General features: G+C 38.4%; 3 protein-coding genes, 3 long non-coding RNA genes, 1 other non-coding gene and 1 pseudogene across 13 annotated transcripts; 5 read left to right on the top strand and 3 right to left on the bottom strand.

Moving 5' to 3' along the window:
- Nucleotides 1-19,674: 19,674 nt before the first annotated feature.
- Trnas-uga (transfer RNA serine (anticodon UGA)) lies at nucleotides 19,675-19,756 on the bottom strand. The gene has a single exon. It is a non-coding gene; the product is annotated as a tRNA-Ser (tRNA).
- Nucleotides 19,757-64,670: 44,914 nt separating this feature from the next.
- Nucleotides 64,671-67,829, top strand: LOC136259495 (uncharacterized). Its single transcript, XR_010703275.1, has 3 exons — nucleotides 64,671-64,829; nucleotides 64,940-66,079; nucleotides 66,149-67,829. It is a non-coding gene; the product is annotated as an uncharacterized lncRNA (long non-coding RNA).
- LOC136259494 (rac guanine nucleotide exchange factor JJ-like) lies at nucleotides 66,600-76,050 on the bottom strand. Of its 7 annotated transcripts, none has more exons than XM_066052991.1 (14): nucleotides 75,674-76,050; nucleotides 71,494-71,658; nucleotides 70,890-71,011; nucleotides 70,764-70,841; nucleotides 70,653-70,691; nucleotides 70,557-70,601; nucleotides 70,460-70,510; nucleotides 70,373-70,396; nucleotides 70,238-70,273; nucleotides 70,136-70,189; nucleotides 69,483-69,515; nucleotides 69,342-69,422; nucleotides 68,054-68,110; nucleotides 66,600-67,705 (listed from the first exon to the last, which is right to left on the bottom strand). In XM_066052991.1, exons 1-14 carry the CDS (start codon nucleotides 75,717-75,719, stop codon nucleotides 66,701-66,703), a joined length of 1,836 nt encoding a protein of 611 aa, XP_065909063.1. In that variant the 5' UTR covers nucleotides 75,720-76,050; the 3' UTR covers nucleotides 66,600-66,700. The 7 variants fall into 7 exon arrangements, with proteins under 7 accessions (XP_065909063.1, XP_065909062.1, XP_065909059.1 ...); XM_066052990.1 differs by having other exon boundaries at nucleotides 70,373-70,399; nucleotides 75,674-76,049; XM_066052987.1 differs by having other exon boundaries at nucleotides 70,328-70,396; nucleotides 75,674-76,049.
- A 514-nt stretch (nucleotides 76,051-76,564) lies between these two features.
- On the top strand, nucleotides 76,565-125,060 carry LOC136258598 (probable serine/threonine-protein kinase kinX). Its single transcript, XM_066051934.1, has 6 exons — nucleotides 76,565-77,057; nucleotides 89,220-89,522; nucleotides 98,375-98,641; nucleotides 107,082-107,193; nucleotides 112,147-112,436; nucleotides 123,960-125,060. The coding sequence occupies exons 1-6, from the start codon at nucleotides 76,734-76,736 to the stop codon at nucleotides 124,929-124,931; spliced, it is 2,268 nt and encodes a 755-aa protein (XP_065908006.1). The 5' UTR covers nucleotides 76,565-76,733; the 3' UTR covers nucleotides 124,932-125,060.
- On the top strand, nucleotides 77,652-79,604 carry LOC136257226 (ubiquitin carboxyl-terminal hydrolase 47-like). The gene is made up of 6 exons (XM_066050299.1): nucleotides 77,652-77,791; nucleotides 78,504-78,610; nucleotides 78,674-78,802; nucleotides 78,884-78,963; nucleotides 79,023-79,111; nucleotides 79,452-79,604. Exons 3-6 carry the CDS (start codon nucleotides 78,790-78,792, stop codon nucleotides 79,531-79,533), a joined length of 264 nt encoding a protein of 87 aa, XP_065906371.1. The 5' UTR covers nucleotides 77,652-77,791; nucleotides 78,504-78,610; nucleotides 78,674-78,789; the 3' UTR covers nucleotides 79,534-79,604.
- Nucleotides 79,802-80,422, top strand: LOC136258731 (uncharacterized). Its single transcript, XR_010702951.1, has 3 exons — nucleotides 79,802-79,934; nucleotides 79,986-80,108; nucleotides 80,162-80,422. It is a non-coding gene; the product is annotated as an uncharacterized lncRNA (long non-coding RNA).
- LOC136258371 (zinc finger SWIM domain-containing protein 3-like) lies at nucleotides 80,761-83,456 on the top strand (annotated as a pseudogene).
- On the bottom strand, nucleotides 99,620-102,959 carry LOC136258602 (uncharacterized). The gene is made up of 4 exons (XR_010702878.1): nucleotides 100,898-102,959; nucleotides 100,782-100,847; nucleotides 100,666-100,730; nucleotides 99,620-100,616 (listed from the first exon to the last, which is right to left on the bottom strand). It is a non-coding gene; the product is annotated as an uncharacterized lncRNA (long non-coding RNA).
- Nucleotides 125,061-135,505: the final 10,445 nt, after the last annotated feature.

The raw sequence follows: 135,505 nt of genomic DNA, 5'->3' as shown, positions 1-135,505 counted from the left end.
AGAGAGATGAGCTAGAAGAAGTTACCTTGTAAAGAGTTCAGCTACAAAGAAACCATCATGTAGAGAATACAGCTGCAAACAAATCACCTGTAGAGAATTCAGCTACAAACAAATCTCCCTGTAGAGAGATCAGCTAGGAGAAGTTTCCTTGTAGACAGTTCAGCTACAAACAAATCACCCTGTAGAAAGATCAGCTAGAAGAAGTCACCTTGTAGAGAGTTCAGTTACAAAGAAACCACGATGTAGAGAGTTCAGCTACAAACTAGTGACCTTGTGGAGACATCAGCTAGAAGAAGCTACCTTGTAGAGAGTTCAGCTACAAAGAAACCATTCTGTAAAGAGCTCAGTTGCAAACAAATCACCTGTACAGAATTCCACTGCAAACAAATCACCCTGTAGAAAGATCAGCTAGAAGAAGTTACCTTGTAGAGAGTTCAGTTACAAAGAAACCACCATGTAGAGAATTCATTTACAAACTAGTGACCCTGTAGAGACATCAGCTAGAAGAAGTTACCTTGTAAAGAGTTCAGCTACTGAGAAACCATTCTGTAAAGAGTTCAGCTGCAAACAAATCACCTGTACAGAATTCCGCTACAAACAAATCACCCTGTAGAGAGATAAGCTAGAAGAAGTTACCTTGTAGAGAGTTCAGCTACAAAGAAACCATCAAGTGGAGAGTTCAGCTGCAAACAAATCACCTGTAGACAGTTCAGCTACAAACCAATCTCCCTGTAGAGAGATCAGCTAGAAGAAGTTTCCTTGTAGAGAGTTCAGCCACAAACAAATCACCTTGTAGAAAGATCAGCTAGAAGAAGTTACCTTGTAGAGAGTTCAGTTACAAACTAGTGACCTTGTAGAGACATCAGCTAGAAGAAGTTACCTTGTAGAGAGTTCAGCTACAAAGAAACCATTCTGTAAAGAGCACAGCTGCAAACAAATCACTTGTACAGAATTCCGCTACAAACAAATCACCCTATAGAAAGATCAGCTAGAAGAAGTTACCTTGTAGAGAGTTCAGCTACAAAGAAACCATTCTGTAAAAAGCACAGCTGCAAACAAATCACTTGTACAGAATTCCGCTACAAACAAATCACCCTATAGAAAGATCAGCTAGAAGAAGTTACCTTGTAGAGAGTTCAGCTACAAAGAAACCATTCTGTAAAGAGCTCAGCTGCAAACAAATCACTTGTACAGAATTCCGCTACAAACAAATCACCCTATAGAAAGATCAGCTAGAAGAAGTTACCTTGTAGAGAGTTCAGCTACAAAGAAACCATTCTGTAAAGAGCTCAGCTGCAAACAAATCACCTGTACAGATTTCAGCTACAAAGAAACCACCATGTAGGGAGTTCAGCTAGAAGAAGTTACCTTGTAGAGAGTTCAGCTACAAAGAAACCATCCTGAAGAGAGTTAAGCTGTAAACAAATCTCCCTGTAGAGAGTTCAGTTAGAAGAAGTTACCTTGTAGAGAGTTCAGCTACAAAGAAACCATCATGAAGAGAGTTCAGCTACAAACAAATCACCCTGTAGAGAGATCAGCTAGAAGAAGTCACCTTGTAGAGAGTTCAGCTACAAAGAAACCATCATGAAAAGAGTTCAGCTACAAACAAATCACCCTGTAGAGAGATCAGCTAGAAGAAGTCACCTTGTAGAGAGTTCAGCTACAAAGAAACCACCATATAGAGAGTTCAGCTGCAAACAAATCACCCTGTAAAAAAATCAGCTACAAACAAATCACCCTGTAGAAAGATCAGCTAGAAGAAGTCACTTTGTAGAGAGTTCAGCTACAAAGAAACCACCATGTAGGGAGTTCAGCTAGAAGAAGTTACCTTGTAGAGAGTTCAGCTACAAAGAAACCATCATGAAGAGAGTTCAGCTGCAAACAAATCTCCCTGTAGAGAGTTCAGCTAGAAGAAGTTACCTTGTAGAGAGTTCAGCTACAAAGAAACCATCATGAAGAGAGTTCAGCTGCAAACAAATCTCCCTGTAGAGAGTTCAGTTAGAAGAACTTACCTTGTAGAGAGTTCAACTACAAAGAAACCATTCTGTAAAGAGCACAGCTGCAAACAAATCACCTGTACAGAGTTCAGCTACAAAGAAACCACCATGTAGGGAGTTCAGCTAGAAGAAGTTACCTTGTAGAGAGTTCAGCTACAAAGAAACCATCCTGAAGAGAGTTCAGCTGCAAACAAATCTCCCTGTAGAGAGTTCAGTTAGAAGAAGTTACCTTGTAGATAGTTCAGCTACAAAGAAACCATTCTGTAAAGAGCATAGCTGCAAACAAATCACCTGTACAGAATTCCGCTACAAACAAATCACCCTGTAGAAAGATCAGCTAGAAGAAGTTACCTTGTAGAGAGTTCAGTTACAAAGAAACCACCATGTAGAGAATTCAGCTACAAACTAGTGACCCTGTAGAAACATCAACTAGAAGAAGTTACCTTGTAGAGAGTTCAGCTACAAAGAAACCATTCTGTAAAGAGCTCAGCTGCAAACAAATCACCTATACAGGGTTCAGCTACAAAGAAACCACCAGTTAGGGAGTTCAGCTAGAAGAAGTTACCTTGTAGAGAGTTCAGCTACAAAGAAACCACCATATAGAGAGTTCAGCTGCAAACAAATCACCCTGTAAAAAAATCAGCTACAAACAAATCACCCTGTAGAAAGATCAGCTAGAAGAAGTCACCTTGTAGAGAGTTCAGCTACAAAGAAACCATCATGAAGAGAGTTCAGCTGCAAACAAATCTCCCTGTAGAGAGTTCAGTTAGAAGAAGTAACCTAGTAGAGAGTTCAGCTACAAAGAAACCATTCTGTAAAGAGCTCAGCTGCAAACAAATCACCTGTACAGAATTCAGCTACAAACAAATCACCCTGTAGAGAGATCAGCTAGAAGAAATTACCTTGTAGAGATTTCAGCTACAAAGAAACCACCATGTAGAGAGTTCAGCTGCAAAGAAATCACCCTGTAGAAAATTCTGCCACAAACAAATTGCCCTGTAGAAAGATCAGTTAGAAGAAGTTATCTTGTAGAGAGTTCAGCTACAAAGAAACCACCATGTAGAGAGTTCAGCTAGAAGAAATTACCTTGTAGAGAGTTCAGGTACAAAGAAACCATCATCTAGATAGTTCAGCTGCAAACAAATCACCTATAGAGAGTTCAGCTACAAACAAATCTCCCTGTAGAGAGATCAGTTAGAAGAAGTTACTTTGTAGAGAGTTCAGCTACAAAGAAACCATTCTGTAAAGAGCGCAGCAGCAAAGAAATCACCTGTACAGAATTCAGCTACAAACAAATCACCCTGTAGAGAGTACAGCTAGAAGAAGTTACCTTGTTGATAGTTCAGCTACAAACAAATCACCCTGTAGAGAGAACAGCTAGAAGAAGTTACCTTGTTGATAGTTCAGCTACAAACAATCACCCTGTAGAGAGATCAGCTAGAAGAAGTTACCTTGAAGAGTGTTCAGTTACAAAGAAACCACCATGGAAAGTTCTGTAATAAATATATGTATTATATATATAATTTGTACATTTACTGATAAAATCAGCAATATTTAAGGTACATCTGCTTCATCTTTTCTTCTTCCTGTGGTAAAGAAAAAAAGATAGGTTAAAAAAGTCCCATAGGCCAGCTTTGGGGTTGGGGTATACAAATACAAAAAGAAGTGAAATCTAATCCAAAACAGCCAAGCTGTAAAAAAAGTGTGCGGCCCTCAAAAAGGCTATGGTGAAAAAAGATGTGAAATCCAAGGTGGCGGCCAAGAAATGGCTGTGATGGTAGGTTAATGGTAAAAATTTTAATAACGACAATTCAGGTGAATTTTGTGCCAATTGACCAAGCGGCACCAAAATTCACCTGAATTGGCGTTATTAAAATTTTTACCATTAACCTACCATCACAGCCATTTCTTGGCTGCCACCTTGGATTTCACATCTTTTTTCACCATAGCCTTATTGAGGGTTGCACACTTTTTTTACAGCTTGGCTGTTTTGGATTAGATAGCTATACCCATAGACAAGTGGCTATCTCAAGTAAATAAAAACATCAAGTTAACAATTTACAAAGGTAAACAACTAAAAGTGAAGGTGCCACAATGATGCAACAATACCTAAGGTGGAGCTGTGGTTTCAATTACGGCATTGTTATGCCGACTTTGAAGTAGTTTATACTTTTGAGCTGATGCCGTGACACAGCCATCAGAAAATTGTTCTGGAGCTGAAAATCGCTAACCCGAGCGAAGTAAATACGCACTTTAAAGTAAGTACCAGTGACTACCTTCCACCCAACAGTACGTTTTTAGAAGTTTTAAGGTATTCTACATACATTGCATGACTTGAAAAGATTACAAAACAACACAAAACTTACTTATATGTAACGCGCACGATAAAATTAAGATTTTCATGATGATCAGCGTGTGGACAAACCCCACAGCTAATTTTATCCTCATTGGAGCTCGGACGACGGAGCAGTCTCAAGTTAAACACGAGTTGTCATTTTGTGCCAGGGTTCTATTGGGGAATATACGGAAAAAAAAATCTCGGATACTGGAATGCCTACTTATCAAGACACACGATAGTGTGTCGTGCGGCCCAAGAAGCCGCCGCGCCACACCGTGAGTATATTGACAGGAAGAACGAAAACGTCATTTTCACACCTTTGTATCTCGGTGATCACTTATCTGATTGGAACCAAGTTTGCTACACAGTTGCCCGCCAGCCAAGGGAGTCTGCATTCCAAATTTGAAGGAAATCGCTCCAGCCATTTCCGAGATACGAGCTGCCAAAGTTTCGTTTTTTTTTCTTCGTTTTTTTCTTCTTCTTCGTCTTTTCGCACACTTGCAAAAATTGCTATAACAAGCAAACGCGTACTCCGATCGCCTTGAAATTTGGCACACAGAAAGGGAGTCCAAAGGCGAATCCTAACATCAAATTTGGTACAAATCCGATGAATGGTTAAGGAGTTATGACCGATTATTCGCGTAAAACAAGATCGATTTGTTGTCACGCCTACAGGGTAAACCGCTTCATGGAATGAGTTGAAAATTGCTATGTAGATGGAGTAACCATCGTAGGAGTGCCTTTTGGTGGTTTGAAAGAATCGAGATAAAGACCACGGAGATATGACACAAAACCCAACCTGTGTCACAATTACGCGATCGATTTTTATGAATAAAGAAGTATTAGTTTTCACGCCTACTAGGCAAACCGCTTAGAGCAATGAGCTGCAAATCGGTGTATAGCTGGAATAATCTTCATAGAAAGTCCTTGCAGTAGTACAGAAGAATCGGATTACAAACCACTGAGTTATGATTCGAAAGCCAACTCTGTGTAGCAAATGCGAGATCGAGATACTCTAATAGAACAGTCACCCTAATAGAGCATTTGGCTAATTTATTTACTCCTTTATAGAATTTTATTACATCACAAGTTATTCTGTAGGGAGTTCAGCTGCAAACAGTTAATCTTATAGACAGTTCAGCAAGAAGACAGTCACCAAGTGGAGAGTTAAGCAAATATATCACTATAGAGATTCATAACATTACAAGTCACACTGAAGAAAGTTCAGCTATAAACAAGTCATGTACTGTGTAGAGAATTCAGCTACAATTAAGTCACTCTCTAGAGAATTCAGTTACACAGAATTCAGCTACACACAAGTCACTGTGGAGAGAGTTCAGCTACAAACAAATTACCCTTTAGAGTGATCAGCTACAAACAAAACACTTTGCAGGGTGTTCAGCTGCAACAAATCAACCTTTAGAGCGATCAGCAATGAACAAATCAACACAAATCTACCTGTAGAGAGATCAGCTAGAAACAAATCACCCTGAAGAGAGTTCAGCTACAAAAAATCACCCTGTAGAGACATCAGCTAGAAACTAGACACAATGTAAGGAGTTCAGCTACAAGCAATCACCCTGTAGACAGTTCAGCTAAAACAAATCAACCTACAGAGAGATCAGCTACAAACAAATCACCTTATAGAGAGTTCAGCTACAAACAGATTACCTGTAGAGAGATCGGCTTCAAACAAATCAACCTGCAGAGAGATCAGCTACACACAAATCAACTTGTAGAGAGATCAGCTACGAACAAATCACCCTGTAGAGAGATCAGCTAGAAACTACACACAATGTAAGGAGTTCAGCTACAAACAAATCACCCTGTAGAGAGATCAGCTACAAACTAGACACAAAGTAAGGAGTTCAGCTACAAGTAAATTACCCTGTAGAGAGTTCATCTACAAACAAATCAACCTGTAGAGCAATCAGCTAGAAACAAATCACCATGAAGAGAGGTCAACTACAAAAAATCACCCTGTAGAGAGATAAGTTAGAAACAAATCACCCTGAAGAGGGGTCAGCTACAAAAAAAAATCACCCTGTAGAGAGATCAGCTACAAGCAAAACACCCGGTAGAGAGATCAGCAACAAAGAAACCACCATGTAGAGAGTTCAGCTACAAACAAATTACCCTGTAGAGAGATCGGCTACAAACAAATCAGCCTGTAGAGAGTTCAGCTAAAACAAATCAACCTGCAGAGAGATCAACTACAAACAAATCACCTTATAGAGAGTTCAGCTACAAACAAATTACCCTATAGAGAGATCGGCTACAAACAAATCAACCTGCAGAGAGATCAGCTACACACAAATCAACTTGTAGAGAGATCAACTACAAACAAATCACCCTGTAGAGAGATCAGCTAGAAACTACACACAATGTAAGGAGTTCAGCTACAAATAAATCACCCTGTAGAGAGTTCAGCTAAAACAAATCAACCTGCAGAGAGATCAGCTACAAACAAATCACCTTTTATACAGTTCAGCTACAAATAAATTACCTTGTAGAGAGATCGGCTACAAACAAATCAACCTGCAGAGAGATCAGCTACACACAATTCAACTTGTAGAGAGATCAGCTACAAACAAATCACCCTGTAGAGAGATCAGCTAGAAACTAGACACAATGTAAGGAGTTCAGCTACAAGCAAATCACCGTGTAGAGAGTTCAGCTACAAACAAACCAACCTGTAGAGTGATCAGCTAGAAACAAATCACCCTGAAGAGAGGTCAGCTACAAAAAATCACCCTGTAGAGATATCAGCTAGAAACAAATCACCCTGAAGAGAGGTCAGCTACAAAAAAAATCACCCTGTAGAGAGATAAGCTAGATACAAATCACCCTGAAGAGAGGTCAGCTATAAACAAAACACTTTACAGAGAATTCAGCTACAAACAAATCAGCTTGTAGAGAGATCAGTTACAGACAAATCAACCTGTAGAGAGATAAGCTAGAAACAAATCACCCTGTAGAGAGTAGCTACAAGCAAAACACCCTGTAGAGAGTTCAGCAATAAAGAAACCACCATGTAGAGAGTTCAGCTGCAAACAAATCACCTTATAGAGAGTTCAGCTACAAACAAATCACCCTGTAGAGAGATCAGCTAGAAACTAGACACAATGTAAGGAGTTCAGCTACAAGCAAATCACCCTTTAGTGAGTTCAGCTACAAACAAATCAACCTGCAGTGAGATCACCTACAAAAAAGCACCTTGTACAGAGTTCAGCTACAAACAAATTACCCTGTAGAGAGATCGGCTACAAACAAATCAACCAGTAGAAAGATCAGCTACACACAAATCAACTTGTAGAGAGATCAGCTACAAACAAATCACCCTGTAGAGAGATCAGCTAGAAACTAGACACAATGTAAGGAGTTCAGCTACAAGTAAATCACCCTGTAGAGAGTTCAGCTACTACAAACAAATTACCTTGTAGAGAGATCGGCTGCAAATTAATCAACCTGCAGAGAGATCAGCTACACACAAATCAACTTGTAGAGAGATCAGCTACAAACAAATCACCCTGTAGAGAGATCAGCTAGAAACTAGATACAATGCAAGGAGTTCAGCTACAAACAAAATCACCCTTTAGTCAGTTCAGCTACAAACAAATCAACCTGCAGTGAGATCACCCACAAAAACGCACTTGTACAGAGTTCAGTTACAAACAAATCACCCTGAAGAGAGATCAGGTAGAAGAATTCACCTTGTAGAGAGTTCAGCAACAAAGAAACCACCATATAGAGAGTTCAGCTGCAAACAAATTACCCAGTAGAAAGATCAGCTAGAAGAAGTTACCTTGTAGAGAGTTCAGTTACAAAGAAACCATCGTATAGAGAGTTCAGCTACAAAGAAATTACCCCATAGAGAGTTCAGCTAGAAGAAGTCACCTTGTAAAGAGTTCAGCTACAAACAAATCACTCTGTAGAGAGTTCAGCTACAAAGAAACCACCATGTAGAGAGTTCAGCCTCATACAAACCACCTTGTAGAGAATTCAACTACAACAAATCACCCTGTAGAGAAGAAGTTACCTTGTAGAGAGTTCAGCTACAAAGAAACCATCATGTAGGGAGTTCAGCTACAAGAAACCACCATGTAGAGAGTTTAGCTGCAAACAAATCACCTGTAGAGAGTTCAGCTAGAAACAAATCACCCCGTAGAGAGATCAACTGGACGAAGTCACCTTGTAGAGAGTTCAGCTACAAAGAAACCATCATGTAGTGAGTTCAGCTGCAAACAAATCACCCTGCAGAGAGTTTAGCTACAAAAAAATCACCCTGTAGAGAGTTCAGCTAGACGAAGTCACCTTATAGAGAGTTCAGCTACAAAGAAACCATCATGTAGAGAGTTCGGCTACAAAGACACCACCATGTAGAGAGTTTAGCTGCAAACAAATCACCTGTAGAGAGTTCAGCTAGAAACAAAATACCCTGTAGAGAGACCAGCTAGAAGAGGTTACCTTGTAGAGAGTTCAGCTACAAAGAAACCATCCTGTATATAGTTCAGCTACATTTCAAGTCACCCAGTAGAGAGATCAGCTACAAAAAAATACCCTGTGGGGAATAATGGGCATGTAAACATATATGTGTATAATTTGTATAATTATTAATAAAATCAAAAATAATTGAAGTACTAAAATTCTTCTTTAAGTTCTTTTCTTCTTCCCGTAGTAAAGAAAAAAACACATGGGTTAAGAAAGCCCCAAAGCCAGCCATAGGCCGGCTTTGCAGTATACAAATACAAAAAGAAGTGATATCTAATCAAAAACAGCCAAGCTGTAAAAAAAGGCGCGGCCCCCATAAAGGCCATGGTGAAAAAAGATGTGAAATCCAAGGTGGCGGCCAAGAAATGGCTGTGATGGTAGGTTAATGGTTACATTTTAATAACGACAATTCAGGTGAATTTTGTGCCGCTTGGCCTTGGCACCAAATTCACCTGAATTGTTGTTATTAAAATGTAACCATTAACCTACCATCACAGCCATTTCTTGGCCGCCACCTTGGATTTCACATCTTTTTTCACCATGGCCTTTTTGGGGGCCGCACCTTTTTTTACAGCTTGGCTGTTTTTGATTAGATCAAGACACACGGTAGTGTGTCGTGCGGCCCAAGAAGCCGGCGCGCCACACCGTGAGTATATTGACAGGAAGAACGAAAACGTCATTTTCACACCTTTGTATCTCGGTGATCACTTATCTGATTGGAACCAAATTTGCTACACAGTTGCCCGCCAGCCAAGGGAGTCTGCATTCCAAATTTGAAGGAAATCGCTCCAGCCATTTCCGAGATACGAGCTGCCAAAGTTTCGTTTTTTTTTCTTCGTTTTTTTCTTCTTCTTCGTCTTTTCGCACACTTGCAAAAATTGCTATAACAAGCAAACGCGTACTCCGATCGCCTTGAAATTTGGCACACAGAAAGGGAGTCCAAAGGCGAATCCTAACATCAAATTTGGTACAAATCCGATGAATGGTTAAGGAGTTATGACCGATTATTCGCGTAAAACAAGATCGATTTGTTGTCACGCCTACAGGGTAAACCGCTTCATGGAATGAGTTGAAAATTGCTATGTAGATGGAGTAACCATCGTAGGAGTGCCTTTTGGTGGTTTGAAAGGAATCGAGATAAAGACCACGGAGATATGACACAAAATCCAACCTGTGTCACAATTACGCGATCGATTTTTATGAATAAAGAAGTATTAGTTTTCACGCCTACTAGGCAAACCGCTTAGAGCAATGAGCTGCAAATCGGTGTATAGCTGGAATAATCTTCATAGAAAGTCCTTGCAGTAGTACAGAAGAATCGGATTACAAACCACTGAGTTATGATTCGAAAGCCAACTCCGTGTAGCAAATGCGAGATCGAGATACTCTAATAGAACAGTCACCCTAATAGAGCATTCGGCTAATTTATTTACTCCTTTATAGAATTTTATTACATCACAAGTTATTCTGTAGGGAGTTCAGCTGCAAACAGTTAATCTTATAGACAGTTCAGCTAGAAGACAGTCACCATGTGGAGAGTTAAGCAAATATACCACTATAGAGATTCAGAACATTACAAGTCACACTAAAGAAAGTTCAGCTATAAACAAGTCATGCACTGTGTAGAGAATTCAGCTACAATTAAGTCACTCTCTAGAGAATTCAGTTACACAGAATTCTGCTACACACAAGTCACTGTGGAGAGAGTTCAGCTACAAACAAATTACCCTTTAGAGTGATCAGCTACAAACAAATCACTTTGCAGGGTGTTCAACTGCAACAAATCAATTACCTTTAGAGCGATCAGCAATGAACAAATCAACACAAATCTACCTGTAGAGAGATCAGCTAGAAACAAACCACCCTGAAGAGAGTTCAGCTACAAATAATCACCCTGTAGAGACATCAGCTAGAAACTAGACACAATGTAAGGAGTTCAGCTACAAGCAATCACCCTGTAGAGAGTTCAGCTAAAACAAATCAACCTGCAGAGAGATCAGCTACAAACAAATCACCTTATAGAGAGTTCAGCTACAAACAGATTACCTGTAGAGAGATCAGCTATATACACACAAATCAACTTGTAGAGAGATCAACTACAAACAAATCACCCTGTAGAGAGATCAGCTAGAAACTACACACAATGTAAGAAGTTCAGCTACAAACAAATCACCCTGTAGAGAGATCAGCTACAAACTAGACACAAAGTAAGGAGTTCAGCTACAAGCAAATTACCCTGTAGAGAGTTCATCTACAAACAAATCAACCTGTAGAGCAATCAGCTAGAAACAAATCACCCTGAAGAGAGGTCAGCTACAAAAAATCACCCTGTAGAGAGATCAGCTAGAAACAAATCACCCTGAAGAGAGATCGGCTACAAACAAATCAACCTGCAGAGAGATCAGCTACACACAAATCAACTTGTAGAGAGTTCAGCTACAAACAAATTACCCTGTAGAGAGATCGGCTACAAACAAATCAGCCTGTAGAGAGTTCAGCTAAAACAAATCAACCTGCAGAGAGATCAACTACAAACAAATCACCTTATAGAGAGTTCAGCTACAAACAAATTACCCTATAGAGAGATCGGCTACAAACAAATCAACCTGCAAAGAGATCAGCTACACACAAATCAACTTGTAGAGAGATCAATTACAAACAAATCACCCTGTAGAGAGATCAGCTAGAAACTACACACAATGTAAGGAGTTCAGCTACAAATAAATCACCTTATAGAGAGTTCAGCTACAAACAAATCACTCTGTAGAGAGATCAGCTAGAAACTGGACACAATGTAAGGAGTTCAGCTACAAGCAAATCACCCTTTAGTGAGTTCAGCTACAAACAAATCAACCTGCAGTGAGATCACCTACAAAAAAGCACCTTGTACAGAGTTCAGCTACAAACAAATTACCCTGTAGAGAGATCGGCTACAAACAAATCAACCAGTAGAAAGATCAGCTATACACAAATTAACTTGTAGAGAGATCAGCTACAAACAAATCACCCTGTAGAGAGATCAGCTAGAAACTAGTCACAATGTAAGGAGTTCAGCTACAAGTAAATCACCCTGTAGAGAGTTCAGCTAAAACAAATCAACCTGCAGAGAGATCAGCTACAAATAAATCACTTTATAGACAGTTCAGCTACAAACAAATTACCTTGTAGAGAGATCGGCTGCAAATTAATCAACCTGCAGAGAGATCAGCTACACACAAATCAACTTGTAGAGAGATCAGCTACAAACAAATTACCCTGTAGAGAGATCAGCTAGAAACTAGATACAATGCAAGGAGTTCAGCTACAAGCAAAATCACCCTTTAGTGAGTTCAGCTACAAACAAATCAACCTGCAGTGAGATCACCCACAAAAACGCACTTGTACAGAGTTCAGTTACAAACAAATCACCCTGTAGAGAGATCAGGTAGAAGAATTCACCTTGTAGAGAGTTCATTTACAAAGAAACCATCATATAGAGAGTTCAGCTACAAAGAAATTACCCCGTAGAGAGTTCAGCTAGAAGAAGTCACCTTGTAAAGAGTTTAGCTACAAAGAAACCATCATGTACAGAGTTCAGCTACAAAGAAACCACCTGTACAGAATTCAACTACAAACAAATCACCCTGTATAGAGATCAGCTAGAAGAAGTTACCTTGTAGATAGTTCAGCTACAACAATTCACCCTGTAGAAAGATCATGCTAGAAGAAGTCACCTTGTAGAGTGTTCAGTTACAAAGAAACCATCATGTAGAGAGTTCAGCTGCAAACAAATCACTCTGTAGAGAGTTCAGCTACAAAGAAACCGCCATGTAGAGAGTTCAGCCTCATACAAACCACCTAGTAGAGAATTCAACTACAACAAATCACCCTGTAGAGAAGAAGTTACCTTGTAGAGAGTTCAGCTACAAAGAAACCACCATGTAGAGAGTTTAGCTGCAAACAATTCACCTGTAGAGAGTTCAGCTAGAAACAAATCACCCCGTAGAGAGATCAACTGGACGAAGTCACCTTGTAGAGAGTTCAGCTACAAAGAAACCATCATGTAGTGAGTTCAGCTGCAAACAAATCACCCTGCAGAGAGTTTAGCTACAAAAAAATCACCCTGTAGAGAGTTCAGCTAGACGAAGTCACCTTATAGAGAGTTCAGCTACAAAGAAACCATCATGTAGAGAGTTCGGCTATAAAGACACCACCATGTAGGGAGTTTAGCTGCAAACAAATCACCTGTTACAGAGAGTTCAGCTACAAAGAAACCATCCTGTATATAGTTCAGCTACATTTCAAGTCACCCAGTAGAGAGATCAGCTGCAAAAAAAATCCTGTGGGGAATAATGAGCATGTAATAAATATATGTATATAATTTGTATAATTACTAATAAAATCAAAAATAATTGAAGTACTAAAATTCTTCTTTAAGTTCTTTTCTTCTTCCTGTGGTAAAGAAAAAAACACATGGGTTAAAAAAGCCCCAAAGCCAGCCATAGGCCGGCTTTGCAGTATACAAATACAAAAAGAAGTGATATCTAATCAAAAACAGCCAAGCTGTAAAAAAAGGCGCGGCCCCCATAAAGGCCATGGTGAAAAAAGATGTGAAATCCAAGGTGGCGGCCAAGAAATGGCTGTGATGGTAGGTTAATGGTTACATTTTAATAACGGCAATTCAGGTGAATTTTGTGCCGCTTGGTCTTGGCACCAAATTCACCTGAATTGTTGTTATTAAAATGTAACCATTAACCTACCATCACAGCCATTTCTTGGCCGCCACCTTGGATTTCACATCTTTTTTCACGAGGGGTCCGCCACGACCTTAAAATCCTGTACGAGATTCCGATTCCCACGAAATTTCAGGCAAGATTCCGGATTCCAAGAAATATTTAAATTACTGAAATCCAATTAACAAAATTAAAATCCTGTATTCAAACAAAATTAATGACACGCTAGCCCTACAGCAATGCGTGGAAAGGTAACAGCTACCTCGAGCTACTCTCTTGGATAGACGATCAGTGCCTCGGACACTCTCCTCGAATGCCGGCGAGCTCAGACAATGCTGCTCAACTTCGTGTTCAACTCGCACCTAAACTTCATTAGCTACTCATTGTAGACTTCGCTGTACCTGGGATAGGCTCTGGATTCGCCTTGTGGTTCGCTGTTAATCGGAGACACAACTACAGACTCGGAAAAACTCGAGACTCGACTATTCAGCAGTTCGACTCTACACTCGTGCTTTGTTGAATCCATAAAAGCTCTTAAACACCTATATAGACACAGTAAGTTTAAAGCAAGTGAAATTAACAGCTCAAGGCAAGTTATAACAGGCCAACAAGCTTATAGCTGCATCTCGAGCTGCATACCACGAGATGCACGCTATTAGAATATCCGGAATTATTCGGAAATTCACGGACTTTAATCAACCAAAAGATTCCAGATTTTGTGCGAGATTCCGAGGGATTCCAAATGACTTGTACGGGATTCCAGCCCGTGACGGACCCCTCGTTTTTTCACCATGGCCTTTATGGGGGCCGCGCCTTTTTTTTACAGCTTGGCTGTTTTTGATTAGATAGTATATAGCTGCCGACTTCTCATACCCCGAATGCGTAAGGACATACTACAGCAACTACATGAGTCGCATCAAGAACCAAGCAGAGGGCACGCCTCACAGTGTACTGGCCAGGAATAGATAATGATATCGAAATCATGATATCACACTGTGTACAGTGTCAAACTCACTTACCGTCCCACGCTAAGGAGCCGATTGTCAGCAAGCCACGTCCATCTCGCCCTTTTGAAGACATTGCCGCAGACTTTTTTATTATGGTGGCCAGTGTTACCTGGTTGTAGTTATGATTATGATTATGATTACTGAAAACACAGTTACAAACTGATATGTTCAGGTAAGGAAAAAACATTACAAATCACATAGATAAGAGTCGGTTATAATTTATCCAAAAATACTTGTAGAGATTGGGATTCTATTGTGTCAGTTGGTAAATTGTTCCAATCGCGGATAGATTTGGGGTAATAGCTGAATTTATAATGATCTGTTCTAGCAAACGGAATCAATCTCAAAATGGAAGGGGTGGTGGTGGCGGGTGGGATATGTGGTGTTAGTGAAATAATTTGGGACTGTTAAGACTGATGAGGAGTAAACAATGTTGTAGAATACTTTTAATCTAGTCACATATCGTCAGTGTTGAAGTGATGGCCATTGTAGATCTGCTAACATAGATGTAACACTACTGTTATATCGGTAGTCTGACTTGACCCAACGAGCAGCACGTCGTTGTACCATTTCTATACTTTGTATCTCCTTCTGCAAGTAGGGGTCCCATACTGCCGATCCATACTCCAACAGTGGTCTCACTATACTGGTGTAGGCTAAACATTTAGTTTCTGCAGAACATCTATAAAGGTTATGTTTAACAAAGTTTAGCATCCTTGTTGCTTTAGAGATAACTTGATTGATATGAGGTGTAAATGACATTTTTGAGTCTAAGAGAATTCCTAAATAAGGGTGTTGGGTAACTCGCTGCAAAAAGTAATTTCTGATAGTATAGTTGAAAGTAGAGGAGGATGTTAGTCTACTACAGGTAAGTACCACACACTTGGAAGTGTTTAATTCCATTAACCAAGTTTCAGTCCACTTTAATATAATGTTGAGGTCATGTTGTAATAATAATTAATCTTGCTGACTATTGATAGTTCGATACAATATGCAATCATCTGCAAAAAGTTTCAAATGGGATGAGATGCCACACTTGATGTCATTAATGTAGAGCAAAAACATCAATGGGCCAAGAACAGTTCCTTGGGGAACACCTGACTGAACTTGCACAAAATTTGAATCATGTCCATTCACAACAACACGCTGTGTTCGCTGAGTCAGCCAAATCTTTATCCAGTCATAATTTTTACCTTGAATCCCATAGTGAGAAAGCTTGTTTAAGAGTCTACAATGCGGAACTGTATCAAATGCTTTCCTAAAGTCAATGAAAATCATATCTACTTGGGAAGTATTATCCATGGCCAATTGTACGTCTTCAACAACAGATATGAGCTGAGCCTCACATGAATGACCTGCTCTAAAACCAAATTGCTCGTCAATTAATATGTTGTTGGTGTTGAGGTGCTCTGCAATGTGGTGATATATAATATGTTCTAATATCTTGCAACAAACTGAAATTAGTGAAATTGGCCGGTAATTGTTGGTGTTGCTTCTATCCCCCTTTTTAAACACAGGTGTTATGTTGGCTTTTAGCCAATCATTTGGTATATGTCTAGATGTTAGGGACTGGATAAAGATAACAGTTAGAATTGGAGCAATCTCTTTTGCACAAAATTTTAGAATCCTGGTAGGGATGTTGTCAGGACCAGATGCCTTACTTGGATCTAGAGTTTGGAGGAGGTTTTGTACACCATCACATGAAACTGCAATATCTGGAATTATAGGATGTGGAGTGCTGTCGCAGTTTGGTATGTCAGTGGTATTCTCTTGAGTAAATACAGACTGAAATTTGTTGTTTAGAACAGTAGCTTTTTCTTTAGAGCTGTTGATAGCTATAGTATTACCATTTTCATTTAAAGGAGGTAGTGGACTGTTACACGGACTGGCCCACTGTTTCTTCCGTGGGAAAAAGTGTCAATGCAGCAGCACTTACAATGGTCCTGAGGGAGTTATTTAGTAGAACGGCAGTTCCGGATTTGTTTTGGTCAGATGGAGGCCCACAATTTACATCCAAGAAGTTTCAAGACTTTGCTGTGCAATGGGGCTTCAAACACCAGGTGTCATCACCACACTCAGGGGCGGATCCAGGAGCCAGCAAGGGGAGGGGCACAAACAGGCTAAGTTGTAGGCGGTTGGGAGATCCAGATTCTCTTGCTAGTTGCTGCATCTTAAAGCAGCAAATAATCACCTCTTAGTAGTGTCTCACTGATGATTTTTGCCATTTTGGCCTTTGAAGATGGTTGTGAAGTCTTAAAAGCTGTTAAAAGGCTCCAAAAGTCTTAAACAACAGCAACACGATAATTAATTTTAGAGGCGCTTAGTACACACGAAGGTGCTGGGGAACAATTTAACAGCTAGTTTAACATTGGTTTGCTTCGGCTTCAGGTGAAATTTTAATAAATGCTAGTAAAATGTACATATTTTCATGAGTTGTATAGCTAAACTGATCTTGGCCTGACATAAAGTTTAGTATTTTAATCACAGGTATGGCTGGCCACTCTTCCACAAGGTGAGTGGAGGGGGGGATTGCCCCAAATGCCCCATCCTGGATCCGCCATTGACACTATCCACAGAGCAATGGCAAAGCAGAAGCGACGGTAAAATCGATGAAGAAGATTATACGTACTGCCTGGAATGGCAGATACTTGGACGAGGATAAGCTCTGTAAGTAGGCATTCCAGTATCCGAGATTTTTTAATTAAAAATTCTCCGTATATTCTCCAATAGAACCCTGGAACAAAACAACGACTCGCGTTTAACTTAGGATTGCTCCGTAGTCCGAGCTCCAATGAGGATGAAAATCGCTATGGGGTTTGTCCACACGCTGATCATCATGAAAATCTTAGTTTTGTCGTGCACGTTACATATAAGTAAGTTTTGTGTTGTTTTGTAATCTTTTCAAGCCTTGTAATGTACTATACTTTAAAACTGTAAAAACGTAGTGTCGGGTGGAAGGTAGTCACTGGTGCTTACTTTAAAGTGCGTAGTTACTTCGCTCTGGTTAGCGATTTTCAGCTCCAGAGCAATTTCTGATGGCTGTGTCAGTAGCTCAAAAATACAAACCACTTCAAGGTCAGCATAACAATGCTGTAATTGAAACCGCAACTCCACCTTAGGTATTGCCGTCATTGTGGCACCTCCACTTTAGTTGTTTACCTTTATAAGTTGTTAACTTGATGTTTTTACTAACTTGAGATAGCCACTTACCTATGGGTACTGATACACCATTGTATTGAGAAGTGTACAGTAAGTGAAACATATTTGCTCACCACAAAGCATACAAAGATCGCTGAAATCTGATAACATCTGAAGTTATTCTCATTACATGTACAAACTTGCAGCTAGAAGCAACTGCAGTTTCAAGACAGTCCAGATTGCTAGATGGCTTCCTGATTCAATTGTGCCATTTTCCCTTTAAAATGTATGGGGAGCCCCGGAGAAAAAAATGTACCTTTTTTTCAGTTTTAAAGCACTGTGCATGCCAAAGTAGCTAATTCCAACCCAACAAACTATATATTTCTGAGATTGGCAATCAATACTCTATCTATTGAGCATATAAAAAGTCCATTTTCCAAAATTTAAAAATTGGGCTGGAATGCCTATGCAGTACCGAAACACGCCATCATCACAAGATGGGTTATCTCCAGCTCAGAAGCTTTTTGGGCATCCAGTCCAAGACACTCTCCCAGCCCATCCCAAGTCATTTGACCCACAAGAGCAAACCAACTTAGACAGAGCAGCAGAGAAGGCAGAGTGCAGCGGAACACTACTACAACAGACAGGCACATTCATTACCAGAGATTCATGTGGGCTCCCAGGTAGCTTTGCAGGATCCATGAACTAGGCTCTGGGATACATATGGTGTAGTGATCAGAATGGGGCAACATCGCCAGTATATTGTTAAGACAGAGTCCGGGCAAGTCCTCACAAGAAACTGTAGATTCTTACGGCGACGGGTACCTCTACCAGCACAGCCACAGCCAATAGATGAACCACTACTCCATGCTAATGTGCCACAGCAGCGGCCAAGTGACGAAGCACACCAACCACTAGGCACCATTTCACCAATCCAGCCAAGAAGATCAAACAGACCAAGGAAGCCCACAAACAGACTTATAGAAGACCCCTATTGGAACAGTTAGTAATTAAGCTTTTTCATATTTTCCCACATATGACAAGCTTATGGGGGGATGTAGAAGTAGTAACTATGTATTAATGTGATTATATGTATATGATTAGTGTAACCCATAATTCATGTACACATGAGATATGTTACAATCATGATCAGTTGTCATTCCGGTTGCATACCAAATGGTGTTTTTTCCTTTTTTAGCATGTGATATTGTGACTTCATAACCATTGAATTTCTAAGGATACTATTATTTTTGTATTTAACTTCCTATGGCCTTAATTGTGTTGAACAGTTGTACACAATTTCACTGTTTTGTTAAAATAAATAATTCATACAAAGTTGTACATATACAGTGATATTGATGCATGCAACATTGTAACATTGTGATAGTATCATAATCATGATATGCTGCATCATAAAATCGTGAAAGTAACAAAATTTCACAATCACCCAGCCTTAGGGATTAAATGTTCACTAGTATTATTAGCAGCAGGTATAGGTGACCTCCCTTGTTTCCTTTTTATTAATTTGCTCTAGCTATGATCACTTACTCAAATATAAAATTTCAAATTTTCCTTATACTTAGCTGTACAGATTTGAACTGCAAATCAACATTTCCAGGGTAAAACAAAGCCATGACCACTGATTGAAGAAGAAAGAAACATAATGCGATACAAAGGTAGCACCATACTGCATGATCTTTTGGAATACCAAAAGGCACATCTTGTCTATAATGATTACAACTGACAATTATCTGAGAAGAGGTGCAGAGTTTATCCTGCAGTGCTGTTTGAATGCAAGATAAATGAGTTGAGTTGAGTGAGTTAGGCAGTCAGTAGAAAAATAATTTTGCAGATTTCTAAAATTCTGTAGCAACTCTTCGGGCAGTTTCAAGGGTTCATGAAACCTTTGTTGTCCACACCACTGCACTGTATGACGTCTGTATATTTTGATTAAAAAAGAAACAGAAACAATGAATAAATCAAAACCAGGTTGCAGTAGGCAGGATTTGAATCTACACAGGGAGACCCCATTGGATTTCAAGTCCAACACCTTAACCACTTGGCCATCACTACATCTGTGAATATTGTGTTAGTGTACACCATTTGATGTGGCTATGTTGTCTAGTGACTCTGACTTGACTGCTCTAGTAGAGGAGAAGTGTTTTGAAACACAATGTGTGGTGTATTCTTGACACGTTTTGGCTGTCTCTTGGTGTACCTGTTGGAAGAGATGTGCTAATTATTATTCTCTCTGCAAGTTTCTCTCCAATAAATTTCTTCCATGCTAAAAGATCGGGGTTGGTTTAGTGGCACTATGCAAAGGCACTGGCATAGTTTTACCCTAGTATGCGGAGTTAGGCTTCTGTGGTTGTTGACAAGAACACCGACTTGTTTTGGCAAAAACCACATTGTTTATGATGAGGGAGACCAATCCTAGTAAAATTCTTATGTTCCTCTGATACCCTTAGCATTCTATCAAAGAAAAGAAACCTTATGTCATCTATTACCATAAAGCCTGACATGACAAAACAAGAATGATTTACTGAACAGTTATTCCTTATAAGCAACAATGGCAGTTACTACAAAATGGATAGTCATAAACAATCAAAATCTGGGCCTTTGGCAATTACCCTGGTATTTCTCAAAGTCAAAAATGATCTTTGATGGCATTTGTTTCAATGTTATTGTAAATATCAGTAAAGGTTTCTACCACTTTTGAAAGACATTGTTTGAGCTTTCCTCTATTCGATATACTAGCTATCACATTGAACTTTCTATCAGCTGTGTTATATTCTGAGGTTCGGACAGCCCCAGCAGCTGAAGTATCTGTTTAAACGGAATGTGTTGAACATTCCCTTCTAGTCTTGTTACATTTTGTATGGGTTGACTATTATGTGTATAGATGTTTGCTGGAATTTTCAAGGGATTTTGATATTCTTTCTTCAAGTATGTTCTTCAATTTCATCAAAAAACTTCAGAGCTAGTTTGACCTTAGGTTCACAACAAGAGCATAACCACATAACACTACCTGGTGAACCAGAAAGAACTTTATACAAACTTTTAGACAGGCCAGCACAATGTTTGTATTTCCAATTACAGCACCATTCACAACTTACCACATTTGACACAAACATCATCCTTCTGCTTGTTTGAAGGTACGGTGTCAACAGTCGACTCACTAGTGGCTTTCTTTGTGTGTGCGTGTGTGATTGTCTGGCATGGCGGATGGTTTCACCAACAAGTAGCTCGGGTGACACAAGTGCTAGTAACATAATTATAGTGACACAATTGACACATGTAAATCACAAGAAATTCGGATCTTGGATACATAGCACATGAATTTCTATATATATATATATATATATATATATATATAATATTAGACAAAGTACTCATAAACACATGCATGCATAACAGTATTATAACTTTCATTTACAGTAATTGCACAATTCTTTACACATAAACAAGTAAAGCTTAAGTCACATATATCTTCTTGTAGTGTATATTATATACTTGCTGTAATGTTATATCATACAGGCTTCCTGTATCAGATTTCCGTAATGTCATATGTCCAAGCTTTGTAAATGGAAATTCTGTTGTTCTATTTTCAGTGATCATGCGTTTCATAAGCTTGAATTTACAATGACGACATAAAGTCTGTATTTTATTAACATATCTTTCCACCCTTTGTAGCCTACTATGACAATCTCTACATGCATTGTTTAATAGGTCAGCATTAATCAGGTTGTTCCCGTAGTGATTGTCAGTGTAATATAAGTCTCCTTGTTCGTTGGGTTCTCCTGCATTGTGGAATCTATAAAATAAAAATCTGCAAGCTGAAAGTCTGTTCCATGTTACTAGGTTTAGGTGAGTCTGTAATTTTGTTCTAATGTAATCATGTCCTCTAGTAACCCGTGCCATGATGTGGTCGTAATTTTTATACCAATTTAGTATGTGTGTAAGATCACCACACTTGCTGCGGTCTGCAATAACCCTCATTTCAAGCAAGGAATATTCTTGAGGAAAACATTGCATATAACCTTCACGTGGGCTGTCTATATTTCTAAAATCTTTTACATCATAACATCGACTTGGTGTCTTATTATCAGGGAAGTGTAAGTATTCATTCAAAGCTACCATGGCTAATGCAAAGTCAAGACGATTATATTGATATTTAGGTTTACTACGTGGAGGAGTCCAGTGCAAGCTGTCAATTTTCCACATAGTTTTATTAGTGTAATCGCTCCACATATTCATACAACCAATGTTAGTTTCACAATACTTAAAAAAATTATACCAATTATTAGGTAGTTCTCCCTTATAAGGATATGGTCCTTGAGTATTCAGGAAGTGTGATTTAAATATAAACATAGACTTTGCATTTTTGATATACCCATCACAGGTTATGCTATAAATGTCATCACTGGAGTCATACCAGACTGAAACAGTAGAAAAACGCATAAGGCCAAAGAACCTTGTACATGCTAGAATCTGAAATTTATAAAGATTTTCACCAGGTTCCACAAACCTCACAAAATGATGCTCACAGAGAAGAGCATAACACACACAACATAATTTGTATTTGTGTAAATGATCACTTCCCAATTTGTCATCACTCAGTTTATCACACTCACCCATCATTTCCATCAGGTGGAAAGTGGCCCATTCTCTGATGACAGTTAAAGTGTTCTTACCCCAGTAACCACGTAACATTGCAAGAAGAAATTGCAAATGATCTACCTTGTTCCATGATGATGGATCACCAGTTTTGATGAGATCTAGTGATTCATTGTACAACTTTAACAATCTAAGCTCCAAGATGAATGGAACAAGTTCATGCAATCTATGTTTTCTGATTTCTGATATACAATTTCTATCCAATTCTTCAATTGTTGTTTGTGATAGCAATTTTTTTACCTCAGATTTCATTGAAATGTCAATTGGATGCATATCAGAATTCACTACTATATGGTGATACATTGATAATTGTAACAAAGACAGTGGTATTCTTCCACCTCTATCTTTCGTTATTTCAATGAAGATTTCAATGAGGTTTTGGTTGAAGTCATTTACAATCACTGTTGGATCATGTGCACTCTCTAGACTAAGCTTTGCACATGCAAAGGCTTGTATAGCAGTATGTCTTTTGTATTTTTCAACTTCTTGAGTTGTTTCATTTGCAGACTTGAATTCATGCTGTAAGTACATGTAGTTCCGCAGTCCAATTACTAAACTTGTTTTACAAAGTTCTTCAACATAAACTCTTCGTTGATAAAACCCAATGAGACACTGTGGTAACAAGTGTGACATCTTGTAAATAGGACCATACCTGTTGTTGCCTCCACAACAACTTAGGAAGGCAATGACAGTAGGCTTTAGTTTAGTAGTAAGAGCTACCAGTAGTTCTTCTGTGTCAAATGGACCACAACTGAACACACTAGAGTGTCCAAGAATCACTACTACATCAGCAGAACTTGCCGCAGCACTGGTATCTGGTATCTGTACTTTCTGCACAGTTGCGAAGTCACTTGAAGGTTCTGATTCTTCCTTGAGAGTAACTCTAGACAGTTCAGCTTGAAGTTCTTCCACATTCTCTTCATGAAGCTGAGGTGGCTTGGCAGAAAGTTCCTTATAATAATGCTCAGGAAGTTGTGGTAGCTTAGTAGAACATTTCTCCTGATGTTCTTTAGTAAGTTGATCCAGCTTGCTATAAAGTTCTTTTTGACACTTTTCAGAAAGTTGTTGCAGTTTGGCAGAAAGTTTCACCTGATTCTGAACAGAAAGTTGATGTGGCTTAGCAGATAGTTCCTTTTCCAAAAGTTGTTTAAGTTCTTTTTGATATTCCTCAAAAAGTCGACAAAGCTTGACACAAAGTTCTTCCTGACACTTTTCAGAAAATTTATCTAGCGTGGCAGAGATTTCCTTTTGATACTCATCAGAAAGTTCCTTTTCAAATAGTTGTTGTAGCTTAGAAAGTTTCTGCTGATTCTCTTCAGAGAGTTGGAATAGCTTGACAGAAACTTTTGTCTGATATTCTTCTGAAATTTGAGACAGTTTTGCAGGTAGTTTCTCCTCAAACTCTTCAGAGTGACTGAATTCAGAAAATGATTGTGGCATTAATTTCACAAGATCTCTAAATGGTCTAATGTCCACCATGTCAGTCATGTTAGAAACTGGATAATGCACCCTTGAACACTGTGCATAGTGTTGATAAGCTGATGAAACTGACAATGAAATGTTCCTTGAAATAGTATTAGTTTGATCTAGAGTGTGTGGACACATCTGTATTATGTAGTCACTTTCCAGAAAGTTTTTAATGTTCTCTGCTTCTTTTATCAAAGAATCATCCAACATGTACACAGTGACCATATCACCTTGGGGATCCTCTTTTGCAAGTTGCTTAAACTCTTCACAATTCCTACGCAGGTTGAAGTACTGGTGGGTAACGATACAAGCTTTAACAGGGTCTTTTCTGTCAATTTTTTGCACTGCCAGGCCCAAAAAGTGAACAAATTTTACCTGTGATACTGGATTGATTTTACGTATTACTCCCAATACACTGACAAAATTGTGACCAAAACCCTCCAAAAGCCTACGAACAACAACAAGTGTTCGAATCCTTTTATCTATAAAGTCTTGATAGACTCTTTTAGGAGCACCAAAGACAAACACTTTACACTTGCCATCAGGGTAGTCTTTTTGATCTATATGGTACTTATTGTATATACCACAAAATCTATCTGCCTCTATTATATTTGGTGCAAGGACCATTCCTTGATGCTTCACCTCCTTAGTTTGATGCCTTGCGTGTCTCTCCTCATTATCATGTTCATCAAGGTGTCTTTCCATTTTATCAGCAATGAGCTATGTATACAAATAAGTCTACATTCACATGTGTGCACATAACAAAGGGTGTAGCCTTTAAAAACCTGGGTAAAAAAGTTGTAAATCAAAGATGGTGGTTAAGAAATGGCAGCAATTATGTTAATGCTAATCAATCTTATAAGGGAGGTTGTCTATACCTGCAGATTATACTAGTGAACATTTAATCCCTACTTCAGTTTACAGCATACCCATGATTGGATTAAGGATTAAATTTCCGCTAGTATATATCTACAGGTTTACCTTGCTTCCCCAATTTTTTTATAATCCTTAATCAAGCTTAGAATTCTTTGTTTACTTAATGTGTAATATTATTATGACTAGTGAACCCACATATACCACATCAAAAGAAAGGATGGCGCTAGAGATAATGTTTTCATCTGAATGCATGCCCCAGCTATCAATTACTGACTTGAAAGTAAAGTGGCTATTACCAGGGGCGTAGCCAGAACCCTGCCCACCCGGGCATCAATAATTCAAGATACTGTAATAGAGCAGTCAGATCGAGATACTCTAATAAATCAGTCACAGTATTCAGAGCAGTGTAGCAAGCTATGTATGTAGTTATAAATAAGGAGGTGTAGTTAGTGGAGGGGCGTAGCCAGGGGGGGGAGGGGGGGTTCGGATTATGGTTTGGACGACCCTGGCAGAGTTCTTTAAAACTAAAAATCACATCAAATCTTACAACCCTGGAGTTCTCTGGTTGTTACTTTGCACACTAGCACTTCTCTGTACTACTCTAGAGGGTCGCATTGCATTAATGCTGAACTATTGCAAATCATCAAGATCTACTGCATTACGTGATCAGTAGTGCACGTGATTCATGGTGGAAATGGCGAAGGACTGTTGACTGATTGAGGCAGACATACTACAAGGCAGCAGCTACGACAAACTCGAGTGGTCATGTTATACATGTGTCAGGTGAACACAAACTGTGAACAGTTAATGTATATTCATCTGATGAATGGTTTGTTTGTCACATGTTTCGGGCACGTGATGTCTTGAATATATTGGAGTACAAGCCAAGTCTACTGACCATCAACAGGAGGACCGACCGAGAATCATATATACCTGGAAGAAAGTATTGCCAACTAAGGGACTCGAGTGTGGAGGTTCCCATGTTAGAAAAATTGAAGTTGGCTGTCTGGAAGTGAAGATTAAGTTAGTATTAGCTAGCTACAATAGGTTTATAGTTACTATAAGCTGCATAAACAGCAGTGTGTAGGTTTTAGCTAGCTAGATACACAAACAGCACCTTTAATGTTGCTGCCTAAGGGCACATATCATTTTTGTTCAGACGTGGTCTAGGGGGAAGCACCTAGGTCTTCAACCCAAACATTCCACTACACCTCCAAAAAATCCTGGATACCTTCATAGAAATATTGTCAGTAGGTAGTAACTTTTTGGTCTTGAGGTTACAGCTAGGCCCTGGCATCACCAAAAGTCTGGCTATGCCCCTGGCTATTACACTTCACTTTCAACCATTACACAGTGCTATACAAACGAAGAACAGTAGGAGAAGTGCTTCTGCCAGTTACCATGAAAAATACGGACGATTCCCATTTACAAATGTAGGAAAGCCATCACACCACTGGAAATCGACACCTTGGGCTGTCAGCCAAAGAAATGGGACACAAAGGAGGACAAAGGTAAGTCCATGATGCATGCCATACTGTGGTATGACAAAAGGCACATCTTGGGATGAAACGACATTGAACAGCGAAAAAAATCAAGCCCGTATAGTCTTAGCTGTTATCAAGTTATTCTTGCCTGAAGGCATCAGACAGTTAGTAAAAAATCCATTGAATGATAATTTGTAACAATCTATTGGAAGCATTTATAGGGTCGTACTGAAGCATGGGGGAATCCAGGCTTTTGGAAAGGAGGTGTGTGGTCGGTAATATGCAATGGTGGTTAATAATACATACTTTACATGGTCTCAGTCTAGCATGCAGAGCATTAAAACAAATTGTCTACAAAAATGGGCCCACACTTAGGTTATAGCTGAGAGACAGCCAGATCAGATGGAAGTTTTTAGGACCTTCCTTTACTTAGTTAGAAATTAAGGTACTAGGTATGGTTGATAAATGGTTGCTTACACTACTACTACTATAGCTAGATGATAGACCACAACTAATTTATAGCTGAAAGAATATGGTGAAAACTGGGAGTTCATAGGACCTTCAGTCCTTCAACAAGTTGGGAATTAAAGAGGACAAAATTTGGTTGATAATTACTATAGGCAGAAAGTTTTGAGGGATGAAATTTTCATCAAAAAGTATTTTGACATCTTTTTATCCATGAAAATCCAGAAAACAAGACGTTTGCTGCCTCCAAAACTGATAAAATGAAACCACAAGCCTACTTGTTCATGAAGGTGCTACTGCTAGCAAAATACACAACAAATCATCCCCTGCATGGCCACCATAGCTAGCTACAGTAATCAATCAACAAACCAATTAATTATTCAATCATTCATTCAATTCAATCAATTCCCCCGAATAGTGTGACAGGCACATATGTGGCACAAGCCATCTGATGTACTTACCTCATAAATATCTGACAAATGTTTCTCATCATAAGTATGAGGAGGGACTTCATCAAATTGAATGTCTCTAATTATTCCATCTTCAACAGCTTTTTGACGTTCAAGAGAATAACACGGCTTGATATTTACAAAAATTGGTTCCTTCTTATTGTCATGTGGTGTGGATGTTAAGAAAAGACACCGCTTGCAACTTTCTTGAAAATGTTCAGCAAAGCTTCTCCATCTTCCCTTTGGGTAACGATGAGCTTCATCTACTATCACTAAATCGTACTTGCCTGCATCAATTAGTTCATTAACTGTAACATTTGAACTCCCACCAACTTTGTGAATATTGGTGATTACGACATGTGCCGATTTTAAAGTTCCAGCGTCACGTAGTTGAGTGGATCTTGAAATCATTGTTATTGATGGTAGAAAATTGTCTTCCTCTTCTTTTTTTATGATTCCACGATCCAGCAAGAAGGTTTTGTAATGATTGCGAACTTGTTGTGAGACAATGGCGTCGGGTGTTATTACCAAAACGCGAGAAGCACACAGAACGTAACTGGCCAGCACCGCCACACCAGTTTTACCACATCCAGAAGGTAATACTACTAGTGCTGTATTGGAGGCGGTGGATTTAAAATATTTCTGTAACGCTAACGCAGCTTCGACTTGGTGAGGCCAAACTGGTTCAGCCTCGGGCTCAGCATCGGCATGTGATGGGGCATGCTTCACAGTTTGAAGGAAGTCCAAAATTCTCTGGCTTTTACTTTGAAATGGCCTTTTTGCTTCTTCGCTAGACTGCTTTTTACCAGCCTGCATTGACATTTCTATGATCAATGGTCCAGGCGGCACAAATGACGGTAGCTTGCTACCTCCGACTGTTGCGAAGGTTCTTCTTATATAGTAGCTGCGGCTAGAATATCCTAGCTGACCCAGAACTTCAAAGACTAAAGAAGGTCTTCATTCAGAGACCTTCGTGAAATTTGACTTACTACATAGCTAGCAGCACTGTTTATAATTATGTGCATTGCACGCTGCACACTGACAACTGCATGCACGTATTGGCGCGGCCGCCCCATCAATTCTAATAATATATATGTTTTTTAAAACTTCACAACCAATAAAATCAGTGGCGTATCTACAGCTGGGCTTTGTAGGGCCTAGTCCCTGCTAAACTTGGCTAGTGCCCTACCAAACTGAAGGCTACAAAACCCACAATCACCAGCTTTTCATGGATCATTGCATTATCTAACAAGTGAAACTTGTTCTACACGAAATTACTTACCAAATTATATTATTATTATTATTATTAATATTAATACTTTACAATACAAGTATGCATTGATGGTCTGCCAACAACTTGTGCTGGCAGCCGGGAAATTACTTAATTACAAAACTAACTACTTAATTACAAAACTAATTACTTAATTATGAAACTCATTACTTAATTACAAAACTAATTAGTTACAAATAAGAGTTAGCTAGACTTACATCACTGAGAAATTACTAGTTATTCCTAAATTATGGCAGTTTGTACATCTACAACAAAAATGATAGGTGCATGAATGTCAGGTGAGAAATTATTTTGGAAATGTTGTTGCAAATAATTATAGATGGTGGTTCTGATAGTTGGTAGTGCCTGATTGAGATCAATGAACGGTAGTTTATTCCATAGCCTAGGTAATCTGTTAAAGTAAAAGTTTCTTGTGTAGTTGTTGTTGGTACGGATGTGAACAATGTTGGTTGGTAGTTGATCTGGTATTGATGGTGCTGAAAGTCATGTAATGAAGTATATTGAAATGATGTGATGGCTGTTTTTAGTGCTTTGATAAAGAATATGATGTCGTAAAAGTCTAACATATACATTATAGAGGCAGCAAATCCAACTTGAGCAGACGAGTCTTATAATCACTATCATAATCTCTAAAATAAATTTGGTTGCTTGTCTCTGAATCCTTTCTGTAGTATATGGTAGTTCTGTAGTGGTTTTATAAGTATTGAGGTTATGTAGTAATAGTATTAGGCATGTGATTGTACGGCTTCTGGTTAGTATAAATACTGTGTAATTTGTAGTTATAGACACTCTCCATATTGTATTGTGCAGTTGTTATCACTTGTTAATAGTTTGATTATGATTATTGATTATTATTATTACTGAACAGTCAGCCCTGCTGGTGTGCTCAGATTTGCCCAAATATATGCAACACAATTACAATATTGATTGTAGTCCGGTTCTAAAAATGTCAGCATCTGCAACTTCAATAAGATCTACTGGTAAAGAGTTCCAATCATTAATTGTTTTTGAAAAACAACTATTTTTGGTGTGCTGTGGTAAATACATGTGGTAAGATGTAGTGCAGTGGATGGTACTGTCTCATGGATCGTGATGTTGGTAGGTAGTATGGAGGAGTTGTAATTGATATCTGTTGGTAAAAATCTTTTGTCTAATGTTTGTAGTCGAGATAATTTGCGGCAAGTCTGGAGAGTTGGCCATGATAGCTGATTTAACATTGAGGTGACAGAACTAAGTCTACCATAATCATTCATTACCCAACGTGCTGCTCTTCAGTGTACTTTTTCTAGCTCCGCAATATCTCCAGTTTGGTGAGGGTCACAGACGTCAGATGTATACTCTAGTTGTGGCCTGACCATTGTTAGATAAGCAGATTCTTTAACTTGTTTTGATCATTTGTTTAAATTGCGTTTCAGAAAATTACGTGTTTTAGATGCTTTAGTAACAATACTAGAAATGTGTGGTGACCAAGGTAGTGATGTATTAAGGATTACTCCCAAGTAGGTATGTTGATCAGACAGATTTAAGATGTGATTATTGAGGGTATAGACATGATTGAATGGTGTCAAGGATCTTGTACAATGTATGACAGTACATTTACTAACATTGAATCTAAGTTGCCAGGTGTTTGCCCATTCTGATAACCTATTCAGGTCTTCTTGAAGCACGTTGGTGTCTTCTGCACTGTTAATAACTCTGTAAAGTAGACAATCATCAGCAAACAAGCAGAGTGGTGAGTTGATATCTTTAGTAATGTCATTAATGTACAACAGAAACATTAATGGTCCGAGCACTGTGCCTTGTGGTACTCCAGAAAGCACTGGTACTGGACTCGAGGATTCACTATCTAACACAACACACTGGGAGCGGTGAGTAAGCCAAGTTTGGATCCAATTATAACTATTACCATAGAATCTTAATTTAGTCAGTAGTCGCTGGTGTGGCACTGTGTCAAATGCTTTGGAAAAGTCTAATAGGATGATGTCTATTTGTTTTCGGTGATTTAAAGCAAAGGATATATCTTCAGTTAGTGTGTTACACATGAACGGTTTGCTCTGAATACATGCTGATTTTCAATTAATATGTTGTTCTGATTTAGGTGGCTCATGATAGAGTGATGTATGATATGCTCCATGACTTTAGCACAAATGCATGGAGGTTAATGAAATAGGACGATAATTAGCAACATTACTATGACTACCCTTTTTATGTACTGGACATATATTAGCTTTTAACCAGTCATTTGGTAAAAGACTTGTAGATAGAGATTGAGTAAAAATTATATGTAGTATCGGTGTTATTTCATCTGCACAGTGCTTTAAGATGTAAGGTGATATACGGTCTGGTCCACTTAGTGTGGTCATTAATATAGCTAAGTATATAGCTAATACATGGTGTCAGAAGTGCCAAGTAAACCCAGAGTGATGGCTTCCTACCAGATTCCTGCGATAGAAACATTTGACTTCTCTACGCCAAGTGAGTGGCCGAACTGGATCCGTCGTTTCGCCGGAGCGTTTTCGTCATGCTTCTGGACTTGCTGGAAAGTCAAGTGAATACTTTGATCTATTCAATGGGAGACAAAGCTGATGACATACTACAATCGTTCACACTTTCAGATGAAGACTTGAAAAAGTACGACACAGTTAAACAAAAGTTTGATTCTCACTTTGTGAAACGACGCAACGTGATATTTGAGCGTGCAAAATTCAATAGTCGCAAGCAAGAGACTGGAGAGTCCGTCGACAGTTTTATCACTGATCTACACTGTTTAGCTCGTTATTGCAATTATGGCAATTTACACGACGAGACGATTCGTGACAGAATTGTGGTTGGCATTCGTGACGGCAAATTATCACAAAGAATGCAGCTAGAAGCGGAGCTAACATAGACGAAGGCCATTGAAATTGCTAGCCAAAATGAAGCTGTCAAGCAGCAGCAATCAACAGTGAGAGGCCATAGTGAGTCTATTAGTGTTGATGTAATTAAAAAGCGTCAATTTCCTACACATAAAAGCATTCCTCCCCAACATAAGCTCAGGCAGTCCACTATGAATTCATTTAAGCAAACCTTAAGCCAAGCCTGCACCAGATGTGGTCAAACCCCTTCACATGAGAAAAAGTTCTGCCCTGCTAGGGATTCTGTTTGTCACAAATATCACAAAAAGGTCATTATAAGGCTTTGTGCAGGTCAAAGAGACATGTGGGGGAAGTGTTGGTTGATAATGAATATCACATGTAGATGACTTTTTAGGGTTAATACACTCAGAGACAGGTTCACTTAGTTCCAAAGAAGCTCCATGGACAACAACACTGACCTTAAACAATCGAAGTTTAGAATTCAAAATTGATACAGGGGCAGATGTTACCGTCATTTCAGAGGAAGAGTACCATGAGCAACATGACGGCCCCTTACAGCCAACAGATCATGTACTAAGCGGTCCTAGTCAACATGCCTTAAATGTACAAGGCCAATTTAAGGTTACGGTATAGTCACGGGCAATCATTCAAAATTTTGAATGCCTATCGATACTTTTTGAGAAGCCCATAAAACCAGTCTAGCAGCGTGAAAAGTTTTAAATGAAGGTGAAGCCCTTCATATTTAATGTTTTTATGTAGCTACAGTGTAGTTTGAGGCAGGTGGAACACTACAATTTGTTGTAGTAACACAAGTAAGCCAGCCCGTACATCGCTCAGCTCCAGCTGTCACTACCATGTTTTTCCGCCGCCAAATACAGCAAAAGCTGTAGGCTCTATTGGAATTTCTGGGGCATAGTGATACTGTATATTAAATTTATTAGGTCCTGTGGAAGCATTTTTGGCGTGTTTCTTCCCAGTGACTCAGATACAAGCCTTCAAAGAGCTTGTTTCACTCGAAAAACTACTAAAAGTTCAATAAAACGTCTATACAACCAGTAACTTAAAAAATCGCTTCCACAGGACCTAGATATTTTAGTTGTTTAGTTACTTGTGTTGAAATTATAAGGATTCAGTAATCTGTTAGTCTGGTTTTTGGCGGCACGTTTTTATAAAACATCGCTCTATTGTGGACCACACACCCAAGAACAGTCTTAGTTCTGTAGTAAAAACAAACAAGCACAATTAATTGTATTGCTAACACAACGCAGTTGTTGAAATTATTTATCCCTACTTGGTTTACAGCAGGTTTTGTAATTTGTTCTGCCCACGCATTTTAAACTATTCCGTAACCTTAAGGAGTTCGATTCCTGGGGTTGGAGGGATTTTTTTCCTTACTTTGGCCCCTTTTCTGTTACACCTTTTCAGCTATAAGTCACTAAGTCTAAGTCCTTGAAATTAGGTTAGGTAATCCTAAGGCTGCAGCACATGTTGCTGCAGACCTTCAGTACTGGTCACTGTAAAGCTTTAATACAATACAAAAAGGGAACACTTCAAAGTGCCCAAGTGGAAACACAGCAATCAATCTATGTTATCAAAGGATTACGCAAAGCACTTTTGGGACGACCAGCAATCAATGCACTGAAGATCACTCAGCAAGTTGAACCAGTACAAGCATTTAATGCAGTCACTCAGTTTCCAGAGCTATTTGCTGGCTTAGACAGACTGACCGATAACTATACTATCAAGCTGACTGATGATGCCAAGCCATTTGCATTAACTACCCCCAGACGAGTTGTTGTACCACTGTTGCCAAAGGTAAAGGCTGAACTGGACCGAATGGAACGAATTGGAGTTATTTCCAAAGTTACAACTCCCACAGACTGGTGTGCTGGGATGGTAGTCGTGCCAAAACCGAGTGGAGCAGTCCGAATTTGTGTGGACTTGACCAAGCTTAACCAAAGCATGAAAAGAGAGCGTCATATCCTCCCATCAGTGGAACAAGTACTAGCACAAATTGGAAATGCCAAAGTGTTCTCAAAACTTCATGCCAATTCTGGCTTTTGGCAAATAGAACTTGCAGAAGAGTCTAAACTACTTACTACATTTATTACTCCCTACGGCCGTTTTTGTTTCAACCGCCTACCCTTTGGCATCACCTCTGCACCTGAACACTTTCAGCGGACAATAAGTGAAATTTTACAAGGCCTTAAAGGGATAGTTTGTTTAGTGGATGAAATTCTAGTGTATGGCTCAAATCAAGCAGAACACAATGTCCACCTTATGGCAGCCCTTCAATGTATCAAGCAAGCTGGGCTAACACTGAGCAAAGACAAGTGTGAATTCAATAAGTCAGAAATTAAATTCCTTAATTAGCCAACTGGTTGATCACTCAGGGGTACATCCTGATCCTGACAATATATTTGCTATCAGAGACATGAAAGCACCAACTAACATTCGTGAGCTACGACAATTTTTTGGTATGATCAATCAATTGAGCAAATTTTCACCCTTCTTAGCAGATCAAACAAAACCATTGAGAGATTTACTGAACTCCAAGAACCAGTGGATGTGGGGTGATAGTCAAGCCAAAGCTTTTACTGACATCAAGAATGCTCGTTTAGTTTCAGAAAACCTGAAGAGTGGAAGAAATGGAGAAACCGTATCGCCTTGCTTCCGGACTATCAAAAGAATCAGCCGAACGACAAGTGAGCAGTTTACTGTATTGTATGGGCGAAGATGCAGAGGCCGTATTAACTACTACTCGCATAACCGACGAAGATAGAGCGGACTACAGCAAAGTGTTAGAGAAGTTCGATGGATATTTCAAAGTACGAAAAAACCTCGTCTTTGAACGTGCTACATTTAACCAAGCACGCCAGCTTTCAGACGAATTGGCTGAGCAGTTCATCACAAGGCTCCATCTGCTAGCTGACAACTGCGAGTTCGGGAATTTACGAGATGAGATGATCTGTGGTCGCCTAGTCATTGGAATCCACGACAAACAGCTATCTGAGCGACTACAGATGGAACATGGACTTAACTTGCAACAGGCAGAGACAATGGTTAGACAAAGAGCAGCAGTGCAAGAACAGCAGTATGCTCTGAAACATCCAGGGCACACTAAATTACAGATGGATGCAGTGAGGAAAGGCCACACCTCCACCCACAAACAAATGAAGCCTCCAAAATGGAAACAACCTGCAGCTAGACAGTTGCCTTCAAAGACACAAAGTCTACCTCCAAAGTGCAGAAGATGCGGAAAAGACTCTCACCCCAAAACAACAGTGCCCTGCTAGAGATGCTACATGCCACCGATGCAGACGTCAGGGTCACTACAGCAAACAGTGTCTGTCCAAGACAATGGCCAGTGTGACCTCAGACATGAAGGAACTATCTACAAGAGACCAGGAGAGTGACAGTGATCAAGACTTTGACCTTAACAGTGATGATCTCTACACAGATGCTGTTTACCTGAACACAGTAGGTGATGAGCAAGCACATACCAAAAATGTGCCAGAAAGCTGGAATGTGCAAGTCATGGTGAAAAACAAGAAGGTGTTGTTTAAAGTTGACACTGGTGCAGAAGTTACTGCAATGTCTGAATCAGCATGGAATTCACTGAGTCATCCAGGCAAACTGAGAAAAGCAAAACAAAGGCTTTGCGGACCAGATCGTAAACCACTCGATGTCCTAGGCACAGTCAGTCTGACATTGACACTCAATGGGAAATCCTGTACTCAGCAGATTTACATCATTCGCAACTTGAGAAGTAACCTACTAGGCTTACCTGCTATCAGACAACTGCAGATGTTACCTCAAATTGATGTCATAGAGAAGACTATTCCAGATCAATTTCCTGACCTATTCACAGGTTTAGGCAACATGAAGGAATGCTACACTATCAGACTGAAACCAGATGCAAAACCCTATGCCCTGTTTACACCCAGACACATACCTATTCCTTTGAGATCTAAAGTTCGAAATGAACTGGACCGAATGGAGAGGTTGGGAGCTATTTCAAAAGTGGAGACACCAACACCCTGGTGTGCAGGCATGGTGGTTGTTCCAAAAAGCTCCAGAGAAGTGAGGATATGTGTAGACTTGAAACCCCTGAATGAAAGCGTTTTAAGAGAAGTTCACCCTCTTCCAAAAGTTGAAACCACCCTAGCTCAGTTATCAGGAGCAAAAGTTTTCTCAAAATTAGACGCAAACAGTGGCTTTTGGCAAATTCCTTTAGACCCAGACTCCCGACTCCTGACTACATTCCTTACACCATTTGGGAGATTTTGCTTTAATAAATTACCTTTTGGGATCTGCAGCGCACCAGAACATTTCCAGAGACGTATGTGTAACATCCTTGCTGGTCTACCTGGAATTGTTTGCCACATTGATGATGTCTTAATTTTTGGCTGCAACCAGAGAAAACATGACAGTAGACTCAGAGCAGCTCTCCAAGCAATTCAACAAGCTGGACTAACTTTGAACAGTGATAAATGTGTGTTTAACCAAACATGTATATCTTTTTTAGGTCACATCATCAGCAGCGATGGAATTTCTCAGGATCCTCAGAAGACAAGAGCTATTACTCACATGAGTCCACCAACAAATGTCACACAACTTCGACGATTTCTAGGAATGATTAATCAAATGAGCAAATTTTCATCAAACCTAGCTGAACTGTCTCAACCACTTCGAGAGCTTCTTAGTCCTAAGAGAACATGGATTTGGGGGCAACCACAAGCTGAATCCTTTGAGAAGTTGAAAGCTGAAATTGCTACTCCCAAAGTACTTGCTCACTACGATGTGACAGCTGATACTAAGATCAGTGCAGATGCCTCATCTTATGGATTAGGAGCTGTGCTACTACAGAGGCACAATGGTGAATGGAAGCCCATAGCTTTTGCCTCTCGCTCATTGACTGACACAGAGCGAAGATATGCACAGATCGAAAAGGAGGCTCTCGCCATTACTTGGGCTTGTGAGAAATTCTCAGAGTATGTCCTTGGGAAGCAGATTCTACTGGAAACAGACCACAAACCTTTGTTCCCTTTACTGGGAAAGAAAAGTTTAGACTCTTTACCACCCAGAGTGTTATGTTTTCGTCTTCGTCTAATGCGATTTGAGTATACGCACGTTCCAGGGAAAGAACTGTACACTCCTGATACTCTTTCCAGAGCTCCGGTGAATAATCAACTAGATTCTCTTACCACACTGTCAGCCAGAGACATTGAACTGTTTATTCACACTCTTACTAACCTATTGCCAGCTAGCAAAGATAGACTACAAGTTTACCGACAAGCGCAAGCTAGTGACGATGTTTGTGCCAAGTTGATTGAGTATTGTAAATCAGATTGGCAAACCCACAAGCCAAAGGAGTTTTGAGCAAATACTGGCAGTTCCGTGGTGAGCTATCATTGTGTGATAATCTGTTGTTGTATGGCACTAGAATAGTTGTACCAGATAAGATGAAACACGAGACACTACAAAAGATACACCAGGGACATCAAGGTATCCAGAGATGCCGACTTCGAGTTAACACTTCCGTTTGGTGGCCTGGGGTATCCCGTGACATGGAAGAATTTGTGAGATCCTGTCCAGAGTGCCAGCAGTCAGCAATACTACCGAGAGAGCCATTGCTTCAATCTCCCCTTCCCAGTCATCCATGGGAAAGAGTGGCATCAGATTTGTTTGAACACAAGAAATCAACTTATTTGCTAGTGGTTGACTACTTTTCAAGATTTGTTGAAATAGAGAAATTAACCTCTACCACTTCTTCAAGTGTAATCACTCACCTCAAAGCCATATTTTCAAGGCATGGTATTCCTGCTACTCTCATTACAGACAATGGACCACAATATTCCTCAGAAGAAATAAACAAGTTTTCCTTAACTTATGGATTTCAACATGTGACCAGTTCTCCTCATTATCACCAGTCAAATGGACAAGCTGAAAGAGCAGTAAGGACTGTTAAGTCTCTTTTGTCAAATTCCTCTGATCCTTATTTAGCTTTACTCAATTATAGAGCAAGCCCATTGCCATGGTGTGGACTTAGCCCTGCAGAGCTTTTAATGGGACGAGTTATCAGGACAGATGTTCCTCAACACACTAGAGCTTTTCAGCCAGATTGGCCCTACCTGAAAGAATTCAGAGAAAGGGAGAGGAAGTATAGAGATGATCAGAAATGGAACTACGACAAGCATTACAGAACAAGATCCTTACCTGACCTTCCTGAGAACACTCCAGTTTGGGTAGACATGCAGAATGGCCAAGTTCAAGGAACTATTGTGTCATCAGCACCAGAACCAAGATCTTACATAGTGACAGTGCCATCTGGAGAAGTTCGTCGAAATCGCTCTCACTTGAGAACCAGGACCTCTGAAGTGGTAACAGTCAGTAACAGTACCAGTGTGACGAGGCAGATACAAACTCGTTCCAAAACTGGCACAGAGATCCGACCTCCACAACGTTACAAAAACTAGTGTTACAGCTTGGAAGGAGATGTAGTATAACTGTAACTATTAATAGGCTGTGATGTTGTAATCATGCATGATGTAAGTGATTGTAAGTAAGTGTTAGAATGTATCCTATAATTGTATGGCTATAAAGTCTGTACTGTTGTACAATGTTATCAGTCTATAATCAGTCTTCAATAGAGGTAACGGCAACAATAATACAAGTGTCAACAAAGGTCTTTTACTTAGAGGAAACAGACTTGTAGTCCCTTCCAATCTCAGACCAGACATTCTGGAAAAGCTTCATGTTGGACATCAGGGCATTACTAAGTGTCGTAGAAGGGCAGCTCAATCGGTATGGTGGCCAGGCATTTACAAAGACATTGAACAAATGATTTCTAAGTGTCCAACATGTTGCCAACACAAACTACAACATCCAGAGCCTTTACTACCATCAACTTTACCAGAACATCCTTGGCAAAAAGTTGCCACAGATCTATTTGAATGGAACAGTTCTTCTTACCACCTAGTGGTGGATTATTATTCACGTTACATTGAACTAGCCAAACTTACTTCAACAACATCAAATGCAGTGATCAAACATCTTAAGTCAATTTTTGCCAGACATGGTCTGCCTCAAGCAAGGGCGTAGGCAGGGGGGTTCGGATGGTTCGGACGAACCCCCCTTTCAGAGGCAGAATTTTTTAAAATTAAAAATCACATAAAATCTTACAGCCCTGGAGCTCTCCGGTAGCTACTTGTCCACTGGCGCTCCTCTGTACTACTCCTGAGGGTCACATCATATTACTGCTGAACCATTGAAAAGCATATCTATTGCATCATGTGATCAATTGATGCATGGTTGAAATAGCGCAAGTGAAATGGTGAAGGACTGTTCAATGGTCGGTTGAGACATATTACAAGGAATTTGAGTGGTCATGTTATCCATGTGTCAGGTTAGCACAAACTGTGAATTGTTGATGTATATTTACTTGATGAATGGTTTGTTTATTTGTTACATGTTGTGGGCACGTGACGTCTCGAACATATTGGAGTACAAGCCAAGTCTGAAGTTGCTGACCATCAACAGGAGGACCGGCCGAGAATAATGTATTGGAAAGAAGTATTGCCAACTAAGGGACCTGAGTGTGGAGAGCTTCCGTGTGCTAGGAAATTGAAGTTGGCTGTCAGTATGCTGTCTGGAAGTGAAGATTAGTTAGTTTTACAATAGGTTTATAGTTTCTATAAGCTGCATAAACAGCAGTGTGTAAGTTTTAACTAGTTAGATGCACAAACAGCACCTTTTAATGTTACTGTCTTAGGGCACATTTTGTGTATGCATCATTTTCGTCCGAACATGTCTAGGGGAAGCACCCAGGTCTTCCCCTCAAGACATTTCACTTTAAATCCGGACCCCCTTCAAAAAAATCCTGGCTACGTCTCTGTCAAGTAGTATCAGACAACGGTCCTCAATACTCTTCAGCAGTTTTCACAGAGTTTGCTAAACAATATGATTTTACTCATATCACAAGCAGCCCTCAATTTCCTCAAGCAAATGGAGCTGCAGAACGTGCTGTGCGCACAGTGAAAACACTTCTGAGTAAGAGCAATGATCCGTACATGGCTATGCTAGCTTACCGTTCTACACCACTTGAAGATGGCTATAGTCCAGCCCAACTGTTAATGGGTAGACAACTTCATACTCTGGTACCTACCACACAGCAACAATTGAAGCCAAAACTCCCTAATGGACAAGATTTAAGAAAGAAAGAAACCCAGATCAAGCAAAGGCAAAAGCAAAACTTTGACTTGTGACACAAGGCTTCTGATCTCAAACCTCTTAAAAAGGGAGATGAAGTGTGGCTTCCAGACAGAAAAGAGAAAGGAACTATTGTACAACCTCAAGGTACTAGATCATACGTGGTAGAATCAGAAAACCAAAGTATGTATTGTAGAAACAGAAAAATGATACTACCAATGCCATCTCAGAAACAGAGTAATGTAGAAACACCAAAGGCTAACAACAACAACAAGAATGTCATTAGTAAAAATAAGAGCAATACAATCACTGTTAACTAGTTTTTAATCAGAATCCACCCAACCAGAACAAGTTCAACCTGAACAAGTTCCAGAACCAGTCACAGTGAAACAGACCAGAAGTGGTCACATTTCCAAACCACCAGATCATCTTGTCGAAACTGATGACTGAACTGAACTCTTTATTGTTGTGTTTATACCCCAGAAGGGGAGATGTAGTATATGGTAGTTCTGTAGTGGTTTTATAAGTATTGAGGTTATGTAGTAATAGCATTAGGCATGTGATTGTACAGCTTCTGGTTAATATAAATACTGTGTACTTTGTAGTTATAGACACTCTCCATATTGTATTGTACAGTTGTTATCACTTGTTAATAGTTATTAGTGTGGTCATTAATATAGCTAATACACTTTCCAGCATAACCATATCTTTTATCAGGTAGGGATTCCACAATTGAGAGCAATAATTAAGTTAGGATCTGACAAATGTAGTGTAAAGAATGTGTTTGGCTCTTACAGAATGACAGCAACTGAATGCACATCTTAGTAGTCCTAAGTATTTATAAGCTTTACAAGCTAGATGTTCATAATGGTTCCTCCAAGATAGATTGTCAGTCAATAACAGGCCCAGATCATGATGTGAATGCAGTTGTGGGAGAGAGTGTTCATTAACTGAGTACGAGGTGGGGGTCTTGTTGTTGAAGCTTAAATGTATACATTTGTTGATACTGAGCAAAAGATCACCATCAATGGTCCAGGTGTGTAGTTGGTTTAGATCTTGTTGTAAGTGCAAATAGTCAGAGAGTTGGAAGATGATTTTGTAGAGTTTGGCATCGACAGCAAACAGGAAAAGATTCGAGAATTGTTTAATCTTTCAAAGTTTGTGTTTATGAGCTACCATCGCAAATTCAACTCTACATATCATATCAACGGTCATTCAATTGATGAGTCCTCCAGCTGTAAAGACCTTGGGATTGTTTTTACTAATTCGCTAACATGGCAAGCACACTATGAAATGATTTCTTCTAATGCCTATAAATCTCTTGGCTTATTGCGTAGGGTCTTCAAGGACTCCAATTGTCCCCAGGCCAGAAAATCTCTGTATATCACTTTAGTTAGATCAAAGCTACTGTATTGTTCCCCACTGTGGAGGCCATACCTGTTAAAAGACATTGAATCACTTGAGAAAGTCCTACGAAGAGCCACCAAATTCATATTATCAAACTATCAATCAGACTATAAAACAAGGCTAATACAAACTGGTATGTTGCCACTAATGTACATTTACGAAATTGCCGACATATTATTCTTTATCAAATCCATCAAAAATCCATCAGATAAATTTGACATCTTGAACTATACCAACTTTACTACAGGTTCAACAAGATCTGCTGGCACAAAGTTATACCCCAAGACAGCCCATATCAACCCTATCATGAACTCATAATTTACCAAGATTATGGAACTCTTTACCAATAATTGTGACCGGATTTGCAAAAAGGTACCTTTTCCACACATTTTACATGCCAGCAAACAAAATGATGTACCACTTGATTCATTATACTGATTAACTTGCTTTTAGTTTCACAATACAGTCAGATACGTTACCTGCACTCATGGAAAATTTCAAGCAATTACATACAATGATCAAAAAGTTATGGAGTTTCAAAGTTCAAAAAAAGGGTCACATTTTTTGTGTGAAAAAGGTACCTTTTCGCAAATCCAGTCACAATTGACCTATCTCAATCACTAGATGTAATCAAACCAAAGTTGAAAGCATTTTTATGGAATCATTTTTTAGCTAACTTTGATAATACCCCCTGTACTTTTCATTACCTGTGTCCTTGTACCCGCTGCTCCAAGACTCCTGCACCAACCAACTATAATTATTTGTAACTATTATATAAATGTATGCATGTATAGTTTTTGTAGTTAAGTAGTTAGTGTTCTAGGCTACCAGTGCAGGACACTTGTAGTCCTTCAGAATTGTATGTCTCTGTAATCACTATAGCCTCTACTGTATGTAATTCCAATTCTGTAAAGCAATTATTAAAGAATTGTGTGATTGATGATATGCCATTTATGTAGATCAGGAATAACAGTGGGCCAAGGATGCTACCTTGTCAAGCGGTAGTCACCTCCATACCACCAATTGATGCGCTCGCGACCGGGATCAAGATTTAATCAAGTGATCAAGGGGTATTTTTGCAGTGAATCAAGCGATCAAGGTGTCAGCAAAAGTGGCGATCAAGCACCCTCGGAAAGCTAACTTTGAGCAACACGAGGATTTCCTAAGCTTTTACGGTGGACGATCAAGAATCAAGACTCTGGGAAAGATGAAATCAAGTGATCAAGGCAATATTTTGGTGATCAAACTTTTTGATCCCGGTCGCGAGCGCATCAATTGGCGGTATGGAAGTGACTACCCCTTGCTTGTGGTACACCCGACAGTACTGGTCAGGGCCGCCAAGAGAAATTAAGGGGCCCAGGGCAAAGAGTTAAAGTGGGGCCCTTGACCCAATTTGTAAGGTGAAGACAAAAAAAAAGAAAAAAAGGTCACAACCTGCTGGCAATGACAATAACTACCCATCACCAACCATATCTCCTTATCTATAAGCTTGCTAGCCGCTACACTGCTCCTCTCAAGAATACTGTGACTGCTCTATTAGAGTATTTAGATCTGACTGCTATTAGAGTATATCGATCTTTTAAACAGGTATTCAGGGGGCCCTTCATGGGCCTCCTGGGGCCCCTTTCAGGCTGGGGCCCGGGGAAAATGCCCCAGTAGCCCCCCTGGTACTGGTAAAAAGTCAGAAATAGAAGAACAGATTTTGACACACTGGGAACGATTGTGCAGATAATTGTTGAACCACTGTGAGTTCCAAAGATTACCCGTAATGCCAATTTAACTGGGAGTTTGTTGTGTGGCACGCTGTCAAAGGCCTTACGAAAGTCTAGATGTGTGACCCAGTCTGAGAAAACCGGTCTTATCGCCCATGTCAGCAGATTCGATTTTTCACCCAGGACACACAGCTACATGAATAAACTATCTAATTCCACATTTAAAATCAGCTAGACTTGAGTGGTCTGGTTTTGCTGGCTGCTTTTCCCTAGCCCAGTGGCGATCCATACGTGTGGTGTGGGGCCTTAATGGAGCTCTGGTCAGCCTGGGAATGACTGTATGTGGCTGTACAGCTTTGTGGTGTTGAATAAGTACCTCTGCTGTGAATTTCCTTTCATTTTAGCCAGTTTTGAGACCTCAATAGCTAAAAACTTGGCCTATGATTATGATTATATGATTATGATTACTGCCTAATTCATCCCTTGGCCTTCCTTTTCAATTTTTGAACACCGTCTTTCCCGCCTTCCAGGGCCCCTACCTCCCACCCAATTTGCAGCTCGCCTGATACAGTCAACCTCGCGGGTTTAAAAACTATCTAAAATGGAGGGAAACTTAGTTGTTGGCTACTTGCACAGTGGATGCTCTGGAAGGTAAGGAATTGGTGTAAAACGTGTGAAAATTTGGAATACATAGCTTCAATCATTGGCGAGCTACAACACACTAAATCTTAAAACCGGCATTTCTCGATACTTTTAAATAGGTGATAAGCCCGGTTTTGTCAGACTGGGTCACATAGCTATATGGAGTCAGTTTGATGGCCTTGAGATGTGGCTTGATAGATGTCGTTTAGATATATAGCAAAAGTTGTTGAGTGGTGGACCTGCCAGGCAGAAATCCAAACTGGCATGTAGTGATGTTGTCAAGTACATGATTGATAATTCTATTGTAAACAAAAGATTCAAGGACTTTAGAGGTGTTGCACAGAAGGGAAATAGGTCTAGTTTTGCACAGATGATCGTTCAGCTGATTTATATACTGGTACTATTAGATGGACTTTCCATTCCTGAGGGATAGCACCTGTTGAAAGGCTTACATTGAATAGATGACAAAGTGGACGAGTGAGTGACAAGGCACAGTGTTTCAAGATCTTGGGGTTTATTGTGTCAATCTCCGTAGCTTTATTAGGTTCTAGTTGGTTTAGGGCAGAATATACTTCATCTTCACTAAAGACTATTGTATTTATTCCAGGGGTTGTATTGGTATACTCGGCAGATAAGGAAGGTGGAATGAAAACCGAGTAAAAGTATTGGTTAAAAAGATTTGCCCTTGAAGTGTTACTGCTGGCTGAGGTGTCATTGAAATAGACAGTGGGTGGAATAGTAGCAGATTTGGTAAAACTTCTGATGTGACGATAGATATTAGGATTTGAATTAGTGGCAAAGTTAGTGATAAGGTCAGTTTCATAGGTGGATTTAGCTGTAGCTGCATTTGATTGGAATGACTCTTCAGCTTGGCTTAAACGTGTTGCATTACGGTCAGAAGGTGAACATTTGTAGGTTCTTCTAAGGGTATGTAAACATTTTAATTGGTGACGCAATTCCTTAGTAAACCACTTTGGATATTGTTTAGAATGGAACTGGAACTTGGGAATAAACAATGCCATGGCTTCATAGATAATAGACATGATAATAGCCCAAGTAGTTTCAACATCGGAAAAATACAGACAGTTTAAGATATCAGAGTTACAAATGTAAAGATTCATTCTGGGAAAGTCTGCTTTGGAATAGTCATATACATGTTGAGTTACATTGTCTGATGGCTGTGATCTGACATGAGATAGTTCAAATGTGATGGGGAAATGATCAGACAATATTTGTACATTGTCATTAGAACAGACTGAAATACTATCAATTAGATTTTCATTGTTTGTTAGAACTAGATCTAGAGTATTACCATGGATATGAGTATATGCTGTAGCAGGTTGTATTCAAAACAGATATCACAGAATGCATCAGCAACTGCAGAATTTCCACAGAGAGTATCCCAGTTAATTTCAGGCAGGTTAAAGTCACCTAACAATATAATGTTACAGGATGGTGGAAACTGGGACAAATGGCTTGAAAGAAACTGGATTTGCAAAAGAGTAGGTAAGTACACAACACATATGATAGCTATAGTTGTTAGTGAAAGTTCTACTTTAACACATAGCATCTCGATGTTAGTTGGGGAGGGGAAGATTTTGCTGACAACATTGTAATAAGTCAAAAGTAATTTATTACAGGTAATTTATAAGGCTAAACAGCCTGTTACACCTGATCAACAGGTAAAAAAAGTACAAGTAGACTAATTACATACATTTATACATAGTGTTAGATGAATATTGGTCAATCAATTTCTTAAAATCATCAACTGATGCTGCACATGCTACTTCTTGGGGTAAATTATTCCATGGTTCAACAACTCTTCTTGTAAAAAAATATTTCCTGGCATCTGTTCTTGAAAAATATTTAAATAGCTTAAATGTATGACCTCTGGTATGGGTAATGGGTGAAAAAGTAAAAAAATCAGAATGGTCTATATCATACTTATCATGTAGCATATTGTAGACAGCAATCATGTCACCTCTATAACGTCTATAATGTAATGATGGCAAGTTAAGTACTTTCAATCGTTCCTCATAGTCAAGATTTCTTATAGATTTGATCATTCTAGTTGCTTTCTGTTGGATTTTTTCTAATTTTTGGATGTCTGTTTTATAGTAAGGTCCCCAAACCAAGTTACCATATTCTAAAATAGGACGTACTATTGATTTGTATAAACATGTAAATGAATCTACAGAAATATCCAAAAAGGTATGTTAAATAAGGCCAAGAAATCTATTAGCTTTATTAACCACTGCCGAACACTGACTATGAAACTTGAGATTGCAATCAATCAACACCCCCAAATCCTTTTCCTCATTTACCTTAACAATGTCCATCCCATCCATCTTATAACAATATCTTGGATTAAACTGACCTATATGTAGTATTTTACATTTAGAAATGTTGAAAGGCAACTGCCACATTACTGACCATTCAATGCAAGCATTAATATCATCTTGCAGGGAGGATATTGGGTTAGCACGACTAATGCTGGAATATATTTTTGTGTCATCTGCAAATAAAAGAAACTGCCTGGTTGACGGAATTGGTGGAAAGCCTCCTTAACGAAACTGCCTGGTTGACGGAATTGTCTTGAGCTGCAAGAAGAACTCCCCCTCCCCCAAATTATTAGTACTGAGCTGTCACGAAGTCAATAATTACGACGATTCTAAGTAACGCTCAACAATTAAGCACGTGATTGAATTACCTATTGTTGGTGATATTGATAAGGACGTCACAGTGTCTTCCTAGTGTTCTTGTAGTTTGTAATCATCATATCTATAGATCCTTGCATATAGCGTTTCATCATGTATTTAAATGTGTATAGTGTTCTAATTTTAGTTATGTAGCTATTAGCTACAGCTAGCTAGCTATCTAATTCATCCAAATTGGAAGGAGTGGCACCAAAAGGCTAGGCCTGCACGAGCGTGCTTCCCTAATGTTGTTCGTGTTACTGTATAATTTGAACAGATGGAATATATAAATAAACTACTTCATAAAAGTCTAAAAGCATGTTTTTTGTAGCTGAAATGACCTCAGATGCCATTTTTCAGCTGTTGAAATTCAAATATTTTCTGGGTGGGGGATGCCCGTGCATATACAGTGTCCTAGCTGAGGCCCTACCAATAGGGAAAGTCTAGATATGCCACTGAATAAAATAACAAGAACAACAAATTAAAAGTAACAAAGAAGCAATAAGAGTTACTGCTTAATTGATGGGAGTCTTGACTTTACTTGAATGAGATCAATTGGTGCTGATCCTAAAGAGTGGCCAAAGGAGCCCTTTGAGGATCTAGAACCCTTCAGACATCTAATTGAAGTGAAAAGACAAGCAGCACCGGATTCACCCCACTCCATTTCAGCAGTATTCTAATATAATGTGCGGCCGCGCCAGATTATTATTATTATTATTATTGTTTACTGAGCAGTCAGGTGTGCTCAGGAATCACATAAACACTAATAAATTAGGTACAAAAATATGATTGGAGTCTATTCATAAATAGATCAGTATCTGCAATTTTAATTATATCAGTTGGTAGTATGTTCCAGTCGTTGAGAGATAAACGTCATAATAATTGACAATTACATGAACAAAGGGTCAGGAGTCCAGTCTCAGGGTTACCAAGTTATTACTAAAAAGTATGGAGCCCTGGCAAGACCAAAAAAAAATTACATACAAAACTAAACAATTATACATGGCTTCTCAACAGGTAAACAGATCGACTCGGGGGGTCCGCCACTTTCTCGAAGGGCGTACGAGATTTCGAAATCACAGTGATTTCTCTGAAATCAATGATTTCATTAGTGATTTCTCTGAAATCAATGATTTCATTAGTGATTTCATGATTTCAATTGTGATTTCATGATTTCAATTGTGATTTCGTGATTTCAATTTTGATTTCGTGATTTCCGTGATTTCACCATTGTTGACTCTCATGGAGCTAGAACAGGTCCAGAAGCTTCGACATCAGTAAACTGGATGGTAAAAGTTATATCTTCACTAGAGTCTAGTTCGTAAGCAAAGATGCTGGGGCCAAAGCCGTCTGGCTGAGATGATTCCAGGCACCAGTAGCGGTGATGGTTTGTGGTTGTGGTTGTACGGTAGTGCTGATGATTAACAGGCAAGCTAACAGTGTAAAGAGGCTGTCTAAAAATGAATAGAAGCCGTCCCAGAACTTCGTGCATAAGCTATATTCTAACAAGGATAAAAAAATAATAGGCGTGGATCAAGGAATGCCGCACTGGCCTAGTTATAGCTAGCCGCCGGAATTTGTGACGAGGCAATCCACGACTTATCTGCAGCCTATCAATACCATTATCCTCTTAGCCACACAATGTTCAACTAGACACCACTACCCTTACCACTTCATCCAGGTACTTAGCTACATGAACCGGCATTCCTTCTTTCCAAGAGCTGTCATCGACTGGAATAATTTGCCAACTTCAGTGATTGAGTCAGAAAGCATGCATTATCAAAAAGCTACTACATACTTGTGCTGTAAAGTAAAAATGGTATAGGCAATGTTAGGCATTGTCGAGTATCGTCTTTACCGGTAGATATAATAAAGCAGTACTGTTGTTATCTTGTGTATTTTTTCCTTGGAGTATTACTCACGTCCCCTTGGCACATCGGCATTCCCAGCAGTAATAATAATAAAAGTAGCTGATGGTGATACATGTGATTAATTAAGTATATTGGAATTGGTTACTATTACATGGTTGCGTGTCATCAGTGGGTCCACATAATTTCAGTTACACTTTTATCACTGAGTTATGATGAATTTAAAACAGTATCTTTGGTAGGAGATAGACTTGGACTCAATCAGTAATGATTAGGTAATGAAAAAGGTGTAAAATTATTTACAAAAATAGATAACAAACAAGTACACAGAAAAGTTAAGCACAAAAGAATACAAAGACTAGCAAATTACAAACTACCACACTAATTACAATAAACTAAACTACTTACAAGCTACACCTACTTAACTACATTATAAAACCTAAGCAAAATCTATAATGTCCTCCGAGCAAAGAGCATAGTGTCTGAGGACCATTTTGGCATTGTATTTCCATAAAGTCACTGATTAGGTAATTGTTCTCCGTAAAATTTGTGTGCTATACACTGTTAGCTCCAATGCATCCTGCATTATCAGTTCTTCAGATAATATAATGCAAACCAGTATGATGCATTGCCAGCAATGAACATACCTGCAAAATTTAGCAGAACTTATAAACCTTATCTGATCAATATGTGATGTATTTAATCTGCATGAAGCTGACTTAGCTATATGTAGAAAGATAGCTACTTGTATGTATTACCTACCAGTTTTATAATACACAATAGATTAAATCACACCTGAAAGTTGACATAAACAATATCTCTGCTAACATCAGTAACGTGCACATCCCTTCCTTCACAATGGTATTGAAAACTGGAATGGCTCTCTGTTAACAACCCTGATCTCATTTCATATTGACTAACAACCACAGTGGCAGGAAACACCTAAGTAAACAGTCAACTGATCTGGATACATCCATGGTCTTCATTGTGTATGCCAGGATTGTTTTATATGAAATGTTTGCTTGCGAGTTATGTAAAGATGTTTAGTGGGTCAGCTGAACAAGCAGAATCATATTATGTGAGCTAATCGTTGAAAAGTTACACCTAGTAGCTAGTTACTAACCAGTACTGACATACATATTTTCTAGACAAGCTGCATAATTATTTGTCCTGAAGCTAATGCTGGGAACTACTTTCTTTGCAAAAGTGTGCTTATAGTTTGCAGCCCTTCTACATGGTTTACCCGTTTCATCATTAACCCATGCAGTCACTATGATGTACCGTCACTTGTGGCTGCGAGTAGAGCCTAAATTGCTAGTTAAAACTGAATAAGATTCCGAGATGGATTCTCAGATCACTCGTGTGGCTCCAGCATAGATTTTAGAGGCGCTTACGCGCCTCAAATCTATGGCTCCAGTGATGGAAGCTTTTGACCATTAGTGGACTCAGCTTGGGCTGTAAAATTCTAGAGATTGGCAGCCGAACCAGTGCCAGATCAAGTGATTCGGGCCTTAAATCACTTCTGTTATGTTCCAATTAATAATATCGCGTAATTCAATGCGTCCGTAATTTACGGAAATATACGGAGCTTTACGATTTTCGTTTTCAAAAAGTGTGATTTCTGATTTCTTTTGAGTGTGTGATTTCATGATTTCAAATGTGATTTCTGACGAAGCGTACGAGATTTCAAGAGTGTCGGACCCCTCGGATCGACTACATCCCAAGTAGTGGAATCATGGGAATTAAAGATCCTGTATGAACAGGAGATTGCAACACGAGCTGCATGCTGAAGAATACAACGAATAGTATTCTTTGGTAGATGGCATACATCGCTTAGTTTAGAGACAGTTTGTGGCATGAAATGGCCCAAACAGCCAACCTCAATTGTCACAAGATTAACTGAACATCCAGCCTGTTGAAAGTCAGTAAGTAATGAACCATAGCGATCTTCTTTACGGTTCCTTGCAGCTAAAAGGTGATGTTCAGTATTAGTAACTACAGAGAGTTCTAATAATGTAATGGAATCTGTGGAAACCACCACAAGATCAGGTCTGCTCAAGGTAGATGTAGTATGAGGCGGAATAGTACTTGGAGGACTAACACTTGCCTGGTGGCCAGGAAGATCTGCATAAATCTCATAGCATGGTGGTAAATCTTTCTTAAAGTTGCGAACAAGAACCTGCAGAACAGAGTCATGACGCCAAGTGTATCTGCCTTGATCAAGTGCAATGGAACAACCAGTTAAAATATGGTTAGTTGTTGGTTGAGTACAGTGACAAAGGGTACAAACTGGACTAGTGATTATATTCCAGCCAGCCAGATTCATAGGTGTTGGTCACAAACGGCACGCAATAAGAAAGAAAGTTGCTTTTCAGGTAAACCATACATTAATCTCTTCCACAAGGGACAATTTTTTTCTAGGGCAACTATATCCAGAAATTTATTCTGTACAGTCAATGGTTCAAGAGTGGAATTCCAATAGTGAACATGAGAGGACTGTAAACTGGTACGAGCCTTGCTTTTAAAAGTAGAGGAATGGATGTTAGAAACCGAAGATTTAGCAGCAGAAAGAGCATCAAAAACAACATCTGGTGCATCCTGAAAGACATTAGACAAGAGAGAATGCCGCAATTTAACAATAATTGGGTCAACAGAACGTTCAACAGCCAGGATATAAGATAGCTTAGTAGATTCCTTGAGATGAGGCAGGTTTAAAACATCAGGATGGAAAACAGTTCCTGGAGTGCAATTACGAGGTAGATTTAGCCACTGTTTCACAAACCTCAGCACAGATGATTGAGCAGATTGAATGGATGACATTGTAAGCCTCTCCACAGCAATATGAAAGTGAAGAACAGATGTAACAAAGTTTTTAAGGATCCACACTTTGTATTCCCCTCTAATAGAACAGTTGTCAATACGCTGAAGATACAATAAGATTTGCTGTTTGATGTTGTCAGAGGCCAGCTTACCAGTAGCAGTGGGAGAAATACCAATTGTCTTGCCTAGAAATTTCGTACAGTTGATACTACAGATATTTATAGTATTACCATTAGACTGGTAGTTTTATTGTAGCAATAAAAATGTGCAAATGTGTAAGGTTCTTGCAAATCCGGTCACTAACATGTTGTTACCATTGTGTTGTAGGAAGTGGTGTAGATTATGATTCTGAACCATACACAGCCATGTTTCCTGCTGGGGTTACAAGAGTTTCATGACATTGAGAACCCTATTGTTCTTGAGAAATAGCTGTTTTGGTATGCCGTGGTGGATGAAGTAGGTAAGATATAGTGAAGATAGTGGTATTGTCTTGTTGGTCGTGTTTTGGTAAGTAATAATGAGGAATTTGGAGTGATAACTGTTGGTAGTGTATCTTATGCAATATTTGTAACCTAGATAATTTCCGACGAATTCATAATGTAGGCCATTTTAGCTGATCCAACATTAGAGAAACTGAACTGAATCTGCCATAGTCATTCAACACCCAGCGTGCTGCTCTTCGTTGTACTTTCTCTAACTCTGAAATATCTCCAATGTGGTAGGATCCCAGACAGCAGATGCATACTCTAGTTGTGGTCTCACCATTGTTAAGTAAGCTGATTCTTTAACTTGCCAGATTGCATGCGGCACTAGTCTCATGGCGCCCGACCCTAAAAAGAGGGTCTGGTGAAAGTGTGTACAAAAAGTTTATCGCTGCCAGAATGTTAGAAGCTCCAATCAGATTGCTCCATTTCAAATTGATTATGTAATGCGTAGCTACATTTCAAAAGATTCGCGGCTTACGGTTAATTACATCCGGTGACTGCCGCTTGAAATCGTTGAGAAAACGGCCATACAATTCTGTTGAGTTCGTTTCAGTGTTGAACAAATAAAGTAGCGCCATTAGTTTGGTGATGCTGTAAGCGGATCTGGTTGAATGGATGTTGTGACGTAAATATTGCACTTACGTAACACGTCAACGTCATCCAAAAAACATTCCAGAGCTCAAACTTTTTGTAGTTGCAATTGTATTTTTGTAACTAAAGATTGTATGTAAGTGTATCACCTTGTACAAGCACATGCCTTTTGTGTATCCCATTAAACAATTTGATAATAATAATAATTATTACGAATTGGATATTTAGCCGGTCACCGGTCACGGTTCAAATATGTGACCTGATCTTGGAAAACCTACCTTTTTGGCATATTGGTCAATTTTCTGTTTTATAGCTTAAATAAGGTACTGGGTATTCATCAATCTTGTGTCAAAATTTCAGCTTAATATCTTTAAGCATTCCTGAGATATGGCCAATTTACTCTCCTGTACATTACAAACTAACTTTTATGGTAATGTATTGAGTTCTGTGAGTGATTAAAGGTGACAAATGGTGACAAATCACTTTGTTTACCAATAATTCCATTCTAACCATATAAAATACTTTAAAAGACATTTGTGATAGTTTAATGAAGTATTCTTGGTACATTTCTGCAATTAAATCCCATGTATTAATGTCTAAGACTAAGTTTTAGCCACTCCAGCACCTGAACAAATCACCCAATTTGTAAGTTAATTGTTGTCCCACGCATTTGAAATTACTACATGATCTGATATAATCATCCATATCTCCTAAGAAAAAGAAGCTATGGGTGTGAAACTTCACAGCAAGAAGGTTTAATAGTTGCTTTATCCTAATGTGCAAAAAAAATTAATATTGAAAAAATTGTTGAAAGTTTCAATTGAGTTTTCCCAAAAAGTTTGCTTGTGCCCAAAAGGTAGGTTTTCCAAGATCCAGTCACATATTTATTTAGCCAGTCGTTTGTTGGGAAGTGTCACCTATAACTCTAGTGTCAAACACACTAGTTGTATGATACAGGCAGTGAAAGTCATCATTACGTTTAACAGGCAAACGTCAGGTTAGCATTAGGGTTAGGGTCGGGTTCAGGTTTGGTTTCTTCTTCACTGGTAAAGTTGGACTACATAGTATTTTATATTTGTAACATTAAATAGTACAAAAACAAGAGGAGTAGCCAGCAAGCACTGGTGGTACAGTGGTAGAGCGTTGGTACTCTAAACCTGAATGTGTGGGTTCGAGTCTAGGTCACGACACACTTTTTTTCTTCGTTTCTTAAACCTTTTTGTGTCACTATTTTTTAAGTTTTTTTTAAAATTGCAATGACCGGCTAAATATCAACAGCCTAATAATTATGCAACCAAGCACTAAGAATAATACGAAACGCGGTTAAAATTACGTCATTAATGAATGAATGATTGAATAAATAAATAAATAATTAATTAATTAATAATGTTTGAGAAAACTACAAGACCTAAGGCTTCGCACTCACCGGAAATAGAATCCATGTTGCATAAAGAGATAATTGTATAATGGGTAAATGTTTCCGTGGAGGTGCTAGAAACGTATGACAATTCTATATGTAACACTTTGACACCTCAGATCAAAGGAATTCTTTATGCTACAAATGTGATGTGGCACACTTAGCAGTGCAACATCTAGATGTCGCACTGCAAAGTGTGCTGAAAACTCATTAAAACATTTCTAAGTTCCCTTTGATAAAGTTACTATAAACCACAGCCTTTATATACACCCCCCTACAGCTTTCAATTGTGGGATTGAATTTTTACATGATAAATGATTAATACATGCCAAAAAGAAAAGCACAAAGTCCTAAAAGACTGCAGACTTAAATCAACTCAAAACTTAAAAACAAGTCAAAACTTAGTCATCAAACACATCATCAATGTCTATACCTTGAAACAATTCTTGAACACCATGGTCATACTTGTTTTCATTGCTTGCTTGGCCTGACATAGTAATAGAACAGCAAGTAAAATTGCACCCTTTAAACACAATAGTGGGGTTTTCACTGGTGGTGGTTGTACAGGTTGTTGTTGTTGTAGACTGGTAGGTTTGCATCACTGGTACCGAGACAACAGGACCATTATCCATAATATTAGAAACATCAACAAGTTGGGGCAATGAAGTGCGCTCATAGCGACGTAACACCTCCAATGATTTGTGTCCTGTATGTTGTTGTATTAACTTTTCTGGTACCTTAGCTTGAAACATCTTTGTAGCCCCATATGCTCTAAGAGAGTGGTTGGTAAAAGTTGTATCAAATTCAGCCTCCTTACACATTTCTTTCATCATAGAACTTAAACGATTCCGGCCCACAGGTGTGTTTGTATATCATGGTTTGCCTAGTTCAGCTGGTTTTTTAGGCAGTGGACACAAATAAAACACATCATTATCCTTTGCTCCTTCTGGTAGGAGAGACAAGTACTTGTCCAAAATTTTAACATGGCATTTTTGAGGATTAGTTCCATTTTCGTACTGTTGCACTACTTTGTTTTGCAGATTAAGTGATCTGATCCCACCTTGACGATTCTTGGACCCGAATTCCTTGTAGGAGTAGCATCTAATACGTTTACCATTCACCATAACTGTTTCCCTAGTAAGTTGAGAGATTTTCAAATTCCTTTGCTCCTGGCCACCCCGTAAACAGAAGTTTCATTCCATTATAAACAATACAGCCCGCAACAGACCCATCGGAGTGTCCAAGTCGAGAATCTTTTTGTTCCATAGTACATCTTCTTAATCTACAGATACTACTGGAGTGGCTTTTGCTTCAGTACCGACTCCTTTAGAATGAAGCTTCTTAAAGACTGAATCACACACATTTCTTAAGGATTTGAATACTACCTCTTGAAAAATGTTAATTTCTTCTGATGATTTCAGTTGTCGAATATGCCTCTGGAGTCCAGCCAACATCAAATATAAACTACGAGGTGTATACTCCTCACCATTTCCTTTGCGCACTTCTGTAAAAAATTTACAAAGCCACTCACAGAGGATTTGTTTGTCGTCCGTGACGAGGATGTTTTCAGGGCACAGATCTGCTGGGTATCTGTTATTCCTTGTTACGCGCCATTCCTCAAATGTCTTGAGTGCCCACATGTTGTTCTTTAATGTATTGGCTGGGCAATCGCCTTCCTTTAGTTTACTTAACTCATCAGGTGTCACTTCGAAAGTAAACCGCTGAGAAACATCACCTTTCATCGTCTTGTTACTTGGCTCTAAAGACTCTTCCGTTGTCAATTCAACAGTACTGCTTCGTTTGCGCTTTAGCTTTAATGATTTTGTCACTGATCTGACGCCATTTGCAACAACTGATTCTTTGACTGGCTTCTTGGCCACAGAGTCAGATTGACGGTCGTTACAAGGACACCAGCCAACAAGGCCAAGGCAAAACTTCTTCTTTATCTTCGTCTGACAAAGGAAGACGAGGCGTTGTACTTATTAACGAAGCTGACACAATTTCATCCGCCATTACGCTTGAACTCGCGCTTGAACTAGAACATTCTAAAACCTCTTATTTTCTCCGCATATGTCTGTAATCCAAATTAACGATTGGCTTACGTTTATTATTCTAACCCACAAGTACACCTTGCATCATAGTATTTAAAAGTAATGTGGTGGCACGCTAACCAATTTTGGGCAAATTTTGACTGCCAAAAGTGTAACATATTAGTTGCAACACCGGCAGTCGTGCATTGCCTGATATGTACGCCCTCGGGCGTCGTGCGTGCATATCAGGCAATGCACTCCTGCCTGTGTTACAACTATTACTTAATGCCTATCAAAGCAGCACGTGATATAGAGCAGCTCAGGTATTTCCGACCACCATGTAGACCTACTTTCGGACGCAATATTTCCTAGAGGAGCAACAAGACTCGATCAATTAATAATAATAATAATAACAATTAACTTTACAGTGTACATATACCTACATACATACAAGTTGCAGATGTTGGTATGATAGAATTGGGACATATGGCAGCACACTGATGGTCCACTGACATCCTGTGTCAGTGGCCGGAAGCTAATTTATTACACTATTATGAAGACCTAAGACTATAACCTCCATATATAAAATATAAAAGGATTCGGTTATATCGTGTGGCTGCAGTGACCGCCACTGTCCAAAAACGTCGATGCTCGGACAACGACATGTACGCTCGGACCCCACCCTCTACACCCTTCCCATGCAACTTCAAAAGCTATTGCGTGGTAGTGATTGATAGAGCTAACCTTGAGTTACCCCATGATATAAGCAGATTAGATATTTATTAACTGGTATTGAAGATAGCCGGTTTTCCCCATAGGTGGTAACTTGATCAAACGTCGGACGCAAAAAAATCATTTTATTTTCGGACTTTCCATTTATTTGTGATAATTTTGGTATTTTATGACTTTCAGTAAAGCACTAGCTTAAAAGGTTATAAATGCAGCAATTAAACACAGGTATAGGGTGTTTTTCGTCAATTTTAGGTGGAAGAAGCCAGCTACATATAGCTGTAGTATAGAACGTCTATACGAATTAGCTAAATAAGGCCAATCCTCTTACTCATTTCACATTTTTGATATTATTAAAATCAATTTAAGATAGCGGAGGTCAGCATTAAGCTGCAACAGTGTGTAAAACCTCGCTACCGCATATATGACTGTTTTATTAGAGTAGTTTATTGGTTGAGTGAATTTCACTTGTTAACTTTCGTGTTGTAAGCTCCTGTATTTTTCTAGAATCTGTTCTGGAACAAGTCATAGATGTTGGGTCGTGCAAACACGAAAACCTGTAAAATTTAAACCAGCGAAATGTACTCAAATATAAACTACTCTAATAGAACAGTCATATATGCGGTAGCGAGGCTTCACATACTGTTGCAGTTTACTGCTGACCTCCACTACATGAAATTGACTTTAATAGTATCAAAAATGTCAAATGAGTATAGAAGTGGCCTTATTTAGCTAATTTGTATACACGTACTATAATACAGCTATTTGTAGCTTGTCTTCTTCCACCTAAAATTGACGAAAAACACCCTATACCTGTGTTTAATTGCTGCATTTATAACCTTTTAAGCTAGTGCTTTACTGAAAGTTATAAAATACCGAAATTATCACAAATAAATGAAAAGTCCGAAAATAAAATGATTTTTTGCGTCCGACGTTTAATCAAGTTACCACCTACGGGGGAAAACCGGCTATCTACAATACCAGTTAATAAATATCTAATCTGCTTATATCATGGGGTAGCTCAAGGTTAGCTCTATCAATCACTACCACGCAATAGCTTTTGAAGTTGCATGGGAAGGGTGTAGAGGGTGGGGTCCGAGCGTACATGTCGTTGTCCGAGCATCGACGTTTTTGGACAGTGGCTTTCCGAGGTCACTGCAGCCACACGATATAACCGAATCCTTTTATATTTTATATATGGAGGTTATAGTCTTAGGTCTTCATAATAGTGTAATAATTGATCGAGTCTTGTTGCTCCTCTAGGAAATATTGCGTCCGAAAGTACATGGTGGTCGGAAATACCTGAGCTGCTCTACCCACGCAAGTCGCCATGCCAGTTGCCAGTGGATGCGCTCCGTGTATCGATGACCGTGTATAGAGCAGCTCAGGTATTTTCGACCACCATGTACTTTCGGACGCAATATTTCCTAGAGGAGCAACAAGACTCGACCAATTGTTACACTATTATGAAGACCTATGACTATAACCTCCATATATAAAATATAAAAGGATTCGGTTATATTGTGTAGTTGCAGTGACCTCGGAAATCCACTGTCCAAAAACGTCGATGCTCGGACAACGACATGTACGCTCAGACCCCACCCTATACATCCTTCCCATGTAACTTCAAAAGCTATTGTGTGGTAGTGATTGATAGAGCTAACCTTGAGCTACCCCATGATATAAGCAGATTAGATTTTTATTAACTGGTATTGTAGATAGCCGGTTTTTCCCAGAGGTAGTAACTTGATTAAACGTCGGACGCAAAAAATCATTTTATTTTCGGACTTTTCATTTATTTGTGATAATTTTGATATTTTATAACTTTCAGTAAAGCATTAGCTTAAAAGGTTTTAAATGCAACAATTTAAACACAGGTATAGGGTGTTTTTCGTCAATTCTAGGTTGAAGAAGCCAAGCTACATATAGCTGTAGTATAGTACTTCTATACAAATTAGCTAAATAAGGCCATTCCTCTTACTCATTTTACATTTTGATATTATTAAAATCAATTTCAGATAGTGGAGGTCAGCAATAAGCTGTAACAGTGTGCAAAACCTCGCTACCGCACATATGACTGTTCTATTATAGTAGTTTATTGGTTGAGTGAATTTCACTTGTTAACTTTCGTGTTGTAAGCTCCTGTATTTTTCTAGAATCTGTTCTGGAACAAGTCATAAATGTTGGGTCATGCAAACACGAAAACCTGTAAAATTTAATCCAGGGAATTTCACTCAAAATATAAAATACTATAATAGAACAGTCATATACGCGGTAGTGAGGCTTCACACACTGTTGCAGTTTACTGCTGACCTCCACTACTTGAAATTGACTTAAATAATATCAAAAATGTCAAATGAGTAGAGAAGTGGCCTTATTTAGCTGATTTGTATAGACGTACTATAATACAGCTCAGCGTTGAAACCGGGTCACTACTGCTGACCTGGATGACCCACTGGCCCGGATAGCAATCCGGGTCAGACCCGGATGTGACCCGGATTGACCCGGATTAAATTAAGCCGAGGCGCGCGATAAGAGCTATGTTTCATGTATTCTTGAGCGAGCGAGACTACGTTTTTAGCGTTTCGATTAATGTTGAGTAAACGAGTAGTTATGTGATAACTACGCCGGTAAATTTATAATTTAAAATCAGTCAGTGGGTTTGGTTCCACGTAGTTACTGTGAGTTTACAGACAGCAATTGGGTGTGGCTTCGTACACACTTAGTATTGCATTTTCCCAATATAATAAAATGGGTGTAGCTCACAAAGTACTTATCCTGCTGCAAGACTAGACCTAGACTATATACAACTCATACAATAATCGATTAGTGGGCGTGGCTCCACATAAGCTTGCACACAGCAACGGACACAGTTACATGCTACAGACTGCACTTACTAATAAATGGTCGTGGCTGGACGTATGTTTGTAACGCGATAAGTGGGCGTGGCTCACGAAAGAGCTACGCGACTAGCGTTTATAGGTTCCACGTCGTTAAACGATCAATTTAGTTTCTCACGTGATCCAATCCGGGTCAGACCCGGATAATTTGTAAACCGGGTTAGACTAGGATCACCCGGAGAAAATGTGACCCGGTTGACCCGACTCGGTTTCAACGCTGATACAGCTATATGTAGCTTGTCTTCTTCCACCTAGAATTGAAGAAAAACACCCTATACCTGTGCTTAAATTGCTGCATTTAATATCTTTTAAGCTAGTGTGCTTTACTGAAAGTCATAAAATATCTAAATTATCACAAATAAATGAAAAGTCCGAAAATAAAATGATTTTTTGCGTCCGACGTTTGATCAAGTTACTACCTCTGGGAAAAACCGGCTATCTACAATACCAGTTAATAAAAATCTAATCTGCTTATATCGTGGGGTAGCTCAAGGGTAGCTCTATCAATCACTACCACACAATAGCTTTTGAAGTTGCATGGGAAGGGTGTAGAGGGTGGGGTCCGAGCGTACATGTCGTTGTCCGAGCATCGACGTTTTTGGACAGTGGCTTTCCAAGGTCACTGCAGCCACACGATATAACCGAATCCTTTTATATTTTATATATGGAGGTTATAGTCATAGGTAGGGTCCGCAATCCGAAAAATCAACTTCTACAAATCAACCCCCCTACCATTGTGGGATGTTCATTGTAGTATCCCATTGCTTGATCCACCATGAAACTGGAGGTACGATTGTTGTCTTCACAGAAATATCATTTTCAGTATCTCAGAAGATGCAAGATTTATTTTTAATGTTTCGTGCTCCACACAAAGGACTGGATGAAACTTGCTATTTAGCCAAATCGTATCAGAGTTGTTGTAGTTGAAAACTACGCACAGAAATAAGTAAATGATTTGCTGGGTGCCCGGCACAGGGTTGCTTTCTTTGAAAAAACAGACAAAGAAATACGAAGTTTCGAATTCAAACTGCCCTACCACCCAGGGCAAGAGAAGCCAACTATTCCTCATAGTGTTTCGATACGGCTGGGTGCATAGTCTGTCTACGCTGTTAGTTTGGAAAATATCTGAGACTTCTCACCATCTGGGTGACAAGCGTCAAAATTTTCTGCGCCATCCAAGAATTGTGTCACGCTTTCTAGCCATTTCCATGCATCGCTTCTGCAGCCACAACAATCATCATTATAGACTAAAACTATGGAAAAAGATGTCCCTGAACGTTTGGTAATAGCGGTTGTCAATTATTGTTTCATCCACAGCTTCCACGCCCTAGTCCACGTCTCGCTCTAAGCTATGCATCAAGGGAGGCAGCAAAATCGTCCAAATTTGACTTCACTTCTCACGCTCCACAGCAGCTTCAAATCTTGACTAGATCACCCTACATCACCATTATGCTTCAAAACATCCCAAAACAAACCAAAAAATGCACAAAATCTTTCATTTTTGATTCGAGCTGGGTGGAGTTCCTGGTGAGCTGCTGGTATACTGCATCATATGAAATCACAGAAACACCAACTACCACTACTACCAAACGTTTTGATCCATCATTTATCATCATTCTAAACAAAATTAAGTGACCGGTGTGGCATCAGAAGTACTGGAAAGCACTTTGGTACCATTGAGAGAATCCCTTGAAATGATGCACGAAAATTTTGACGTTCTTCACCCAGATGGTGAGAAGTCTCAGATCTTTTCCAGACTAACAGCATAGACAGACTATGCATCCAACCTTATCACATCACTATGAGGAAGAGTTGGCTTTTCTTATCTTGGCTGGTAGGGCAGTTTGAATTTGAAAATTCGTGTTTTGTTTTCTGCTTTTTGAGAGAAAACAACCCTGTGCTGGTAACCCAGTGAATCATTTGCCTATTACTGTGCGTACTTTTTAACTACATTAACTCTAGATAATACCTAGCTAAGCAGCAAGTTCTATCCTGTTCTTTGTGTGGAGCACGAAATTTTAAAAATTAATTTTACATCTCACGAAATACTAAAATCGATAGTTCTGTGAAGACAACAATCGTGCCTCCGGTTTCATGGTGGATCTAGCAATGGGATACTACAATGAACATCCCACAATGGTAGGGGTGTTCTATACCATATGCGTATTTTGTACCATACGCGTATGGTACATACCATATGCGTATACGCGTAAGGTACAGCCATACGCGTATGGTACGGAAAATCGTACCATCTGAGTATAGCTAACCTGGTATGCGTATAACATCAAGCAGAAGGTTTTTGCACTGCCGTACCTATTGACTACGCCGGATGGAACTCTGCTTTCATTTCTTTTCGCGTGAAAGAGGGAGGGGGAGGCGCTAGTCTCACTTAGCAGTTTCTGTTCAGTGAAGACCGAGATATTCTAATAGAGCAATCATATTTAGCTATTCTATTCTCTAGACTGAGCTGAGATGTATTTAGCGATTAAGATATAATTTGCTTTACTGCATGCATGATGCAAATTAACCACCTTGTTGATATCCCAGCAAATCCATTTCTGACACCCATATCCAATGTACATAGTACCAGAGGTCATAATATGAGATTTATGCAACCAATGACAAGGATTGATTCTTATATGTACTCCTTTTTCCCTTCAGCAATTAAAATCTGGAATGATCTACCCAGGGGCGGATCCAGAGTTTGTAAAGAGGGGGGCACCTTTCTGAAAAACAGTTGAAGACCAAAAAAAACTTGCTGAAAACCAGTTGAAGACCAAAAAAATAAATAAAAAAATAAAAAAAGGTCTCGACAATAATAGCTAGTTATCCTTACCAACTATATCACGTCTGTTATGTAAAATAAAATCCTATTTATAGCTTCATAGGTAAGCTACACTGCCTCATGAACATTGTGACTGCTTTATTAGAGTAATTGACTGCTCTATTAGAGTATCTCGATCTTGTATGCAATTTCTTGAAGGGGGGGGCATTTGCCCCAAATGCCCCATCCTGGATCCGCCACTGCTACCCCATGCAAAATGTGATTGACTCGAATTATATTGATCAGTTCAAACAAAAACCAGCAATTATTTAATTTGTACTTGTATGTATGTCGTGACCTGTGCACTGAACCATGGAATAATTTACCCCAAGAAGTAGCATGTGCAGCATCAGTTGATGATTTTAAGAAATTGATTGACCAATATTCATCTAACACTAAATTCAAAAACTAGGCCATTATTACATAATGCTATATGTAGAGCCATTATTACATAATGCTATGTAGAGTTAATGATGTAATGTAATGATGTGACATGATGTAATATAATGTAATTTATGCATATATACCTGTAATATTAATATTGTGTACTGTAGTTGTAAGAGTTAGTTGTTATTGTGTACTTTCAGTTATTGATTAATAATATTATATACAGTGGTCTGTTTTGCCTATAAACGGTCTGCCCAAGAGCCTATGTTTCCCTACAATTAGAACAATACCCACACCTATGTGTTTACAAATACACCTGAAGATAGTCAAAGATTAGTACAATAATTAAAGACTATAATTATAGAGCTATATTACCCAAAAAACTCTACTATAGGGGCTTCTCTATACTTGTATATATGAACTTTGTAAAATGTGTTTGGGTTTAAAGGTACCCAATTATCCTTTCAACATAAAACAAGAGCAGCATGCTCCTTGCCTTACTCAGAAACTGAAATTTGAAGTTTGATCTTCTAAAGCATTATTTAGGACAAAAGACATTGATTTCTGTTAGGCTTTAGAATTGTGCCAACATATTGGTATTCACGATTTTTCAATGAATATAACTGGATGCATGGTGATATAAACACTAAGTCTGCAGTAGAGGTAGCATTGTAGCTAAATATAAGCATAAGATTTTGATATAATTATCCATATAAATACACATTAAAATACTGCATTCTGATTGGTTAAAACATAGCAACCATATTAAATAATTGGCAAATCAAACCAATTTTTTCAGGGCATATATATATGCATATTATTTCATTAAATATTTTATTTTATTGTTGCTACATATAATCTATTGTTTACCTTTAATTTGTTACTTAAAAATGGATATTTATGCCTGGTGGCACTAAAGGAGCGTTAAGCAGACAATTACAATCAGATGAGCTCAAGAAGTACATTGTAATGATTGCTCAAACAGAGGAAGACCTGGAGAATGTGATACAATAACATTGAGGGAGGTAGGAAAGAGATATAATAACTGTAGAGAAAGTAATGTTTCAGTTTGCAAATTAATGTAAACCTACATGGCTGTAACTTATAGCAATATTAGACATGCTATACTCTAAGACTGATGTGCATAGCAATTAATTGTGCAATATTTTTTTTAAAACTGCAGTTTGCTGAATCTTTGCTATTGAATGAGGCATGCACATTGCCTAATGAGATGAAGTAGGAAAACACAACATGGCAAAGATTTTATGGTGAGTTTATGAGTTCTAATGAATAATTCAGTAATGAATGTATATATTATCTAGCATTGTTTAATTGTTATAAGTGTGTTGTATAGCTACTCACTACTTATTGTCATGCTTGTGGATGGGAAGACAATGTGTTTAGCTACTCTTATCTGAATGTACTCTTTAACATCCACATTAATTTTTGCTGTAGGTCCAGAGTGATGAATGTGAGTGGTGCATGGTACTATTTACAGTATATGTATAATCAAGAAAAGTACGTAAACAAGAAATTGGATCCTCAAAAGAAGAGTGTACATAGTATATCAAAATGCAAATACAGTGAGGAGTCATGCATGGCATGTTGCACAACTGATGACACTTACAAAGTTCATTTTCAAGTTATTAGCTTTGCACAAGCAGTATAATATTATGTATAATTCAGTTAGAACCTTCTAGCTACCATGCACATTGTAATTGCTCTCCTCGCTTATTTACCTAATTGTGTTGTAAATTGTCATGCAGTTATCCACATTTATAATTGAGTATGAGACCATCTGCATGTTTCTGATAGCTATAAAGTAGCATACATACACAGTACCATTCATGTGAAGTTCTGCAGACAAAGTGAGATCATGTACATAAGATTTAGGTACATCAGTGTAGGACTATATAGTGGGAAATGCATGGGCATGGCAAGGATAAAATGCATGTGTGTGCTGATGAATAAATCTACATAGTTATAGCTCAGTAGTAAGCAGATTATTATGTTGTGTTCTAAGTTTACTCAGCTAGAAATGCTTGTAAAGACAGCCCATTGTAGCTAGGTGATGGTAAGGCTAGAAGACACTGAGAAAAGGCATAATACGCATATGGTTATTTTTTTCTCCCCGGCTGGATGTACTGCCCTTGCCTACCACCCCCAGCACCAAGGAGCAAGTGTGCTGGACATACGCATATGGTACGTACCATACGCGTACGGTACCGCTCAAAGCCAACGTCGCACGAAACCCTGGGGTGCACGCGAGCGACTACGCTATGACTTTGGAGTACTTTCGTGCACAAGCTTACACAGCCCCAGCGCAGACTCGCACGTCAATGGGAGCGGTTTTCTTAATAATTAATACACTTGCATGTTAGCTGCACAATCGCTACTCCATGCAAGCATGTTAGCGAAAACAGAGCCATTGCAACAATACCGGTTGTTTTGCGTATAGCACGAATAGTAGGTTTTACGTTTAGTATAGCATGAATATATAGTAGGTTTTGCGCCTTTGTCGACCGCCACAAATGCTTCAAGTTGTTTCAAGGACCATTCCTGGACTACTGAAAAGCAAACAAGAACGTCACGTGTTGAGTCACTATCCGGGCGATCGAGTCCACTCGAGTGCTCTCAGCTAGCTAATTATAATTCTCCGTGGGGAAAACCCAGCAGGTAGTTGACAAAAGCACAGCTAATGTTATTAACTTACATTATAATAACGACAACTATTGAACATAAATTTATACTTACCAGGAAAATTAGGCTGCCAGTGCTCAAGAGAGCTGAAACAATTTTGTAGCCTGGTTTATTTTCACACGCGTTCACTTACGACGTTTTGATTAAAAGCCGCAGTCTTTACGTATGTTAAGCTACCATGCGGATTTTAATCAAGTTGTTTATATTATATAGGCTATATGTATAGACTTGACATGCAAATATAATTATTGTTGCGTATCATCAATATTACAGGTGTTGCTAGCCATGCCTGAGGACGCGAAGATAGCTTGACGGTCTACAAGTTAGCCAGACGACGGGTGAAGTCTCCAAAGAAGAACCTTCAACGTTGTATAATGTGATTTTAAGTGTTTACGTATAACCTATATTCTATATTAATCATAGAGCAGGATGTTTTTAATTAGCATAATGTTCTTGCGTTGGCGTGGCCGAGGGCGTGGCTAGCCACTGGCCGGGGAACGTGATCCAATACCGCACTTCTTAGCCTATAAGAGAGGGAGAGAAACCATCAATATTTACGAATAGCAAGGTTGTGTTACAAAATATTATAGCTACCCATTGAGTGAGTCCTCGACGCTGTGACAGTAGAAAACACACGTGACAATAAAGTAACTTGTGTACAACCTATATGGTAGTCTGTCGGCGCCCGCCCCTTTGCATAGAGTGGTCGGGCGCCGCCAGACTATATAAATGGCACAATTATAATAATTCAAGCGTAGCTTGCAAAATGCCTCGTATGGATGTAGCAACCAGGAAGAGAGTAATTGTACTGCATAGAGCTGGATATACCCTAGGAACCATTTGGAAACGACTGCAACAAGAAAGGATTAAAGTAACACTCAGAAGCTTGCAGCGGTTGCTGAAAAAATTTAAGAAGCATCACATTATCACCGACTTGCCTCGACAACATAAGTCCCGTAAAATAACCGCAAATATGAGCAAGATGATTGATAGTATGCTACAGGACAATGATGAACTTACTGCTAGACAGATTCGTGAAAAGTTAGAAAAGAAGTTTCCATCTTTGCGAGTTTCTCTAGCTACAGTAAAGCGGTCTCGTAGAGAAAATGGTTGGGTATGTACTCGTCCCCATTATTGCCAGCTGATTCGAGAAGCTAATAAAGCAAAAAGAGTAGCGTGGTGTAAAAAGTAATTAGAAAACTGTGAGCAGTTTGAAGATGTTATCTTCAGTGACGAATGCACAGTTCAATTAGATCACCATGGTAGACTGTGCTTTTAGTTTAGAAAGCAAAACCAAAAGAGGATACTGAAACAACGACCAAAACACCCTGCAAAGGTTCACATTTGGGGTGGCATTTCGGTTAGAGGAGCAACCCAAATTGTTATCTTTACTGGGATTATGAACGCTGTGAGGTATGTACAGCTACATAGCTGTAGATAACAATTGCAGGTATTAGTTAACATAATATTATACTTGTGCAGGTATCGCAAGGTATTGGAATCATCACTGCTGTTATTTTTGAAAAAGTGCTATCCACGGGGTCATAGACTACAGCAAGATAACGACCCCAAGCACACCAGCAAGTACATTGGAAGGTTTTTTGCAGCTAAGAAGATTAATTGGTGGAAAACGCCTGCAGAATCTCCTGACATTAACCCCATCGAAAATGTATGGGGATCACTGAAACAGTTTTTAAGAAGCTCTTACAAGCCATTAAACCTTGAAGAGTTAAAGGAGGGCATTCAGCAATTTTGGCAGACACTGACTCCAACTGTTTGTAAAAAGTACATTGGGCATTTGCATAAAGTGATACCAAGGATTATAGAGGTGGAGGGAAATCCAAGTGGATATTGATACAATTAAGTTCTGTAGAATACTTAACTACATAGCTATACTTTATATACATTTTTTATGCATTGACTTCAGTAATAATTAAGCAGAAATGAATTATTCATGAAAAGGAAACAGTAATCACTTATTAATTGGGATAACAGTAATCATCTAGATAGTTATTACTAACGTTTCTGAAGTATTCACTGTGGTGGTTGTTGTCTACTAGGTTTGTTTATCAGCCTCCTACAACTTTCATCGATAGAAACGACGCAGGCAGCCCACTCTTTTCTTTCATTTTCATACCCCTGGAGAGGAAAGAACTGGAATGTCAAAGATCGGATATATTGAATCATTTGAGGATTTAACTGTGATTTTCTACCCTTTCCAGACACATTGGATGAGCACCTCACCGAAACAGTGAATAATCTTCTGACTAAGTTGACAGAAAAGTTGCGCCTAGAGCAACTAGTATTGTAAATGGATGTGAGCTCCATGTTTGATAAAGCCGTAGTGGGCATTGGAACTGGTACCATACGGTTAGGGGTAGGAGGGGTCCTCACAGAATTTGGTGTGGGATCTGTAGCATTTGTCCCTTGATCTGGTACCAAACAGGCAGGGGTAGGAGGGTTCCTCACAAAACATTGTACAGAATTTGGTGTCACTGCAATGGGATCCATAGCATTTGTCCCTTGTACTGATACCATACAGGTAGGGGTAGGAGGGGTCCTCACTAAAGGCTGTACAGAATTCGGATTCACTGCAATGGGGTCCGTAGCATTTGTCCCTTGATCAAGTAGTACTCCAGCTGGTACCATACGATTAGGAGTAGGAGGGGTCCTCACAGAATTTGGTGTAATTACCACAGGCACTGTAACATTCGTCCCTTGATCAATTGTAGGGTTGGCTTCAGCAATAGTTGACTCATGACTAGGTGGTATCATATTCTCTTCAGCATTTGGCGGTAGCTCCCCCTGATAAGGCTCTGCAGTGGTAGTAAGTGGACTAAGTGATGACTGGTGACTTGGTGGTATCATAATACACTCTGTTGGGGATGGAACTTGTACACTTGACGAATTGAATCCAACTGATATGGTATCGGTGGGATTGAACATTTTCGTAAGAATAGACGCAAGAGTTTTTTGCGAATCCTCTACTGCTTTTGTCAGCTTCCCAACAGTTGAATTGAGCTCCACTAAAGACTTCTTCTATAAAAAAGAAAAAGTTTTATGATTTTTTCAGAGACTTAGCTACTTAAACTGAACTACATTAGTGTGCCAATATTATAAGTTGTGTCATGATTTATGCTTTTAATTAATATTAGTGAATGGGTGAGTCTATACAAAAATTATTAATGCATGTAGAGAATCAAATATATGCAATAAGAAGGTAGTCATGACTGTGCTTTACATACAAAAAAAATTTGTTAGCTTCTGCTTTTTTCTGTATTTGTTCTAAGCACTGATGTTGTTCAGGATGACATCAGTGAAATTTATTGTAGCTATATGCATACTTTTGATTCCCCACAAGCATTAGCACAAGTATGTATTTCTTACCTGTTCAGTGCTTTCAATTTTTAATTCCTTCTTTAGCTCATGAATATCTAATTCCTGCTGGAAAAAATTAAAATTAACAACGGTAACTAAAGTAACTATGTAAATGGAAGCATTTTAGGACTACTCAAATTTTCCACAGTTATAGTTAGAACGAGCCGACAAGGTTTCTACGTGATTTAATGACCTGATTTATGGGTAGTTGAGCCCACATCATCAGAGGGGCACTAAATCATAGAAACTGAAGTCGGCCCATTTTAAGTAGTTTAGAAAGTTTCTCTGAGCGTAGCAGGCAAAGAAAGATTGAGAGAAAGTGGCACTAAGGGTACTCGAATCGAGATTTTTTCGAGGTGTCAACACCATACCATAGTAGCTACTATGCCTAGAAGAACGGCGCCAATGATGATTGTCTAGTGTAGAAAGTAAGCTATAACAAGTGGCAAAATGGCTGTTAGCATTATGAGATATCTGTTAAGTTTGTTAATCGGCAGCGCCACACTAACATCGCATTGTGCCCAGTTATACTGAAGTGGTGTGTTGGCTAGCCAGTATTGTAAGCCTTTAGAAACTTCTGATCGAGTGAAGTGAGTACAGGAGAGTAAAAGAAAGTAGCAAACTCTGTAGCTGTTGTTGTCAGAGTCGAGTTGCTGATAGTAAGTGTCAGCCACGCCACCATGTGGCAATAGAACGATCAGCCCAAATATTGTGTGTCTTGTCCATAAAGTAAGCTAACAGTGAAGGTACTGTGTATTTGGCTTTTGCCGACTTTTGTTTGATGAATGTAGTAAACAACCACTGGCGAGACCACAGGTTACTAAGTGGTTAGTAACCCCATCGCAGGTTTCTATTGGATTTAGTAACCTTATTAAGCATCTAGAGAAATTATACGTAATTTTCTAAGGGAGAATAAGTTATACATCCATGATGTTTAGCGTATGACTGGTTATGCAAGTCTTGCACCTATCATACTGAGTAATAAAGTTAGCTCAAACTATTATATTATTAGCCAAGTATTCAAGTGAGTTTCAAATATACTGATAATCCTAATGCTAATAGAGCTACGTTTATGATAGATATAATAGTAAAGTACCTCAGGTTGCACAGCTATCACAGATTTTCAAGATCCATGCTATAAAATGCCACGTTTCGTGTGACTTACTGCCAACTAAAATGGTTACAAGACAGTAGTCAGCATCCATAATTTCACATGTTATGCTGCTGTGCAACATAAGGAACCAAGAACTGCACAACTTGAAAGGGCTATACATAGTATACATTTTGAAGTACACACCTGTCTACCACCAGTGTAGTGGTGCACGGAACGGTCACGCTCACGATCACTCGAATCCATAGCCATCGGTACCACAATTTCCTATGTAAAATTACAATAATTAAATGACCAAGTTTTCCAATGCTAGTACACAGTACATACTTTGTTCACTGCTCCAAAAGAATCTCTCGTATGCTGTAATTAAATAAATTAAAACAAATTTAATGTAAGAATTTACATAGACCATCTCAAGCAAACAACAACATAGGTTGCAGATTTCTTTTATCGTCTGATCTGTACATTGACTATGCTGAAAATACACTACTGGGTCAACAGTACCATACAAATTAGCATATTAACTTTTTCTCAGAGCACTAGTTATTCATTTATTCCTTTTTAAGTGTTGAACGTGTATCGGTACACCTAAGATGGCTTTTGCTGGGGGCAATAATTTAGTACATGAACTTGAGCAATTTTCTTGTTTGACACACTGCCCTGGTAGTCAGATAATTCAACATCAACAGTTTCCTACAACAATCATTCATCATCACTAGACAAAGCAGTGGTGATAGATTTTTTTGACTATACAGTATTGTGCATCAAAGTGAATCCATCCAATAATTGATGGTACACAAGAAACAAAACACTAGGCACAAAAAGGCTACAAAATCTGACTGAAACACAGTGTCAGCCTATACAATCAACCAACTCTGCGAAGCCCAAAACTACACAATTACACAATGTAAGTATGGTTATTACAAACCCACTGCTAGATAACAGCTAAGAAAACTGTGCTTTTAAAGAAAAGTACCCACTTCAATATCATCTTCACTGTATTCATCATCAACATTTTTGTGCTGATCTATGATCTAGAGGATACATTAATTAACAATTGTACATATATTTAAAGCACTTACAATGTCATTCCAAGTATCCAAATCATCTGATGTCATCTATAAAATACAAAAATACAGTACTTTTTAGCACGGTAATGTATTTACACATACTTCAATTTCATTCATGGGAATTTCTTGTATGGGAGCTTCACCAACCTTTAAAATAAAATCATCATCATCCTGCTATATAAGATATATTTTAGTAATGAATATGTGTCAGATCTTGGTACTATGTATACTCACTTGCTTTGCTTTCTTTGATCGCTGCTTTTGTTTGCCTTTCTTTGTAGTTTCCTAGAAAACAAGCATCAAACTTGGTCACATAATAAGAAATGGATACATTTTTGGTCTTCTGTGGTTGTTGCTTGCCCATTCTCCCGGCCTCCTGAAAGATTTTATAAATCATGCACAATAAACATAAAACACCTGCACATACATTGTCATGTTTCATGCTTTTATCTTCATTGTTGTTTACCTAAAGGGAACAATAACAAATTATTGAAGCACCTATATATATGTTAAACTTGCACATGAAGCACATTCATACTTGTATCAGTTTTCTTTTTCTTCTTCTTTTCGTTTTCTTTCTTCCTATTTCTTCACTCATACTTTGAGCTTCATTAGTCTATGATTGATCTACTATAATGAAATTTTCAAATGGACATATACCTACATCAATCAATTTCCTTCCTACAACAGCTTTCTCCTTTGTGACGTTCTGTTTAACTCCTCTGTTCTCCTTTTCTTCATCATTCAGCAATTCGTCTTCTTTTTTATTGCAACAATCTTTTGATCCTACAACAGAGAATATAACACAACAATAATATGAACTGCATGGCTTGGTCTCTTGTTCATTTCTTTTATAGCATATGGGCAGATTGTGGTAGGAACTTGTAAGACAATTTAATAATACACTCCTATCAATTATCCAAGCTCTATATTGGCTGTATATCAATGGTGCATGAATTTGTGAGAGTTACGTAAATCTTAGCTTTGCATTTCACAGACATACACATTTATTAGGTGCTCACAGTGTTTCTGTTAGAATGCACGACATGATACATAGGTACAGAAAAATAGAATTGATCAGTCACTATAGGAAACCACATTTTCCAGGTTAGGTTATCCCATTTGCATCCATGAAACTGCAAATTGTGAATATAGATGTAGCTTATGCGGTATAACAACAACCCCTTAGTGGACCAGTGGTCCACTACACAAATCCATTCATAAATGAATTAAAGACCTTCTGACACCCGTGATGGAAGTATATTTACCTGCCATAACAAAAGTAGCTGGGTACAAAACTCCATCGTCCCACAGCACAATACAACTATCTCCTTCAGATAGCTTTTTAATATCTGATTGTATCCGAAAATCTTCTACAACAGACGTACACCCCTCCTCCTCATCAAATCGAACAACAGCATGATCACATGCATCTACAGTAAAACAATTGATCAATATGTACAAAATATTGCCAACAAACAGGTTCTCACAGGTGCATGTTTATGTGTGTAAGTATTTATCTCATGCAAGTTCTGATACTGCTATGGATTATTGACCTATTACTGAGTGATCAAGCAAGTAGACACTAGACCAGAACATAAATTTCACAAATCACTGCAGATAATCATTGATATGTGGTAGCTTTGAGTTGACCAGTGAATTTTCAAGGTCCAGGATGCCACCAGATAGTACTCCCACAACATTATTTACAGCCAGTTTATACACCATAAACCACTAATTGCCCATAATTTGTGGTATATGTTTATCTAATTTCAAATGACCATGGTTCTTTTTTGGAAATTTAATGTTAAAGTGCAAAAAGACATCATGGATTATACAACGCTGGTTGTACGTAATAGTAAATCCAGCTACTACATGTACCTACATGTTCAGTGTAGGTGCTGTGTTCAATAAAAGATACAATTTATTACTGTAACAGTTCACACACAAATGCCATGTAACTTACATACCACTCACCATATCAACCAGAAGGCATACAATTGACCACAAATTACAACCACCTAGTGGTTTTCTGTATAAGGTAGTATTGACTAGAGAAGTAGTTCTTTGGCTTTGGTACCAAGTACATGTACTGTTCTAAGCTTCTGTACGATATAAATGAAGTTTCAGTGCTTGGTGTTTCCTAAGAAGTTAGTCAATTTTGGCAATTTGTCAGGCAGCCATGGTACAGTGAAGATATGGACACAATGCAGTTCAGCAAACTCATTACAGAGATGTGCTAATACAGCATGACCAGTAGCAAAGTACTATATAGAATTATAAGAAATGTCTATGACTTGTGTAGGCCTCTAAAAGCACACTTTGAATTTTACAGAGTATAAAATTATTTTTGAAATATATTGCATTCAGTCATGGGTTAAGTTAATTTCATTAGTCAGGAAAGTTTAATTAGGTGGGTTCAAACTAAACAAACACAGATGTTCCTCCTTAAACCAGAAGCCTGTAAACACAAAATGCTAATCCCTGTCAAACTTACCACTAATTGATATAGCAATTTGTGGTGCATAATCCAGGGTCAACAGAATTATACTCTGAGCCAACTTTAAATATGCTATAAAGCACAAACAAAAGAGCTGGGTGGATCTGACTGAGTTATCTTTAGGTCTAATGTTTTTGTTTGATAACTAGCATTGTATTCGTTGTGTCATTGAGCCAAAAATAATGATGAAGACATGCCATCCTATAATGTCAGCGTACTACATAATAAAACATGAAAGTCTTTATGTACAGTATGAAACCACTTATGAAATTAGATAAAACTGACACTACAGAATGCAATGTTACTGTATAACCAAGTTTAACAAGTAGAATGCTTGTGTAGCTTCCCAAACAATACCAGAGACAGGTTGGCGGAGGATATGTCTAGTACTAATGAATGAATGGGTGAGTAACACATGAATTTCGTTAACTTATGAAATCACTGTGACCAAGAAGAGGCTCCACTGAAAAGCTTTTGTGCCTACACCTTCCTCCACTGTAAAAACACTGTGCCTTCAAAATCCCAGTACGTACTAAACAGCACTGGTACTAGTGTGCAGAAAGCTTATTAAATTAGAAAATAAACTACCATAAGGATATGGATGCAAGAGGTCTTGGAGCTCAAACTATTCCTGAACATAATATCATGCGTGTGCTACAAAACAAAATAAACAATTATAGGCCAATTGCAAAGTTATGCAACTCTGTTGTGCCTTGTGTGATGCTATGAGATTCTAATCAATACCACAATTTTGAATCTAACAGTATTAGTATGCTTTTCAAAGATGACACTGAGTAGCTACATTATTAAAAACCACTATAATGTGGGTGGTAAGTACAGTGAATTGAAAAAGAATATAGTAAATGTTTGTCCAAGACATATTTTTGCCATGCTATGTCATAAGAAACCATGAAAGTCTTTATGTACAGTATGAAGCCACTCATAAAATTTAACAAAAAATTATGTGATTGGCTTCCTAAACAATTCCAGAGACAGGTTGGCAGAGGTTATGTCTATAGTACTAAGTAATGAATAGGTGAGTGGAATTTGTAAACACATGAATTTCAATAGTCAATAGTCTGATGTACTTATTTGGATGTAAAAAAATATTGGACTTTTAAAAATTTTATTCTACCATTCCAGTAGTCCATTCCACTGTTTATACACTCCCATTAAAATGTTTAACAGTCATTCATTATCCTTTAACCATATTACAACTCTTATACCATTCATGCATGCTTATACCACAGACTTGTCAGTTAGGCATGTTCCTGAGCTTTTTAACCAAGCAAGCAGTATGCTACCTATATACCAACAGTAGCTAATAGCTTTGACCAGATGAGGTAACCAATCCATGTACAGCATCACTTCCTTCAACCTAACCTTGTTGTAGCATGCAAAGGAAGTTGGAATAAACTACCCATAACATGCAGCATACAGTGCACTAGAAGTTTCAAACAACCTTTCTAATGAGCACAAAACAGCAAGTTGGCATTGTGCTACTTCTAGAGAAGGCAAATGTTTAGCTAGATAAGTACATTATGGCTATAAAATATTGTGCATCCATAAGCGGGCAGCTCGATGGATCTGCGGGAGTCGCTCGTGTCCATCTACCAGCTCTTGGACTATCTCCTCGAACGATTGTTGCTCTCAACTTCACCGTCCTTCTCTGCAGTCAAGACGAAGTTTCCTTTCAGTCAGTTTCCTCAATGACAAAAAACTATCAGCAAACACCTATTGCATTTAATAGTCACTGTTAATTAATTCAATAGCATCTACCAGAAGTCACCATCTTTCACTAGTCCCTCCATTGACTCTAGGAGATATTCATTTTTTGTCAACACTACTTTCCTCTGGAACACTGTACCATTACTAATCGTTGAAGACAGTAATCGAAAGTCTTTCCAGCATCTCCTTATAATTACTTATGTGTCAATTAATTTCTGTATCACTGTTTTGAGCATTGTTTAGCTAACTGTGGGTCTATATACATATGTATGTATGTATGCTTGTTTTTGTAGGAAGACACATTGTACAAGCTTTACCTTTTGTGTATGCCTTCCTTTATGATAATAATAATAATAATAAGTATGAATATAATAACCAAGTAATAATAATAAGTGACGCCATTAATAATAAGTATGAATATAATTATTTTTGGTAATTAGTTACAATGGTATGGCCTCCAAATAAGTTTAATCTGCCATAACTTATGCATAGTAGCTATCTTCACAAGAAATGTACTTCACGACAGTTTCATAGTGTCTATCGTATTTTCTCATGTAAATTCTTTAGAGAAAGGCTCGAAGCTACTCTACATATTCGTTCGCGCAAGTATAGGCCACGCCCCTTTTACCTCGAACGTCAGTACGAAGCTATAGACACGGCGTTTTCAGCCCATTGTGAAAAGCACCCATAACATTTCAGGAGCTCGTTTCACACGGGTTCAAAGTTGGCACGAATAAACCTCAAAGCGAAAGCTTATACCTAGTTATATAACCTAGAACTGCTATACTGGCGCTGCATGCATAGCTATTACTGGCGCTGCATGCATAGCTATAGTCTTCATTCCTCTCATACTGTAGCATAGCTAAGCCACTTTGCTAACTTGGATGCGCAAATACAAACCAAAAGCTACAAACACACTCAAACGTTTTTGGAACACGACGGTAAACGCCCCTGGTAAACTACTTTTAAAAAGACCTGGCGCGTCCGTTCAACTCGCGCTCTAGCTATAACCGTAGAACTACTTACCATAAAACAAAAGGCGACGTCTGGCTAGCGTCACTTGGTTTGCTTAACAGCTGGTGCAAATCAATGCGAAAAACAGCTAGATCAATGCCCACCAGCCAGTATTGGTTGGCTAGCTACTTAGCGTTAGCTAAGCATGTACGACCAAAAAAGCAGTTAGCTAGCTAAATATAATACAGCAGTAATTAATAACAAACCTTTGCTCGCGAGCGCCATTGCACGCCTCGGCCTTAAGGATGCCATCTCCTTTCGAGTAACTTCGAGTAACTTCGAGTAGACTGTGAATTGTCAAGTAGCTAGGCTCTACAGGGGGGTGCCAAATATCGTTAATTGTCAGCTGTCTGCGACGAATGGTTGAAAAGACGGTACCAGCCAGTTGTTGATGTCTCGAACGACTGTTCCACGGGATTGAAAGTTTAACACCAGGTGAATCCCGTAAAGTATGCATGAAATCATCACCACAGAATGTTTATCAGTGTATACCTCTTAATGGCAATGGATTTCTATCGCTTCCGTTGAAGGGCTAGCAGTATTCCATATCGTGTTTTGGTATACGTACCTGCGCATGGCGAACTCTCGAGGTAGCTTGGGAGTGCTTGCACGTTACGGTAGCGTGATCACGCGCGTACTCCAATGCACGATGTAATGGACTCCAGAGCAAGTGCGACGTTGGCTTAGAGCGGTACCGTATGTCCATACCGTACGCGTATGGTACGGAAAATCATACCGTACGCGTATGGTACATACCATACGCGTATGGTACAAAATACGCATATGGTATAGAACAGGGGGATTGATTTGTGAAAGTTGATTTTTCGGATTGCGGACCCTATCATAGGTCTTCATAATAGTGTAATATTTGATCGAGTCTTGTTGCTCCTCTAGGAAATATTGCGTCCGAAAGTACATGGTGGTCGGAATACCTGAACTGCTCTAGATGACTGCAGACTCGGGTGCAGGAGTGGTCACCACTACCAATAGTCCCGTAGAACCATCTTCAACCGGGATGAAGGTTTTTGATCGACGAAAATATACCTGGATCACTTGATTTCGCCCTAAAAACAGCCTTGATTGCTTGATATTGCCGCCAAAGAAGTACACTCTGTTCTAGTACGTGGAGTTAGTCCTGAAGGCTTCCATCAAGTGAAGGACAACTTCTTAAAAGAATGTCAACAATGTGCTGAACTGCGCCACCCCAATGTGGTACAATTCTCGGGTGTCTATCACAAACCCGGCTCACCCATACCCATCCTGGTGATGGAGAAGTTGGACAAGAGTTTACGGTCTACACCGGAACATCACCAGAATATTCCAATGACCATCAAGCTGTCCATTCTACTGGACGTGTCCCTGGGTCTGCAATATCTACATTGTCACAAGCCACCAATTGTCCATCGTGATTTGTCATCTAACAACATCCTCTTGACAACTCAATTACGAGCTAAGATCAGTGATTTGGGAGTGGCCAAGGTGGTCAGACCTGATAGCAAAAAGTCACTCACTAAAGTTCCAGGAACAACTGACTTTATGCCGCCAGAGGCACAGGTTGACAAGCCTGGACATTACGGAACTTCTTTAGATCATATCAGACAATTCAATGTATTTTAATGTCATTCAGCTACAATATAAAAATGTATTGTTTGTTCAATTAGAATTTTAAAAATAAAACTGATTCTACAAAAACCTGTTAATTTTAGCAACTTTCATATGCTCAGCTGTATAGCACGTATATCATATATGGGGTGCGGAGGGGAGGGGTGGTGGGCCGCCCACGCGCAAGAAGTGGTTGACAGTGAAAAAACAGTCTATAAGTATCATACAACTATTTAAATATATACGTTCTTTGATATTGTATATGCATTAGTTTGCCAGTGATAGTTATAAACAGCGAAAAGAATGTAATGAATTGCCCGCCCACGCCCAATTTGCGCCTTCGTTAAAGGCCTTGCTCAAAGACGATTAAATGTCTATGACATAGTTTTCTGTATAAATACTTTGGTTTGTTTATCATGCTGTAATATTGTGCTGCTGTGTTATGCTATAATACGAAGTGACTATAGAGCCGGTACCGGCGCTCAAAATAAATTCCTTAAAAAGCCGGTAAAGATCACGTGATAGTCGTTGTTAAGGCGTGAGATTGCAATTGTTGTCAAGGCGCGAGAGTGCGAACTAGTTTGATGGGTTTGTTTGGTTTGATCAATAAAGGAAACACTTGTTTCCTGAATTGTGTGCTGCAGTGCTTAATACGAGTTCCATTGTTGCGAAACTGAATCTGTGGGCTTCTTATGAGGCTAGTGATATTGATGGTGGCGAAAGTGAGTCTCTTTAAGTGTCAAAGTCAACAGAAATACTTGATTAGTTTTTTTTCATTGCTTTTATGTTAAGGCATGTCCACACGACAAGAATAATGCGAATTGAATCCGCATTGATTCGAATTATTCGCGTCCACACGGAATGCGCATTAGGGTGATTCGAATTGAAATTGGATTACACGAATCCACCTCCTCAGGTGGTTTGAATACGAATTGGCTACGAATCGGGATTTGCTACGTCATAATAATGCAACACGTGAGGGCTTGACACGTTTGCGCGTGACCTTTGTAAACAACACAGGATAAAAATACAGAAGCGCTCGGTGTGATAAAAGCGCAGAGACGTATGGAAGCAGTGTTTCATCATCGTATCTAGCCCTTAGAGTTTGAAAGAACCAACGGTCCCTACCCATCACGCACCATCAGCAGTTTTTTGTATTCTATTCGTAGAAATACTTCCGGTACGTTATAAACAAAAGTATAAGCGTTAATACGAGCTATTCCTGTCAGTCTATCGTTAAACTCACTGTTCTCTTGGTTGGCGCAAATGAGTGTTTTCTCAACCGTTTAATTATCCGTTTATCACACTAGTAAATTCAATAATGCGCATTACGCGATAATGCGTGTGGACACGTTCAATTCGGATTCAATACGCATTGCCTAAATTCGTTTTGCATCCGGTTCCTAATTCGAATTCGTGTGGACATGCCTTTAGATAACTTAGTTAGTCAGCTCAGGAGCCTATCCAATCCAGTTTTGCAGAAAACCTGTGTGTAGTGGAACAAGTAATTCCTCCTGTAATCTTCTTGAAGTATATACCAAGTGAGTGTGGGCTTTGTTTGAATTGTTTCTAAATCAGCATGCACTATACGCTATATATTGCAGGAATTATCTCCAGATGGCGACTTGGATTGCAAGCTGATGCACATGAATTGCTTATTGGAATATTAAACAGTGGGTCAGCTGCTGCAGCTAATGTCAATGACTTGGTCCAATTTAACATGGTCACAGAAGGTATCACATCATCAGAATGTCATGTAGACTGCAGCTGTGTACTCCCGTGTTTATGCATGTTTATTATATATAATTCTTTAGTTACATGTGATAGCTGCCAGAACATTTCAAAAGCTACATTTCAATGTAACCACTTGAACATACCTGTCTACCCTATTCAAGTATGGACCAACACACACTGCACCGCTTCATTATCTTTACACCCTTGTGAACTTTGCAGGTTTTTAATTCTCCATTTTCCAAAGCTATTGTGGAACAACTGAATAAGACAGAAGACTTAGATGGTTTAAACAAATATTATTGTGAAAGGTATTGGTATAAAAACACATTGTGTGCACCAGATATATGCAGTGTGTCAGCATTTGTGTATAGTTTAGCATATCAGTGACCCGGTCAGACAAAAGGGACTTATAGTCTTTCCTATTTTGCAATTTTGTGAAAAAAGGTATCTCCTTGAAATTTTCCTGCCTCAGTCAGGATTCCCATTGTTGTTTGATGGTGTGCAAATATCACTGCCACAGGCCATCCAGATAAAAAGTTATGAGCTCTCAAAGGTAGAAAAGTGAAAAGGCTAGAAAGTCTCTTTGTTAGACCGGGTCAATTATTAAGCTATTATGTGTACAACTATACATGTGTATGTGTTTCGTAGGTGTCAGAAGAAAACATGTGCTGAAATCAAGTATTGTGCTAAATCACTGCCAGAAATTTTTATAGTCCACATCAAACGGTAGGAATGTGATTCATATTGTACTGTCTGTTGCAATTTGTCTGTTGTGTGTATAAAGTTTGAGACATCAAGAAAGGGAATTAACAAAATATGTTCACCAATGGAAATTCTCAGTGAAATCACTATTCACCGCAATGAAGTAAGCTCTTATAAAATGGATTATTGTTGTATCAGTAAAACTTTGTATGTTATAGGATGATAATGAGACTGAATTTATTTATATATAGCCTGCAAACTTCAGTTGTTCACACAGGGAAAAATGCAACAAGTGGTCATTATGTTGCTTACATTCATAATGAAGACAGATGGTTTTTATTTGATGACACAGATGTCACTGAAGTTCATGAAGCAGAAGTATTAAAGTAGCAATCATACATATTATTTTACCAGAGGACAAACAGAGAGGTTAGTATACAAATTATAGTAATTCAGTCATATAAAGAGTCTAATTAATAGCCTCCTCAAGTAGGATTGCCAACTCAGGAAGGATCACCACCTCAAGCAGGGTCACCACCTCAGTCAGGATCCCCCACCTCAGGCAGAATCACCACCTCTTGCAGGATCCCCACATCACGCAAGGTCACCACCTCAGATAGAATTACCACTTCAGGCAGGATCCATACCTCATGTAGGATTGGCAACACAACCAGAATCACCACCTGACACAGGATCACCACCTGACACAGGATCACCACCATCATCGAAGTCGTCAACACCACAGTTAATACTTGAGCAGTTGGAGTGCCAATCCCAAGATATTGCTTCTGATGTCACTGTAGAAAGTGGCTCTAGAGAAGAAGCTATTTTTTCAGTGAATGATGTTTTCAACAGTTATGATGAATTGAAAGAAAAACTTAATTTGTACCAAACGCAGAAAGCTGTGCAATTGTGGACAAGAGATTCACGTACCATCAGGGCCGCCCAGAGAAATTAAGGGGCCCAGGGCAAAGAGTTAAAGTGGGGCCATTGACCCAAGTTGTAAAGTGAAGACCAAAAAAAAAAAAAAAGAAAAAGTCACAACCTGCTGGCAATGACAATAACTACCCATCACCAACCATATCTCCTTATCTATAAGCTTGCTACACTGCTCCTCTGAAGAATACTGTGACTGCTCTATTAGAGTATTTAGATCTGACTGCTCTATTAGGGTATATCAATCTTTTAAACAGGTATTCAGGAGGCCCTTCATGGGGCCTCCTGGGGCCCCTTTCAGGCTGGGGCCCGGGGCAAAATGCCCCAGTTGCCCACCCCTGTGGGCGGCCCTGCGTACCATTAAAGCTGCATGTAAGAGAGTGAACAGATACCTCGACAAGCGAATCAGGTACTATGAGGTAACCTATGGTTGTATACGTGGTGGAAGAAAGTTTAAGGCAAAAGGAGAGGGAAAGAGAGCTACTAAGTGAGTCAATTTAATTTCATATGCAGAAATATTTTGTTTGACTGAACTATTAGAACATATCGAAAATATTGTCCATTTGTATTGTCACTGCGAGCTACTGATGATGGCAAAGGATTACGGGTGACACGTTTTAATGAGGACCATAACCATGAAATTAGCAAAGTAATTGCAAGCTGATTAAGTGATTCAGTGCAATATATATGCTTGAACTTACAGGAATTATTCCGCCAGCTACCTCATCAGAGGAAGCTGTCCGAAGTAGAGAAATGTGAGGCAAAGAAATATCTAGCTGTAAAGCCAACAAAAAGATGGTGCAAGACAAATTAGTGGCAATATCAGGGAAAGTAATACTCCTTAAAGATTTAATAAACCTCAGTGCAGAAATGAAGTCTGGTAAATTAAAGAATGATCTGGTATCTGTAGCAAACACTCTTTCTAACAAATATGGTAACTTATTTATAGAGTTTTGAAAGTAATGTATGCATATACATACATACATACAAATTTTCATAGCTTACGATAACATCCCTATTCCGGTCACTCAACAAAAATCCAGTCAAATTCCATAGATTTCTGACCATAATACAATTGTCCAGACATGATGTAAAAGTACCAGGAGGGAGCCAAAGGGATGAGTTGACACAATTACTGCATGGGTTGCTAGCAATGTCAGCATCAGTCCTTATTTCATAAACACTTTCTTATGAAGGTGCTATTATGCTGTAAGTGCATACTCGCAAGCTTCTAATCAAAGTTACATGTATCATGTCAGCTCTGGTGAATGCATTATAACAAACATATGTGAGTTGTCATAAAATAAACATTCATTACTTATGTGTAAAAACAGCTAGAGGCAGTCTAAAACCAGCCTGCATAGCTATAACCTGTGCTGAACTCTTGCTCCAATTACAAAATTATTGGTTTTTAAAAATTAACATGCAATTAATTTAAATCAATTAAATCAGCATGCAACCAATCTTTTGTATGCATGTAGGTACTTGAAACTATTAGGATATTCCAGTAATCATCTAAGGATACAATGCATGGATAATGTGACTATTCTACACACGTCATTATGCATGATCTGTTAAATTTTACATATTATGTCTGAGCTATTTGTGTAATTTTATTGCACATGTATTGAAATTATGTATAGGTGCTACTGTGGAGGTACTAGTAAATGACAGCAATGTTCTCTGCGGTCTATACTTTCAAGATAAAGAAATGAAACAAGTTTTTACAGCTTATCCAGAACTTTTGTGCATAGATGCTACCTATAAATTGGTAAACTTACGGTTTCCATTTTATATACTACTTGTAGAGAATGGCAATGGTCAGAGTGAAGTAGTTGCTGCATTTTTGCTGCTTGAAGAGACTGAAGAGGCAATCTCCAGTGTCATGAATATTTTTAAGAAGCATAACCCCGCATGAAAATCAGTGCGGGTATTGATGTCTGATAAAGATTTCAGAGAGAGAGGTTCTCTCTAAAAGCTTTCCGTCAGCTCAACTTTTGATTTGCCTTTACCACACATTTCGATCTTTTCGACGTGAAATCACCATGGAGAAAATGGGCATAACTTCAGGCCAAAGAAATTGTTGCCTAGATTTGCTACAGAGTATGGCATATGCGACGAGCGAAGAAAAGTACCTTGAGCTTTACACTACATTTAAATCAACTGTCCCATTACCTGTGTTAAATTATTTCAATGAGCAGTGGCATCAAATCCGACATCAGTGGGTAATGGGAATGAAGTACAGTAGTGGCACTTTCCTTAATAGTACCAACAACAGATTAGAATCACTAAATGCTAAGTTGAAATCAGTTATAGATCGTTATTCTACACTGGAGAAGTTTGTTGAGAAGTTTTTTTTAATATTAAGAGTGCTGCGTTCTGAGCGTGACTACAAAGCAAGCACAACTGTCCAAAAAGTACCTGTTGCATTTCATTCTCCAACTAACAAAGTATCTCTCAGTTACATGCAGTATTTGACACCATATGCATATGACTTTGTGGCAAAGCAGATGACACTGAAAGATAAAGTCAGGTTTACGGAGGATGGGCCAAAACTGTATCACCATTCTACAGCTGAAGGAAACATTGAAGTCACTGCTGTGTCGTGTCAATGTATGTCATGGAAATCTATGCGACTTCCTTGTCGACACATTCTTGCTGCAAGAGCGAATGCCAAATTAGATATGTTCAGTGAGTCCCTCTGTGACAAGCGATGGTCGCTTCCCAATTACAAGTCGCAACAGCGTGTGTTTTTAGCAGATGACCATGTCACTACTGAAGCTGACATCTCTGTGGTAACATTTTCATCTCCAAAAAAGAGGATATTGTCTCAGGTAAAGGTGTCTTTAAATATTTTGCATTATTACTATTTCTCTGCAGTCAGAGAAGTTTCGGCATGCTTCAAAAGTTACCACAAAGCTAGCTCTGAGACTTCAAAGTATAATTTTACAAGAAGGCTAGAACTCTTACAACAGTTAGTCAATGCTTGGGAAAATAACCAAAAAGTTAAGATCAATGAAGGTAAATTGCTATGAACGATCGTGAGCCTTAGTGTGTGATGTGATTAATATTCACACAGATTTTAATTTCCATCAACTGAAGAAGTATCAGAATCAGATGAAGTTTTTGAAGCAACAGAGGATGAAAGTTGTAAGTAAATCTGAAGTTATACTATAAAGAGAGGTTCCAGGCAGCACTTACTTGATCAGAACAATTATAGAATCTTATAGGGTATTAATTTTTTAATAATCTGTTAGTGCTCACCAGGGGCGGATCTAGGATTTATAAAAGGGGGGGCTAACTCAAGCAACTAATCTCTTGGGTAGAGGTGTGCAAAGCATGCTGGAACTAGGGGGGTCTGGGGGCATGCCCCCCCAGGAAATGTTTGAAAAATAGGTGCTAAAATATTGCAATTTGGAGACATTTCCACATAAAATTCATAATATTTTCTGCCTGTAGATATTTTATATACTGCCTTTAGATTATAGGTATGGCTCTCTGAAGCATTTTGTTAATGGAAAAGTTTGGGTAGGTTCAGACCATGTTAGAATAATAATGTTGAAAGTGTAAAATTTTGAAATTTAACAATACAAGATTGAATCTGAGAGCATTTTCAATGGAAATTGCGTAGCTGAATTAAGTATTGCCATACATATTAACTACACAAGTAGATGAAGGAAGCCCTTTAAACAGACCAATGCACTTCATTGTATGTATAGGTGCAGGCAGATTTGGAAAAATTCCATAACAGAACCAACTATATGCTTCCAGTGAATGTTCTATTAGAGTAGTTAGCTGACTGCTCTATTAGAGTATCTCGATCTTGTACACCTCCAATGCTGATCCGGGTCCTTGTTGCATAAACCTTAGCATAAATCCACTGATAATACCTTGGAAAGATGTTTATAAGGTGGATTTATGAGTATTTGTATTATTAGGGATCATATAATTATGCTAAGACAAGATTTCATTATAATACTCAGCATATTGATCAAGTAAAGCCTAATAGTGAAGGGGGGGCTTCAACCCCCAAGGCCCCCCCCCTGCTCACCTAAGAGCTATATGAATCACTTTAAATGGCTGAACTATGAATCAAAAGGATATGGGCAAGATCAAGCCAGGATATATATATATGTGCAGAAGGAAAACAATAAATATAGTTTCCTCTAGCTAAGGGTGAAACACATAATTACCAGCCTGTTTAATAATAATTAGTTAAGAATTTGTTTACACATTGATGTAGTCACCATTATATTAGAAATTAATAGCTTGAACTTATTGATGATAAATTGTGTTATATAGCTGAAGTGCAAAGCACTGATGCCATGATGACAGGTACATCTGAAGCTCATAAATCCATGGTAGATCCAACTGTGCAAGAACCTACTACTTCAATGGAGGAACACACTAATGTAACCATAACTTCAGTAAATCATACCCAATCCCAGTGCTCATCTTTAAAAGGTATACATACTGTACAGTGTAGCTGAACATGCTGAATGGTTATAAATAGATATTTCAATGCCTCCAGTAATTTGTAAGCAAAATCCACCAAAAGGTAATGAGGTTACAGTAATTGGACTTCCGAAGAAGAAGAAATTATCCTTGACAACTGGTTCCAGGTTGAAACCATTTCTTAAATTACACACCTCTATTAAACAAAAGGGTAAGTCATAACACTTATATTCCAGTTATAATGAATGGAATAAATATGCCATTTAATTATGGCCTATAGACAGGCTAACTTCAGTCCTCAATGAATGCATGTGAAAAGATAGCGTCCTACTGTAGATAAATATAGCACAAGCTATAAGGCTCATGCAGGCTTGAAGGAAGAGGATATATGAATGAGTTATACCAGTTTTTACATACCCACCATAGCTAGGATCTAATACCTTTAAGCATTAGTCATTGATTAAAGTATGCACATAATTGGTGTCAGTTGGTTTATTGCTTTACTCTCCAAATTATCTTCACACAGGTTCTTTAATTTCACTCATAATTTTATTTCTATGCCTAACTGGACTTTGCATGTAGCTACATAGTATTTAAAGATAGTCCATTTGGACTGTAAACAAACAATATGCCAGACTGAGGGGTACTATCAATTCTCTGTCCTTTCTTCTAGATCTATCATTAATTAATATCACACATCTAAGGCTAATATCATACATCAACTAGTTATTGGGCTACTCAATATGTATGCAGGGTTGTAAAGTGTATCATTTACTTTTCTGTAGTGATGTTGAAATGGTTTGTGGAACATGAAATTGCAGAAAGGGCAATAAAACAACAAGTCATGATCGAGGAAGATCAAGCGGAAGTGATGCCAAAGGAAGTGCCTGATGCAGTGCTTGATGACAACGTTGACATACATTTAATTAGAAACACTTTACTGCTGATGCCTGGATTCTTGTTAAGAATGTTCTTGACAGAAAAAAAGCAAATGCTGTATACACATGTGGGAGCTGTTACCATGAAATTTCAGAATCTCCATCGCTGATTTGTGAGCACTGCTTACAGTGGTACCACATGGAGTGCGTAGGGCTCTCCAAGCAGCCCAGATGCAAATACTGGTACTGTCATGTGTGCCATGCTTCGGGTGTAACTAATCACTGGACTGGACTACTGGCATGGACTGGAACACTGGACTGGACTACTGGACTGACATACTTTTGGTTTTTACACATTCTGAGATTGGTTTTATTGAGTCTAGCTAGCCAAGGGTCTTCAAAAAACTTGCAGCCTGCTACAGGAGTAAGCAAAAACTGAATTCTCACTACTTGTTGTGTTCTACAGCATTTATACACTTCTTAGTATTGTGTTTTGGAGATTGTAATACCTAGCAGTAGCTAACCAAAAATCATTTTACTATATTTGTGCTCCCTATCTTACACTGTATCCTTGAACTAAATAGCTCAGACCCCTGGGACACAACCTATCCTTCCTAGGATAATCTATTGTAGCTAAATTTGTTCCTACATGTAATATACAAACTCATTACACAACTGTAGAGTTTTTTCTGCTATCATGATTAGTTCTTACATGTGCTGGTTGGCGTACTATAATATGTGACCAAATTTATTAGCATTGTACAAGCTTGCTACTATCTCCAATTGGTTAACTATAACTAGCATATTCCCTGTAGCATACTGATAAGTAGTATAGGTGTATGTACTGTAGAAGAACATAATAAATAGAAGTGAAATCACTAGAAGTCAGTTTTTGCTTACTCCCACTCCTCATACTCATCATTTTAGTAACAGACTGCAAGTTTTCTGAAGGCCCTTGGTTAGCAGGAATCAATAAAACCAACCTCAGAATGTGTAAAAACCCAAAATATGTCAGTCCAGTAGTCCAGTCCAATGTTCCAGTCCAGTAATCCAGTCCAGTGATTAGTTACACCCCCATGCTTCCCCTGCAACTGAATAAAGAATTAAACTTAATATACAATAATTATATAGAGTGCTGTATCATGCAACCGTTGAAATTAATTAAGTTACTGTAATAACTTTGTATGTATGTTTATAGGAACCGGTGTATGTGTATATGGTTCATTGTGTGCTAAAATCTGAGAATTCACAGCAATATGAAAAGTTGTGAGAGTCACATGCATGAAACATTCTTTGAGTCAATATTCTTAATTTCCAGGTAATACACTTAATTATATACATATATATATATACACTGTATATCTGCCTTCCCTATTCAGGGATTAGGCAATTTGCAAAATCCGGGAGATGAAATTTTTTCGAATTTTTTTTGAAGGCTTAAGAAATGCACCAATTATTTGTCTTGCATACAGATTTGCTAACCAGTTGGATCTTTCCGGTTTCATGTATGCAGGCTAAAATGTTAAATCACCTAGCTGCCTATAGTGGTGAAGCAGGAACCATGCTGATTAACTGGTGATAAAACCGGCTTCTCGCTAGTAGCAACTGTTCTCAGAGTAGTAGTGTATTGCTCATTCCGAGTCAATCGACATAGCTGCCTTCTAATAAGGTATATAGTAGATAGCTAGTATGCAGTCATACCCTTTGCGCGCAGGCGCTGGCTACCGGCTCTTTAAGGAATTTATTTTGAGCGCCGGTACCGGCTCTCTAGTCACTTCGATAATAATATTAATGCTTATATTATTTAATGATGTTTGTTTCTATTACTTTAGTGCACGGTGGGAGGTGGAAGCGTCCATGATGATGATTGGGCAATGTGCAAATAAGGTGAGTGTATGCTTTGTAAAAAGAAGCCCACGTAGCTGTGCAGGGCTCATCTTCTGTACAGATCAGCTTCTGTATAGTCTTTCATTATTTTATTTTTCCCGAGGGGTAGCCAACGCCCACGCAAAACACAGAAATGGTGTATCAGAGGGGTTGCCAACGCCCACGCAAAGCACCCAACTGGCGTGTAGGAGACTCCCAATCTTTATGTATTTTTAAAAGCATTTAGTGATATTGCTAACTAGTAACTACCTGTACAGTTGTTGACCTACATCTTGTTCTAGACTGTAGTTATTCATGATCGATCATTGTATACTTTGTTAAACTCACTTTCTCCATTATTTTTACATGATTTTGGATTTAGGATTTGGTTTCTAATATATTTGTGTATTTCTGATTGGATTTCTCACATAGCATACAAGAGTCCCAAGGCATTGGCTACCCCTCGCTTTTTACCAAAAGCCAGTTCATCTCTAGTTGACAAAGATAGTGTGACCATCTAATTATGATATTACAAACTAAATTAAATTCTTGATCACAGATACACATTTCCCTTGTTGCTATATGTGGCACACCACAAAATTAACCAATGTAAACTACCATTACCATACCTTGTAGTGTTTTATTTTTATGTGAATATGTAGTGAAGTGTGTGTGTGTGTGTAGTGTGTTTGTGTGTGTGTGTGTGCGTGTGTGTGTGTGTGTGCGTGCGTGTGTGTGTGTGTGTGTGTATGTGTGTGTGTGTAGTGTTGTGTGTGTGTGTGTGTGTTTGTGTACATGTGTGTGCGTGTGTGTAGTGTGTGTGTGAGTGCAGTGTGTATGTGTAGTGTGTGCGTGATAAAGATTTTTTTAAATTCACCAATTTAAATGTGACTGTTTTTTCCACAGGTTTATACGTTGGAGAACTGCAAACAAATAACTTGAAATTTTTATAATGACCATTATTCAAAATATTTATTTGATTACATGTACAAAATACAAAGATGTATCACGTGATCAAAAAAGTTATTAGCATAATGTACAAGGACTATTGACCATTGAAAAGTTGATGAATTAAACATTCAAGAACGGAATACTTCTCCATTGCAACTCGCCCACGCAATATAGCGCGCGCGTCATTAATAATCAGTGCTCAGCCAGGGTATGCGACTATTGGATTGAGATGGTGATTTTTATAAAATTATTTGTACCGTGTAAAACGTTCGTCACGAACGGTATAGCTAGCTGAAGTATTCAAGAAAGGATAGATCTAGCCTGGTATAACCTGGAATCGTTAAAAAGTTCGCGCCTGGATTGTTGGGGTGAGCCAATATTTTCATTGCCAATGGTTCTATGTGTAATGTTAAACCCCCTACTTTGTACCATGAAGAAGGCCGTATTAAGCTGTTACATTTTACGTGAAAGTAGATGTCATGCTGGCCATTCCTGCTAGAACCTGGAAAAGGTTTAAAAGTTATCTGACGCTCCATAACAGAGCCTTGAAAACCTGCTTCCAGTGTACACGCGTGTATCTTGCCAATAAAAAAAAATTTATTAAAAGTCGCTTAATTGTTGGATATGTGTGTTCTCATATGGAGGAGTAATGTTACACACCATTACCCAAGAGTGGCCGACACCCTCAGCTGTTAAACAATATGACTCTAAGACAAAGAAGATCAGGGGATTTAGTGAAGTTGAGAGACGACAATCATACATTGACAAGATGCCAGAAGAGTCTAGAGAACTTAAACCAGTGGTCATTTCCTGTTTAGGTGAAGATCCAAATTCTCGTTCTTCCATCAGTGATGTGTGTGATAATTTGAAGAAGATGAACGAAGGTCAACATTCAGATGAGGAGACGAATCTATGGTCTCTGCTTGCTCAGGTAGATATAAGTAGATAAAAGTGTGTTATGTTTTGAATGCAGATTATGAAGGAATGTGAGTGCATGTACAATCCTCATATAAAGTTTGCGTATCACATACAGGGTACATTTAATGTATAAACAAACCAATGTGCATAGCTACCTAGTGCATGCAAAACGTGCTCCAAAAATGTAACTAAAGGTTATAATAAGTTTACAGGTCAACACCCAGACTGGTAAGGCATAGTTTGTAATTGAATTGTGGAGACTATCATTATCCACTGACATGAATACTCATCAATATAGCTAGTCATTTCTCATAATTGCTTTATTATAATGGACAAGATTATAAACCACTAGCTTATGCCTAGTATGGTGGCATAGTTTTGAAAAGTTTCCAATTTCGTGAGCATAATTCCAGAAAATTACAAAATGTGACTGGATCTGCAAGAACTCCATCATTATTATGTTAGCGCATTTTTTTAAAATTCCATTTTACATTTTCTTTATCTAGATCGTCAAAGGGATGGTCAACTGAAATTTCAGCTCTAGAAGCCAAGAATTTTCGAAGTTGCAGTGCTACAAAGTGGCAACAACAGAAAAATCAATTTGTACAGTGACAATATGGAAATTTAAACTACAGCTCTAAATTAAATGATATATGAACGCAGTCCTCTACCAAGATGCAACTTACACCATTGGGTTCTCCACGAACAGGCTGATCAATTGCTGGGTAAATTTTGTCTTCCAGTCCTTCCTATGTAGGCCTGTGCCAATTATTCAAGCATAATTTGGAGCATATTAGGTAGGCAAAAGCATTGAGCATAATGCTGGCATAATAGGCACAATTTGTTGCACATCGATTGCCAGAGAAACTGAAATTAGGTTAGGTAATCCTAAGGCTGCAGCACATGTTGCTGTCAGACCTTCAGTGCTGGTCACTGTAAAGTGCTAATTATACAATCAAGTACTAAGAATAATACGAAATGCGGTTTAAATTACGCTATAAATAATGAATGAATAAATAATAAATAAATAATATTTGGGAAAACTACAAGGCGAACTTGCACTAACCGGGTTCAACTCACCGGTGAACAAAGACACAAACGTATAATAATTACGCCTGCTCGTGCTGATGACTTGAACGAATGTGTAATTCTATATAACACACAGCACCACACCCATAATTCCAAAGGCCAAGAGAAGATTAGCGACCACGAGCGACCATCTGCTGGTCTACTACTAACTTGTCTACTAATCGTTGTGCCCAGATCTTTGTTCAGACAAATGCCAGGTGCCGCATGCCAGCTGCCAGTACATGCATTCAGGTGGATTATTAACAGAGGTAGACTATATCAGTGTTTTCATATTGTAATACTGTTTGCATTGTTTGTTTGTACTGTGTTTGTATTCAACTACCCAGTAACAATAAATAAAATATTATCTCTTGTTGCTGTGAAGTGCCAATCGGGCACTACTGAGCTGCCATTCAGTGTCTGCACACCACTGATGATGTGCCATATCCATGAGTATTCCTTTGAAGGCACTGCCACCTTTCACAGCAATCTGCTACACATTTTATTTCATCTTGCAGTGTATCCAAGACACCATCTGACCACTTTTTGACATATCAGCCCATCTCATACTTAAAAATGCAACTGAGCGGATGAGTCAGATAATGGTTGTGTGTGACACATAGTGGAAATACTCGGCTTCTTTTGTCCCAGATATCACTGTGGTCTGCCCTTGGAAACTCCAGCCATGTCTTAATCCATCACCATGATTCATCCTCATTTAAACAACTGGTATCACATGAGGAGGACACAAGTTGTGTACAGATACATAAATTAATATCCTAGACTTAATTAAGTATGAATTCTGAGGGCTTGCTATATATGTATATAATTATATTAGAGTGCACGTGGCTGTTGTCTTGATTATACCCAAAGCTTAAGCCGGCATCTGATTATAATTGCATTTATGTGCCAACACACACACACACACACACACACACTGTACTGGTCATGCACTGCTTTATTGGTAGGTTGCCCTGTTGGTGATTGTACTTGGTTGTATGTGCCCCGGGCCTAGTAATAACAATAATAATAATAAATAAACTGAAACTCTACATATTGTGCATGATGCACAATTAAATACACTGTTAAAATTTTGGTGTCATTGTAGCACCCCAGTTTCATTACAAGCGTAACGGCTGGAAGGAGCCCATGGTCCAAACAATGCCGGACCACTTTTCAGCTATATATACAGTGTAGCTACTTGAATTTTGGATAAGATCGAGATACTCTAATAGAGCGGTCATTGCAATAATTCTAATAGAACAGTCAACGTGATCCACTAATGTAGAGCATTCATAACAATAATATCTACTGTATTCATAATTACACTGCTTAGCCTAAGCCATTATAGCTATGTTAACTGTCTTGTACTTTTCAAAATTATATACATGGTATTGCATTGTGCTAATTGATTATGTATGTCTTGCATTAACCAATTGCTCCCAAATCCTCGCCCAAATCTTTAACAACTAAACTTTCGCTTTCAGTCACACTCATAATACACCCACCACTGGTTGAATATAAACATGCAAGTGGACGCTTCAAATTGTGCTGCCATTACACTCATATTTTAATAGTGTAGTGCAATAAAACAGTAACAAATCAGCCTTGCGAAGGAAACAGTGGCTAAAGACTGATATACCCTAATAGAACAGTCATCGCATGTTGAAATATCCTAATAGAACGTTCACCAATGCATTAGATACCTAATAGATCATTCAAGATACGATTTTCTAGTAGCATATTTGGAGCATATTTGGGGCACAACTGGGCATAATTGGAGCATGATAGGGGAAATTTTGAAGCATTGCTTAAAAGCATAATAGGCAATTTCAAAAACATAATAGGCTCAGGCCTATTCCTATGACCAGGGTGAAAGCAAGAAAAAAGCAACAGTGAACTGTTCGTCCAAAACAAGGCAGACTAACACTCATATCTTCCATCTCCTTGGGAGTATGCCACGAAACAAAGATTTTAGAACTCCTCTTGCTTTGGGGATCACGATGCTACCAAGGTTTGTGCCTTTATCACCTTCCTTCACTATGAAACAGTGCTTTAAAATTTACGGGTTTTTTAGGATTTCATAAATATACATTTATTGCATTATACTGTAAAATCAGGTTTTTTGCAGGAACATATGGGATTCTTGCAGATCATTTGCAAGTATAATATTGGGAATAATTAATCAGAAGAGTGTAAGGTCTCCTAAGGATGAGATGGTAGTAATACTATGTTTGTAGGAGTGTGGTGCAAAGAAGATTGATATACTTTAATAAAACGTTTAAATGATATATATAAAGCAGTAATTGTTTTGGGTTAGAAAAATTGTTTGCTAACTGCATAGCTAGGGTGCTAGACCTTGTTTTGTGAACTTTTGGATAAAAGCTTGAAACTTGCTACATATAGTTTTATGTATCATAAAGGTTAATTTTTGATAGGGAGCCACCTCAAATTTGACCTTACATCCAATTTAATGCTTAAAATGGTTAGTTTTTCATCTGTCTCACCTATATTAATGGTTCAAAATTCTCCAACTTGGTGTCAAATTAATACTCTTGCTCTGAAGAGTACACTAACATTTAAAGAAAGTCCATAGTTTTTACTATTCCAAAGTTATAGTCATTTATAAGAGCAAAAAGTAGCCTTATTTTCTCCCGCCCACGCACATTATGCAATATTGTACTTATACATAGTACAGATTGTATTTCCAACATAATTATTAGATGCTGAGTTTTATGTGATATCATTTACAATTGTAAAGTAGAACCTGTCTTATAGTGGCCACCTGTGTTAAGAGACCACATCTCTATAAAAATTAACTTCAAGACATAGAACAGACATTGTATAGTAAAACGCACTGCATGCTTGTCTAAATAAGATAGATGCATGGCTAAAATAGTACTAGAATATTAAATTGCCTACACTTAAGCTTGCAGTATATTTTAGACGTCACCCTTCTCCATTGTTATAACAATGCCCCCATTTTATGTGTATTCTTAATTGCTGTATATACAGTACATCAAGGATTACGTTAATGTGTCATGAAGGAACTAGCATTAAATAATACTTTCTGGCCAGATGATTGATATGTGCAGATATTATAGGGCTGAATTTGAGTATTTGTATAGTGCATGGTATTTATACTATTGTAAATAAACTGCCAATTCGTTTACAATCTTATTGCGCCGTTACACAGTAAACTATACAACAAATAAAGTAAGAATTAAGAAAACTTTTACTAAGTTACGTACTACAATCCAGTAAAATGTACAACATAATATATAAGTCATAGAATCAATTTTGGACAGATATTTTGATTTTTAAACCTGCACCATGACCAGTACCTATAGGTACCTGGTATGTATGAGCAATAAATCAATTTTATGTAATGTAGCTGGCTGTGTAGAATTTTCCTATTATGTACTGGGTTATAATTTAGTTATCACTCATTATTTTGCTCAAAAAGCTGTGTGGGGATTTTGAATTATCCAATACCGTATAGAGGGAAACTTTGAACTTTGGTGAATAGCAAGCTAAATTGCATTTGAAGAAATAAATTTTGGCGAATTCAAGCTCAATCTATAGCTATAAAGATGCAAATCTCAGGCACTGCGAGTAATTGGCAGGTTAAAACTTTGGCGAATTTGTAGTGAATCGCCAAATTCGCCAAAGTTTTCCCCCGCCAAAGTTTCCCTTTATATGGTATCAAACAGACAAAGTCTTATTTCATTGGCACAGCTAACAGTGTCAGATCACAGAGGTATTCTGTATTAGAACCGAAGGTGTTGAATTAGTCAGGTTTCACTGTAGTAGCTTTAACAGAACAATGCTTATATAGTGTGATATACTGAGTTGCTATTGTATACGGTGGTTTCAAATACTCTTCGGTGGTAGATACTAAACATTAGTGATACTATATTTGCAAGTTCATTTAAATAAAATATAGGAATCTAAATAGTCTACAGCAGAAATTTCTGCACTTGTGCAAACTACAGAACACAAGCAATTGTCTTCATTACTATGATGATTCAGTAAAAGTAGAATCCAGAAAGCTTAGTCGAAATGTGTGAATTCATACAAAAACAGCTAAGATTTAATGAATTAAAATCAAGTTTCAATTTGCAAAATTTACACAAATTGTACCTCGTATGTAATCCCGCCATTCAGAATAATGACCTGGGTATGTAACCAATGGTAGTCCATTAATCTATCCCTAAGTATCATGCCTATTTGACACAACAAATTGTTATACAGAATAAGTATTGAAAAAGTAAACCTTCTACTGTACATATTTGCGTGGGAAGGAGAAAATAGTGGCATATTTTACCACACAAATCTCTGAAACTTTAGAACAGAGGAAGCTATAGACTTTCCTTAAAATCCAACTTATTCTTTAGAACAAAAGCTTCAATTTGACACCAAGTTTGTGGATTTTGGATCATACAAACATGAAATAGAGACAAAACTGGCAGTTTTTTTAAACATTAGATTGCCTGTAAACGTCACCAAAGGTCAAATCTGAGGTAGCTTCCTATACAAAAATAATCTTTGTCATACACACAAACTGTATGCCAAGTTTCATGCTTTTATCCAAAACTGCACCAAAAGGCCTATTCAGGCTGAGCAGGCCTGAGTTTTGGTACCCCAAACTTTCTACTCAAACATTACTAGACAGCATTACTGTACCACACATAATAGAATCTATGGCTGTAGTGCTAAGCAAGGCCAGAGCACATGGTGAAATGGACTGGCATTGGTTGGAGCTACTTGAATTTGTATGAAAAGATACTCTAATAGAGCAGTCATCGTAATATACTCTAATAGAGCATTCAGTATAGATTATAGCCTGCTTGGTCTAAATCATTTTCATTGTCTTAAATTACTTTTCAAAAGTTCCAATGAGTCAACTGCATGGCATTGTATTGAGCTAATTGATCGTGCATATCATGCATTAGCTGTTAGCTACAATCAAGAAATCACCTCCACATGCCATTTCAAAGCATACAACTTATTTTCAAATTTTTCATGAGGGAGCATGCCCCCAGACTCCCTAGCTTGACATGCTTAGCACATGCAGTTGAAAGAGATAATCTCTGACTTAAATATCACATCAGATCAATAAAAAGTGTAATGTGCATGACTCTGACCTCTGTTGCAGCAATCATTATACTGTGATAAATAACTCTCAGATTCCACCTCAAGGGTCTAATTGTCTTAAGAGCATGCCCCAGACAACCTAGGAATTAAGTTATGCTTTCCGTATCAGTCCAACTAACAGTAATGGTAAGGTGTGGCACTGGAGAAGTGATTCTCAATTTGCTTTGTCTCACTTATTGGGTTAGAAGGAGGTGGGACTGCGAGTGATCATGCCATCTAATTATTCCATGAGCCATTAACAATCACATAATAAGTAGTAGTTGTAACATGGGGGCACAAGTGATTTGCCTGAAATATACGCACGAGCACGAGGGCACAGCCCAAGTGTGAGTGCGTATATTTCAGGTAAATTACAAGTGCCCATGTTACAACTAATATATTCCACTTGGGTGACTTACCTGCAAATGTGCCTGGAAACTGCAGGAATGCTTTGCGAGTGTATTTATATGGGACCATGTGAATTGTAGATAACGTCGTAAGAACAATGACAAGGCACTGCTGAGAGGCCAAATGTAAGTGTATCGTCACGAGCATGCAGATCGCTTTGATTGTGGGTACGCAATTAAACACAGGAAGCCCAAATACGAGCTGAACAGCTCATAATGAAGCTTAAGTGACACTATAAAGTACTTACTATACTAGCCATAAATAAACTAAAGCAGTGAATATGTTGACAGCGCTATAATGGCCTAGCCAATTAAGCACCACGCCCAGTCACTACGTATGTGTGACATCGCGCCAGGTGTCAAAACAGCAATATAAAGACAATTCAAGTGCACTAACGTACTTAATTTTACTAGCCAAGAATAAACTAAAGTAATGAATACTATTAACACTAATGGCCAAATCAATTAAGTGCTACACCCAGTGTCTGGACATCGCCACGTGACTATTGAATGCAACATGATCAATATAAACTAACCTGTGACCTTCATTCAGTAAAACAACGAACTATCTTCTTCCCCAAGTCCATGATCTATCACTTTACAAAACTAAAACCCACTATCGATCCCGTGAAGTGTCACTATGTTAAAGCAGAGGAGATCACACAGTTTCATCAAAGAAATCGAATGATTTCTGAGGAATGCATTAATGGGAATAGGAGGTAGTATGTACAAGTTATATCACTCCTAGGTGGGATATGACTTGTATATACTACCTCCATTTCTCGTTAATGCATTCCTGAGCACTGCATGATAGCAGTGCTATTATACCACTTATACGCCTTCTCTTCCCTTTGAAGTGAGGTGTGAAAGTGGCATATTAATAATTATATAACCAAGTACTAAGAATAATAAGAAATACAGTCAAATATTGAATGAATTAAATACCACTAGTCAGTTTGTTATTGTGGTGTAAAATAGTGGCCATGTGCTAGGCCTCCAGCCTTGACTGCATGGTCAGGTAAGCGGGCAGGCAGATCAGCCGATGAAAATTCGAGTTTTGGTGATTTTTTTAAATCCTCTATTTGACCACCTGTAAGCATTTATTGTTTTTAATGCTGCAAGTGATTTAATATTTCGTAAAGGTGATTTTCATTACATAAGATGTCTCTAGGATGATTTTAAACAGTGGTATTTTGGCGTTATTTTGGGGGGTCCTACTTCAGATTTTACCATATACATGTAATTATATTGTATATACAATGTATACATGAGTGTAAAGAGATATTAGAAAGTTACATTTGAGAAGGGACCACTGATAAATGAGCAATGGAACAAGTGAGGTAGGTAATCCACACCTGCAGCTTTGTACTAGCTGACATTTTTATATAAGTTATGACGGAAGTAGGGATTACAGTATAGCTCTAGGTGTAGATGACCTCTCATGTTTTATCTGTGATCTCCACTCAAATATATAAAATTTCAATTTTTACACTTTTCATGGTAATTCCCATTACATACTGCATTGAAGGCCAGGCACATTAATTGTGATAGTGCATGCACCCCAATTATCAGTAACTCAAATACAAAGTCTCAATTCCAACTCTATGTTCCACCCGTTATACAGTACGAGAAGCTTCTTTGCAGTTAATCTAGTCAACACAGAAATCACAGTTGAACATGCACCCAACTATCAATTATGAAGCAGCCATTTTGCAGACAGTATTACACAAGCAAACAATAGTAAAAAGAAGTACCTCTACAATTGATTCAGTCACATTACAAAAAAGTAAGCATTGAAGCCATGCTAACAGCTACTACCAATCAACACCTAGTGGAGAAAGAAATGGGGCACGAAGAAGGATAAAGGTAGGTCCATGGTGATGTTGGATTACAGCTGCTGCGGTTGGCGAAATGACATATCTCAGGCTGTCAGTCAGTCAGTCAGTCAATCAGTCAGTTAGTTGGTAAAAAAATTAAATTAACTTGATGGAAAGGTCTGGGGTCGCTCTGAAGACATGTATGCATGGACTTGGTTATAATACTACCAAGCTGTAATGAAATGAAGAAAAAATGAGGCTGGTTTTTTGGGTGATATTCTTGTGCAAGAAAGCCCAAACCTTTATGATCCCTAAACTGTACTACTTTACTGTGTGATTATGATACACACCTATAACTGATCATGATATTCTGATTGTACAGCTACATCAGTTACACTTGATATGTACATTAATGTCATTTATTGCCTAACTTGTAGAAAGCACAATTGGAAGGTGAAGTTAATCAAAAGAAAGTGGAAAATGATCGGCTGAAAATTGACATTGACAGGAAGCAGAGAGAGATTAACAAACAAAAGAAGGAAGCTGAGCAACAAAGGATTGAGACTGAACAACAAAGGATGGAGGCTGAGCGCCAAAAAAAAGTGGTTAATAGATACAAGAAACAGATAGATGATCTACAAGAGCAACTCAAACTACTAACTCCTCTGTCACAGACAAATTTGGTAAACAGTACTGTTGAAAAGGTACAGTAAAGTACTTATGTAGTAGTTGGTAATATGGCACATATGAACAGCGCAACACCAAGAAAATCTCAATTATGGCCAAATCTGCGAAAAAGGGTCTTATAGTGTTTCCAAATTTCCGAGTCATAACTCATCATGTCTTACAAATACATTCAGGAATAGTGATATGTTAGGAGTGTAAGGCGACCAAGTTTCAGGCTGGTACCATACACACAGGCCAAGTTATGGATTGCTAAGTACTTACAATTGGAAAGGCTATATGACCCCTTTTCGCAGATCCAGTCACAATTTACTATAAAATAAAAGTTGTTGTCCTGAGAAACAATTTGGTTTGGGTTTTTTGTTTCTAATCAATAGCATGTATTAAAAACAAATAATAATTATGACATAGTGATCTTTTTCAACAGATAGGTGGCGTACAGTACATGAGAGGTATTGGTGAATACTAAATCCAGAATGTTACCTTTCTGTAGGTACAGTACCAAGAGCTTTCATCTTTCCTTTATCAGTAGCAACTCAGTAAAGTGTTCTTGTTGCTAGCTCTTTAAGACAACATTGTTAGTAAGAGAACCTCTTTTGGCCAACAAATTAGCAACATCAGCAGTAGGGTAAACAATCAATTATTGACCATGTCACGTACCTCCCTAAAATTTTCACAACTGGGACATAAAAATCTTAATGTCTTACCACCCAATGATAAACACAAGCTTTGTCTATGTGTACAAAACTTACTCATTTAATAGCATTGTTCCTTAAGAAGCTACATCACATTGAAGGGGGTACTCATTACTGTAGGGAATCATTTATTGTTACTTGACGTCAATTATCAGCCCTTCAATAACCTCCATACATCTATTATCGGCTGATCTCAGTAATGTCTTGTGCCATTCACGTGCATTTCAAAACTGGATTCTGCTGATTTCGTAAAATAATCTTTGACATCTAATTGTCAAAATTTCAAAATTTTCTTATGCACAAAATTAGAAATACATTGAAATGAAATTTTAAAGCATTGAATGAAAGCATTTAAATATCACTAAATTAATATCTAACATAGAGAACACAGCTATTTACGTCATCTTCATCCAAACAATCTTCATGGATCCATCTGCCACAATTGCACCTAAGCCTCTCCCTTTCTATCCCAACATCATCACTGAACTAGCCAAAACACGTGCAACATTGGTTAGAGTCTATTTCACCATCAGCATTCTCTGCAGCTCTGCTTTTCTTGGCCTTAGATGTCATGGAGCTATCTGCTTTCCTTTTACTACTTTGAGCCTGTTTGTGTTGCTGCTTGCTTGCCTGCATAGCTCCCTTTTTATATTGTTTTGCTTCTTTTTTTGTTGCAGCCTTTCGTGCCTTTTCCTCCTTCTTGTGTTGCACTTCCTCTTCCTTCTATCTTTTTTTTCAGTTCCCTTTCTGCTTTTCTCTTCTGTTTTTCTTCTTGTGCTAACCGTTTCTGCTCTTCCTTTTCTTCAAAGACTCTGATACACTCTGTGCTGGTCAAAACTCTTGCATTAGCTGTTTTAGTTTGCTTATCTTGAGTGATCCTTGGAGTATTGACCAGTTCAGCCAAGGGTGAACGCCTTGGTGTTGTCACGGATCCTGGTGTACCAGATGGAATTGACTCATCTGTCAATGCTAGGTGAAGACCATGCCACTGAACGATGTGGAGTAGAACTCTCAACAACCTTGTTTTCCTGGTCAGACTGAACAAGTTGCAAATTAACATGTCCTGTTGTCACACTGGGGCCTTCAAGGAGATCTGTCATTAATGTCTCAGATCATACAGTTGCAGCAACAATAGGATGATGTATCCTTAGCCACCTCTCATATTTTGGGTCCAGCAAATCATACCCATTTTCAAAATGACGAGTATACAGCTCTTCTTCTTCTGCTAAAAACTTCGCTTCTATTGAAACATTGTTGCTGAATACATCAATTTCTTCGACTTCCTCCTGCTCATCAACCTCTAAAGTACACATATAAACTACGTAAGCTACTATTGATATTAAACATACCCTGAGTCATCATGGCATCAATGCCTTGGCTACATGAAGCATATTCTCATGGTCTAACTCAGGATCTGAAATTGAGGCATTAAAATTAATGATTAATACAGACGTACTGTACGTACCTTCAGTCACATTGTCATTTCCTTGAATGTTTGAAGTAGCATCACCTTGACCTTCAGAAACAACATCTGATATAAAAAAAATCTATTATTGACTATCAATATGGTAATGGACGTACCCCTAGTCATCACATCCTCACTTCCTTGGCTGTTAGAAACAGCAGAAGCACTTGCACATGATATGGTATGTTGATTAAAAGGATAAACATCAGTTTTTTCTGAAGCCAGACACAACATTTGCTGGTGTAATAGCATTCAACCATGTATTTCGAAATACAAAGTTGAAATTTAGCTTGCTGGTGACTGTGCCAGTATTCTTACAGTAAAATTTATGGCATTCTTGTCTCCAATGATCCTTCAGCGGCTTAAATAGACTGCAATCTAGGGACTGGCACTCATGGGTTGTATGAGGAGGCAGACAAAATATCATCACTTTGTGGTCCTTAGCAAACTTTAGTGACATCAAGGGGTGCTATAACCATCTAACATTGACAATAGGGGGTGCCATGTAACTGCATGTGCTAAAAAATGCTTTCAAGGAAATAGAAGAATAGCTCATGGTCAATCCACCCCTTTTCACTATGTGTATGGCTGGTCCCACTCACTTCATTCATACACCACGTGTGATTTAATTGTTTCACAGCAAAAATTACAAAAGGAGGTAAGTACTGTAGCACTAGCATAGCCAATCACCGTTATCTGTTGCTTTTGCCCAGATGTTTGATAATGGACCTTCTTTTGCCCTTTTTTTCGCAATGATCTTTGGTGGATGAGGTTCTAATGGCATACCAGTTCAGAGGCGTAGCCAGGATTTTTTTGAAGGGGTTTGGATTTAAAGTGGAATGTCTTAAGGGGAAGGCCTGCATCCCCTAGACCATGCATGTTTGAACAAAAATGATGCATACACAAAATGTGCCCTTAGGCAGTAATATGAAAAGGTGCTGTTTGGTGCATCTAACTAGCTAAAACCTACACACTGCTGTTTATGCAGCTTATAGAAACTATAAACCTATAAAACTAACTAATCTTCACTTTCAGACAGCTAGCATACTGACAGTCAACTTCAATTTCCTAGCACACGAAAGCCCTCCACACTTGAGTCCCTTAGTTGACAGTACTTCTTTCCGGTTATACATTATTCTCGGCCGGTCCTCCTGTTGATGGTCACTTCAGACTTCACTTGTACTCCAATTTGTTTGAGACATCACATGCCCACAACATGTAAATATACACAGTTTGTGCTAACCTGACACATGTATAACACAACCACTCAAGTTTAGCAGCTCCTGCCTTGTAACATGTCTCAACCAACCACTGAAAAGTCGCCATTTCACTCGCACCATTTCAACCATGCATCACGTGCGCAATTGATCACGTGATGTAATAGATATGATTTGCAATGGTTCAGCATTAATGTGATGTGACTCTCAAGAGTAGTACAGAGGAGTGCCAGTGGGAAAGTAGCTACCGGAGAGTTCCAGGGCTGTAAGATTTGATGTGATTTTTTAATTTAAATCCAAAAACTCCTGCCTACGCCCTTGAAGTTTCATCCACATTGTAAATTGCTTCTGGGTGATTCCAGAAATCTCCATCATCGAAAACCTCCTTTACCTTCTCAAAACAATTACTCATATTTTCCTCATTTACAGCATCCAACCTAATTGCAGCAGTGGAATCACCTGATTGCAAGCTCAAAGATGAATCCTTCCTTAGAAACTTCTGCCACCACCCATGAGTAACCCTGGCAGCTCTCAAGGACTCATCCTCTTTTAGCTCCACATGTCTCTCAACAATAGTTAAAACTTCTTTACGAGTTTCACTGTAGCCAATATTTGCTGCATCAATTAAATGCCCTGCCAGCTCTTCTTCCACTGCTGCAGATAAATATGGCTTTGGCCCTCCATGTACAACTCAACCATTCAGTCTATCCTTAAGAACAGAAGGAGGTGCACCATGCTTCTTAGCAGCTGCATTAGCACTGAGGTGATTGCGTGTGACATTATCGATCGCATCCTGCATTTGTTGGTCTGTCCACTGTTTCCTTACTGCTTTGACATTGCCACTGGCGGACTTAACATTGTAGTGCCATTTGAATGCCGTCTGAACCCTTTTTCTTCTTGTTTGGCATGCCACACGATGGACCTGCAGATAAAGATGCATTATACGAGTTGAGCATTACACATTTAGCGAATACATCAGATATTAACTAATATACCATTTAGCAACAAACCTTTTCATTAGGATGGGATAGCTTATAGATTTTAAATGACCAAAACAGTAAGATAACTAACATGAGGAATATAGTAGTACACTTCCGTATACTTTGCCGTATATCAGGCACTGGTAATAGATGTTGCTTTAGCCGATAATAGACGTCGGTTGATAATTGATTGCTAATGCTAGAGTTAATCTGAGTCATGATAGATTGAGGATGTCTTAAGTTGTTATGGTACTTGCCAAGTCATTGACAGCCACATATTGCTGACTTATCAAAAGCTGCAACTTCGGCAAACATCAAAGAGATACTATCTTTATTAATTATTAAGGCTTTACAGCACAAGCGCTGAAGGCCTGTAAGACAACTGGTCCTACAGCCTGTTTAAACTTGAGTATGTTTGAAAAGTTGGAAAAAGAGAAAAAAATCCATGACTGCATGGACCTGGTTCTAAATCACTTTTAATGCAATCCAGACATGGTAGCCAAGGTGAACATTTAGAAATGCCATATTTTATGCTGGGACAGAGCTGAATCTGAATATGTCTTGGGTATCACAAAATGATTGAGAACGTGATTGACTTACTTGTACTGGTGATTGAAACCCTTCAATTTAGCATGCCAAGATCAGTGATTTAGGGATGAGCCTAATTTGCTTTGTTTTCTACCTATTTTCCTTTCCAGCAATTCTTTTTTTTTCTTACCTATTATGCTCAAAATTTTGCATGAAATTTCTCTATATTGCTGAGCATTAATAAAAATTATTTGCAGTATCTCAAGCTTACAAGTGTAAGCTGGGTCCACAAACAACCAACAAAGAATCCCTTCACTGAGCAACTGCCCCAAAAACATGTCATACCTTCATTTATATGTGTTGATGTGTGCATGTACAAAGATTGTGTGTTGATTACCACAAAGGCCTATTACTGTTGCAGGGGCGGATCTAGGATTTCAGAAGGGGGGTGCTAACATATGATGGTTGGTTGGCTAAGAAAAGTGACAACTGGTTAATACAAATAGCTATAGTGTGCAAAGCACACTCAGCATGTGGAACATGTTCTATCTAGGGGGGTCTGGGGGCATGCCCCCGCAGAAAATTTTTGCAAATTTAGCCTATTCAGTATTAAATTTGGTAATATATATTTTGACTGAAAAATGATGCCACTTTGTTTAAGTGATTAACAATACTTGTAAAGCATTGTGAGTCACCTAAGTGTAATAATGATGAAATGACACCATTATTCCAGAAATACTAGCTGTCATAATTATAAGGGCACAGCCAGTAACTAAAAATCTATTCTTTACATAAAAAACAGGAAGGGGAAGGATATGAATATCAGCTATACATGATTTGTGTTTGAAATACAGTACCTTAATTTAGTGGTACATTAAATTTAGCAATTTAAGCGTTTTGGTTTTTTGCTAATTGATTACATCAATTCACGAATTAATAAAATAATTTATATTGTAAATTCATCAATATACAAGATCACTAAATTTAGTGTATTGCTTGGCTTAAGGTTTAGCTAGTGTGCTTTACAGTCTCATGTCTATAACATCCAAACAGTAACAATGAAGAGAGAGCTTGAGAAGACAAGTATACACTCACCATGCAGTGTGTAGAGTGCACATACGTAGAATTTTCCAGCTAGGAGGCCAGGGTCTGGAGTGATGCTTCCTCTGGAAATTTTTGGAACATAGCTATCACAAGATTGAATCTAGAAGCCATTTTTAACCAAATACTCTATTGTACTGAAAGATTGTGAGTACAAGATGGATGAGTGCAGTTGTAAGCGATTTTAGAAAAACAGAACAAGCTAGCTACACTTTTAAATGCTATTGGATTATAAGGCAATACATAATAGTGGATTGTCAAAGACAGTACACAGGTCGATTGGATCTTAAGGTCATTGTAGAGATTTATAATGCACGCAAAAATAACTTCAACTTTGTAGTATAGCCACAGACTGTTCTGTTGCTATTTCAATCTGACTTTTTACAACTATGGCCCCAACACCATATTAATGTTTGACAACATGAGTCCAAAGTCACTTACATAATATACAACTAGTTTTTGGCCACAACTATCCCCCTTATAACATGACAGTGTAAATGCTGCATTATCATTTGAGCTTATAAGGTTGAGCTTCAAGGGGTTTGGGAGTGCAAACCCTGTATGACATTAAATTTTATTAGCTTCAATTGATGCTAGGTTCAGATAAATGCATGCAGCATGGAACTTTGGTACTGATAAAGCAAAAACAAACAGTTCTCAGATGTTATAGCGTTGTTAACTGTATACATGCTAAGAAATTAACTGTTTTACTTAAGCATGCATCACGTTTGTTGCAACAACTGAAAATACCTACGTATGTACCATTTGTATATTGTATATACCATATTTAACCATTTGACAGAAGTTGTTCTCAGAAAGTGATTAGTATATGGCAAGATGTTTGGAGCAATGGTAAGATAGCAGTGCACAGGTCAAGAAAACACACTGGCAACTCCTTGAAAAATAAATATTATGATGGATGTTCTATTAGAGTAGTTGACTGTTCTATTAGAGTATTTCGATTTTTTAGCAGCTTTTAGGTTAAGTCTCACACCAAAAGTATAATTTGAACCCCTCTTAGTAGTTCTATGAAACAATTAGCCATTCTCCCTTCTCTTTCCATCTTTTCATTGCCCATGTACTGCAACTTCTAGAAGCTTCCTAGCTTGCACATGGTAAACTTTTGAAGGGGGGGGGGGGGCTTCAGCATCCCAAGCACCCCCCTAAATCCGCCCTTGAGTTGTATGTCAATCAACAGCTCTCAAAATAATGCTACAAAAATAGATTATAGATGCAAAACTACACAATCCAATTATTCAATAACCGTTACACAAGCATGTGTGACTGCTCTATTAGAATATTTTGTACATAGTGACTGCTCTATTAGAGTATCTTTATCTTTAGTCACCATTCCCATGAGCATATTATGCTGTCCTAATACTATGCGTGGCTGTTCTATTAGAGTATCTCGATCTTTTTCATACAAAATGTGCTAAGTTGCCATTCCTTGGTTCCCATTTTTCCAATTTTCCACCTATTTTTCCAGCATTTTGCTCTTTGCTTTTACCAACATATTTTTCCAGAAATTTTGCCGGCAAAATCAGCACATTCCTACAGTGATTATTGTCATGATTTTGCATGCGAAATCACAGGAAGTAGTTATTTACCTACTTAAGCCATTAAATTTGGCATGCACTTCAGGTGATGATCCCGCCTGTTTGAGCACTTTAAGTAATGATCCCTACTAGCTTGTAAGGTTCCTAATTTTCCTTACAGCATAATAATATTATGCTCATTTAATGGTGACTAAAGATAAAGATACTCTAATAGAGCAGTCACTATGTACGAAATGCAAAATATTCTAATAGAGCAGTCACACATGCTTGTGTAACGGTGATTGAATAATTGTATTGTGTAGTTTTGTATCTGTGATCTATTTTGTAGCATTATTTCGAGAGCTGTTGATTGACATACAAATGTAATAGACCTTTGTGGAAATTAACACAATTGGTATGGTGAAGAATAAGTAATGACCAGTGAGTATATAGCTGCTTTAGACTCTATTTCACATTACACTCAGATTACTTACCTCATCCACAGCTCTTTCTGCTGTAGGCTCGGAAAAACCAGCTGGTTTTCTTGCGATAATACTAGCGCAATGGCAACTATGCGGCTTCACGCAACAAAATAATCGCACTCGTTAAATCACTGCACGTGAACAATGCATAGCAATTGGATAAACCTAGATTTTGAGCATATGTTATATTGTTCCTGAAGGCGTGGAGTATATTAGAAAACAAGGTGGAGTATATGAGATTTATTACCCACCCAAAACGGCCTAAATAGAGTCTAATAATAAGTTGTGAGAGTATACTGGACCACAAGTGATTTGTAATGCAACCAAATTAACCTTGTAACCAATGTAAATGACATGTACTTTATATTGTAAATTTGGTGCCATTCATTTCACATAAATATTTGATTATGTACAATTGGAAGGTATACAATCTATTATGTTTAATGGATTTATTTAGGCAGCATCACTGGCACCAGCTCAAGCTAGGCAGCAGATTCACCAACAACAACAGTCTCAACTTTCCAATACAGTGAAATCATCAGCTACTATAGCATCGCTTCCAACCAATGGTAAATATAATGTGTGTATGTACGCTGTATGTAATTTGTCTTACTTTGTATGTTGTGGTATCCTTAAAGGCAGAAAGGGATTTGTTGTATGTGTACATATGTACATACCTGTACATTTCAGATTCTGATCTAAGGTACCTTAGAATTAAGAATAGTAACATAGCTATAGCATATCTAGAGCCAATAGCCTCAGCCATACGTACAGAGTACAAGTGCAAGGAAGGTAGGAAGGAATACCAGCTAGTAGGACCATTACAGTTAAAGTACTTAAAAGTAAAATCGTCACCTGAAATGCAGATTTAATTCCTCCTTTGACCTAGAATTAATAATAAACCAGAATTGGGAATAAATTTGCACTTCAGGTAATAATCCCCTTGTTAAAGTGCTTTTTTTGCAGATCTCTACTATAGGTTGTAAAATTCCTTATGTTGTTTGTGCTTGTAAAATTCCTAATGTTGTTTGTTAGTATTTTGTAATGCTGGTGAGGTTTGGAATGTGTTGTCTTCATGTATTGTTACTTTGATAATATTGTTGACTGTTAACCCTTTATTACCGAATGGCTAATATATTGCCAAAAAATGCATGTTACGGGTGCCCTTTATAAATGGACCCATAACTCTTTCGTCCTAAGGGCTATGAAGTTGAAATAACCACCAATTTGCTGAATAGGCCCAGGCGTTTCTAATAAAGTTTAACGCAAAGCGATAAGAACAAGTATGGGGAACTATCAATACTTATAAACACACAAGCACGCATCAAAAACAATTGTACCTGTTTAAAATTCGATAACTTTCGCTCTGAGCATCATGGTGTGTTCTACTAAGAATAAAACTACTCCTCACGTGATAAGGATTCTAAAAATATACAGTATGATGTAACCGGGGGTTATAACAAGATGGCGGCGTCCATCTTTCGCTGCTATGGCGAAGAATAACAATGCGCCTTTCTTCACTTCAAAGTGCGTGAGTTATGTGTTTTGTTGTAAGGTTTTTAGATGTTTGGGTAGAAGGGAAAGATGGCTTTCATATGGTATATAGCGTTCCGTGTTAATTAATGGGTGGGGTCCTCACGTATTGCGCAAAGATCACACAAGCCATAAAATTTCATTTCCTAAGGTTTTTCTGTGGTTTTATGAAATAACTTCGGTAGGAATGGGTTAACTGAGAAAGAAGTTCCAGAATTGAATTCTGTACTCAAGGATGATTAATATTTTGATGGTGATGTTAATGCTAGGGTTGGAAGTACTACTAGAGGAGAGGACTCAGTGTAGTATGATGTCTGAGGTTATCATTTAGTTGCAATAATGAATGAAAGTGGTGAGAAGTTACTATCATTTTGTGCTCTGAGTGAAATAGCTGTGATGAATACAATGTAGTGCTTTTAAACATACTTGGCAACATTCTGGAACAAAGCATTGGCACTGTATTGATTACATCATTACGCGTCAAGTTGATAGATCTTTGTGTCACAATGTGAGTGTTCAGTGCTCTGCAGAATGCTGGACTGACTAATTAAGTTACTTTGTTCTAAATTCGGAGTGAAAGTGAAGAGACATCGTGCAGCAACAATGACTTAAAATCAAGCTCCTTAAAAATTGGGAGCATTTTGTCAGCTAATGCAAGCACATGGCTAAGGTAGTTAGGAAGACAAAGAACAGTTGGTACAGTGTATCAACAACAAGCTCAGTTGGTGGAGCATGGTGTGGCTGATGGTGGATCTAGTGTGGCAGAGCCAGAAAAAAAACCTGTGCCACTTAAGTCAGTCTGGTGAACTGATGGACAGCTGTGTTGTGGTATTGTTGAGACACTGGAGAAAGGGTGTGAGCACTTTCAGTCTGTGTTGAATGTTGCCAGTATTTTCAGTGCAAATATATACAATAGTCTTGATGCCTATACTACCCTTAAGAGCTAGGTAGTATGGAGAGCCCACCCACCTGAGTGGAGATTTGGGAAGCTTTGTCGTCATGTGTAAATGCTAAAAGAGCTGCTGGTAAAAATGTTGAAGTGCTGTGGTGCTGATTTGTTGGAGTATGTGCATGATCTGTTCATTGCTGTATGGGAAGAGGAAAAGGTAATGAAGGATGACGTGATGCTTTGCTGGTGCCAATGCCTAAGGAAGGGAATTGTACTCAGGACAAGGTTCTTCAGAAGAGACTTCAAGAGTTGATTGAGCAACTATCGTTTATTCTCAGTGTGGTTTTGTAGATTTAGTGCTCAGCAGTTGTTGGAAAATCATAAACTTTCAGGTTGTTTGTTGGCTTAAGGAAGGTGTATGATTCAGTCCCAAGATTTGTGCTTTGAATGGTTTTATTGCAGTATGGTGTAAAGTGTATTTAAGGTGATGATTGACTTGTTGAGGTCACTGCATAATGGCATGAAGGCAGAGGTTACAAAATAAGTAGTTGCACTAGTTCACTTTTAGTGTGACCAACTGTGCTATTGCACCAACATTGTTTGCTTTGTATTTAAACCAGGATATCAAGTGTTGGAGTGACCATTGCAAGCAGGTGTGATAGTGTTCTATAAGTATGGTGGAAAGTTATTGGGTGAAAGGACAAGGAAACCATTGAGTTTTGAGATACCTGAACTGTTGATGATTGTGTGATGGTGTCTTGTACTAGGCAGGACATGGAGGAGGCTGCTAGAGTGTTAGATTGCATTTGGATTAACTGTAAGTGTTTTCAGGATCAAGTCACCTGTTGCTAGTTGTAATCTTCACGAGAGTAACTTGATTCCATTGTACATCCGCAGTCAGCTAGTGGAGCAGGCACAATCTTTTAAAAGTGTTTGAGTTCCTTTGCGGAGACAACTGGAAGTGTGTTGTCAGATGTACAGGACAAGATTGGTGTAGTTCTGTATTTAGTGGCAGAGTCCTTTCATTATCCACCAAGAGGAACAGTGTACCATTGCATGGTATTGGGGGTATTTTTGTCTGGGGCTCAGTCTTGGGCCATTAGGGAACAAACCATTAAGAGATTGAGTCATTTCATGATCAGTGTATGCACTGTATGGGTGTTAGTCGAGCTGAGCAGAGAATTAGATGCCTTACCAATGACCAAATAAGTACTATGTTTGGAATGGAGACATCTATGAAAGATTTGTTGTCTGTTAAACAATTGCATTAGCTTGGTCACACAGCAAGAATGGATGATGCTTTTTGGGTGATTGCCACAGACTTGGCCTGCACATGGAGCCAAGCTCCATTGGAGAGACAAGGTGAGGTAGGACCTGAAGAGGTTCAACATTGCTGAGGCTGATTGACACTGCCTTTCCTAAGATAGAAATGCATGCCAGGAAGGACTTAAGAGGGCATACTTTCTACACCATTTACTTGTGAAACTTTCTTTCATGAAGTTTGAAGGAGACAGGACAAAGCCAGACAAAAGTGTCAAACGATATGTCCACAAGGGAGGAAGAGGTAGTCATGGTTTGATCCACTACCAATAGTCGGGAGCATCATCCAGTGGATGGCTTCACTTCAATGATAATGGTTCAATGGCAGGGGCAGATCCAGGGGGATTACTGAGGTTTCCAGAAACTGGTCAAGTATTTCAGGCAATTAAAATAGGTTTTACATTGATTTGTAAAGATTCAGATCAAAATAGTTCAATAGAGCAATCGATCAGCTACTCTAATGGAGCAGTAATACTTTTTTTTAAGTTTATCTGTATCACAGTAAAAATTGTATCTCAGAATATTTATTGTTATTCTCTGCAGTGTCCAGCACTGAAGGTCTATAGCAACTTGTACTGCAGCCTTTGAGTTACCTAACCTAATATACACAGGACTTCCTGGGGGCATACCCCCAGATCCCCAGAATAACATCCGTTGTGTACTTCAAGCTTCACATAAGCTCGTCCTCATAACTCTTTAGGTCTCATGGAGACAGGTTGTGGAACCCAAAATTCCACAATATGCAATGACTCCAAAACATCACTTAGTGAGACAAGGACAGTTGGGCATTTGCTTCCCCAATAAATGCCGGGTACCCATTGATGTTATAGCTGATGCTTCCCCATTTTGCACTAGGCCACTAGGTCCATATTATACAGACTGGAGCAATGTTTCTTGACAACAACACTAAATTGGGCATCAATCCTAGAACTTTTCAGTTACCAGGCCAATACTCTAGCCAATTGGCTAAGCTGCTAATGCACACACACACACACACACACACACACACACACACACACACACACACACACACACACACACACACACACACACACACACACACACACACACACACACACACACACACACACACACACACACACATACACACTATAGTGTTGTTTTCATATTACTAAAACTAAAATAATTATATTGTACTAAAAACTAAATATAATGAGCTGCTAAACAAAATACTAATCAAAACTAAAATATTGTGCAAGCTGATCGAAACTTTGACTACTGTAAAATGAACACAGTTACTACAGTTAAACCATTCATTAACTTGGCTATATAAATGCATGCTTTATTTGTAGTCACAGCAGATGTACCTTGGTGTCTAAAGCAAGCTATATAGTGCTCTCTGACAGAGTTAATATGAATGCTTAGTAGTAAAGTTCTACCAGTTAAACAATGAAGATGATGAAATGCTACTAAAACTAAACTCAAGTAAGCTATTCAAAACTAAAATGCAGCTACTTAGCAAAACTTTCTGCTATGTATTTGGTTTGTGCTTTTTGTAAAACTTCATGGCTAGGATTTTTTTTTCAAATTCAGTGATCCTATATTTTAAGAGCCTAATACAAAAGTAATGGTTTTATCAATAATAAAGTGTGTTTGTTAACTTTACATACATAAATTGTATAATCAGATACTTTAATTGTATTTGCTAAAACTGTATAAAATGGACATTTTTGTGTGTAAGTAGTACCACAAATGTAGGTACTTTTATCATATAGCTTTTTATACTTTTTATGTTCTTATTTGAAACTACACCAACCAGCTGTACAACAATCAACACAAATGTCTAGCATTAACAGTACTGTGGCGATCCAACTTCAGAAAAGCAAGCAACAATTACAGGAGCTTAATCAAAAGTTACTGACAGGGTATCAGCGTTTGAATGAACTACACAAACATCCCAACCAGGAAGACAACATTGCTCAACTGAATAGCCAGCTGAAACTTGGAGTACAGCAGCGCCAGCGATTACAGCAAATCATCCAACAAATGAATTTACAAATTCAGCGGCAGCAACCATCTGTTACCCAGTCACCCAATGCTACTGTACAGGTACTACAGAGCAATATAGATTATTGTGCATATACAGTTGAATCAAGACACACGGTAGTGTGTCGTGCGGCCCAAGAAGCCGGCGCGTAACACCCGTGAGTATATTGACAGGAAGAAAGAAAACGCAATTTTCGCACCTCCGTAGCTCTGTGCTTCCTTGATGAAACAAGACGATTTTTGCTGTGGACATGCCCCCCAACTGCAGCACTCTACATTCCAAATTTGAGCGAAATCGCTTCGCGCGTTCCCGAGATATGCGACTTCAAAAATTGGCTGAGTTTCTTCGTTTTTTTTCTTCTTCTTCTTCTTCTTATTTTTCTTTTTCTTGTCGCACACTTACAAAAACTGCTATAAAACTCGAACGCGTTATCCGATTGCCTTGAAATTTGGCACACAGAAGGGGGGTATAAAGGCGCATCTTGGTACCAACTTTGGCTGGAATACCATAAACAGACAAAGAGTTATGAGCGATTATGCACGAAAAATAACACCAATATGTTGTCACGCCTACAGGGTAAACCGCGTATGGGAAGAAGCTGAAAATCGGTGGGTGAATAGGTTAACTATTGAACCTCAAACCTTTTGTGGTTTGAAAGAAATCGAGCTAAAAACCAGGAAGATACAGCGAAAAAATCAACAGTGTGTAACAATTACGCAATCGAGATTAGCTAATTTTTAATATTTTTATTTTATTATTATTATTATTATTATGCTTGCCACGCCTACCAGGTAAACCGCTTGGGGTAATGCTTTCAAAATCGCTGTACAGATGGAGTTATCATCTTAGAAAGGCTCTTCAATGGTGTAGAAGAATCAGACTTAAATCCACGGAGTTATAACACGAAATCCAACTTGGTGTAGCAAGTGCGAGATCGAGATACTCTAATAGAGCAGTCATCCTAATAGAGCAGTCACCCTGAACAGAATTAAAGAGATCAGTTAGAAATAAGTAACCTGTATAGAGATCAGCTACAAACAAATCACCCTGTAGAGAGTTCAGCTACAAACAATTCACCCTGTTAAAACATCAGTTAGAAGAAGATTTCTTGTAGAGAGTTCAAATACAAACAAATCACCCTGTTGAAAGATCAGCTAGAAGATGTCACCTTGTAGATAGTTCAGTTACAAAGAAACCACCATGTAGAGAATTCAGCTACAAACTAGTGACCCTGTAGATACATCAGCTAGAAGAAGTTACCTTGTAGAGAGTTCAGCTACAAAGAAACCATTCTGTAAAGAGCTCAGCTGCAAACAAATCACCTATACAGAATTCAGCTACAAACAAATCACCCTGTAGAGAGATCAGCTAGAAGAAGTTACCTTGTAGATAGTTCAGCTACAAACAAATCATCCTGTAGAGAGATCAGCTAGAAGAAGTTACCTTGTAGATAGTTCAGCTACAAACAATTCACCCTGTACAGAGCTCAGTTAAAAGAGGTTTCCTTGTAAAAAGTTCAGCTACAAACAAATCACCCTGTAGAGAGATAAGTAAGAAGAAGTTACCTTGTAGATCGTTCTGCTACAAACAATTCACCCTGTAAAGAGATCAGCTAGAAGAAGTTACCTTGTAGAGAGTTCAGCTACAAAGAAACCATCATGTAGAGAATTCAGCCGCAAACAAATCATGTATAGAGAGTTCAGCTACAAACAAATCTCCCTGTAGAGAGATCAGCTAGAAGAAGTTTCCTTGTAGAGAGTTCTGCTACAAACAAATCACCCTGTAGAAAGATCAGCTAGAAGAAATCACCTCGTAGAGAGTTCAGCTTCAAAGAAACAATCATGTGAGAGTTCAGGTACAAACAAATTGTCCTGTAGAGAGATCAGCTAGAAGAAGTTACCTTGTAGAGAGTTCAGCTACAAAGAAACCATCATGTAGATAGTTCAGGTACAAACAAATCACCCTGTAGAAAGATCAGCTATAGAAGAAATCACCTTGTAGAGAGTTCAGCTACAAAGAATCTATCGTGTAGAGAGTTTAACTACAAACAAATCACCCTGTAGAAAGATCAGCTATAGAAGAAATCACCTTGTAGAGAGTTCAGCTACAAAGAAACCATCATGTAGAGAGTTCAGCTACAAACAAATCGGCCTGTAGAGAGATCAGCTAGAAGAAATTACCTTGTAGAGAGTTCAGCTACAAAGAAACAATCATGTAGAGAGTTCAGCTGCAAACAAATCACCTGTAGAGAGTTCAGCTAGAAACAAGTCACCCTGTAGAGAGATCAGCTAGAAACAAGTCACCTTGTAGAGAGTTCAGCTAGAAGAAGTAACATTGTAGAGCTACAAAGAAGCTACCATGTAGAGTTCAGCTGCAAACAAATCACCCTGTAGAGAACTCAGCTACAAACAAATCGCCCTGTAGAAAGATTAGCTAGAAGAAGTTACTTTATAGGGAGTTCAGCTATGAACAGATCACCCTGTAGAAAGTTCAGCTACAAACAAATCACCCTGTAGAGAGTTAAGTTACAAAGAAACCACCATGTAGAGAGTTCAGCTGCAAAAAAAATCAATCACTCTGTTGAGAGTTCAGCTAGAAGAAGTCACCTTGTAGAGAGTTAAGCTGCAAATAAATCACCCTGTAGAGAATTCAGCTACAAACAAATCACCCTGTAGAAAGATCAGCTAGAAGAAGTTACCTTGTAGAGAGTTCAGCTACAAAGAAACCACCATGTAGAGAGTTCAGCTGCAAACAAATCACCTGTAGAGAATTCAGCTAGAAACAAGTCACCCTGTAGAGAGATCAGCTAGAAACAAGTCACCCTGTAGAGAGTTCAGCTAGAAGAAGTCACATTGTAGAGAGTTCAGCTACAAAGAAACTACCACGTAGAGAATCCAGCTGCAAACAAATCATCCTGTAGAGAGTTCAGCTAGAAGAAGTCACCTTTTAGAGAGTTCAGCTACAAAGCAACCACCATGTAAAGAGTTCAGCTGCAAAAAACTCAATCACCTTGTACAAAGATCGGCTAGAAGAAGTTACCTTGTAGAGAGTTCAGCTACAAAGAAACCACCATGTAGAGAGTTCAGCTGCAAACAAATCACCTGTAGAGAGTTCAGCTAGAAACAAGTCACCCTGTAGAGAGTTCAGCTAGAAGAAGTCACATTGTAGAGAGTTCAGCTACAATGAAACTCCCATGTAGAGAGTTCAGCTGCAAACAAATCACCCTGTAGAGAACTCAGCTACAAACAAATATGCAGTGAAAAAGATAAGCTAGAAGAAGTTACCTTGTAGAGAGTTCAGCTACAACGAAACCACCATGTAGAGAGTTCAGCTACAAACAAATCACCTGTAGAGAGTTCAGCTAGAAACAAGTCACCCTGTAGAGAGATCAGCTAGAAACAAGTCACCTTGTAGAGAGTTCAGCTAGAAGAAGTCACATTGTAGAGAGTTCAGCTACAAAGAAACCACCATTTAGAGAGTTCAGCTGCAAACAAATCACCCAGTAGAAAGTTCAGCTATGAACAGATCACCCTGTTGAGAGTTCAGTTAGAAACAAGGAATCCTGTAGAGAAATCACCTAGAAGTATCGCCTTGTAGAGTTCAGCTACAAACAAATCACCTGTAGAGAGTTCAGCTACAAACAAATCACCCTGTAGAGAGATCAGCTAGAAGAAGTTACCTTGTAGGGATTTCAGCTACAAACAAATCACCCTGTAGAGAGTTCAGCTACAAAGAAACTATTCTGTAAAGAGCTCAGCTGCAAACAAATCACTTGTACAGAATTCAGCTACAAACAAATCGCCCTGTAGAGAGATCAGCTAGAAGAAATTACCTTGTAGATCGTTCAGCTACAAACAATTCACCCTGTAGAGAGAGCAATTAGAAGAAGTCACCTTGTAGAGTGTTCAGTTACAAAGAAACCACCATGGAGATTTCTGTAATCAATATATGTGACCGGATTTGCGAAAAGGGGTCTTCCACACACATCCAATTCCGTAAATGTTGGAGACCATAACTCAGTGTTCAAGTAACATAATTATTAACCTGAACATTTCACCATGTATTCAGCTATAGTGGTGCTCACCACTGCCCAAATATCAAGGCAATAGCTCTTTCCAATCTGAAGTTATCAATTGTCAAAGTTGGCAAATTGGACCCCTTTTCGCAAATCCGGTCACATATGTATTATACAGTATATATAATTTGTACATTTACTGATAAAATATTTAAAGTACATCTACTTCATCTTTTCTTCTTCCTGTAGTAAAGAAAAAAACATAGGTTAAAAAAGTCCCAAAGCTGGCCATAGGCCGGCTTTGGGGTATACAAATACAAAAAGAAATGAAATCTAATCCAAAACAGCCAAGCTGTAAAAAAAGTGTGCGGCCCTCAGAAAGGCTATGGTGAAAAAAGATGTGAAATCCAAGGTGGCGGCCAAGAAATGGCTGTGATGGTAGGTTAGTGGTAAAAATTTTAATAATGACAATTCAGGTGAATTTTTGTGCCGCTTCACAAAAATTCACCTGAATTGTCGTTATTAAAATTTTTACCACTAACCTACCATCACAGCCATTTCTTGGCCGCCACCTTGGATTTCACATCTTTTTTCACCATAGCCTTTCTGAGGGCCGCACACTTTTTTTACAGCTTGGCTGTTTTGGATTAGATTTGTTTATACGTGTACAAGGAAAACTTTGAAATTTGTACCCAGATCTGCGAAAAGGGGTCTTCCACACACATCCAATTTACAAACTGTGATAATTCATAACTTGAGACTGAAAAACGTTATTGACTTGAAATCTGGCCAGCAGTGAGCACCAACACATGTAGGTTAATGGATGGAAAAAAATTCAGGTTTCTACCTTGAAAACAAAGTTGTGGTCTTCCACGTTGAAAGAGTTGGGTGTGTGTGGAACAGCGTTGAAACCGGGTCACTACTGCTGACCCGGATGACCCACTGACCCAGATTGCTATCCGGGTCAGACCCGGATTTGACCCGGATGTGACCCGGATTAAATTAAGCCGAGGCGCGCGATAAGAGCTATGTTTCGGGTATTCTCGAGCGAGCGAGACTACGTTTTGAGCGTTCGATTCCTGTTGAGTAAACGAGTAGTTATGTGATAACTAAGCCGGTAAGTTTATAATTTAAAATCAGTCAGTGGGTTTGGTTCCACGTAGCTATTGTGAGTTTACAGACAGCAATTGGGTGTGGCTTCATACATACTTAGTATTGCAATTTCCCAATATATTAAAATGGGTGTGGCTCACAAAAGTACTTAATATCCTGCTGTAAGACTAGACCTAGACTATATACAACTCATACATTAATCGATTAGTGGGCTCCACGTAAACTTGCAGACTGAAACGGACACAGCTACAGACTGCACTTACTAATAAATGGGCGTGGCTGAGTGTATGTTTGTAACACGATAAGTGGGCGTGGCTCATGAAAGAGCTACGCGACTGGCGTTTATAGGTTCCACGTCGCCAAACGATCAATTTCGTTTCTCACGTGATCCAATCCGGGTCAGACCCGGATAATTTGTAAACCGGGTCAGACCCGGATGACCTGGATGACCCGACCCGGTTTCAACGCTGGTGTAGAAGACCCCTTTTCACAAATCTGGTCACATTTTAAAGATTGAATAGGGATCATAGAAATAGTAATGAAACAAGGGAGGACACCTGCACCTGCATATATACTAATAAACTATATTGTCCCTACCTTGACTGAAATAGGGATTAAAGGTTCGCTAATATATGTACAGGTTAAGAGCTGATGATACCTGTAAGGGTAAGCAAACTCCCCTGTTTCTTTACTTATACTTCTTGTTTACTTTTTGTCACATGACTATAACTGGTGAACTCACATCAAAAGTGCCAGATCTATCATGAAATTAATTTTCTGCTTGGCCGTGTGTCCCAACCATCAGCTACTGAGAAGCGAAGTGGCCATTACACTTCACTATATTTGGCCCATTAGATGGCATTACAAAGAACATTAAAAGTAGTACCTCTGCAATGAATCCGTTACTACAGAAAATATAAACTACACTTGTATTACCATTATACCGTATAGCGGGTTATTTTGAAACAGAAAATTTCGCACAAGAAACAAAATCTGAATTTCGAAGGATTTTAATTTCGAAGAGTGCATATTTCGAAGTCTGAATGAATTTCAAATAAGGAAATTCATGTCACAAATTATGAAGATACGTGAATGTTTGCCAAAGACTGACTTACTGGTAGAATAATCCCATCCCTGTGCACTAGAGAGGGGACTGAGGGAGTTTTGAGTGGAATAAATTCACTGGCTCGATTATGCTCAATCGTAGCTAGCATAGATTATAGCTCGGATTCTCATGGATTCTAGAGCAGACAGCATCAATCCCCATTCTGGATCACCTGTTTTCTGGCTATTGGCACAGTAATGATACAGTTTACCCATTATCATCAGTAATACTCAAGAAATACATAAGCGAATCGTCGAAAGTTGGTTCGTTGCTTTCACTTGTGGGAATTTATTTTCGAAGAACAATTGGACATGGGAATTTATTTTCGAAGAGAATGGCCTCTTCAAAATATCCAAAAATAAAAACCTTTTGAAAATTACCAGCTATACGGTAATAATCAAAACAGGGAAGCCATTACATGCAACATCTTTTGTTGTCAGCAAAGAGAATCATCACACAAAGGAGGACAAACGTAAGTCCATGGTGGGTGCATTGTACGCACTGTGGCATGACAAAAGGCACCTGTTAGGCTGAAGCAGCATCTAACAGTTAAAATCAATTAAGCCCTTATCCTTAGCTGTTATTTTGAGTTATGTTTGTCTGAAGGCATTGGGAAAGCAGTTTCTAAAGCATGCAATATTTTTTTGTAAATTTGTAGAAATTTATTCAATTTGTAGAAATTTATTTCAGGTCATTACTGTAGAGGCACACCACCTGTAAGATAGTCTCTCCTTGTCGCAGGCAAACTCTATAGAATTGTCTAATTGTCTCCCTTCTTACTTTATGTAAACTTTTGTCAATAGGTCTCAGGCACCCATATTGAGGCTTTCACTGTCTCGTAATCTAAACTCTGACCTAGAGAGAGAAACTTTTCATGCCTTACCTACCAGCACACTCTGTAAAAGTAGGGTCCAGACGTCCTTAGCCCATTCCAAACTAGTGGCAACCTTCTCAAAGTGCAAACATTCTTATCAATTTACTGTTCTTGGAATGGTGGGATGAAGTGAACATGTTTACTAAAAAATGTTGAATCCAACTGGCTTACTCACTGGCTCTGGGAATGGGAGAGCCTTAGCTTTGAACTCCTTCAGTCTCATCTGCATGGCCATATCATCCTCTTTAATCTCAACCTCTTCATATGGAGTATATACATTCTCCCTAACCCTCCTGAAACTCTAATCTCTTAAGTTCTAGGTTAGTAGTACTGGTGCTTGGTTAATCATCATCTTCTTCTTTAGAAATAAGTTCTTCTTGTAAGTTGTATGGCACATCTCCTCCTTTTTCATTGAACTAGAGCAAATTGCCTTGTAGTGACCAACTACTTCCAACAATTTGGTACACTTGAGTTTTATCCAAGTTTATTCAATAGCTCAGAGGTAAACAAATCCTTCGGGAACCACATACTTCTTCAAATAGCAACAAAACAAATGACAAGATGATAACTCCATTTAGTGCCTGCTACACAAGGCGGTAGTTTTTCACCACAGAAGTACTCTAGGGAAATAAAGAGTATGAAGGACAACAGACTGCCATGAAATACAAAAAGTCACCTTAACAGGTTCGGTACCAAAGAATTTAGGTGAGGTGGCTTGGGTCAAGCCAACAACCACAGTGATAGTTTCGGCTGGCAAGACAGCTATATACAAATATTCGAATACAGAAAACTACTATTCATGTGAGAACCTTACTCCCTGTACAACACAGTTCAAACAGTAAACAAGTTGACCAAAACAAGACACATTATCCCATTCCTTTCATCAGGCCATATATGAAGCCATTCAACAAATGATACGTATAACACTATAACATATCATACAATGCTGTGCCGGCATGTTCTTGAGCCAATGTAGTACTCATGCATGCTACAGTAACCGCTTCTACATGTTCGCATGTTTTTTTTCATGTTGCACTTGTGGTGGTGATTTTACTAGACCAAGTACATGTGGACTATGCATGCATAATGGGTTGTCACAAAATCCATTTGCAAATCCTCATAAGCCAATGCCATCAGCTAGGTCATGATAACTGATCATGATCAAGATGGCCAAAAGTGTGTTGTGTGGCCCAAGAATCTGGCGTGCCATATCGTGGGTATATTGAATGGAAAAAAGAAAATGCTAACTTCACACATTTGTAGCTCCAGATTCCCTTTACCAATGGGAACCAAAATTGTTGTAGTGATGCCTGTGTGGTAGGGAGTCAGGCCTCAACAGACAAAATCCACACAAATAGCACAATGTCCACCCATAATGAGTTTTGGGCAGACACAAATGTCCATGCAAAACAAATAGTGGTACCATAAAGGTTGATGTGTGCATGTTTGCATGTAGTGCTAATAATAACTGTCACTTGTTGCTAGGAGGTACAACATTTTCCCAGCCAAAAGATTTACCAATGCCATCTCCCCTTAGAGTACTGTTGTAATGACCACAACCTATTGATATGTTGTTACTATGTGGTTGTGGTTTACCTCAAAACTTTCAGTCATAGTAATGAAAGTGGTACAATTGAACTCCCTATTCCAATTTCAGCAGTGTAAAGTATTCCTTATAGCTCATGTCCGTACATTTTAGTTTATGTCCTTACAATTGTGAATATGTGAGGCATTTGTCCTTGGCACCTTATGAATTAAATTAAGCTCTGAGAGTCCACAAATCACATTTGAAGGAAATCATCCAAGCCATTTCTGAGGTACAAATGGCCATAGTTTTGGGAACTTTTTCTTAGTTTTTTTCTACACTTTGCAAAATTTGCCAAAAAAAAAATTGGCACATTAACACTTTGGCCTCAAAATTAATAAAAAAGTGTTCTGTTAAATGTGAATGTGAATGCCACTATAGCGGCTCTTGTTACAAGCTTAATTCAAATGCATATAATTATCTCATCAACAAAATTGATTATACAGTTTGGACCATGCTACTCTGTGGTAGTATTGTAGGCTTTATCTGAGTATTGTGGCATGATCAAGTGTGATATAGGTGAATCTATGTTTGAAAGAGTTTTTGGCCATTTTTAAGATGATAACTACAATGATACTATGAGATAATAAAGATTATATGATATTGTAGATCTATCCTTCGAGCATAGTTTAATGCAAAATATGGAGGAATAGGTGATCCCTACACGGATTAACAGGCCATTAATAAGCAAATCTCAGTATCAATTTTTGGTGGAATTGCATTCAAGATTAATGAAGTTATGAACAATTATTTGGATAAATAAGATCAAACACATCTACAGGGCAAGCAATCACTTAGTCTGTGGTTAGATTAAACATCATAGGAGTGTCTTGGTGATTTGAAAGAAATCAATATTAAGACCACGAAGTAGTGATGCACTGATACCACTTTTCCACTACCGATCCAATACCAATACATTTGAGGCAGGAAATCCAATACCAGTACTTTACAATACAGGTATTTCTCACAAGAAACAGCTAGTAATTTGAGTAATAGTTAATAAACATATTTACTAATCTCATCAACTGCAGTTTACTGGTTTTGTGGCTATCAATGTACCTTATCCGCATTGACGTCATAATTGACAAAATGGTCATGTTAGTGTAGGGACTTCGCCATGTTTTTATTCATAGTAACTATAATGAGCCTTGTTAATCCCACCAGGAAAAATCAGACCTAAGTTTTGATAAATATAAAACGGTGCACATTTGTCTTGTAAGTAAGTATGTATGCCTCACCTTGTCCCTTGTTGCTGTATATTAATGTTATCATAGCGAAATGCCACCTCTCTCTCAATACAACCCTATAAGAAGTCCCCACACTATCACCACCATTTTTACATTGTGACATCATTGTGGATAAGGTCCATTACGAAGTTAACAACAGTTTATGACCTCAATGAATCTTATTTCATGGCTTACTGCCATTTCCACTGTACTAATAATGTTAGCACTGGCTTCTTTCTAAGAATTCATTACTTATATCGGCTAATCCTAACTCTGTTTGATGCGCTATGTATGTTGCCATTTTTAAAAGTAATTAAATGACATAATTTAAAGCATTGGTTGGTATTGGGTATTTATAGCTTTACCAATACAAGTCCGATCCCACCAAAATAGGGCTGATACCGATACTAGTATCGGTTCGGTGCATCACTACCACAAAGATACAATTCAAAAACCAACACTACGTAACAATAACAAGATCGAGTTTTGTTAATAAACCAACATGTAGTTGCCATGCAAACTGCTTATAAGAATCAGCTGAAAATAAGTGTATAGGTACATAAATTAATTATCATAGAATAAACTTTCAGTGGCTTAGAAGAATTCACAATAAAAACACAACTACATGTAACAAATGCTTGATCAAGATACTCTAGTGGTAAAGTCACCTTATTAGAATATTCAGTAAGTAACAAGTCATCCTAAAGAGAGATCAGCTATATACAATCATATGACCATGTGCTACAAAAACGTCATCCTGTAGAGAGTCCAACTATTATTCAAGTCACCTTAGCCCATAAAGAGTTCAGCTACTAACAAGTCACCATGTAGCTATAGAGTGTCCAATAAGTCACCCTGTAAAGACAAACAAGACACCTTATAGAGAGTTCAGTTTCAAACAAGTCACCCTGTATAGAGAGTTCAGGTGCACAATAAGTCAACCTAGAGATCTCAGCTAACAAGTCAACTTGTAGAGAGATCTTATCATGTGGAGAGCTCAGCCACAAAAAAGTCACCCAGTTACAAACTTGTCACCCTGTAGAGAGACAAGCTACAATCAATCACCAAGTTTAGCCACAAATAAAAAGAGTTCAAGTACGTTGTAAGTCACCTTGTAGAGAGTTGCAAATCAATCTGTGCATGCAAAAAAATAGTTTAAGTAATACAGAGATAATAAAATGCAAATAGCAAAATTTTCTGCAGTAAATAAAAGACAAGTAAAAAGGAAGCTTGGCCAGCTTTGTTGTGTGCAGTTATAAAGAGATATCTAAACCAAAACAGCCAAGCTATGCAAAAATGGTTTGGCCCTAAAAATCCAAGGTGAAAAAAGATGTGAAATGAAAGGTGGCATCCAAGAAATGACTGCAATGATGTTAATGCCTATAAATTATTTTTTATTGATCATCATTAAAAATTTATTAACATCACTGCAGCCGTTTCATAGCCATTGATTTCATTTTTTTGTTACTCTGGCTTTTGGGACTGCACCAAGAGGTATTATAATATTATTGCAAATTTTACGCTGCAAAAATATACATCCATTATTAACTCATACCCCATACCAGTTATCATCCTGAAACTTCCACATAAATTATTTCCAAATTATACTTCCATTATTAATATGACAAGACATGATATAAATTAACATACTGTACCTAATCCAACAGGACTCATTAGAATTTTCACTAGCCCTAAAAAGTGGACAATATCAAATGGATTGGACAACCCGCAGTTCACTACCAACTGCTATGTGGAGGGCACATGCTACCATCATCAACTCCATCATGTATATTGGAGGAGGGACCTGTTCTGATGTTATGGAGATGTACAATGTTTATGCTTATCATTTCGAAGAGGACAGGTGGGATTGCTTACCACCTCTCCAACAATATTATGGTGTTCCAGTTAACATCACTGAAAAATTAACCATTATTGGTGGATGCGACTATACCCACAAAGCTACAAATAAAGTGACTGCATTCAGTTATAACAGTTGGAAAAATGATATATTCCCAAACCTGTTAATGGCAAGATTGCGGCCTGCTGCTGTGTCCTACAAGTCAAAAATCATTGTGGCTGGTGGGAAAGATCATGATGATAAGGTACACAATAATATTGAAGTTTTAGACATCACTACGTTACAATGGAAAATTATAAACATTCAGCTCCCAGAGCCAATGTATGCTCCATCTGCCGCTATGTGTGGTGAATCATTAGTGATTGTTGGATTTACTACTGAACACATGAAGCGTTCCAATAAAACATTCCTAATTGACGTTGATAAAGTAACCACTCAATCAGAACTTACAAGTTACACTGGTGAAGACAACATGTGGAGTAGTTTAGCTAATGCTCCATACTATCAGACAGCTCTCACTCCAAGTAGTTATTCTCTTGTTATTATAGGGGGAAGCGATAAACAAGGCAAGACAACCAATGACATTACCATTTATGATGATGTGACAAAGAGTTGGAGGAGAGTATCCTCCCTACCTTTACATTGTGCATGGGCTACAGCAACGATCATCAACAATGAGATCATCGTGGCAGGTGGATGCATGGACACATTGACTAATGAAACTTGTAATGCTGCCAGCCTGACCAGTGTTGTTATGGGACACCCTAAAGAGATCAACTGAATTGTTCATTTAATAAAATAAGACACTATGTGTTAATTATTCTATCTATAAAATTCATATGTACATGTTTTGTAATAGAGTGATATACTATTATGTGAAATATGTACTTTATTAGTTCTAAGAAAATGCAGGAAGAAATTAACATTGCTGCTACTGTAGCAAATTGCTTCTATTCTGTGCAATGAGTCTAGCAGAAGAAAAGGTTTTTTTGCAATGTGGTCTACAGTTTATTTTATGCCGTCTCATTATGGACTATACTGCTGGACCATCACAAATGCCGAGAAAGTACAGCAACTATACCATGGGTGGATAAATAAGACTTATTAAGTGGTTCATCTCATGATAGATCCTCTCTGTGCAAAAATTAAAGAATTTGGAATGGGTGGGTGGGTGGGTTAAAACTTTAATTATTTTAATGAAGTGACATTAAATGACCCAAATACTAGAATGTCCTGAATCAATACCCTAATTTGCTCAGTACTAAAGCTAGGATGCACATTAAACTACTAGTCAACTTAAATAAACTGACATTGAACCAATATAAAATGACATCAGAATAGTTGTGCATTTCATTTAACTCAAACTTGTTTAGAATACTGGTTTATACCAACATATTATTATTGATGTAGTGAATATTCTTAGAAATATGATAAAATAAAAAGTTTTTATTAAACCAGGCGCACCCTGAAGTAGACAAATTCCATAATAAGGCTTTATAGCATATAGAAATAACTGTTGCCCCTAGCAATCTGAATTTCCCATTATGTTTAGGTGATAATATCTAAAGTAACTTCTCCAATTTTTGAAAGGATAGCATATATATGTCATAAGATATGACATTTTAAAATTTGTGGTTTTTCCATACATATCTATTTGAGAGGGCTACTTTTACCCCTTCTAGGCAATCACAAAAATGAGGTATTTCAACATATGCAAAAACCAAAAATTCAAAAGTACATATATCTCAATTTTACATAATTTGTAGGTGTGAATGTTGACGATAATCTCTCCAAGTTATAAATAGATAGTGTATATAGGTCATAAGATATGACATTCTTTGAATCCCATGATTTGTGTGATTACTGAGAGGGGGCAACTTTGTCCCTCTCATTGATAATGAAATTGGAACTTCAAAATGTCATATCTCATGACTTATTTATGCTATCCTTATAAAACTTGGAGAAGTGACTTAAGACATTGATACCTACAAATAATGTACTATTTAGGTTGCTAGGGGCAATGGTTAATTTTTTATTTTTATGAAATTTGTCTATTGTTTTAGTAAAAACGTGTGTTTGTGTGTACCTACCTACCTATGTTCGTTTGTCCGTATGCACCCACATAAGCAAAAATGATAAAAACAGCCAGCATGTAAGAATAGAAAGCAAAATTAAGTCTGTATTATACTTCCACACATTAACTTGTGGTTTCTTCTTGGCGGTCTGAAATATGGGCATGGTTACTCTTCATATACTTCTTGAATGGTCTTCCCTTTTGGTTTTATAGATGCTTAACAGCTTTAAAACAACACTGAAGGCCTCTTAGGCTACCAGAGGCAGCATATCCTTTGGGTTGAAATGGGAGCATTACCAGTACTTTTGCAAATGAAAATGAAGGGCAGCTATGAGGCTTTCTCTATACAATTCGCACAAGAAAGCACGATAGACACTATAAAGATACATCTGTGCATAATTTGCTGTTTAAAGTGGTTTTTTATAGTTGCGCTTCCTTAGCAGTGCATAGCAACGTAATTGCTGAATTACAAAATAATTCATGAATTACAAAATATGCAAAATTACAGTATTTACAAATTCTAATTATCTATAATAACTATAACATGAATATAAACTAAATTATATACATGGCTGATTAGTTTAGTTAGAATGGGAAAGTATTAATTGCATGGGCAGTTTTTAGAAGTAGCATAACACCAACTTGTTTTTCTTATTTTAATGTTGCTTGTCAGTTTAACCCGGTCAGCAGGGCTTACCCTGTTGTGAGTGGGTTGCCACCGTCAACAGATGGTGGTTGTTTTGGTAGGTGTGCAGGGTTCCATGGATTCTCCTATTAATTCTCAAATAGGCCCCCTTTTCAACAATTTTACATGATGTATACAGCATGTTTTACTACAAAGGTTTGGAGGTAGGAATGCTTTTGAGATTCTAACATTCTCTGAAGCCACAAGAATTTCCACATGCCACAATGTTCCTAATAGAAACCCTGCACTATCACACCCTGAGCTAGGCTGAAGATGGAAAAGACAAGGGAAAAAATGGGGGAATTGACTAAACTCCCTGCTGGGACTGTCTGTGGTGCATGCTTCACCTCCCCACACCCCCATTATTTAATTTTTTTAGGGGGGTAATGCATTACATTAAACTCCACCAAACCATCCCTTTGTGATTATCATCTTCTAAAATACTAATAATTATGAGATAGTCGGTAGAGGGGAGTGGTGTGGGTGGGACAAGATTCACTATGTCATACAGCACCATGCATTCTAACTCCTCTCCATGCACCTTTTTCTTGTAATGCATGTGCAATGTTATTCTCCAATTATTGCCAACCCTTCTCATGCATGTGCCTGCCCAATCTTCCCTCCAGCCATGGTGGAGCTTTGGGTTAGTCACTATCATAATACACTCACGCATGCTCGACTGCAAGTTTAACTAGTTAAACTCCATTTAATGTTGCTTGTCAGTTTAACCTGGGCTTACCCTGTTGTGAGTGGGTTGCCACCATCAACAAATGGTGGCTGTTTTGGTAGGTGTACAGGGTTCCATGGATTCTCCTATTAATTCTCAAATAGACCCCCTTTTCAGCAATTTTTTACTACAAAGGCTTGGAGGTAGGAATGCTTGGGGATTCTAACATCCTCTGAAGCCACAAGAATTTCTGCATGCCAAAGAAAGGCAACTGCCTTTCCCTCCAAGCCATAGGAACTGTAAAACCTCTGGGATATTCCCTGCACACCCACCACAAAGAATGTCCTCAAATCAAACCGATTTCCAGAAATGTTAACCATATCAAACTGAACTATGTTGTACCGCTTGTATCAAACTGAACCATGTTGAACTGCTCTGGAGTGGACCTGCATGCTAGGGGTGTTTCGATCTAGTTCTACATACCATATTAAGGTGACTGCTCCGTTAGAGCATATCAATCTTGTTTGACCAGTTTCTTAAAAGTAAACCTCAGTAGCTATCCACATAGAGCTGCACCTGGGTGGACTCTTACTATGTACACTATAAGGTGAACTAAATAGCATATAAACTTGTTAATGCATGCTTTCAGTGCATCTAAAGGTTCAACATAGTTCTCAGTTTAGTGACTTCAGATACCAATATTTGGTGAGGCAGCTTGAGGCAGCTGCCTCACCTGCCTACACTGTAGCTATGCCTCAGCAGGGAGTAGTTGAACACAATTAATACGTAACTGATATCTGATCAACTATAGGTACACCCGTAGTAATTGGAAGGTGGATTCATTGTCCATGTGTACTAGCTCTATAAATGCTTCAAAGAATCTGCTCAAAGTGTGGTATAAAGAGGTTTATACTATGCATTATGCTGACTTCATGATGAATGAAGCTATAGGTTGCCAATGGAGAAGTGGATTTTTAGGCATTGTGCCATTGTGCTTAAAAATGGAGACTGGTGTTTGGTTATATAGTCTGTGTGAGGAATAGTAAACATCAGTGCTGCTCAGCGTTATATCATCTCTCGAGTAGGAGACACTAAACCATTCATATAGAGTACTGCACTGCTGCCTGGAGTGTGTGTGTGTCCAATTTATCCCTCAAAATCTGCAGTCACGGATGAGATAATGAAGTTGGCAGTCAGGTTTCCATTGAACGTAAACAAAAGAATGAATGCAGGTTACCATGGGAGATGTGGCCAGCTGTGCTATTACTGTACCCCTACCAAGTATCTACAGATTACATCAATCTCAAGATTAGTAAAAAACAAAGAACCACAGGCTGCATTGCAAGTACATGGTGGTTTATAGTGTCTATTCACAGCAGTGACAACTCTCTAATGGTCAAACTCAAATTGTACCTGACTTCCTCCCCAAAGCTCAAACAATTGGATTTTTCTTTTTAAAATTACTATGATGGTGTTATGTTTAACCCCATGTAGTGGTCGATGCCTTTTTTTTGCCTGCCAAAAGACACCACAACTCTGGCACCTCTGTTCGGATCAGATGATTGAGAGTCCGGGCACTGTTGTCCCAACAAAAGTAGACTCAACCCATTCCAATCAGCTAAGGTTTGCCACCAGCACAGATCAGAGTGAAACTTTATCGTTCAGAAGTATGTTTAATGTTGGCTGCCGTTGCATACATGCGGAACATGAATGTTTTGGCACAACCAACAACCTCCACGGCTTGCTTTTCCCACGTAATCTGTCCTTCATCTTAACCATAATATATAAGTACAATTCCCAGGTGACCTTCTACTTTACTGATGCCCCTGGAATGCCTTAATAGTTGCAGATTAGAATAATTGTATACAAGTTGTGCTGCCCATTAGAACTGTTCTTGACAGTCCAAGGTAAGAAGTTTGATAGAATATTGAAATTTGAGGGCATGACAAGCATGTATCTAACAATAGTGGTGTATGGGCAGGAAGCAGCAATCTAGTGAAAGTAACAGTTGTAGACAATTTATCAATAGTGTGTTTCCAAGACCAGATAGTTCATACCTGGAAGGCTGGATGTTTTTTTCCAGTTGAGCTTGTTTACAAGTTGCAAGCAAGTAAAGCATTGGAGTCATCTGAGTGATCAAACTCACTGGCTGTTGTTTGGAATGGCTGGGCTTGCTGGCCTCATCCCAGGTGCGACATGCTCGGTTTTGTCTTTGTCAATTTTCCCTCTTATCTCTTCTTAATTAGCTTGGCTGGCACTGGTCATAGTCTCCATTGTATCTTTGGTATGAACAATATCTATGGGATCGGGATCCTTGAAATGGCCAACAGGTTAGAGAATTGGTAATTAGGTACCTCACATACACTTCTCCTAACCAAATATCGTCACGTGAATGGGCAACATGTGCCATACCATTTAAAAACATTTATGAAGAAAAGGGTAACATTAAAAGTTGTTTACAGAAACTGAGTCATCAACATGTGTATATGAAACCTTATAAAATAACCTAGAATCTACAAAAGTGATGTCATATGACAGGTCAACAGATAGAATAAAAGGACCTTTTGAACAGGAATTCAGTCTGTCTATAGCCAGTGGTAAGAGTGCTGTTTGAATAGTTCTTGCTCTTTGTTGTTGTTGCAGAAAAGAGATTAGAGAAGGATAGGAGAAGGATGATCTGGTCTCCATACACTAACAGTAGCATCTATAAGTTAGAAATGGTCCAACGAAGAGCTGCAAGGTTTATTACAAACAATTATTCACCCTGGGCTAGTGTAACTGAGATACTAGATCACCTGAATCTACCAACTCTTGAACAGCGACGGAACAATTTGAAGCTAGTTATGATGTATAAAATGGTGCATAGACAACACTGCTTGAAGTATCTTAGTTTACTACAGTGGTATATCCCCAGTATATGGAACAGTTAATTGTTTGTTATTTTAGTAGTTTTTCAGTAAACCCGCATTCACTGATGTTTTACTGAGAGTTTAAAACTTAATAAAATAATTATGTTCCATATACTTAAGTTTACTGACACTTTACTATCAGTATAACTACAGTAAGGCATCTTAACAAATTAGTAAACTAAGAACCTTCAAGCAGTGCAAATTCACATCGATAATGGAACCTATTTAATCCCAACAGCAAGCCAAACACGAGGTCACGATCAACGATTTTTGCAGCCACACTCCAGAATTGATTCTTACCTTTACTCTTATTACCCCTCTACAATTAAATTATGGAATAACCTATCTAGCAGTACTGTGGAATCACCTACCTTAAACACATTTAAACAATGTATTAATTGTAGCTAAGTACAATCACTATAATTTATTCTTAATTTAATCTGTTGTACTATATACTCCATATGGAGGTTTCTGTACAGTAAACAAATAAAAAAAAAATAAATAAAAAAAAAAAAAAAAAAAAAAAAAGGACTCAGCACAGCCAGGCTGAAGATACAGCAGCTAGCAGAAGACTGGACTAAATTGACTAGTTTTTGTTACTTCTAATTATTGTTGTTAATAAATATCAACATTCTTTATTCATTGAACAGGTTTTTAGAACAAGGAACTTTCTGGTAGCAGAGGGTGGTTAAGGATGAGTGAAGCTCAGTAAAAAGGTCAACAACAAGAAGCTTCTTTACTGCCAGAAAATGGCCTTTCTGATGGAGGATGTCAGACCATACAGCTTGAACAAACCTGCAGTAAGTGACTTACAGAAGGAAAAGGCAACAGCAAAGACAGAGTTTACAAAGGTTAGAAGGTGTCTATTAACAGTAATTCAGAGAGAGGATACAGACAGTGTAGAAATATAAGGTATTTGTGAGGAGTTAGATGTAGCTTTAGGATATGCTATGAATGTTATGGAGAGGTTATATACAGATACAAGTTAGACAAAGATAGTAAGAGTGCAGACAAGCTTAGTGATAAAATAGAAAAGATTGATATAGAGTATAGCAATATTAATGCACAGAATCAAGCGCAGGAAGTCTTGGATTCACTAAGCACACCAAGGAGGTATGACAAGTTTCTAAATAGATTACAACAACAGAAAGAAGATAGACAACAGTCAAATAGAAAGGAACCTGAGCTACCTCAACAAGAAGCTCCTCCAGATAACCAGCCACCACAAGAGATAAGCTGTCCTGAGTCAGTTTCCGTGACTAATGATAGTCAGAATAATTGTATAGACCCCAGGCTTATTGGGTTAGATTTGTGGAAACAGCTAATAACAGTAACAATCCCAGTTTTTTCAGGTAACAAAAAGACTTATCAAAATTGGAAAGCTGCATTTACAGCTTGTGTGGACAATGCTCCTGCTACACCAGAGTACAAACTGCTACAGTTGAGGCAGTGTCTGGCATGGGAGGCACTAAAGGCCATTGGGTCATTCAGCAACAGCATACCACACTGCTAAGGAGAGGCTAGAAAGAAAATTTGGAGGACAGCATCGCCAAATAGCTTTGTATTTGGAAGAAGTGGACAACTTCAAGCCTGTTAATCCAGGCAGTCACAAAGATATAGAAAAGTTTGCAGATTTATTAGGTGTTACCATTGTTAACCTAAAGGAAGCTAATCACTTTGAAGAACTTAATGATGGCCTGTTATATTTGAAATTACAGAAGAAGCTACCCACAACAATGTTATCAGGTTATCATAGGTGGATATTTGAAAACCACAAACGAGAGTCAGTTGAAAGTTTGAGGGAGTGGGTTATCCAGGAAGTAGAGTTTCAAACAAAAGCCCTGGAAGCAGTCCATGGATTCTCTACAGTTAAATCAGGAAGGTATGAAGTTAAGAAATCTAAGAAAGATGTACTGTATAGTTTCAAATCTAATGTCAAGCAGGTTACTAATGAAGACAGACAGAGTTCAAGAGTCTGTTGGGTGTGCAGTAAACCCCATGGGCATGTCCTGACTTTAAACAGATTGATTTACAGAACAGGTGGGATTTTGATAAACAGTGTAAATTGTGCTTCCGTTGTTTAGGCGATGGTCACTTGGGATAGTATTGTAACCGAACAAGAGTATGTGGAATTGACAACTGCAAAGAAGTTCATCATAGATTACTACACAAATATCAAGGTCCTAGTTCCAGTAGTCAAATTAAAGGAGTGGTACATCGGAAGGAAGAACTACAGTCACTGAGTAAATAAGATGTGGCCAGTGAGAAGACGATTTGTGCTCCAAATGAGGGGAAGCCAAAAGCTACTAGTGACCCAAGTGAAAACAAATCCTACACCACAATTTCAACAAACCCAGGTACTATCGCTCTGAGGACAATTCCAGTGTATTTGAGAAATGATAATAGAAAGATTAAGGTGAATGCATCATTAGATGATGCTAGTACAAAACTTACATCAACACAGATGTTGCAGCAGAACTTGGTCTACAAGGACTGTTACAAAAGGTTAATGTTAGCGTACATGTTGAAGCCTTTGAAACATCTCCTGTGGAATGTACTGTTGAAAGTTTGCATGGAAGAGCTGCTGTGACAATTACTGCCCTTACAGCAGACAGAGTTACTGGGGAGTTGAAGGCCATTGATTGGAAATCATGTGCTGCAAAATGGGCTCATTTACAAATTTGGAATTTCCTAAATTAGGATCATGACCAACAGTGGATGTGTTGATTGGCCTTGATAGTGCAGACCTCCACTTTTCATTTAAAGATATTCATGGAGCACCTGGCCAGCCAGTGGCACATCGTATCCCATTAGGTTGGACATATATCGGTGCCATGGATGACAATAAACAAACGAAACTGAGTAATAACTTTGCTTGTACCTTCTTTTCTGTAGATCAGACAGATACTGAAAAGGTCAATTTGATGTTACAAAAGTTTCGGGAAGTTGATACTAGTGGGACAGAAGAAGTTTCAATATTGAAAGCTGAGGATAATCTGGTTTTAAACATGACAGAAACACATACAACAATGGTTGTTATAGAATTGCTATTCCTTGGAAGGAAGAATTTATTAACTTACCAAACAATTACGAGATGGCAGAGAAGAGACTATACAACCTGGAGAAGCGATTGTTTAGAGAACCAGAAATTGCTGAAGAGTACAAATCTGAATTTATGATTTAGATTTATATGTTCCCGGACGAATCATTCTAGAGTTTGGCTGTTGTACTTTTTGAATTTATTAGAGCATTTTGATTTTAAAAATTTCATCGCATTACTATACAACCTCAAACATTTTATACCACTGCAACCAAAATTTCCCCACCAAAATTAATTTAATTTCTGCATACACAGTGATTTCAACTTTAAACATACGTCACAGTATATGCAAGAGCTCGAAGGGACATAACTGTACAATGGATTATGATGTCTGCGCTATAACATAATGCATAATTTTATGAACAATAAACTCATGTCAAAAATGAGTAAACTATTTATACCATTGGAGGCTTAGTCTTTCTTCAGTTGTCAGCTTACAATTGTCCTCTATAAAGCTGGGAAGAGACAGCAACTTAATTCGATTTGGTATTGCAAGTGTTGCAGAAATAATGACATTACGGCAAAGTTGCTTCAAACTCTTTGGAGTTATTTTTACTAACAGCACATCAAAACTAGAAGGTACATCACTGCCATCCCATGTGATATGAACTACAGATTCATCGGTGTATATTGCTCCGATTATTGTTGGATCTTTCAATGGACTATTTCTCACTTTGTCATGGTCTTGTAAAGTACTATCCATCACTGTAGAATGACCAATGCATGATCTCTGGTTAGGCCAATTACCATTGATTGGAACAACTAGTAGTGGTGGTGGACTAGTTTTGGATTTGGGCAGCAAAGTACACCATTCCACAGTGTCAGGATCATCAACTACCAGCACACTAAATGTGTATTCCATATGATTAACATGTTGTGGCCAAGACTGGTACTGTATTTTTCCTGATGAATATGTGGCTGGTGTTAACAATGTATCTCTTGTCTTCTTGTTGTCTCCTGTAGTGGCATATAATGCATCTCCATCGGGGGAAAGAGCAACAGGAAATGTATTGGATGGAAATTGTTCATCAGAAACATCCACCCACTTTACTACTGGGTAGGTATAATTACTTAATTTGGGTATCTGATGAAAACAGAGCACTAAAAATCTGGACACTTCATCATTCAAATGGTTGTGTCATCATGTCAGACCATAGATATATAAACCCCTGGTATAGCTAGCTGGGTTTTTTTATCTATGACTATGCCTTGGTTTGTTATTTTCTTCACCAACAAAATATTTGGATGGGGAAAATTTGGCGAATTCATGGTCATTCGCCAAATTTTAACGTCACCAAAGTTTCCCTCCATATACGGTAAACTTGTCCAAATTTTTCTGTAGTTGTTCTGGTGGTGGTGTAGAAAATAATTTCTTGTCACCATTGTCTCCATCTTTTCAAATACAAGACTTAACTCTTGAAAACACTGTGATGTATGTACATGTTTCTTAAGGATGGTTCTTGTAATCCTCTGCACTGCATGGAATAGGTCTATAACTTTACAGATACATTTTGACCAACACACCTTTGATCTTGTTACGAAGTTTGCAGCAATTATCTACACCTGTACATAAATAGTTCTTAATTGATCCATTGATCTTTCAATTAATGATTGTAATAACCATTCTACTTCAGCAAAGGTTGTTCCTTTGGTCAATTTCCATGTTAATACCTGCCCTTTAACAAAAAATTCTGAATCATACTCAGTTATCAGTTTTTTATCTTAATTCTCTAGTATAGCCAATATCAAGAGTCCAATATTATGGACTCTTGCCAATATTAAAAGCAATTTTAAAAGTATGGTCAAAGCTAATGCTTTCCCCAACAGGAAAGTTTGCCATTTCATGTAAATACAACCTCTCATATGACAAAAATCCTGTAAGAAAGCATTTTGCTAACATGTTATCGCTGGGAACTTTTG

The sequence above is a fragment of the Dysidea avara genome, chromosome 6 (genome assembly GCF_963678975.1).
Source record: "Dysidea avara chromosome 6, odDysAvar1.4, whole genome shotgun sequence".
Lineage (NCBI taxonomy): Eukaryota > Metazoa > Porifera > Demospongiae > Dictyoceratida > Dysideidae > Dysidea > Dysidea avara.
The sequence above is the reverse complement of the archived record's forward strand: the minus strand, read 5'-3'. Positions and strand labels throughout refer to the sequence as shown.

Bases quoted from the DNA above. Each gene is read 5' to 3' on its own strand.
- LOC136257226 (XM_066050299.1), top strand. The intron at 78,964-79,022 runs GTATGGACCAAC...TGAACTTTGCAG, and splicing joins TACCTGTCTACCCTATTCAA to GTTTTTAATTCTCCATTTTC. The intron at 79,112-79,451 runs GTATTGGTATAA...TGTGTTTCGTAG, and splicing joins AACAAATATTATTGTGAAAG to GTGTCAGAAGAAAACATGTG.
- LOC136258598 (XM_066051934.1), top strand. From the start codon at position 76,734: ATGGAGAAGTTGGACAAGAGTTTACGGTCTACACCGGAACATCACCAG. The intron at 98,642-107,081 runs GTACAGTAAAGT...GGATTTATTTAG, and splicing joins TAAACAGTACTGTTGAAAAG to GCAGCATCACTGGCACCAGC. The intron at 107,194-112,146 runs GTAAATATAATG...TACACCAACCAG, and splicing joins AGCATCGCTTCCAACCAATG to CTGTACAACAATCAACACAA.
- LOC136259494 (XM_066052985.1), bottom strand. From the start codon at position 75,719: ATGGCATCCTTAAGGCCGAGGCGTGCAATGGCGCTCGCGAGCAAAG. The intron at 71,012-71,493 runs GTAAATATACTT...TCTCTGTTGTAG, and splicing joins AGCTACTTTTGTTATGGCAG to GATCAAAAGATTGTTGCAAT. The intron at 70,842-70,889 runs GTAGGTATATGT...GATCAATCATAG, and splicing joins TAGGAAGGAAATTGATTGAT to ACTAATGAAGCTCAAAGTAT.